Source organism: Lepus europaeus, chromosome 4, assembly GCF_033115175.1.
Source record: "Lepus europaeus isolate LE1 chromosome 4, mLepTim1.pri, whole genome shotgun sequence".
Lineage (NCBI taxonomy): Eukaryota > Metazoa > Chordata > Mammalia > Lagomorpha > Leporidae > Lepus > Lepus europaeus.
In genome coordinates this window covers 136,728,251-136,872,429 of record NC_084830.1, presented here as the reverse complement: position 1 = coordinate 136,872,429, position 144,179 = coordinate 136,728,251, and the positions used below count along the sequence as shown (strand labels likewise).

The 144,179-nt window shown below is 42.6% G+C and overlaps 1 protein-coding gene and 1 pseudogene across 5 annotated transcripts; one reads left to right on the top strand and one right to left on the bottom strand.

Moving 5' to 3' along the window:
• Positions 1–28,752: 28,752 nt before the first annotated feature.
• Positions 28,753–134,185, bottom strand: NR3C1 (nuclear receptor subfamily 3 group C member 1). 5 transcript variants are annotated; one of them, XM_062188914.1, is made up of 9 exons: positions 134,095–134,185; positions 128,852–130,039; positions 54,856–55,022; positions 48,747–48,863; positions 43,419–43,697; positions 42,507–42,651; positions 38,789–38,919; positions 32,989–33,146; positions 28,753–32,785 (listed from the first exon to the last, which is right to left on the bottom strand). In XM_062188914.1, exons 2-9 carry the CDS (start codon positions 130,024–130,026, stop codon positions 32,633–32,635), a joined length of 2,325 nt encoding a protein of 774 aa, XP_062044898.1. In that variant the 5' UTR covers positions 130,027–130,039; positions 134,095–134,185; the 3' UTR covers positions 28,753–32,632. The 5 variants fall into 5 exon arrangements, with proteins under 5 accessions (XP_062044898.1, XP_062044899.1, XP_062044897.1 ...); XM_062188915.1 differs by lacking the exon at positions 134,095–134,185 and adding an exon at positions 133,844–133,864; XM_062188913.1 differs by lacking the exon at positions 134,095–134,185 and adding an exon at positions 133,287–133,377.
• On the top strand, positions 88,789–89,186 carry LOC133758561 (large ribosomal subunit protein eL32-like; annotated as a pseudogene).
• Positions 134,186–144,179: the final 9,994 nt, after the last annotated feature.

The following is a 144,179-nucleotide window of genomic DNA, read 5'->3' as shown; positions in this document are numbered from 1 at the left end:
AAGCAAACGCAAAGGGTGGTGTCCAGTAAGCGAGAGTACAACTGACAGAGGTTTCGTGACCATGCATCCTAAAGTCCCTGCAGGTGTAAAACACTGTTCCTGTGCTGCTCTCCTGGAAGCATCTAGAATCAGAGCAATTCTGCAGAAGATGCTGTAAGTTCTCTCTCATTCTCCTTTGCCTGTCCTGGCCACCCTGTGTGTAGATGACACAAACACTCCAGTTATTTTCCGTATTGATTTTCTCCTAGTGCCTGTTCCCAGGGAAGGGAGCTGGCTCCTCTCCCTCCCTGGGCCATCATCAGGGTCCCATTTGCCGGCTGGGGCTCCTCACCAAGTGACAGCTCACCCCTTCTTCCAGTCTGGAGTTGCTTCACAAGCCAGCTCAGAACCCTGGAAACACTCCTCTCCCTGCCACCCCTGCCGTGAGAGGGTCCTGTCCACTCACTGCACGTCCAGGATGGCTCAGATCTGGTGCCTCCTCTCGGTGGCCTTGCATGCTGGCAGCCAGGGCTTTATGCTCTGTCACCTGAACTGTTTCAGCAAAGTCACCTGGAAGCTGGAACTGTGATTGCTCCTACCCTAGTGAAGCACGCCTTGGCTCCCCAAGGATGCAGCAATGGGGCATGGCCTACTGAGTTGCCACATAAGGCCCAGCCTACCTCCCCAGTGACATCTGGCCCTGGGTGCTGTTTCCTCTGCAGACTAGGGTGCTTCCTGCTTACCAGGCTGCTCACTGGGTGCCCGACTGCTCCTTACTCATTTGCTAGCGGGCTTCACCGAGGGCTTCCCTTTTTCTTATTTTAACCCGGTATGTTTCTGCCTCACCTTGAGGCTCTGCTAGAAGTCACCTTGTCTGGAATCTCCCTGCCTATCTCTTGCTTCCTCCCAGAGCAGGCTTCCAGGGCCTTGAGCGTTAGATACAACAGAACATTTGCCCCCTGGGGCTGGCACTGTGGTGCAGCGGGTTGAAGCCCTGGCCTGAAGCATCAGCATCCCATATGGGCACCAGTTCTAGTCCTGGCTGCTCCACTTCCAATCCAGCTCTCTGCTGTGGCCTGGGAGGGCAGTAGAAGATGGCCTAAGTCCTTGGGCCCCTGCACCCGCACAGGAGACCCAGAAGAAGCACCTGGCTCCTGGCTTCAGATCGGCGCAGCTCCGGCTGTTGCGGCCATCTGGGGAGTGAACCAGCGGAAGGAAGACCTTTCTCTCTGTCTCTACCTCTCTCTGTAACTGTGTCTTTCAAATAAATAAAATAAATCTTTTTTAAAAAAAGAACATTTGCCCATCTGGGGCTGTTTGTGTGTATATTTACACTGGCTGCTTTTTGAGATCAAGAATGCTGTCGGGTTGACTTCTGTGCCCCCAGGAGCAGGCATAGTGCGTCTTCTGGAGAGGGTGGTTGGATGGGTATGCGTATCCGTGGATGTGCTTGACACCACAGAGCAGCCCCGTGCACTAGAACGTTGCCCTCTGGGCTTGCTTCATAATCTCGCCTGAGAAGTTTACTAGCAGGTTGGATCTATACAAGGTGAACGTGAAGGCTGCAAATCGACCTGTATCTGATGTCTTTCAATTGAATTTGGTGTTCTTTCCCTGCCTGCCTTCCTGAGCCCTTGTCTTCTTGGCAGATCTCTTAGTGGAGGGATGTCTCTCTGGCATAGAAACATTGTGTGTTGGATTTGTTGGCTGGAGAAACTTATTTTCCTATATCATGAGAGAGAGAGCGAGCGAGAGAGAGAGCGAGCGAGCAAGAGAGCGAGCTGGTTTTGTTTAAAGGCTTTAGCTATTGTCCCTCAGAGGGGATCCACTGAATAGAAAACTACCTTCCATTGTTTAAAATGCTGACACCTGAGGTGTCCATTTGTGCACATGGTCGTATTTTTATATATTTAGAACCAGAGTCAGATTGAATCTGACACTCAACAGCCTTTATTTTCATTTCTTCCATGTTGAGTTTTGCTTCAAGTTTCTGATCATTTCTAATTTGGAAGGTGGCCAAGGTCTTAGTGGTAGCCGTGGCTGTGCCAACTCTCCCTATCCCCTGTGCCACAGGGGCTGAGATTGCCTCTTGGAATTTGTGCATCCTGGCAGGTGCAGCCCATGCAGGGGTCAGACCCCCACAGTCTGATGAGATAAGAGCCTCCTGCATGGGATCTCATTTTGTCTCCATCTGCACAGCCATTTGGGCCTCGGGCCTCATGACTCATGCAGTGGCTATCCATCTGCCCATTAACTCCAGAAAGGAAAAAGGACTTCTTTGCACTTGGTGAGTCATTGTATCACATGTCTTGGAGCCACCTGCCTGACTCACAGACTGTAACAAAGTTCGGCCAGTTGGGGGTTCCCTGATGAATATTACTCCCATATTGCCCTTTAAGTCCCCCAACCAAGCTGAACTTCACACCCTGATCAATATGCAATAGGTCAGGGTAGTCATATGCTCGCAGCCTTTGCCTTTATATCCCCTCCCTGCACCTTACAGAATTCAACCTAGTTGATCTTTCCTCCATCGAGTCCAGTGGAAGCCTCGGCATCACAGTCAAGGTGGTACTCGCCACAGCCATCCTCCACAGTCAATTAGAAGGTAAAGCTGGGAAGCTCAGTCTAAGGGGTGAGGATGTAGTCCCAAGAAAGCTACTTTTATTTTCTTGGATATCTGATTTGGGAGTAGGGAGTACACATAGGGTCTCCAATTCAAATGTTGTATAGGAATCATCTATGAAAATTTCCTTTCCCATCCAGTTCCCCAAATCCTCTCCTTAGAGGCAACAAGTGTCATCAGGCTTTCATGCATGTGTGTTTGTGTGTTATAGTGACACACACATACACACACAAGTATATTGTGTGTATATATACACATCTCATTTGTATACATATGAAAGGACATCAAAATGTTCATGGAAAATGAAATTGAAAGTTTATTTTGCAGCAAAAAATGTCACCTATAGGTTTTTGTTTTTTCTTTTTCTAAGATTTATTTATTTGGCCAGTGCCGTGGCTCAATAGGCTAATCCTCTGCCTGCGATGCCGGCACACCAGGTTCTAGTCCTGGTTGGGGTGCCAGATTCTATCCTGGTTGCCCCTCTTCCAGGCCAGCTCTCTGCTGTGGCCCAGGAAGGCAGTGGAGGATGGCCCAAGTCCTTGGGCCCTGCACCCGCATGGGAGACCAGGAGAAGCACCTGGCTCCTGGCTTCGGATCAGTGCGGTGCACCGGCTGCAGTGGCCATTGGGGGGGTGTGAACCAATGGAAAAGGAAGACCTTTCTCTCTGTCTCTCTCTCACTGTCCACTCTGCCTGTCAAAAAAAAAAAGATTTATTTATTTGAAAGGCAGTTATTTTACAGAGAGAGAAAGAGAGATCATCTATCCACTGGCTCATTCCCCAAATGGCTGCAATGGCTAGAGCTGGGCTGGTCCAAAGCCAGGAGCCAGAAATTTCTTCCTGGTCTCCCATGCAGGTGCAGGGACCCAAGGACTAACCCTCTGGACATACCATCTGTGTGTGTGTGTGCTCTATTAGTTTGTGTGAGCTACTGTAACAAAGTGCCCATACGGGGGGCTATAGTGGGGGTTAAGTGGTAGAAATGTGTGGTCTTACAGTCAGGAGACTGGGAGTCTGAGACCAAGGGGTCAGCAGTGCTTAGGAAGCTGGGAGGGAGCATCTGCCCCATATTTCTTTCCATCTTCGTCATTCCTTGGCTGCTGTATCTGAGGACTAGCTCTGATCTCCATGTTCTTTTTTGTACAGTGTCTGCCTGTGTTCATGTCTGTGTCCAAATGTCCCCTTTCTGTAAGGCCATCAGTCCTATTGGATTAGGGCCCATCATTTTAATTTAATGACTTCAGTAAAGGCCCTATCTCCAAACAATTTTATTTTCAGGGGTATTGGATGGAGGTCAAGACTTCAACATCAGAACTTTGGAGGGACATAATTTAGTCTATGTAACCCAAGCATTTAAGGATGACAGGTCCTTTGCACAGATTTCAAAATGGTTTTTTCAGTATTTTATTGATTTGCGTAAAGCATGAGCAGTGTAAGTGAACAGTCTTTAATATCCATCTTATTCATATGCAGATAAAACTAAGACAAATTTTACTTAAACATCCCATTTCCATTAGTGTTCTATAGGCCAGCCTCCATTACCTAACTTTCTGTACCTCAAAGTATCTTCCCTTAAACCTTGCACCCAAGTAGAGGTTAAATTCCATTTTTTTTCCCCAAATGTTTTGAAGAAGCTCTGGGCCAGTGAACAAAGATATCTCCTGTAGTGTTTCCATTACCTAGATCCTCCTGGGAGATCTTTTTTTCAGATGGTGTGTGCCGGTGAGAGGTGCGGCCAGGCCTTGGTGTGAGGTTTCCGTTTACCCAGTCAGCTGCTTGGTCGTGTTTGGGACAAGGACTCGATCTCAGTGCCACGGTCTTTGGAGAAAAAGGGACCAATTCTTGGAGACTGATGTGGCTGAATCCTTGACCATGAAAGCAGTAGGCTGAGAGAGCCATATCCATGCCCAGTGGATCTCATGCGCTGGGGACAGGAATTCCTCCAGACCCACTAAGGGTTTGGATGGTCTTGGCTGTCTGTATCGTGGGTTACCCTGGCACTCTGATTCTTACTGTCCCCTGGGCCAGTTTAAGTCAGACTTCAGCCATATGCCTGAGTACTCCCTTCTCGCTAAGTCACAGTTTGTTATGGACAAAATGGATAGAATGAGAGTCTCTCTGTGATCCTTTGCACTTTTTAAGATTTATTCATTTGAAAGGCAGAGTTATAGGGAAGCAGAGGCAGAGACAGAGAGAGAGAGCGAGCTCAATCTTCCATTCGCTGGTTCACAACCCAAATGGCCGCAAGGCCAGGGCTGAGCCAGGCTGAAGCCAAGAGCTTCTTCCGACCTGCGTGCAGGGGTTCAAGCACTTGGGCCATCCTCGGCAGCTTTCCCAGGCACATTAGCAGGGCAGCTGGACCGGAAGTAGAGATTTTCTATGCTAGCTCACATTCGATTGTATTGTCGAGCTAGCCATGCCTCACTCCATCCAAGCCTTCACCAGATATTTTGTGAGTGTCCTGTAGGAACCGCTGTGACTAACTTGAAAACTCCTTGCACTTCCAGGTGATGAGCATTTTGGTCAATGATGACAAATCTGCTCTCCATTGTCACTGATTGGTTGAGAGTTGGGCGGGCCCCATCTGCTTTAGGCCAATGAAATGTGAGTACAGGGTTCTTGACTCCCACCCTTTCCGGAAGAAGCCCCGCCTCCCCGCTTCTGTCAGGTAAATGCTGCTCGGCCATGTTGTGGCCCGAGGCCGAGCGACCTTGGCCCGAGGCTGAGGTGTCTGTCGTGGAAGGCTGCAAGAACAAGGCTCAGTTTTACCTTCTGCGTCTCCAGTAGCATGAGGTACAGTTTATGTTTTTGTTTCAGCTGGTTTGACTCGAGTTTCGGGCACTTTGGGCACGACGTTTGGGGTTTCTCCTGGGGGACTCTCCTGCGCAGGTGCGATAGGGCTTCTTTGTGTGGCCTCGGCGAGGCAGGGGCTCAGCAGCACCTGGGCCTGCCTCGCGGTGCTCGTCACAGCTGCTCGCACTGCGCAGCTCCTGTGCTTGGTTATAAGCACCCCTGGGCCAGGTGGCCTCCTGGTTCATTTTGGGTTTCCTCAGGCTAACGGAGCCGGGCGCGCGGACGGGGAACTGCAGTGCATAAAGCGAACCACCGTGAGGCCTTGTGTGTTTCCTCTGATAGCGCGAAGGGTTCGGGGAAGTGACTGACACTCGGGTGTGCCAGGTGCCTTCCACGTACATAAATTAGTGTATTCTTCGCCACAGTCCCCGGAGCCGCGCTCGGAGTTGATTGTTTACAGAGGACGAGGTCGTACTAGCAAGCGTGTCAGGGAATGCTTGGAAATGGAGCTTGGAAATTCTCGAAGGGTCCGTGTCGTGGCACAGGGGTTAAGCTGCTGTTGGAGTCCTGGCTGCTTCCCTCCTGATGCAGCTTCCTGTTACTGCGCCGGATCAGGCAGCCAGGATGGCCCAAGCGCTCAGACCGCACTCACGTGGGAGACCCGGAGGCAGGTCTGCGCTCCGGGCTTTTTGAGGTCATTTGGGGAGTGAACCAGCAAATGAAAGATCTCTCTAGAAAACGTTAAAAAAAATGGCTTGAAGGATTCTCTCCCTCTGCTTTTTTTGTGAATAGGTGTGTGAGATAGGGAGGTAGCATTTTATTTTTTCATTTATTTGATAGAGTTACAGAGAGAGCGACAGAGAGAAAGGTCTTCCTTCTGTTGGTTCACTCCCCAAATGGCTGCTACGGCCGGCGCTGCCCCGATCCGAAGCCAGGAGCCAGGCGCTTCCTCCTGGTCTCCCATGTGGGTGCAGGCACCCAAGCACTTGGGCCATCCTCCACTGCACTCCCGGGCCACAGCAGAGAGCTGGACTGGAAGAGGAGCACCCGGGACTAGACCACGGCACCCATATGGGATGCCGGTGCCGCAGGTGGAGGATTAACCAAGTGAGCCATGGCGCCGCCCCAAGCATTTCCTTTAGTTCTAGTTTTACCAGTGGCTTTGGGTCATTATTTCAGATTGTGGTTTTTGTCAAACTTTGGTTATTCTTGGCTTACAACAAACCAAATTTTTTCCCAGCTTTATCAAGGCATAATTAACAAATAAAATTGTTAAATTTAATTTGTACTGTGGGACGCCTTGAGACACGCCTAAAGTACTTGATTACCATAATCAAGGTACTTGAGCAGTCCATCACATCACGTAAGTGTGTCACTGTGTGGGTATGAAGAACATTCAGGATCTGTTTTCTCAGGCATGCAATGCAGTGTTATCCCTTAGACCCACCAGGCTGTAATGAGATCCTCAGAATTTGCCCATCTTAAAACTAAAAGCCCTTGACCTTTGACCAGCAGCTGCTTATTTTTCATAGTCATAGAAATGTGATCATGTGGTATCTTTCTGTGTCTGACTTATTTCACTTAGCATAATATTCTTTAAGTTCCTTGATGCTGTTGCAAGTGGTCAGGATTTCTTCATTTTCTGACTGAATAATAGCCTGTAAAATATGCACCATTTTCTTTATCCATTCACCCATCCCCCGAAACTTAGGTTGATTTCACGTCTTACCTGTTGTGAATAATGTGGCAATGAGCTCGAGAGTGCAGGTGTCTCTTTGAGACACTGATTTTGTTTGCTTTGGGTATATAACTGTAAGCAGGATTGCTGAGTCAGATGGTAGTTATGTGTGTAATTTCTTGAGACACCTCCATGATGTTTCCCATAATGATTACATTCATCAAACATAAACTTATTACCGGTAAATGCTAATCACTGTACTGAGTTCTCAGGCCAGAACAGCACTGATACGGCCTTGGCTTTGAAGGGCACATAATATATAGTGCCACTGATTTGCTTTGAGTGTGTATTGACCATAGGAGCATCTGTTAACATTGTACAATTATGGATTTGCAGTGTGACCAGTAAAGACATATTGCTCCTCTCCCCCCTTTTTTTTCCCAAGGTGGAAGGCTAAAAACTGCTGCCAACGGATTTTAGTGTTTTGGTTGATTAGTCGTTTGACCTTTCGCCAGACAGTTGAACACCATTGATGATATTCTTGAGTGTCCTTGTGATGGATTTCCTCTTAGCTACCCGAAATTGACAGGGGAAACTCAGAGACTTTTAGAATCATATTTTTTTTTTTTACAGTGGTTTATTGCCTTGTTACGTAGCGGTCTTAACAGCTTGCTCTGCCAGAAAAATTCAGAACATTTGGGACAAAGTTGTATTCAGGGTGCAAAATAATGCTGAGACCTTACCCCTTGGTACTGAATGATCTGAATAAAGCAGGGGGTGATCGTGAAAATGAATCTTGGCTCTGTACTGCCTTTTTTTTTTTTTTTTTAATGAATTTTGGGATACATAAGAACGTGGTTTTGGCAGGTCCAACCATTCAGCTGAGTTGCTTGTGGTTTTGTTTGTAAAAGATGGTGTGATAGCAGCTTTCTGGCTTACATTTGTGGTTTGCCGGTGCCTGTCTTGGACCCTTAGCCACAGGGAGGTGTGTCATCTGTGATCTAACGGATTTAAATAGGAAACAGCTAAACTGCATGACCCCCAGCTCACAAAGTTGGGCCTCGTTTCATAACATGCAGCTTGCTGCTCTGACATAGTGTTTTTTAAAAATTGAGCTATGCATCTTTCTGTTCTGAGAAAGTGTTATTTAAAATTGAGCTATGATTTAGCGCTTCAAAGTGGGCAGTTTGTTGACTTTTAGGATATTTACAAGGTTGTGCAACTGCCACCATTATCTATTTCTAGAACATTTTCATCCTTGTTAAACAACAACATACCTTATGCCTGTTGTCAGTCACTACCTATATCCCCCTGCTTCCCTCAGCTGCAAAGGCCAGGGCTGGGCCAGGTTGAAGCCAGGAACCTGGAATTCCATCTGAGTCTCCTACACAGATGCAGGGGCCCAAACACTCAGGCCATCTTCCACTGCTTTTCCAACCGCAGTGGAAAGCTGTGGGGACCTGGTTTGAAAGTGGATTGGAAGCGGAGCAGTAGGGACTTGAAATGGTACTCATTTGGGAAGCCAGTGGGAAAGGTGGCAGTTTAACCTACTAACCTACAGCTTAGCCACAATGTTGACCCCATGAATAATTTTTTTTTTTTTTTAAATTTCTGTTGAGGAAGGCAGAATAGGAGATAGGCTTAAAGAGAGAGCTTAAGACTAATTTGAGAAGGACCTTTCCAGCCTTTTTTTTTTTTATCCTATCTATGGAGAAGGATCAGAGGTTTTTGAGTGGGAGGCCTACAAGGTCAGGCTTGGTGTAGGAAGAAAACTGAGGGAAGTGTGGATGGTTTGTGGTGCAGGGAAACACACTGGAAGATTTTTTGGTGTAATTCACATGAGGAATAATGACCTGTATTAGGGCTAGTGGGACTTTAAAAATTGACAAATATTCCAGATTCTTGGGTTGGAAAGTAGACTTTGCATATGCTGGTGGTGGCCATAATACATAATTTAGCACTCTTTTCTAGTGCTTGATGTTCTTTGAGAAATAAGGACATTTAAGTCTTAATCTTTCTAAGATGTGTTTGTCAGCTTATGGTGGTTAGTTATAAATTGCCTTTCAGGGAGATCAGGTTCTGCAAGTGGCAGGTTTTGTTTTTGCTTTGTACTTTAAGGCTATTGAACTCTAGTCTATGTACAGTAAAAGTTACTCTGTATAGTGTACAGTTTGGAGTTTTTGACAGACACAGGCATGCATATGTATGTAACCACCACCGTAAAGTATCACACCATGAAATTCGCTGCTCTGCTTTGTGCCTAACGACCTGATGTCTGTTCCTGTGGATTTGCCTTTATATAATGCATATTACTGTAGTCATACAGTGTTAAAACCTCTTGGTAATCAATATATCAGTTCATTCATTTTTATTGCTGAGTATTATTTGAGTGTATTAATAAATTACAATTTACCTTCATTTGTTGAAGGACATTTTTATTGTGTCCATTTTTTGACTGTGGCAAGTAAAATTGCTGTAAATGTTCATGTGCAAATAAGCAAAATTTTTTTGAACATACATTCATTTATGTTGGCTTAGTACCGAGAAGCTGGATGTCTAGATCATATGGGAGATACCTGTTTAGCTTTTTACGAGATTGCTTTCTTGTTTTGCACAGTGGTTCACCATTGTACATTCCCATTAGCAGTGTGTTAGAGTTCCAGTTCCTCCACATCCTGTCATTTGATGCGGTCAGTCTTTGAAATTTAGCATGATAATAGACAGGTAGTAGCATCTCACTGGATATGGTCTATTTTCTTGATCACTAGTCATTATCTTTCTATTTTTCATCTGTATTTCTTCTTTGTGTATCTATTAATTTGTTTTCCTCATTTTGGGGAGGGTGAGCATTAATTTTTTGTTGCTGTTGTACTGTGAGAGTTCTTTACATATTCTGGATGCAAGTTAGCAGATTTGTGCTTTGCAATGGTTTTTCTCACATTTTTGGGCTTTTCATTTTATTAAAATCATCTTTTAAAGAGTAAGCATTTTGAATTTTGAAGAAAACCAATATATAAATTTGGTTTGTTACAGATTGTGCTTTTGGTGTTCTGTCTTAAAAAATCTTTGCCTAACCTAGGGTCATAAACTTTTTCTCCTATATTTTCTTTTTGTAAATGTCTGTGTCCCATTTTGGTTTAAATTTTGTATTTGGTATGAGATATGGAGCCAAAATCAGATTTTAAATACATTTAGCCATTAGTTAGAGCTTATTTGTTGAAAAAGTTGTTCTGTTACCACTGAATGTTTAAAAAGATTTATTTTGTTAAGGTCTTATGTATTTTTAAGGTTTATTTTTTTAAAGCAGTTTTAGACTTAGAGCAAAATTGAGAAGGGATAGAGCTTTCCCATATGATCTCTGACCCCACACATAGGCCTTCCCAATATCATTATCCCCGAAGCAGAGAAGTACGCTTATTACAACTGAGGAACCTATGTTGACACATCATTAACACCCGGAGTCCACAGTTTACTTTTGTGTTAAGTCTTGGTATTGGACGCTCCAGGGGTTAAATGTATAATACATGATGACATGAATTCAGTATTATACTATGTTTATTTTTTTATTTACTTGAAAGAACTACAGAGAGAGAGGGAGAGACACAGAATCTTCTGTGGATTCACTCCTCAGATGTCTGAAACAGCCAAGGCCAAGCCAGGAACCAGGATCCTCATCCAGTCCTCCCATGTGGGTAGCAGGGACTGAAGCACTTGAGCCATCTTCTGCTACCCACCCAAGGTGCATTAACAGGGAGGTAGATTGGAAGTGGAGCAGCCTGGACATGAACCACTGCCTATAAGGGATGCTGGTGGTTTTTTTTTTTTTTTTTTTTTTTTTCCTTTCAAGCCTTTACTTAATGCAAATTTCATAGGAAAAGCTTTAGGAATATAGCGGTTCTTTGCTCCATACATGCCAACCTACCCCCACTCCCATCCCATCTCCTACTCCCTCTCCCATCCCATTCTTCATTAAGATTCATTTTTTTTTTTTCGATTTAAAAGTATTTATTAGAATTAAGGACCTCAAGCCAGAGAGGCATGGAGGGGAGGCTTCCAAGAGATGAAAACCCAAAGGTGGCAGTCAGCTTTAAGTACAATTTTGAAGAAAAAAAGTTTGACAATTAGATTGGCATTCACTTGCCAGGCAGGGACCAAAAGAAAACCATCAAAAGACCTCATTTAAAATTTTCCATCCTGTCTGGCCTGCTAAAGGGGTGTAGATAGCTTGTTTTCACAATAAGCTGTGAATTCTGTAGGAGCTTCCTTGCTATTCTCAAGGTAAATTTAGAGATTCTGAAAGGAAGGAGGGCAGTCTGTTAGTTCTTGCTAAAGTTTTAGGGAAGGAAGCAAGTATTTTACACCCCAAATTCCACTGGGATCCCCAATCTATTAACCCATCTGATTCCTCACAAGCCCTCCTGGCGGAGATGGAAGCCCTAACATCTGTCAGTGGGAACTGGGCAGATGATAGCTCTACCTGCTTCATGCTGAAAAGGGGCATCTTTGGGAAGCGTAATCAAGACAGGGTTGCAGCAGGAGGTGGCTTCTCCAGGGGGATGCAGTGCCAGCTTGCAGAAACTGCTTCCATCGGAGGTTTCATGTGCATGGCCACCTAGAATTTTACTTTAAGTCTGGAGAAAATGAATTTAACTAGCAGTTTAAACTCACAGGATCTAAAATCATGGGATCTAGAACCAAGTACAGAGTCATTACTAGAGGCCCCAAGAAAAGTGTCTAAATCATGAGCAAGTTTTTTTTTCCCCATGGAGAGGCAAATACAAAGTGACAGAAAGGTGGCTTGAAAATAATCAGGTGGGCTTAAGGCCTTGTCAGTTATGAGGCTTAAACCAATCTAGATCTCGTCACATGTGGTACATCATAAGGGAGGCATCCTGTTCACTTCCATTATCTAGCTGGCCTGGGAGGAGAGCTGGCTTGAAGAGAAGGTAGGTGGCATTTCTAAAGGGAAAACATTTATTAGTTAATAGGTAGTTCTGCCTGCTATGTTGTTGACCCTATTTAGCCATCCCCTCGATAGTAGTGGTTACTTTAGAAGCTGGGTTGAGTGAAGGGCTTGGTGAGTGAAGGGCAAGGCCTGTGGCTCTGACCTGGGGCCCTTTGACTCCAGGGCAGTTCCATTTCCAGTGACCCAACTCTTGGCTGGCATAGCTGCCAGGGCTCTTCATGAGCTGACTTCTGCGAAGCCCTGGCTTTCCACATAGAAAACCAATGCAGTGGACTGGCCTGTTGGTTCTCTTTGATGGCAGATCACTGTAAAGCAGCCATTAATTGGCCTGCCACCTCTCTTTACATTGCTTTCTGCAGCCTAGCTTCCTTTTCCTCCTAGTTTTTGTTAATGGAGACCAGAGGAAACCTTTAAGAGAATGCAAGTCAAGGGGTGCTCCGACCCTAATATTTGGTGGCCTAAACTAGAAATTTGTAATCACAGGCAAGATCTGAGTGGTTTTTCTTTGAAGTAGACAACGCCCGTGAGGAAAGCTATGTCAAAAATGATGACCACCTTATATATTAAATATTAAATCATTAGTAAAACTTTGTTCCTTTGGTTGAAAAAAGGGAGGTTTTCTAGCTGTGGAATCATAATTTAACCTCTCATTTCAGCTATGCTATTATTACAGAAAAATATTAGCCATCCCTTTTATAAAGTCTAAAGATCACATTGTACATTCTAGAGAGTTCTTCAGAATAGAATTAGCTTCCTATGTTGAAGAGAACTGAGAAAGGAAGGAACAAGTTAGACTTCTCAGATTACTTACTGACCAATAACAATATCAAGTGAAAACTAGCAAACAATTTTAACTGTTAAGTAACAACTTAAGAAAACATTTATGTGAAGGCCCAATGCCTTCTATAATTTTCGAAGACAGTAGTGTACATATTTGGGAACATTGCTTAAATATCTAACACAAGTGTAACTTGTTTGACCAGCAAACCCAAGTGCAAACATGTCAACAAATTTATAACATCTGATACAGAGATTTAGGTCACACAAACCAAAGAGGTATCCTTGATTAATTTAGCAGTTTGAGCTTATGAACAATATTTTATCTGTAAGCCAATTAAAACAGAACCCATTTCCCATGTAGACACACAATATGTGCGCACGTGTAGCATAACATATAAGGTAAAACTATAGAGCAGCTTCAGTAAGAGTTTTCTAAAATCTTCAGCTGGTTTCTTTATTACCATCAACCAATTAGAATTACTTTCTGCCCTTAGTAATCTGAATTAACCATACTTTAAATTGGAACCTGTAGAATATTATTGGCTTTATCTGCTTACAGCACTGTCCCAGAGTACTGAACACAATAGAGGGCAGGGAAAAAGAGGTCCTTTGGAATCTGAAAGGACACATTTAAACACAGAACCAATAATGTTTTAACTTCATGAACAGTTAATCAGATTTTTAAGGTTTGGAGAATACAAAACTGGATGACAAAGGATTCAGATAGCCATATTTAAAATGGTAAACTCATTAATCAACAAAAATAGGCACTTGCTTATTCCACACAGTAATTTTGAAAGCACCTGGAGGATTTTATAAAACATTTAACCCTTTTAGGCCTCTGGGCCTTTTTCATGAAGATAATCATCAAGTCTGATATTAGAATTTGGGACATTTATTAAATTTTCTTTTTCTTTTTTCTTTTTTGACAGGCAGAGTGGATAGAGAGAGAGAGAAAGGTCTTCCTTTTTGCTGTTGGTTCACCCTCCAATGGCCGCTGCAGCCGGCACATTGCGCTGATCCGAAGCCAGGAGCCAGGTGCTTCTCCTGGTCTCCCATGTGGGTGCAGGGCCCAAGGACTTGGGCCATCCTCCACTGCCTTCCCGGGCCATAGAGAGCTGGCCTGGAAGAGGGGCAACCGGGATAGAATCCGGCGCCCCAACCGGGACTAGAACCCGGTGTGCCGGCGCCACAAGGCGGAGGATTAGCCTGTTAAGCCATGGCGCCGGCCAGAATTTTGGCCATTTATATCAGTGGCATTTTACATCATCATAACAGAATTTAGCACTGCTTCACATCTTCACAGTACCTTTAATATAACACATCAAATTTCAGCCTTAGTTACTTTCAAGTGGAGTTGAACTGTTTTCATATGGACAATTTATGAAAACATATTTGTTAAACCCAAATAGTTTCTCCATAATGTATAAGGTGCTTAGAGTACCAAAGTTTACATTTAGATAGATTTATCTCATTCGCTTTACCCGATTTACATTTAGTGGTTACACCTAGATGACTAAAGATGCTGATATTGTATCATACCTCTTATCTGGATTAAGGTCAAAGTTAGATTTATATCAAATTCTATTTACCAAAGACATCATTTTAGATTCTAATTGAATTTGAGACTAATTTTCCTTTTACTCAAAAAAAAAAAAAAAAAATGCCTTAAGCCATTGATGCCTAATCAGCAGTCTGGTGCAGCTGTGAGATGGGTCTCAAGGGCTACTGTAGGCTAGGGACCCATGTGCCAGGGACAAGAAATCCACTGGAGATTGCTCACCACTGTTAGGTTTTAATGGGAAAGGGCATCCACCAGAGCAAGTGGGCACCCCTCCCGAGATTCCTAAGGGGAATCTGCTAAGTGGTAGAAGAGGGCAGTTACTACAAAGAGGCTCCTGTAAGATCCTGTGAAGGGGCAGGGTAGAGAAAAAGTGGAGGTCCTGCATAGAGACAATAACGTTATACTCTAAAACCAAAAGCCAATACTAGACATGTTTAATAGTGAGGCTGTCACTCAAACCAGTCTCAGGGATGAGGAGTCAGGTCGGGAGGTGTCTCAAGAAGTTATCATGTGGATTAATCGCTATGCATTCAGTAGCATCTGAAGTTATTGGGCCTAGATACATGTCTAGAAGCTTCCAGGCCAAATTAAAACAGTGGGGGCAATTATCACTTGATAAAAAAAACTTGACTAGGATTAAAATAAGTTACAAGGAATAACAAAAGAACCCTGGTGGCTCACTGAGTAGACGAAGGACTCCTACACTCTGGAAAAGAATTTAATGCATATCAGAGCACACACAGGGAAACACAGGCAAGGGGTCTACTAGGAGACACAGTTCTGAGATGGGAAGTCAGAGTAGAGGGGCTGGCAGTTTTTATAACTCACTTAAGCTAACTTTTCCATCCTCTACCTTGTAAGCAGGCCAGGTAGTGGTGTGGAAAATGATGAGGCATTTTTCTGTAAGCTTAGGGGCCAAAGAAATAAAAGTAGATAGTTTGCCTCCTGGCTGGAATGAGAACATAGAAACAAAAGTGTACTTCAGGTCTTAAGTCCCCTGAGTTTGAGGCATCTCTCAAAAATGTCTCACAGCATGTGGCATCCAGACATGCACTGAAGCCCACAGGGAAGAGAGGAAGGTGAGGATGGGATTAGAACGTATCACCCGCTTTGGCTCAGCCTTCCACGGGCCTGTAGCCTAGGATATATATTTGTCAGAATTGCACATGCAGGAAGTGGTCAGTTCCTTTACTGGCAATGTGCTAGACTGGGCCTCTGCCTGATCAAATATGTCCCGTCACTTTGTTCTTATGCATAAGGAAAAAGAGTAGTTCTGTGCCTCTCCTTGAGTCTAGTCTAATAGACCTGATTTTGACAATGAGCTTTCGTGGTGAGAGCCTTAGCAGAGATGTTTGTAAGCTAGAGTGCCAGTACTGGCTACCACCTACATTGGTGACTACACAGGTGAAGTCACAAAGAAACAGAGTGGGGGAATATAATTCTCCCCAGTAAAACTCCTCTGAGTTAGCTGAGAGTGGGGACCCAAAAGAGCAGACTGGAGAAGGAAGGTGGGGGTACCAGAGACATGCTGAGACTCGTCTATGCCACGTGGGGACTGCAGCTAATGGGAGACTAGATCGAGAAACTGCACGTCTGCAAACGAGATAATTAGACTTTAACTCAGAACTAACAAATGAAATATCTAGGAAATACCCACTAATGAGACCAGGAAATTTTGTCGGAATTATAGACTTGATGAGGTATGGAAAACATTTAGATGGGCAGAGAGAGATGGAGATCTTGCCAAGATCTGGAGTAAAGGAAAAACTCACCAAGGTATGGAGCCGAGAGCCCATGGCCTCACTCCAGGCTGCACCCAGTCTCACTGACAGATTAATCTCCAGGAAGGAAGAACAGAATGCAGTTTTCAGCCGACATCTGAATGGGCCATTGGGATCTGGTGTCCAGTCAGGGAGTCCTTGAAAAATGCCAGAGAGTAACCCTGGCCTGAATTTCAAGGTTGCTCCAAACCTTTCTCCCAGTGCTGTGTGTCAGGCCGATCCCCATGAAAGGAAGCTGAGTTGGGTCAGACCAACATTCCCAGAGCTGAGATGAGAAGAAAGAGGAGTGGAGTCTCTGGCTTTCCAGCTCGTGGGGACTCCAAAGGGCAGGCGACTGGCTCCCTGTTGGAAGCTGTGTTTCCCACCCCAGCACCATTCTGGCAGTGGGAGCCTGTGCCAGTGTCTTCAAGAGTTTCCTAATGTTCTCAATTAATTTGATGGTATCAGGTCATAGATTTAGATCTTGAACCCATGTTGAGTGGGTTTTTGTGTAAGATGAAAGGAAGGAGTCTTGCTTCGTACTTGTGCATGTGGACATCCAATTTTCCCAGCACCATTTGTTGAAGAGACTGCCCTTTCTCCAGGGATTGGTTTTAGCTCCTTGATGAAATATAAGTTGCTGCCGGCGCCGTGGCTCAACAGGCTAATCCTCCACCTTGCGGCGCTGGCACACCGGGTTCTAGTCCCGGTCGGGGCACCGATCCTGTCCCGGTTGCCCCTCTTCCAGGCCAGCTCTCTGCTCTGGCCAGGGAGTGCAGTGGAGGATGGCCCAAGTCCTTGGGCCCTGCACCCATGGGAGACCAGGAGAAGCACCTGGCTCCTGCCATCGGATCAGCGCGGTGCGCCGGCCGCAGCGCGCTACCGCGGCGGCCATTGGAGGGTGAACCAACGGCAAAAGGAAGACCTTTCTCTCTGTCTCTCTCTCACTGTCCACTCTGCCTGTCAAAAAAAAAAAAAGAAATATAAGTTGCTGGTAGATGTTAGGATTGATTTCTGGGGTTTGTATTCTGTTCTGTTGGTCTATCCATCTGCTATTGTACCAGTACCAGGCTGTTTTGATTATAACTGCCCTGTAGTATGTTTTGAAATCTGGTATTGTGATGCCTCCACCTTTGTTTTTGTTGAATAAGATGGCTTTAGCTATGTTTTTTTTGTTGTTTTTTTGTTTTGTTTTGTTTTGTTTGACAGGCAGAGTTAGACAGTGAGAGAGAGAGAGAGAGAGAGAAAGGTCTTCCCTCCGTTGGTTCACCCCCAAAATGGCCGCCATGGCAGGTGTGCTGCTCCGATCCGAAGCCAGGAGCCAGGTGCTTCCTCCTGCCGGTGCGGCAGGCAGAGGATTAGCCTAGTGAGCCATGGCGCCAGCTGGCTTTAGCCATTTAACGTCTCCTGTGCCTCCTTATGAATTTCAGCATCATTTTTTCTAAATCTGAGTAGAATGTCTTTGGTATTTTAATTGGCATTGTATTAAATCTGTAAATTGCTTTTGGAAGACTGGACATTTTGATGGTATTGATTCTTCCAATCCATGAACATGGCAGATTTTGCATTTTTTTTTTTTTACCTTCTGTTTCTTTCTTTATTGTTTTGTAATTCTCATCGTAGAGATCTTTGACATCTTGGTTAAATTTATTCCAAGGTATTTGATTTTTTTTGTAGCTATTGTGAAAGAGATTGATCTTAGAAGTTCTTTCTCACCCATGGCATTGTCTGTGTTCACAAAGGCTGTTGATTGTTGTGTATTCATTTTATATCCTGCTACATCACCAAACTCTTCAATGAGTTTGGTAGTCTCTTAGTGGAGTCTTTCTCAGCTGTGGCACTGTCTGTGTATACAAAGGCTGTTGATTTTTCTGTATTGATTTTATATCCTGCTGGTTTACCAAACTCTTCTATGAGTCCCAATAGTTTCTTAGTGGAGTCCTTTGGGTCCCCTATGTACAGAATCATGTCATCTGCAAATAGGGATAGTTTGACTTCCTCCTTCCCAATTTGTATCCCTTTGATTTCTTTTTCTAGATAATGGCTCTGGCTAAAACTTCCAGGACTATATTGAATAGCAATGGAGAGAGTGGGCATCCCTGTCTGGTATTGGATCTCAGTGGGAATGCTTCCAACTTTTCCCATTCAATAGGATGCTGGCCATGGGTTTGTCATAAATTGCCTTGATTGTGTTGAGGAATGTTCCTTCTACTTTCTTTTCTACTCCTAGTTTTGGGTTTGGTTTGCTGTTTTTCCAGATTCCTAAGATGTATTAATAGCTCATTTATTTGGTGTTTTTCCGATTTCTCGATGGGGGCACCTGTTGCTACAACCTTTCCTCTTAACACTGCTTTTGCTGTATCCCAATAAGTTTTGATATATTGTGTTGTCATCTTCATTTGTTTCCAGAAATTTTTTTTTTCCAGTTTGATTTCTTCTATGACCCACTGTTCATTCAGGAGCATGTTGTTCAGTCTCCATGTGTTTGCATATACTCCAGAGATTCCTGAGTTGCTGCTTTCCTGCTTCATTGCATTGTGGTCTGAAAAGACAGATGGTATAATTTTGATTTTTTTGAATGTGCTTAACCTTGCTTTATGGCCTAGTATGTGGTCAATCCTCGAGAAAGTTCCATGCACTGCTGAGAAGAATGTGTATTGTGCAACTGTAGGATGGAAAGTTCTGTAGATACCTGTTAGGTCGATTTGGTCTATCGTGTAGATTAAATCTGCTGTTTTGTTGTTAATTTTCTGTCTGGTTGATCTGTCCATGCCTGAAAGTGGAGTACTAAAGTTTCCCAGTACTATTGTATTGGAGTCTAAGTCTCCAATCCCTTAACAGTACTTTTAAATAGCCAAGTGCTCTGTAATTAGGTGCATATAAGTTTATAATAGTTATATCTTCCTGTTGAATTGATCTTTTAATCATTATATAGTGCCCTTCTTTGTCTCTTTTAACAGCTTTTGTGTTGAAGTCTATTTTGTCTGATGTTAAGATGGCTACACCAGCTCTTTTTTGGTTTCTATTGGCATGGAATATCTTTTTCTATCCTTTCACTTTAAGTCTGCCTTCATCTTTGTTGGTGAGATGTGCTTCTTGTAGGCAGCAAACAGATGGGTTTTGTTTTTTAATCCATTCAGCCAGTCTATGTCTTTTAACTGTAGAGTTGAAGCCATTTACATTTAAGGTGACTTAAATAATGACTTTGCCCTGCCATTTTTCCAAAAATATTCCTATTTTTTACTTTGAATTTCCTTTGAATTTTACTTAGAGAATTTTTTTTCTTTACTTTCTTTGATAGTGATGACCATGTTTCTGTATTTCTGTGTGCAACACAACCTTAAACATCTTTTTTAGGGCTAGACGGGTGGTGAAAAATTATTTGAATTGCTGTTTGTTATGGAAGGTCTTTATTTCACCTTCATCAGAAATGAGATCTTTGCAGGGTATAATATTCTGGGATGACAGTTTTTTTTTCCTAAGCCTTAGGTTATATCTCGCCATTCTCTCCTCGCCTGTAGGATTTCAGATGAGAAGTCTATGAGTCTAATTGGAGATCCTCTGGAAGTAATGTGGCGTTTGTCTCGTACACATTTTAGAATCTCTGTTTCACTGTGGTGAGTTTGATTACAGAATATTGTGGTAAGGATCTTTTCTGCTCATGTCTATTGGGAGTTTTGTGTGCTTCTTGTACTTGGATGTCCCTTTCTTACTCCAAACCAGGGAAGTTTTATGCTATTATTTTTTCTTTTTATTTATTTTTTTGGACAGGCAGAGTTAGTGAAAGAGAGAGAGACAAAGAGAAAAGTCTTCCTTTTTCCATTGGTTCACCCCCCAAGTGGCTGCTACGGATAGAGTGTTGCGGCCAGCGCGCTGCGCCCATCTGAAGCCAGGAGCCAGGTGCCTCCTCCTGGTCTCCCATGCAGGTGCAGGGCCCAAGCACTTGGGCCTCCTCCACTGCACTCCTGGGCCACAGCAGAGAGCTGGACTGAAAGAGGAGCAACCAGGACAGAATCTGGTGCCCTGACCGGGACTGGAACCCGGGGTGCTGGCGCCGCAGGCAGAGGATTAGCCTAGTGAGCCGCAGTGCTGGCCTATTTTTTCTAAAAAGGCCTTCCAGTCCTTTGTCTCTTTCCATGCGTCCAGAACTCCTAGAACCTATATGTTGGGTCTTTTTACATTATCCTGTAGATTCCCAATAGTGTTTTTTAGTTTTCTAATTTCCTCTTCTTGTCTTTTTTCTACTTCAGAGTCTGAGGCTCTCCACTGCATTTTTTTAATTTGTTCTGTTGAATTCTTCATTTAATTTTGATTTCTCTAAGATCTCAATTTCATGGGAGAAATTTTTTTCATGTCCTATACAGATTTCAGTAGTTTGTGCATTTGCTTCTGATTACTTTTATATAATCTTATGATCAATTTTTTGAATTCCACTTCGTGAAGTTTTTCTATGTCATCATCTTTACATTCTAGTATTGAAGTGTCGTGTTCTTTTGGGAACATCATGTTGTCCTGATTATTTTTTCTTGAATTGGTATGTTTTTTGTTTGGCAGTTGTGGAGATACTCATTTGTTTCTTTTTTTCTTTTCTTTTTTTTTTCTTTCCTGTGGTGGCTTTTGTCTTTGTACTATGACTCTGTGGATAAGTGAACTATCTTCTCTCAGTGAGTCTCTAGAGGCTTGTAGTGGCTGTGGCCAGAGAGCTCTGTTCAGTTCTCCAGGATTAAGGGCATGTTTAAGGTGACACACCCAGGTTTGGTACGGTAAATCTTCTCTTTCTCTCTCTTTTAATCAGAAAGGAAATTTATTCTGCTCATTTGAGCTCCTGACTCAATGGAGACCAGTGCCTGAGTGCTAGCCCCAGTGGGTATCATACTCGTCTACTCCGTCCCAAGGAGCACACAAAGTGTAAGTTCAGATTTCCCAGCAATGTCTCTCACCAGTGACCAGAAAACCCCGAGCTTGTGTAGTCTCGCACTGAGACTGTTCGTTCTCCCCACCCGAGTCAGAAGTCTCTGCCCGGCTGGTTGCCAGGTGCAGACGTGAGGTGGTGCAGCTGTTAGGTATGTCAAAAATGGTACCCATTCTCTCGACTCATGACAGGACACCACTGTAAAGTGATGGGGAGAGAGAAATGTGTTCAATCTGTCCCTCCCCGCCCCCCTTTTTGTTCCTACTCTAGTTTGGCTGGTACACTTTCTCCCATGGAGCTCTAAACTGGGTTCCCTGTAGGCTCTTCCTGCAGCTTTTTTGCCAGTGGCTTGAGCTGCCGCAGTCTGGTTTTGCCTCACTTTCCAGCACTGGGGTGTAGGCTCTCAGGTGCTGGAGTCCTGAGCTGTGGGCACCCACGCCCTCCACGTAGGTCCCTCTAATTGCAGCTGAGTTTCCTCTGCCATTTTCTCCCTAACTCTTCCCTGAGACTACACTTTTACTACTTTTTAAAAACTCTGTTCTCCTGGGCTAGAGCAGTAAGCTCCCTCCCTACTCCTCCATCCTGGAACTGACCTGTATCACACTATGTTTTCTTCTAGGAATGTTACAGTTTTGCAGTTTACATGGATGTCTCTGATAAGTTTTGAGTTTATTTTGTGCAGGGTAAGATCTCTGTGCACATTAATGTTTTGTTTGTCCAGTTGTATTGCCTTTGCTCTTTTGTCAAAGATCAATTGGCTGTATTTTGCTGTATTATCTCTGGACTTTCGAGCCTGTTTGATTTCTGTTTGTTACCTTGTCAGGAACACAGTATCTTGATTATTGTAGCCCCATGGTAAGTCTTGAATTCAGGTAGAGTCACTCCTCCAATTTTGTTACTCTCTCTCTGTATTGTTACCTGTTATGGGTCTTTTTCTCTCCCCATACTAACTTTAGAGGGGGTTTATCAATATCCAGAAATTAACTTTTGAGATTTTCTAATTACACTTAGTCTGTTTATCATTTTGGGAATCTGAAATCCTGAAAGTGTTGAGTCTTCCTGTGTATTAACATGGAATACCTCTCCATTATTTGTTTGCTTTCTTTGATTAGAGTTTTATATATTTCATTTCATAGATACTGTATATGTTTTGTTAGACTTACACTTGACTTATGGGGTGGTAATATAAATGGTTTTGTGGTTTTGGAATTCCACTCGTTCATTGTTGATATATAGAAAAGTGATGCAACCTTTACTACAGTATGGGAAAGGAGTAGTGAGTGAGTTAGAAAGTATTCCCTCTGATTGTGTCTTCTGAAAAAGATAGTGTATTTTTCTTTTTACCAATACCATGCTACTGTGATGACTGTAGTTTTATTATTTTTGAAGTTTTATTTATTTGAAAGGCAGAGCTACAGGGAGAGGTAGAGAGAGCGAGTCAGAGCAAGCGCACTTCTATCCACTAGTTCACTCCCCAGATGGCCACCAACAACTTGGACTGGGCCAGGCCGAAGCCAGAAGCTTCTTCCAGGTCTCACATGGGTACAGAGGCCCAGGAATTTGGGCCATCCTCTGCTGCTTACCCAGGCACATTAGCAGGGAGCTGGATTGGAAGTGGAGCAGCCTTGATTCCAGCTGGTGCCCTATGAGATGCTGGTGCTGCAGGCACTGGCTTAACCTGCTATTCCACAGTGCTGGTCCCAAAAAGTTGTTTCTTAAGTGACAAAATAAGAAATCTGGGGTGGGTGGCCCACCAGTGACATTAAGGACTCAGGCTGTCTCTTTTCCTGCTTCCCCTGAAGGTCAGTGATAAAATTTGTGAGTCCCGGAATCAAAAAATGAGAGCGGGGCCAGTGCTGTGGCCTAATGGGTAAAACTATCATCAATGACACTGGCATCCCATCTGGGTGCCAGTTGAGCTCTGGCTGCTCCACTTGTGATCCTGCTCCCTGCTAATGCTCCTGGGAAAGTAGCAGAGGATGGCCCAAGTGTTTGGGCCCCTGCATGCACGTAGGAGATGAGGAAGAAGCTCCTGGCTCCTGGCTTTGGATCAGCCCAGCTTTAGCCATTGTGTCCATTTGAGGAGTGAACCAACAGATGGAAGACCTCCCTCCCTCCCTCTCTCCCTCTATCAAATAAATTAAAAAAAAAAAGACATATCACAGCCACTGTGGAAAACATGTACGGAAAATTTAAGATCAGACTTAAACTAATCAACTATAACATTGTATGTTGAAAATGTATTTTTTATATTCTTCTAAACTTTCTCATGGTTAAAATAATAAAAGCCACTAAAATCATTCTTTAAAGATGTAATTTATTTGAAAGAGTCAGAGAGAGTGAGAGAGAGAGAGAGAGAAATATCTTCCATCCACTGGTTACGCTCCAATTGGCCACAAACAGCCAGAGCTGAGCTGATCTGAAGGCAGGAGCTTCTTCTAGGTCTCCTACCTGGATGGAGGGGTCCAGGGACCAAAGGATTTGGGCCACCCTCCACTGCTTTCCCAGGTGAATCAGCAGTGAGCTGGATTGGAAGTAGAGCAGCCGGTACCAGAAATTGAAGACATGTGGGATGGCAGCACTGCAAGCCAGGGCTTTAACCTGCTGCACCACAGTGCCGGCCTCCACTGTAGTTTTATAGTTATTGGAGTCTTACTCGTCCTCTTTGTTTCTATATGAGTTTGAGAGTATTAATGTTGATTTTTAGAGAAATGTGCTGGCATTTTTAATGTGATTACACTGAATCTATTATAATTTGAGGAGAACTGACAGTGTTGAGTCTTGTCTTTACATGTGTCAATTTCTAATTAGCTGTAAGTATTTATTTGAAGGAGAAATAGAAATATAGATAGATACAGAGACAGGGATTCCATTGTTGGTTTGCTCCTTAAATCCCCATAGTGGCCCCAGGCCAGTTCTCCCATGTGGATGGCAGGTACCCAGTCACTTGAGCTATCACTATTGCCTCTGAGGGTCTGGGTTACCAGAAAGCTGGAGTCAAACAGCAAACACAGCCATTCTGATGCAGGACACGGGGCTCTTAATTGGCAGGGTAGCTGCTAAGAGATACTTGCCCTAAAATTAATTTTTCTCCATATTACTATGAGAACTCAGGCATCAGAAAATGTTTTCTGTAAAGGACCACATAGTAAATAGTTTAGGTTTCAGAGGCCATTTAGTTCACGCTGCAGCTACTCAGCTTTGCTATATTAAAGCAGCATAGACAATATGTCAGCCAATGAGTTCCAAATTGCTTTATTTACAAAAGCAGTCAGGCTGGGTTTGGCCATAAGTCACAGTTAGCTAACTGACCTCTGTTGTATCCTTCAGGCTCAATCGACTCACTTGTTAATCCCAGTAGCTGTTAAAAAATGAATTTGAGGTTAAAATCCCATGATGTATAAGTAACCATTTTAAAATTAATAATTATGATTTAGTGTATACACAGGGTTGTACAACCTACCACCTCTGGTTCCGCAACATTGCCATCCCTGCCAAGTAAATCCCTCAGCTGTTAAGCAGTTTTTCCCCATTCCCCCATTCCTCCAGGGTGCAGCATTTACCAGTCTGCATTCTGTACCTATACATTTATCTGTGCTTTGTATACCATGTAGATGGACTTGGACTGCATGTGACTGTTTGCATCTTGCTGTTTTGACTAAGTGTGTTTTGGATACTCATCCATGTTACAGCTCACGAATCAGTACTTCATTCCTTTTTGTGGCTGAATAGTATTCCTTTGTTTGTGTATACCATTCTTTCTTTATCCATTTATCCCTCAGTGGCTATTTGACTTGTTCGTTCCTGTTGCTACTATGAATCATGCTGCTATGAGCATATGCGTGTAGGTACTTTCTTGAGTATGTGTTTTCAGTTCTATGTGTGGAACTGTCAGGTCATATGGTAATTATGTTTTTTTCCTCCCAAGACTCTCTCAGACTTTATTCATAGATGGCATAGTCATCTATGTAGTGAGTTGTAAATTTTTATTTATTTTTTAAATTTGAAAGAGATAGATGGATAGACAGCTTCCATCCACTGGCTCACTCCTTAAATGCAGCAACAGGTAGGGGTGGGCCAGGCTGAAGTGAGGAAACTGGAACACCATCCAGGTCTCCCATGGAGGTGGCAGGGGTTCAACTCTTAGAGCTACCATCTGTTACCTCTCAGGGTGTGCATTAGCAGGAAGCTTGATCAGAAGGAGAGAGAAGCTGGGACTTGCAAGTGGCGACTTTGTGATCTGGATGTCTGATTCATTCTTAACTTGTTGCATAGATGACACCTCCATTATAGTGTTGAGTGGAAGCAGTGAAAGCACACATCTGTGTTTTTGCTGTTGATTTTAGGAAGAAGGTATTCAGTCCTGTTCGACTAAATATGTTGGAAGATGGCAGTTTTTGTTGTTGTTGGTCTTCTTTATTAAGTTGAAGAGATTCATTCTGTTCCTTGTTTGCTGTACTTGATTATTTTTAATCAAGAGTAGATGGTGGGTTTTGTCAGTCTTGTTTGTATTTATTCAATAACATGGGGTTTTCTTTTTTTTTTTTCAGTTTTTTACTATTGTGAATCATATTGGCTTTTTTAAAGGTTAATCCAACCTTGCATTCCCAGGATAACTCCTTGGTCATGATGTGTCCTTTCAATAAATTATTATATTCATTTTGTTGGATTTTCTTGAATTTTTCCATCTTATGTTCATGAGGGATATTATAGGTTTCTTGTCATTTTTGTGTAATTCTGCCATTGGGTATTTATTGAGATATAATTTAGATACCCACTTAACTATTTCTACTCTTAAATTAGGTGAATTCAAAGTATTTTTGTTCAAATTGCCAAACTGTGCAGCCATCACTATAGTCCAGTTTTAGAACATCTGCATCACCCCCAAGTTTCCATCACTGTCCGTTTGTACTTAAGCCCTGATGGCATCCATGCTTTCTTGCTGTATAAATTTGCCTTTTCTGGGCACTCTTTCTTCCTTCCTTCCTTCCCTTCCCTTTTTTTTTTTTTTTTTTTTCCTTGACAGGCAGAGTTAGAGACAGAGACAAAGGTCTTGCCTCCATTGGTTCACCCCCGAAATGGCCGCTACAGCCAGTATGCTGTGCTGATCCGAAGCCAGGAGCCTGGTTCTTCCTCCTGGTCTCCCATGTGGGTGCAAAGACCCAAGCACTTGGGCCATCCTCCACTGCTTTCCCGGGCCACAGCAGAGAGCTGGACTGGAAGAGGAACATCTGGGACAGAACCGGTGCCCCAACCGGGACTAGAACCCGGATTGCCGGCGCTGCAGGCGGAGGATTAGCCTAGTGAGAAAAGCTTATGTTTTCTCATAAGGGTATAGGAGACAAATGAGTATAAACTGATAATAAGAGGACCACATAGAGTGAAAAAGTGTTTGGGTATCTAATGAACTCTGGTCTGGAGATTAATGTCTCTAAACCAGCAAAGTAAGGATACTTCCCTCCTAAAGCAGTGCCTCATCTTAACTAGGAAACAGAAGCTTGGTTAAGAAGGGAGGAAGGTACTTTCTCTAGAAAGAAAATGCTACGAAGTTACTAACATGTATAGAGATTGGTTAAAGGTAGAAAAAAGTATAGATGCCTCTGTTATTTCTAACTTCTTTTCTTCAACCAAAGTTTTGACTTTTATGATAGTCTGTATTTATAAACAGTTTTCCTTCTTAGTGTGTGGCCTTTGTGTTCCATCTCACTTGAAGAGATGTTACATGTTGATGTTCGGTGGGCACTGGTAAATGAGATAGGCTCCTTCTGTATTTGACAACCAAAGAATATTCTGTAGTCTCTGGGCAACTCCTGTGTTTTACCAGTAACCTCCCTAGGGGGCAAGCCACATGTTTATAATAGAAGGAAATAGCACTTTTAAAAGTCTGAGTGAAAACCCAGGATTAGATTAAATGAGATAATGTCAGAAGTCCCCACCACATCATGCTCAATACGGGTTCGTCTGTGCCAGCGTGCTACATTTTTTATGTAAAAATTTTTTTTGAGAGTCCTACCTAGCCACTTCCAATCTTTGTGACCTTAGGAAAGTTACCCTTTCTGAAAGCTGTGGTTTCATGATATAAATACCATGAGGTCCCAGTACTGCTACACAGTGGGTCTTTAGTGTGCTAGACAAGATACTGCATTGAAACACAGTATTGACACATCGTAAGTTCCCTAAGAAGCATGAGATAGACTCTTTGATACCTGAGAGATAAATGGCCTCTCCACAGAGGCTTCACATTAAAATATCAGTAACGCTCAGTTACTGAGCCTGTGTCTGGTTTTCTAAGAGTTAATATCCTCATCACATTTCATTCATTGGGTGAGTACTGACTAGTATTGTGTATCTGAAGGTGTTCTATAAAACACAGGGTTAACTCTTGAAGCTAATGGTAGCACAGTTGCATCACTGAGAAGAGGTTTGTTACCCACTCTGGCAATCCTGTACTCTTAAATGACTGAAGGTAGCCTTTTTTTTTTTTTTTAAACTTTTTGACAGGCAGAGTGGACAGTGAGAGAGAGAGACAGAGAGAAAGGTCTTCCTTTTGCCATTGGTTCACCCTCCAATGGCCGCGGCGCGCGGTGGCCGGTGCACTGCACTGTTTCGAAGGCAGGAGCCAGTTGCTTCTCCTGGTCTCCCATGCGAGTGCAGGACCCAAGCACTTGGGCCATCCTCCACTGCACTCCCTGGCCACAGCAGGGAGCTGGTAGCCTATTGTTTTTACTAATATATCTTTATCAAAATACCTGATATGTATGTGATGGGTAAGGCAAATTTGCTTTTTTGAATCACGTGTTTTTTTCCTTCTGTTAATGATAAGGTCTCTTTTGGGAAAGAGTACTTAAAAGGAAGTTTGGGCCAGCGCCGTGGCTCAACAGGCTAATCCTCCGCCTTGCGGCGCCGGCACACCGGGTTCTAGTCCCGGTCGGGGCACCGATCCTGTCCCGGTTGCCCCTCTGCCAGGCCAGCTCTCTGCTGTGGCCAGGGAGTGCAGTGGAGGATGGCCCAAGTGTTTGGGCTCTGCACCCCATGGGAGACCAGGAGAAGCACCTGGCTCCTGCCATCGGAACAGCGCAGTGCGCCGGCCGCAGCGCGCTACCGCGGCGGCCATTGGAGGGTGAACCAACGGCAAAAGGAAGACCTTTCTCTCTGTCTCTCTCTCTCACTGTCCACTCTGCCTGTCCAAAAAAAAAAAAAAAAAGGAAGTTTGTTAGATCATCCATTTCATACATGAGAACTGAAAACCTGTTTTGGAAAGTACTGTACTGAACAGCAGCCTTACCACTCCTCCTCTCCTCTGCTAGTATCTTCTGTATTGTTCCCATTGCTCTATTTTTGTTTAATGGTCATTCCATGTTCTTAAATGACTAGGTGACATCTGTCTACATACAATGTATCTGTGGTGGGAATGACTGTGTTAAGTTTGCAGGAGTCTCAGGGGTGAGTTTTTGCTTCCCTCATACAGTACCCTTTGCGATAAGTGGCATACCACCATTTGAGACGTGGACAAGAATATCTTGGGATCTTTGGCACCAGGGTTAAGCTCTTTTTCCATTTATGCAACATCAGCATGCACACATTGCCTTGCTCATATTTAAATGTCCACAGTAATTCAACCACCAGTAGAAAAAAAGGGGGGGGGGGATGGAAAATTGAAACTGTGCAACTTCTACAAAAGTATGTTGGAGTCACATACTGAAAAAGCAGATTTTTTTTTTTATTAGGATATTTCTCCATATTGGGCACTGCTGGAAATGGCTAACTAACATTTACTGCCAATTCAGTACAAATGTGTGGTTGGGTAATAACAGAACAGCAAATTTAAATGAAAAATAAAAGTTAAACATTTCCACACAAGATTTTACAGTCTGACATGTCACTGTGTAGGTAAAAAGACATTTTTTTTTACTACAGATTATTCAGCATGAATAAAAAACTACAACTTTTATTTTTAAACAGGAGTCACTGGTTTTAATTTTTACACATTTTAAAATTACTGTGATAAAAAATAATGAAAAAGCTTTTTAATAATGCCATACACAGTATAATATAGATTTATCCCCATTATATAGCATTTGTTTAATATACAAAATAGAATATTGACACACTTGATTCTCTATGTAGTTAAGCGAGTTATTGGAGGGTGTTTTCAGATAGCCTTACATCAGAAAATAAATTCCTTCTTTACGATATTTCTAGAGAAGCTAATCCATTCCTGAAAACCAGGTCACTAATTCTGGGTGGACCAGGTTGACTGAAAATAGTCTAGAAAATGATGAAACTTCCATACAAAGTGATTTAAAGTGTCCCTTACACTTTTGCTTTCCAGGCACATAGAAACACATTCATCTACAGCTAGTCATTGGGGTAACGAAGCAACATTGAAATCTCACTGAAGGCTGCCACAGTTCTTAGACTCTGACAAATCAAAGTATAATAATATTGTTCATCCCGCGGCAATGCAGTCTTGGTATGTGTAAGAGGTAACTAAAATGATAAGACTGAAGTAAAATTGGAATTGTTCTTTCCTCCTCCTCAGTTCTGAAGTGAGGCTGATTAGCTTTTGTGTGCAGGCTCCATACTGTGCTTGTTACCAAACTCTGTGTTGACCCCTAACCCTGTTACATTTTCCTTTTTGGATGGTGCAGTTTTCCGGAGAAGGCATGTACTTTTTTTAGTAACTTCCCGTAGTTTTGGACAACTGGCTAGATAATCCCAAAGATTATGTCCTTATCTGCTCAGTTCTGCTTGTAAAGTAGTGCACGACAACCCTACAAACTCTGAGAGGGGCAGTTTTCCACCAGTCATTATGTCTTGAGTCTCCTAGGCTTGTTAACAACTCAGTGGTGCTGCTCCAAACTTACATAGTTTGGGATGGCAAGATACTCCGTACATAGAAAATGAAGCTGATTTAAAATAGTACCGTATCTTTTTCTCATTTGAATCATAGCTACACTCAAATATAGCAAAGGCAACTTCCATCTTTCCCACACATAGCTGTTTTTTTCCCCCCCATTTAATCAAAAGCCTTCTCTAGTTGTTAAGTGACTGGCAGCTGAGTTGTTATTGACACCAAAGTGCATTCTAGTTTTTGAGCCAAGGTTGTAAGGACTAAAGTGAGACTAAGGTGTGTGATGTGCTTCGTGGTTTTAACCACATATTGTTCTGTAAAGGAACAATAATTTACTTTCCAGATACTGTTTGAGACTTAACACTGTCACTGAAAATATTCAAGCGGTATTCCGTAGGCACTGTACATTTCACATCCATCTGGGTTACAAACTGAAGATTCTGGGAAACCAATTTAAACCATTATAAAAGGAACCCTCCCTTTTAGAGAGTGTTCAAAAAGCAAATGATTACATTTTCATTAAATAATTTCTCAAATACTGAAATAATATAACATTCAACAAACATTCCAAGAAAACATGTCCGCATTTTATTTGGAAATGAACTCTCGTTTGAAGGAAAGGAATTAGTGTATTATTGGCATCCTCTGAACTATTTACATATGGCTGGTACCTCTGTGTATTATTGCCAAACTGCTAAAGCCTCCGTTTCGATCAGACTGCTATCGACGGTGGCTGTGTGATGTGCGCACCACCTTTCTGTCCGTTTTACACTCTTGCGCCTGGGAAACTTGACCTGCACACACAGCCGCACTGCTGGAATGGGAAGGGCTGTCAGAATGGGAGGTGGAGTATTCCTGCCTCTGGGATTTGACTGGGTTGCAGCCTCAGCAGCCTTCACTACATGCGGGGCGTCTCCATCCCCCCCTTGCCCTAGAGCTAACCCATTTGTTTTCTGGGACCATTGCTGCCTGTATGAATGCTTGCACACACTATAAATCATATAGGTTATCCATCAACGTTTCTTTGACCCCTACAAAAAATATATAACATGTCGTGATAAAACAATCTCATCTAAAAATCATTCTTATTTTACACTATACAAGCTATTTTACAATCATTTTAATAAATTGCATGTAAAGCTGCAGTAGCCCTTCCCTTCCCAGATTAGTGAATACCAATATGATATATATCTGAAACTATAACTAAATATAAAAATATATTAGAAGTTTCATATTTTCAATATTAGCTTTTCAGTTTCCTATTACACAAATAATTTGGCCACCATGAATAGAAATCAAATTTCTTGTGGCTTAGTAAATATGTTAAGTTCTGAGTTTACAGAAAGTTGGTAAGGTGTACACAGAAAGGGCTACTTCAGCATCTACTGTTTAAAATGATAATTCTCAACAGTGAAGAATGAAGAAATCCACAAGACTTGTGTTAGACGATATGGCACAGGAGGGATGAGTGGTTTTACAAACATGGATGTCTAATAGACACTTCTAAATCACAAAAATCAGTAGCTGAGCTTTCCTGTACCACCAGGAAATATGAACCAATTGATGACAGATGGGAATGTGAAAATGGGTGTCTCGCCACTTTTGCCGTCTGAGAGATTTAGTTTTTGGGTAGAGTTTAGTGAGAGGAGTTCCTCGGTCTGATGGAAACTCTCGTAGCCACGTTACAGCTCCCTTTCTGGAATTATAATTTAAGAGTTATACAAGCTACTATAAAAGGTCCCAGATGACAGTTCATTAATTTACCAAGTTTCTTGCCATCTAACCATTTGCAGATAGGGCATTAGGTACAAACAGGGGCTCGTGGTAGTTATTTTTTTTTTTTTAAATTAGTCTTTTGCAACCATCATCCACAGTTTACCTGGCAGGTCACTGGACTAGGTGCTCTATACCAGTTAGGACGGTTAATTTGCACAATCTATGTAATTCTCCACTGAAGCAGATATATACAAAATATTAGCTTTTTCGACAAGAATACTGGAGATTTGAGTCAATTTTTGTGGTCTTCTGATAGCTCAGTGCCATCAGGTTAGAAGCACCAACCCATTTTCACACAGAAGATTAACGTTTAGTTTATTTAGGAAAGCTATGAACTAGCTGCCCATCTTAAACAGCTGTACAATAACTTGAATACAAAAATTATGTAAGAAAAAAATGAGCAAGCGTAGTTCACTGAATATGAAGGAAAGTGTTAAAACCAGACAGTAATAGCTATAAAAGGCACAACTTCCCTTTTCTGATATACACTTGTAAACTTTTTTTTCAGGGTTCCATGCATAAATCAAAAATGCTATTTAACTATACAGGAAAAATACACGAACAAAAAGTTGAGAAAGTTTTATCCAGCCAGCTGTGAAAAGTAGGAGGAGAAGGGTCACCACACAGACTTCGGGCACTGGTGGATTAGGTGCCATCTGTCTCTGACAGTGGGGGTTACCCCACATTTCGGTTTCTACTTTCCAGGGGACGCCAATATGAGTTTTGCTGTCTACTTGCCCATCACTGAAAAAGTGATGACTCACCTGCTTCTGTTGCCAAGTCTTGGCCCTCTATAAACCACGTGTAGTGCGTATTGAAAACTACACAAAACAAAAAAGGACACAAACGAAAAAGGAAAAAAACAAAATCTCTACAGGATGAATTGATAGTTTGTACAATAAAAGCTATATTCAACTTTCTTTAAGGCAACCTTTCTTGGTAAGGCAGTCACTTTTGATGAAACAGAAGTTTTTTGATATTTCCATTTGAATATTTTGGTAGCTGATTGGTGATGATTTCAGCTAGCATCTCTGGGAATTCAATACTCATTGTCTTATCCAAAAATGTTTGGAAGCAATAGTGAAGGAGATTTTCAACCACCTGCAAAAGAAGAAACGGTAATGACTAGGCTGACCTAGAATATTACTACTGTCTACTGGAATTCCCCAGGTGACGATGAAATTCAGTTTAATGAAATAGGCACTTAGGTACAAATAACATATTAAAAGAATGCCCTTAAATATGAGTGGGAAAGCTGCTAGAATATAATTATTCTTATATTTGGCTTTATGTGTGACACCTACTTCATGCATAGAGTCCAAAAGTTTTGTCAGTTGATAAAAGCGCTGCCAGTTCTGACTGGAGTTTCCTTCCCTCTTGACAATGGCTTTTCCTAGCTCTTTGATGTACGTCATTCGGATTTCATCAAATAGCTCTTGGCTCTTCAAACCTTCTTTAGGAACTAAAAAAATAAGATAGAGTCAATTGAAAAAGCTTCTTGTTAAAACTTTTCATATACTTGAGTATGGCATTCACATGACTTAACACTGTATGTGTACTCTAAATGCATTTCTTGAAATTATAACCAAAAGAATTTAGGGTAATAGAGCATGCGAGAACTAAGCCTTGGGTAAACCAGTTGGCTTCGAGTCTATACAACAGAGCTGGTGATGACTAAGTGAAGTAGCAACTGTAATTTTTTTGTTTTAAAGTTAACTTTTGAATTGAAATAGAAAGCTTCAACAATAGTAGCTGTCCCATCAGTCAACTCTCCAAGTATCTGTGAAATCACCAGTTAATTAGAACTTGAAAGTCGGCATGCTGTAGAATTTTTTAAATGTTGTCTAGAAAGTTAATTTTGTGTGTGTGCCGCTTCTGGATATGCCTTACTAGGAAGCAAGTGCCTGCCATCCAATACTTTGAAGTGTTGTGAGCAGCTATCATGCTGCCTTTGAAATACATAAGGTGTCGATACAGAGGAAAAAGAGTGGATTTAGGGGCAAAAGAAGTTTATTACTTGCTGGGTGGATTTGAGTATAACTTCCGTGAGCCTCTGTTTCCTGTTCTTCCTCACTGGATTGTGATTAGAATTAGATCAGTGAATATGTATTAGATTCCATAAGTATTGGCATTTCTGTCAGTATTATTGTAAAAATGAAGACCACTCAAGCAGGAGTTGTAAGAGTATAGTAATATTAAAAATGGGTTAATTTTACCAATTAGTGCAATCTTTTGGAAAATCTTAAAGTAATTCCTTATGATTTTTCCTGCTGGTTAGTCCTGATTCTAAAAGGAATTATTATGCTGCTGTGTTACAAGATATGGGAACTCAGAGTCAGGCAATCTTGCTGGGCTGAGGGAAGAAAATAAAGTTTGCTGATGCCAGAGTAGGTATTACTAGTGGGGACCAACAAAGAAGGGGCTCTAGAAATATGTAGTTTCTGGCTGTGCAGAAATCAGGAGTCACTGGCTGAAAACGACTTTTGTGTGTGTGCTTAAGGTGAAGTCCTGTGATATACCACATAACTGTTTCTGAGAAAAAAATGACCAGGGAGAAGTAAGGAAACTGTCTTCCTGAGCTCACCCTGAAATGGGCATCGTTGTGAGGATCGCTGGCAGGGCACAGAGCATTTGGTAGAGACCAGAGGCAAGGCTCACTGAGCCCTTGAACAGAAATTACTCTAAAGTTTTACTCTCAAGGGGGATATCTGGCAATATTAGAGATCTTTGGTTGTTATTCTCCTTATCAAGATGACAACATCTTTAAATGTGTTTACATCTGATAACAGTTCCAAAATACACAATTAGTTGCAGCTGTGAGTACCTTTGCCTCACATAATCCGTAAGAGCAAAACTAGACACTGTATAAAAAGAAAGCAAAAAAAAAAAAACAAGAACTAATCACAAGAGCAGCATTCTTTTCAAGTGTACACGGGCCAGTTACCAGAACATCTCAACAACTAGGACATAAAACAAGCTGGAATAAATGCAAGAGGATGAAATGCTCTCTATCGAAAGTAATTAAATTGGGAATCAACAGCCAATATATTTGGAAAAATCCAGTGTTTAAAATTAAACAATATGCTTTTAAGTAATATAGGAAACAAGAATTCTGAATGCCAAAGTGGGTGGTAGGGAATGGGAAAAAGTTGATGGAAGGCACTGCATTAATTAGAGATGGCAAAGCAGTTCTAGTGTAGGGTGAATGCACATGAGAGTAATGTAGTAGACATTAAAAGTAGCTGGACCCAAGGATTTGTAAGGTTTCCCTAAAGGCATGACTAATCAAGAGACAGATACCTTTACTAGGATTTTTTTTTTTTTTTTTTTTTTGACAGGCAGAGTGGATAGTGAGAGAGAGACAGACAGAAAGGTCTTCCTTTTGCCGTTGGTTCACCCTCCAATGGCTGCCGCGGTAGCGCGCTGCGGCCGGCGCACCGCGCTGATCCGATGGCAGGAGCCAGGTGCTTCTCCTGGTCTCCCATGGGGTGCAGGGCCCAAGCACTTGGGCCATCCTCCACTGCACTCCCGGGCCACAGCAGAGAGCTGGCCTGGAAGAGGGGCAACCGGGACAGGATCGGTGCCCCGACCGGGACTAGAACCCGGTGTGCCGGCGCCGCAAGGCGGAGGATTAGCCTAGTGAACCGCGGCGCCGGCCACCTTTACTAGGATTTGAACATGCTACAATGTATGCACTTCTCAAGACATCACATGGTACCCCATAAATATGTTCAGTTTCTATCAGTTAAAAAAATGGGTGGGATGAGTGCTGAGAGGGAAACCTATAGCTTTGAAAGTTCAATACTGTCAATTTTCTAAGCTTCCACCTTAACCAAGAAACAGCAAACTAAACATCAAATAGAAAAATGGTAAGAATAAAAAGGAAAAACCATTAATAGCATGCATGTACTTTAGTCCAAAGAATCAATATAAAGCTGTTGCTATGGAAACATCAATACAACTGCAGAATGCAACAAAACTGTATCTAAAGCACCATTGGCAGGGTTGAAGGGGATGACGCTACAGCTAGAAGAGCCCTAAGAAAAGTGTTAAGGAAGCATATAAATAACTTCATGCCAGTAAATTCAGTTATTTCTTGAAATAGGCAAACCAACAAAGCTCACTCTTCAGAGAAGATGCTTGCACTGGCAATTTTAACCAGACAGTTAAGAAAGAAAGAAAACCAAGTCATCACAAACCTGTAGGAACACTTTGGATGGGTATTTTTACATCTAAATCTGAGTTCCATAGCTTTCTTACAAATTTTTGCATTCTAAGTTCAGCTCTATGAGAGTTCATTGAAAAATGGAATTGAAGGCTAAGTTTATTGTGGAACAAAGAAATATTGAAACCCACACAGGATTTATTCAGTGTTGCACCAAGAGAAATTTACCCTTCACTTCCATTTTTCCACAAACTTTCTGAGGCGCCCGGGTTTATTCAGACATAGCCCTCCAAACAGGTTTTCAAAACTGTATTGTTGATGATTTTCTCAGACACAGTTCAAGTATTTCTTCACAGGTGCTTAACGTGCCTTTAGATCCATGCCTTGCTTGTTTACCAGGCCCTGCAGAGGCCCTCAAGAAAGACAGCTTGAGAATATACCTTCCCTCTTCTCATTCGTGTCTTCATCTGGTTCTGTGGTTTGTTAGTCCAGTAGTTTCAGTCAGAGGTTGGGGTTCCTATTCTCATATTCCACAGAGAGGGCTACATTTTTAAGTCCTTTCTACTAAAAAAAAAAAAAAGAACCCTATACTGTTTTTTTTTTTTTTTTACTATGGATAACAGCAAAAATACATATAGTTCATTCAGTCTGGTTTGAATAAAATTTAAGCATCCACTTTGTTAAGTAGAATAGACTAATGTGTGCCTTGGAAACCAGCCGTGTGCAACATCCATAGCTTCAACTATGAAATCACAGTTGCTGATGGAGTAAAGACTTTTTAAAGCACTGCAAAATGTACTTAAATTTGTCTATGAAAGAGTTATTTATAAACATTAACCTGATCTGTAATTTTTACCAGCATGGCCAACAGTGCTGTGTGCTCTGTCCCTTGCGAAACCATGGTGGAGGTATTAGTCCACCGACAGTATTTAGAGGTGGCCTCTTTTCAGAGGTTATCAAGATACAATTGTCAAGGTGGAACACCCATGACTGAACAGTGGTGGCTGTCTCTACCCTTGTGATGCCCCATGCTGCCTTGGGCCTCTGCCAGGAAAAAGGCTTTACCACTTGGGACTGGCGTAGTGGGTGAAGCACCAGCTGCATACGGCATCCCATATGGGCACACTGGTTTGATTACTGTCTGTTCCACTTCCAATCTGCCTGGGAAAGGAGCATAAAATGGCCCAAGTATCTGGGCCCCTGCACCCACGTGGGAGATGTGGATAAAACTCTGGCTTTGGTGGCCCAGCCCTAGCTGTAGTGGCTTTTTGAGGAGGTGAACCAGCAGAGGGAAGATAGTTCATTCTCTCAAATTTTTTTAAATGCAGGTATCACTAGAGGTATCCTCTCCAAAAATGAACTTTTCTTTTTTAGAAATATAACTTATTAGTAGATCTTAGTTTTTAGAGCAGTGTTAGGTTCCTAGCAAAACTGGGATGAAGGTATTGAGATTTCTCACATACTGCAGTAGATGGAGTGTTTGCAGTCCCTTAAAATCCTCTGTGCTCGTCCTGTTCATTCCTCCCCCTCCTCTAGCCCTGGCATCCACTGCTTTTAAGAGTTAAGGCTGGCCGGTGCCATGGCTCACTAGGCTAATACTCTGCCTGCGGCGCCAGCACCCCTGGTTGGGGTGCCAGATTCTGTCCTGGTTGCTCCTCTTCCAGTCCAGTTCTCTGCTGTGGCTCAGGAGGGCAGTGGAGGAGGGCCCAAGCACTTGGGCCCTGTACCCGCATGGGAGACCAGGAAGAAGCACCTCGCTTCGGATTGGCGCTAGCTGTAGCAGCCATTTGTGGGGTGAACCACGGAAAGAAGACCTTTCTCTCTCTAACTCTGCCTGTCCAAAAAAATAAAAAATAGAGTTAAGGCTCCTTCGTTTTTTCATCACTGGATACCTTATTTGATTTAGTGCTCAATATTATTCCACCATTTGGATATACCATATTCTTGATCAACCATTCATTTACTGATGGACATTTTAGTTGCCTCTTAAGTTTTGGCAGTCAGGAATAAACTGTTAAATATCCACATGGATGTTTCATGTGGATGCAACTTGTCTACCTCTTTGGGTAATAGCAAGAGATACAAGTGCTAGATGATAGGGTTAGATTATGTTCAGCTTTTTAAGAAACCTTTTTGAACCTATTTCCACCAGCAGTGAATGAAAATTCCTGTTGCTCCAAATCCTTGTCAGCACTTGGGGTTGTCAGGGTTCTCGACTTTGGCCCTCCTGACAGGTTGTAAAAAGTGTCTTCATTTTCATTTCTGTTGAGGTCTTTTGGCCCATTTTTTTTTTTAATGTTTTCTTCTTGAGTTTTAATAGTAGTCTTTCAGATATGTCCAGACCTTTCCCACTTGTTTGCTTTCGTTTTTGAGATAACATTTTAAATTTACATTATAGTAGGGGCTTAAAAAATTATTAAACTTCTGATGTAGTAAAGCATTAACTTTTATTAATACCTCTGCTAACTAAAAGTTTATGTACCTGTAGCCTTATCTAAAATCTGTCCAACAAGTCTAGGCTCCCTACTCCATGAACCAGTAATTCAACAATAATGAACGTTAGCTTCTTGTATATGGTGGCATTCATTATATAAATACAAATAGTGCAGTAGATAAACAAGTTACTGTAGTGGGCTTGCTTTCTTCATGTCTTATAGTGATCGAAAGAGCAGAAGAGTGGTCTACACAAATTTGAATCGAAAGACTTTTGGGCAGTTCATGTACCTCTTGGTTTTGTATTATCCTTAGCTATCTTATTAATCTTGATCTCACTGTTCTTTTCTACAATCAAACATTTATGAAAATCACATGTTCAGCAGGACATACTAATGGAGTAGGTATAATTACTATTACTAAGTAAATGAATGGTTGTTTCTTGAGCTTCATAGTTCAGTCTTATTTACAGGTGAGTTTTATAATTGAAATGTTGTTCTACCAACCTGTAGAGAGAAGCAGTAAGGTTTTCATACAGAGATATTCTTCATAAGACACCTGAAGCCGTTGTAACTCAGAGGAAACAAACAGCATATGTTTACATTGGTCATACATGCAGGGTAGAGTCATTCTCTGCCTGTCAAAGACAAATATCAGTGTTGGATTTAGAAAGAAATAGGTGTAGTTCCCCAGAACATACATTTGTTGTATTTTGTTTAAAGAAAAATATAACTATTGCTATTAATGCTAATTCCCTGCAGATCCAAAGTTTTCTAGTGTGTTCCTCAAACCTGCCATGTATGTATTTCTAAAGCATTTGTTTTGAGTTTCCATTTAAAGCAAGGCTTAACATTTGAATTCCAACAAAGTCAAGGGGATTTTTTTCACAGCATTGCATCCTGAACACAACCACTGAACTGTGGATGATGTGGAGGGGCAGAGCTAGAACCTTCCTCTAGTTGTTCTGATAGGCCCAATCTGTTTCTGACCCGTCATGAAGATTCTTTTCACTGTACGTACTAGAGGCACTAAAAATAAATCACTGAGGCTTCCTGAGTTTTGAAATCTCTGACCAGTTCATGGCTTTTAAAGTACTCAACAATGTGTGTGGGACATATCTGGCAGCATGATCTTGGACTTTGTGATAAATGCATGAAAACTGAGGTAACTGCATTTATGCTGCCCAAGTAATCGTGAAGGAGCGCCCATGGAGTTCTAAATATAAAATGTACTCTTACCAGAGGCACCTCCCAATGCCCTCATGGTAATTATGCACTTTTCCGGGAGTAATCTTTCCTCCTTTAGTTTCTTATACGTGGTTACACCTCTCATATAATTGAAATTGCAACAAATTTCCAGTGTAGTATAGGGCATAGTGTAAAAACTCTTATCTTGTTGGCTGCTCTTTAAAAAAAAGTTTTTATTTTGAAAGTCATATGGAGAGAAGAGCAATCTCCCATCTGCTGGTTCACTTCCCAAATGGCTGCAGTGGCCAAGCCCCATCAGGCCAAAGCCAGGAGCTGCATTTGGGTCTCCCATGCAGGTGTGGGATTCCAAGTACTTGGGCCACCTTGTGCTTTCCCTGGCGCATCAGCAGGGAGATGGAGAGCCTTATGGAAATACAGTGGACCACAGGCCTGCCCATCAGATGCTCAGGAGATCAGAATGACCTCTTCAGAAGAGTTTTTCCTGAAAGCCATTTAGCCTCAGAAGAGCTAAAAACTGAGTAAAGACAACCCTGTGACAAGTGTCTGATGTCTTAAAAAAAAAAAAAAAAAAAAACCTCTTCTTCATTAAAGTTACATATAATTCCCAGGAATTATGTAAGGAACATATCTGGCATGATCAGATGATGGTGTGCTTGCTTAAATCTAAATTAGATTAGTTCAGTTGAATAAATGAGTTGAAATTTCAATCAAATGACTTTGAATTGCCCCTTAGAAAGTGACTATTAACACTGCGAACAGGAGATTTTGCAGAAAGCATGGTAGGATGCTGAAATAATGTCTTGAGTTTCCACAGGAGCTGCATACATTTACCAGTTAATTTAAAATTAGAACGATCTCATCTTGTTACGCTGTGATATGATGGGTTTGGGCAATAGAGTCAAGGTGACTTCCTCCCTGACACTGGATTGTATGTCTGTATGCAGGTGTGGTCTGGCCAAGGTAGTACCTCCTAGTTGAAGACCCAGATGTGGTGACATAAAAAGCAACTGAACACAGAGTATCCATTACACATGCCTCATCAAGTTGTTTCTCACTCTGAAGGCTGGTCTTTTTCCTTAAGGTCTCACAACTCCAATAATACCTCCTCCAAGAAGCGACTGATTTAGTGGTTATCTGTGTCTCCCTCACCAACATTAACCAGCCAAAGGCCAGGAGTCCTGTTTATACTCTCTGCTCTAGTCATCTACCGAGGGCCTTCAAAAAGTTACTAGCAAATGCATATTATGCAAACATTTGTTTAGTACCTAAAAGATCTGCAGTGCATATGTAGACATATTTTCCATGAACTTTTTGAAGTACCCTCTCCTCCTGGGCACAGATGAAGAGTGCGATGAACATTACTTCTACCGAAGAATTTTAACTCCTCATGCCCTCCAAGATTCTGCTTGTTATTGTGCCTGTTTACTTCTGTGAACTCAGAGGACAGCCTCAGGACCCTTCCTTCAATTCTCCACAAGGACCAGCGTGTGACTTTCTACACAGCTGGTTCCTCACGGCTCACCTTCGGCCCACACTGGGAATCAAATCTAACACAGATCACTGCATCACTTCTAGTGACAGTCTTCTATCTTCTCCTGGCACTACTTAAGTTTTGACATATTACTGAATGAATACACTGCGAGAAACACCCGTAGAGAAACACCATCAAGTTAAACGTAACACTAGCCCAGCAGTAGGGAAATCTCAGCTTCAGGTGGGTTCTCCCGTCTCCTGCCTGAATGGTGGCCTTGGCATAGTAGTAGTGTAGGGAAGAGGAGTCATGGATGGAGGATTCCCCCAGCACCTGTGGCTGCCTGCATACTTACTATGCGGCTCTTGAAACTCCCTCTCAGGCTATCCTGTTTAACATTCAGCTCAAATGGATGCTTTTCTATAATTCTACCTCTTTTTCTGCCTGGCCCATTCCACGCCAAATACATTTGCTTTATGTTCATGGAGTAAGGTATCTTCACTGATCTCAAGTGGCTTAGCTCCAAGCATTGCCAAACTCCTTGCCAGTATGGACACATTTCAGATTTTCATGACTACTCTAGTATGATGGTCACATTGCACTCTAAAAGTAGTTTAAGATTCTATTAATTTTTCTGGGGCCCTGTCTTAAGGAAATACCCATCTTTTCCCTCAAATACAAATATCATCTGTTTGTGGGGGGTGGTGTGAACTTTGTATCCTAATGAAGGAGATAAGCTATGGGTACAAAAAGCTGTAGTACCAGGTAGAAAACGACAGGAGCTAAGGGCAGAGAATTCATTAAGAACACCATGAGCTGAGGGTATATTTGAAGAACAGATGAGCAGAGTTAGGGCAAAGAGTGTGTAAAGAAGAAAAATGGAAGCAAAAGTGAGGCCAGGTTCTGGAGGGCCTGAAACCATGCAGTGTATGCACTGACTCGTCAGTGAGATGACACTGAAGAGATGTGTTAGAGGATGGAGCCTGTGCTGAGGTACAAACCATTTAGTTAACATGATGGGGAGCCACAGAGGCAGACAAGCAGTGAGGAACCAAGTGTAGTGAGCTAAGTAGCAATGCAGACTTCAACTAGTTCACTAGTAGTAGAGCCCTAAGCCTAAAGGATAAGAGGTAATTTATGCAACTGTAAGGCTTGAGCAGTCCTCTAAATTATACAACAGCAACACAACAACAGATTGTTCCCATGTACTTTCAAAGCCACAGACACGACTAAGCCTTGCCTTGTCTTGCAAAGACATCGCTCTCGTCTTGGTTTGCACACCTCCCACTGTTTCAGCCAAGATACTCATCTGTAATCGTCCTCGTGCTCCTTTCCCCTTTCGGCAGTAGTGTGACTGAATTCACTGATTCCAGAAATGCCCACTATTTGAAAAAAAATCTTTGAACATGTTCAAGGGCAGTAATACTGCCAAAATCTAGATACTGGGTGGAATTCAATTCTGATTTATTATAGTAGCGGTCTACAGGAAAACAGCAGCTGGTTAAAAATACCTTAGTCAGTGAAAATGACTCACATACTACTTACTCGTTAATAATCAGATCAGGAGCAAAACACAGCATGTTTCCACTGGATTGTCTATATGATCTCCACCCCAGGGCAAATGCCATGAGAAACATCCATGAGTATTGCAGGAGGGTCATTTGGTCATCCAGGTGCAAGTTCCTGAATCCTGCAATGAGAAATAAAGGTATGCTACACCACTGGAGTTGTCAGAGTAACTAGATCAGTTAACTTTCGTTGGGGGCACACTTATCACATAAAGGAAATGAGGTATTTTTAATATAACATCCAATATAAGAAAATAAGATTAGCCATTTTTTGGTCATTGTTTGCCTATTTAAGTACATAACTGAGTAGTGCAAGACAGACAGCTGAAATCTGAAGTTGGGGACTTTAGTGTATACTCAATGTATTTAAAGTACTTTTCCTTGATAGTCATGCCTCTTTCTCCCTTTGTTAGAAGAGGGTAGTCACTCTTGTCCTGTCTTATGTGAACATACCTTATCAATTCCTTTGGCTCTGTATGGTCAGGGTTGACACACAAGTTCCCTTAGGGAATCTGTTGCATCAATGTTTAACTTCTCAATTAGTGATGAGTTACTCAAGTTACTGTACTCTAGGACATGCTGATACAGTCAATGATCTGTTTTCCAGTTTTACAAATAATCTGTAGGAAAACAAGCAGAAATCTTCGAAATTTTACATTTCTTCCCCTAATTTCCTTCCTCTAGTTCTAACATTACGTCATCCTGTGTGAACACTGTGTGGGAGTAATACTCTGAAAAGCAAGAGCAGTGTATAGGATTTATGATAGATGCTCCCCTTCTTCGTCCATAGCTCTGAGTGAAACAATCAAAATAAGGACTACAATGAGCCAGTGTTTTTATTCAAGAAATAAAGGTTAACTGTGTGTGTCTGTCACCCTGTGCACCTTACCTGGTATTGCCTTTGCCCATTTCACTGCTGCAATCACTTGCCGCCCACCTAACATGTTGAGTGTGGTCATGATCCTCCAAGTAGAGTCTGGAACCGAGCTGTCATACCCTGCATACAACACTTCAGGTTCAATGACCTCCAGCAGTGACACCAGTGTGGGGGTGAGTTGTGGTAATGCTGCAGGAACTACTGTTTTGTTAGCAGGATTTTCAGAAGTTTCCTGTGAAACTCCCGTGGTGGTCTGCTGAATTCCTTTTATTTTTTTCTTTGTTTTTCGTGCTGTGGGTATTAAAAACACAGAGAAATAAAATGTAATGGCAAAGTTGGCGCCATACAATCTATTCACGAGGAATTTGTAATTTCTAAAATGATTAATACTAAAAGAATTATTCTGCAATTGTGATGAAATGACATGATGAAGTGAAAAGTTTTTTTCTGAAAGAAAAGGATCCACAGGAACCCATTTCTGTATGTGTTTTTCCTATCAGTAAGCCATTTCTTCACTAAACATCATACAAAATAATTCCATAACACTGTTAAAACAGTCTGAACAAATCACCTCTTTAGATTCTGTCCATAAGTTAATTTTTCCCCACTTTTACTCTCAATGTGAAAATTTCATTGGTTATCTAAGGCAAGTTACTTTTACTGTTAGTTGAAAGAAATAATGGGTGTAAATTTGCAACAGCTGATTAGAAACGTAGTTCAGGGTTAATCTGAATTATGGTACTATCCTCAACGAGGAGTGCTACAGTCCTTAGTCATATGTACGTAAGATGACATAGCAGAACACATACTGAAAGTAACATTAGCTCCAACAACAGAAAACTCCACTTTGCACGTTTTCATGATTCGGAGTACTTGGGACTAAAACGTGTGGCAGTCGGTAACAAAACATTACCAGTGGAACTTATTTTCTAGAAGGAAAGAACTCATTTGATGCCTCTATAAACATAAATGTAAAATTAGCTTCAATCTGAATACTGCAGTCAAAATTAGCAGTTCAAAATTATGGGTTCTATAAATTTGGTAGTGGACTTACTCATCAAAATTCCCTTGTTTTCTCTTAACGAGAAAGTATTCAGAGCTGTAAGGGATGCAGTTTACATGAAAGGAGACATGTAGCTGCCTCAAGCGGCTGGGAATTCAGACCACATTTTAAAGTAATTATTAGCTCCTTTGTCTCTAAAATCATACAACACACAGTTTATGGAGCACAGATACGGCGGAGGAGACTCTGACTCGGGGTTTACAGTTAGGAAAGCACGGAGAAGCCTGTCATTTACATTGACAATAGAATGGCTTCATTCTTGTGTTCTCTGATGAATGCGATACTGAGTAATTTACTCAACATTTCAAAACAGAAAAGTCCTCTTCTGTTTTGGTTTATCATGTTCTGTTCAAAGCACACTGCACAGGACTGTAGCGCGTCAAAGGTGCAAAAACTCGAGATCCGGGTAACCACTCTGCATGAACTTCTGAAGTACTAGTATATGCTACAGCAGTAAAGAGCATCAAAATGAAGCCATCATTTCTGGATTCAAATCCTGGTTCTGTCGTTGTGTAGCTCTGTGGACCTTAGAGTCCTCTTATGTAAAATGCTTAAGAAATAAGTTTTTAGGATATTTAAATTCAGATGGTGCAAGTCTATATAGAACATTGATACATTTTTTTAAACAAAGAAGAGTGCCTAAATATAAGTTGACGACTGATTGGTATTCATTTTCATACAGAGACAAATGGAGCTCTCATCTGCTGGTTCAGCTCGATCCTGAGAAGGCCAGGAGCCCAGAACTTAATCTTGATCTCCGCCATGGGTGGTAGGGACCCACATAACTGAACTGTCTCCACTGCTTCCCAGAGTGTATGTTAGCAGGAAGCTGCAGCTGGAATGGGAACCAGGATTGGAATCTATACTCCCCAGTGTGGAATGAAGGTATCCCGAGTGGCATGGAGACCCTTTAAGCAACCGAGAATATGTCACTAATACCCAGATCCAGAATCATGGAATATACTTGGTTGACAATGTAGCAGATAAACCATAGCTTTAAATGGTAGGCAGTACATATTTCCTTATGCCACATTAGAACAAAAAGCAAAAAATAACCTGGAAGGATTTTTAAAAATGATTTTCTGTTAGAGAATTGATGTTTAAAATACAGATTAAAATGTGTGAACCCAATTGTGTTGTCCTAATAACTACAGGAAGAAATAGCGCATAACATTTTTCAAAGTATCTCAAGCAAGGGGTTTCAACTGAATAAATCATTTAAGCATTCGTGAGTTTTGAGCAATTTTGGAATTTAACTGTAACTGATCTGATAATGTTATTAGCCTACTTCTCTATAAGTCCCATGTGACAGATGCTACTAAAAATACAGCTGTACTTTGGAATCAGTACAATATAAAGCAGACTATATTTAGAATCACCATTAAATAACCTATCTATACTTAAATGCTGGACCCTTTCAGTAGTGAACAGGACTGCCTTAAATTCAATTTTGAGATTTACTGAGTATAGGGCAAGAGTATCAAAATACACCACTTGCAGTACTAAATTACATTTATGGAGAGAACTGAGATCTGAAAGAGCCGACAGCTCTTACAGCCATCATGGAATGAGCTTGGGGAAAGCAGTGCATACACAGAGAACATTTCTGGATACTGGAAAGTGTTAAACACGTGACTCATCTGTATCATACTCCCTATAAATAAAGGTTTTAAATAAACTGGAACGTAAAAAATGAGACTTTACAAATACTAACAAACCCTATGACCTTGGATTTAAACCTATTTTCCTTCAATTTGCCTACACATAGGTTACCATTTCATTCTTGCTAAACTGTTATTCTATATATTATAAAAGTGGATATAAGATTAATCTTCGATCTACTGTAAGGTGTTTTTAAATATAGGATGGTCCAACATAACCTCTTAGAAGAGTGACTTGCAACAAACGCTCATGTCCCCACTTTTCTGATATCTTATACTGATACTTTATACAAAGGTACAGTTGGTTGTTCAATACCATATTTTCAGAAACTATACCTCAGATAAAACTGCTTAAATTTCACTCATTTTTTAAATGGCAGTGAGGATAGAACTGATGACACAAAGTCTGCTGTGTTTGCCTTCTAGCAAGGAGCAAACCTAGGACAAGCACAGGACCCTAGTTCATCACCATTATGACTTAATAGCTAAGTATCTCTTTCTTAGGGAAGGAACTAACCAGGGAAACACTAGACATGAAAAAGCTCCAAAGATCATGTGCTTGACACATTATGGGAAAGCAACCATACTGTATGATACCGGCATCCCATATGGGTGCCTTTTGAGTCCCTAGTGTTGCACCTCTGATGCGGCTCCCTGCTAATGGGAAAGTCAGCGGTATGAAGACAGAGAGCAAGAAAGATCGTTCATCCACTGTTTCACTCCAAGGAAGTCTGCAACCAAGGCAAGGCTAAGCCAGACCAAAGACAGAAGCTTCATCTGGGTCTCCCTAGATGGATCATCCCCTGCTTTTCCCAGTCTATTAGCAGGGAGCTGGAGCAGAAGTGGAATAGCTGGGACACAAACATGGAAGGCAGCTTAACCTGCAGTGCCACATCACCACCCCATTTGATATAATTTCACTAGGGTTTGTCCTTTGAGCTATTTATATTTTTAAATATAAAAAAGGGCAGATGAACGTATGAAGACTAGGGACAAACAGTGAAACTGACATGGAAGAAAACAGACCAGTCGCTAATATCTCAAGTGCTTTTTTTTTTTTTTTTTTTTAAACAGGCAGAGTGGACAGTGAGAGAGACAGAGACAGAGAGAAAGGTCTTCCTTTTGCCGTTGGTTCACCCTCCAATGACTGCCGCGGTTGGCGCGCTGCGGCCGGCGCACCGCGCTTATCCGATGGCAGGAGCCAGGTGCTTCTCCTGGTCTCCCATGGGGTGCAGGGCCCAAGCACTTGGGCCATCCTCCACTGCACTCCCTGGCCACAGCAGAGAGCTGGCCTGGAAGAGGGGCAACCGGGACAGGATCGGTGCCCTGACCGGGACTAGAACCCGGTGTGCCAGCGCCGCAAGGCGGAGGATTAGCCTAGTGAGCCGCGGCGCCGGCCTCAAGTGCTTTTATATTGAATTTATCAAAAATAAGGAACTTCCAAAATAAAGAGCAGCAAATCAAACTGGATAAAATCTGGGCATAGATTTTATAATCAAAACTACCCTTGTGCAATGTAAAGAGAACTATGCAAATGTGCAATTAGTGTTTGAGTTGTGAATCAGCTGTAAGAAAATGAGCAGCAATTCTTCAAGGCAATGTTTAAGACCTTGCCACTCTTGAACAACTCGGTCATACTTAGACTATTGATAGTCATACCCATACACCTACTTTATATTTAATAACACAAACTCAGTATGTGCTAGATAGCATCAACCATCGGTATCACCATTTTTTTTTATCTGATTTAATTGGTCTCTCAATACCAGATTAGTGTTTCTAAAACACAAATCTGATCGTGTCTCGACCCTAATTTTTCACCAATTCCTACTTAGCTTCTGGATTTAAACCTCACCATTATTTATTCCAAAGAAGCTGTCCTTGACTCCTAGGGCAGAATTAGTTGACTGTGTTGATCCTGTGGTGCCACAATTCTATGATTCACTCTGCAAGCTAACTGGACTATACACTCCTTCAGCCTAGGCACTTTTTTAACATCTTGTGACCGCCTTGTTCATGAATCCTGCTCTGTCAACTATCACAACAAATAGGAAGCATGAGTTACCTGATCATCACCTTCGCAGAATGTGCAATTGCAACTAAAGCAGAAATTCAAACTTTCTTCAATGTTCAAGTCAATGTTAATTATAGAACTTACATTATATACAGGTATATTAAACTATTGTAACTAGTTTCAGGTTTCGTTTTTTTACTTGAAAGACCAAGCAAAACCTACCCTATGCCTCATGGTGTTTCTTGCAGATCTATAGTAACATTATATCTATCTCTAAAAAAATGCATTTGTAACAGGCACAAAAAGGGACATGTAAATACATCTGATACAGAAATATCTCGAACTCTACTGAATAGTTTTGAGGCTGAAAAACAGATTAAGAAAGATGAATGTAAAGTTTCTTCAAGTTATGTAAGTTTCATCATTACATAATCTGTGTTTCAGTATATAGTCTGTTGAGACAACTAACAATAAATGTTCATGTAAAAAGTTGTCATTGTTCACTGCATTCATACCTTGAGTTGAAAAAATTATTGTACCTGCTTACATCTTAAAAATGCTAATTTAAGATAGAGTTGTTCCTTGTCGCATAGTGACATTACCTTCCAAGTTCATTCCAGCTTGAAGACATTTTCGATATCGGCATGCTGGGCAATTTTTTCTTCGAATTTTATCAATGATACAGTCATTTCTTCCAGCACAAAGATAATTGTGCTGTCCTATATTGGATAAAAAGTCACCATTAAAATCCCATAGGTCCTAACAAATTTATTTTTATGCAAAGCATCTTTGTGTTTCTTTTGGGCAGATGGTCAAGTTTGTCAATACACCAATACCAAAGTCTTACCGTGTTCCAAAAATTGAAAATAGCTTTAAAAAAAAGAAAACCAAAAAACTAAAAACCTTGACTCTAGGATATATAAAAGTACACCCATTGGTCTGCTCCTTAAATTTTCATACTGAGAACTTCCATGTCATTAGCTCTGAGATCTCAAAATAGAACAGCACCTACAAACTAACCCCTTCTGTGCCCAAGCACCATCACTACGCATCAAAGGTAACCAGTTTCTTAAAAATAAATTGTGCTCTATACAGAAGATGTCAATAATCACTATTTTGACTCCTGACCTCATGCTAAAAACAGGACCCAAAAAAAGAGAAAAGTACTGTGGGAGGCCCAAAGGGAAAATAACTTAGATTTAATTCCATATGCAAATGAGATGTGTCCCTCTTTCCATTTTTAAATGACGTGATAAGGTAACATCAATATTTAGTCTTCAACATTACAGCTGCCAGCATCTGGCTAGGAGAATACACAGACTTGCCGAACTGAACTACTATATACCCATCTTACAGAGATCATTATTTCACATGCTTTCAGTATATAAAGCTGTGTGAACTCATCTTTGCCCTCAAATGTTGAAGACTGTTGGTCTTCATAAAATCTGTACCCAGTGCTAAATAACACATTACAAAGAAGAACTAGAATTCTCTCCTGGCAAAAAAGTTTCTGGGGAAATATTTAAGAAAAAAAAAAAAATAGTCTGTCTACCTAAGTCCCAGATACACATTCTATAGTCTTTTTTCACATCTGGCTATCACAGTGCCCTCCACATTACTAGCTTGGGCTAGATGGTTAGCTGAATCAGGTTCAATTCTTTGGCAAGAGAGACCACATAGCTAACTAAATGGACAGCGATTTCAGCTTTATTCAATGGATTGGCTCCAAAGTTCAATATCTACATCAATTGTCTCAATTCCTTTGTATTTTGTAAGTGGACACAAAATGGAACCACTAACTCAATAACACTATCCTCTGTAAAGCAAAAATAGGAAGAACAGATGACTCACTGGGGAGAGGGGTGTGTTAGGTGCAACAGTTAGGATACCACTTGGGATGTCTTTATGCCTGGGTTTGAGTCCCAGTTCTGCTCCCTGTTCTAGCTTTTTGCTAATACACACTCTGAGAGGCAGCAGCTGATGGCTGAAGTAGTTGCATTCCTACCACCTACTCAATTTGAAGACCCAAACTGCATTCCAAGGTCCCAGCTTTGGCCTGGCGGATCCCTGACTGTTGTGCGCATTTGAAGAGGGAACCAGTGGATGGGAGATAGGTCTTATTTACTTATTAGTATGAAGTTTGGCAATCTGACTGAATTCCTCATTATAAAATGAGTTTAAAAACCTGGTCTCTATTTCACATGCCATGGCTATGTATGCTGATAGTCATTTCCTGTTAAAGCTTTTGAGAAGATAATTGGAGATCATCTTTTGTATTTTCTACCACTGACAAATAATAAATGTCAGTCTTCAGGTTATCTCTCCCACCGGGGTTCTATTTTCAGTTAAAATACATTTCTTATAATTGATACCGGTTTTCGATTTATGGTATATATGGTAGTCAGCCTCCAACATGGTCCCCAGTGATCCCCACCTCCTGGTATGCATACTTCTTATTTCTTCTAACTCTTAAAATGCTCATTTCATTCTCTTGAAAGGCAGAGTGATAGGGAGAGAGATTTTCATCAGCTGGTTCACTCCCCAAATGCCCACGACAGCCAGGGATAGGCCAGGTCAAAAGTCAGGAGCCTGGAACACATTCTGGTTCTCTCACCTGGGTAACAGGAACCCAGATACTTGAACCATCATCTGGTGCCTCCTAGTTTCACATTAACAGAGCACAAGGGGGGCAGTGGTGTGACAAGGTAAGTTAAGCCTCCACGCCTGCAGTGCGGGCATCCCATATGGGTGCCGCTTCAAGTCCTGGCTATTGCACTTCTAATCCAATTCTCTGCGAATGCACCTGGTAAAACACTGCAGATGGCCCAAGGGCTTGAGCCCCTGTACCCATGTGGGAGACGCGGAAGAAGCTTCTGGCTTCTGGCTTCAGACTGGCTCGGCTCTGGCCGCTGCGGCCATTTGGGGAGTGAACTAGCAGGTGGAAGACCTCTCTGTCTGTCTCTCTCTCTCCCTCTCTCTAGCTCTCAAATAATTACACCTTAAGAAATACAAAGAAACTCCAGCCTTCACTCTGATGTCCAGTGTGGGTGTCCCAAGCAGTGACGTAACCTACTGCAACACAACACCTGCCCTGGTATTCATGCTTTCGTATAGTCCCTTTCCATACGACTACAGGATTGAGCCCAATAAAATGTGGCATGACCAATAAAATGTGGCTGCAGTGATGTATTTTGCACCTGAAATTACATTGTAGAAGACTTTATGGGGATCGGTGCTGTGGGGCACCACGTTAAGCCACTGCTTGCCAAAGGATGCATTCCTACTGGAGCATCCGTTCAAGACATGGCTGCTCTACTTCCAATCTAGCTGCCTGCTCATGTGCCTGGGAAAGGAACACAAGATGGCTCATGTGCTTGGGCCACTGCCACCCATTTGGCAGACTCAGATGGCGTTCCAGGTGCCTGGCTTCAGCCCGGCTCAACACTGTTCGTTGCTTCCATTTGAGAAGTGAATCAGAGGATCGAAGATATCTTTTCTCTCATGGCCTTTTAAATAAATCATTTAAAAAAAGACATGTTTTCACATTGGTCATAGATTCAGGGGGAAGCCAGCTGCTGTGTTAACAGTAATTTGAGAATATGCCTCCATAAAAAAAGGAACTCAGACTTCTTGCCAAAAGCCACGTGCAAGAACTTCGAAGTGGATCCTGTAGCCATTGTCAAGCCTTCAGATGACAAACCTCACCTGCCCCCAATAAACTTAAATGTAGCCTCAAAGAGTCCTAGGACCGCCCAACTAAGCCGCTGCCTAATTTGAGGGGTCTTTTTTTATATAACAGTACCTTCAGTAGGGACAAGAAGTTTTTGTTTCTTCTTGAAGTGTTGAAAAAAGGTAAGTCAAGAAATATGGGCACCATAGCGCAGGACATGTCATGCATAGTGACTATGTTGGAAGTCAGTGTCAACTGCACTATCACTGTTGTCCACAGCAGGCTAGGAGAGTAGCAAGTGAACTGCAGTGGTTCTAACAAGCCCCCATCTCAACCTCAGTTCCATTTCCTTGCTATGTGATCTCAGTAACATTTTATAAACATTGCTGTTTCTCCACAAGTTAGCTAGAACATTAGCACCTGCCTTACTTTGCTTTTGGCAAAGGTTAGAGGCAATTATGTAAATGATTCTTAGCAGTAGTTCCAAGCACTCAATCAATGGTAACTATTAGTTTCCCTGTGATTACTTTTATCTCAGGATCTAGCCAGATTACAAACTGCCAGGTGACAGGGTTTATAATATACCTATTAGGGAGCCTGGGTACTATTGAGGTTAAGACTCTGTTTGGAGACAGCTGTGTTTGAATCCCTGCTCTGCCACTCAATTTCCTAGTCTTTGAGTACAAATCATAATATCATCCACGAGTTCACAGAGCCACTAATTAAAAAAAGCAACCCCAAAGTATTAAATACAAATGAGAAAATATGTATCCTGCATCTGTACAGACAGTAAATAAAACTTCTGGGGATTTTCTATGAACAGTGTAATGTTTGAGTACTGTGGCACTTTCGAGGGAGAAACCTGCAAGTCCTAGCAGGTGTTAAAAATGGCGTGTTAAGTATATAATGCAAATCATAGACGCAGCATGTTTATTAAAAAAGTGCTCCAAAATCTATCTGGGTTTTAAAACATATTTGCATTGTGTTTAGACATGAAACATGGGTGTCAAAGGATTATAGGATTTCAGAGCTGGAAAGGGCTTTTTAAGAACATTAAAATTTGGAGAAAACAGCAAGTGATTTATTTAAAATATTCTACATTAACCTTTTATTAACCATGTATTTGAACCTTCACATTTTACTCAATACTTTAAAGCACACAAAGTATACGGTCTGCAATGCTTTTGTATTTGGGAAGTATGTTTAGTTTGTCCTTGTTGTTTCTGTGATACTTTCAGCTAAGACATGTATGCACCCAGAAAAACCAATACCTGCCCTCCTTCTCCTGTGTTATTACATTATACGTGTACAGAATAATACAGTTGGTCCCTGAAGGCATTTAAGTTGTACCCTGTCTTCAGAATAATTTTAAAATGAAAGTTAAAAATACTAATGCTCATGTTTTAAGTCTTCATGTCTGTTACCATTGCACTGCTGTAATGGAAATACTTAACAGATTAAGAAAGTGAAGTGGGAAGCCTATGTGCGCCCTACTCCTTCTGGGTGTATGTTACACAACACTCACTCAGTTAGGGACTCTGCACCACACAGAGGTCCGCCTTACGGATGACTCTCTGTATGTGGGAGCTACTACACTGGCTGAAGTGTGCATCCTTGTGATCTATTCAGGAGAGCAGGAGTAACTTTATAGTTTGCTGGTATATTAACAGTTAATCCGAACACAACTCTCACCAAATCATCTTCACATGGCAAGTGAATAACTGCATTTCTTCCAATTGAGAAGTCCATCACCCCTTCCGGCTACTGTGCCTTAAAACCGCTTCACTATTAAAATACCATACTACTGGTTTTCATAGAAGATTCAGTAGTAATAACAGAGATTTTCAGCTTTCCTAAACTAATCAATGGCTATAGAATGAATTTCTCCTTCCTTAGGGTGTTTTCATGAAGGGCACAGTTTATAGTAATCCAGCATTCATACAGTGGAATCAGCTGACTTCCTCAGGCAGAATTTATCACTCCATCTCTGTAGCTTGCGATAATTAATTCTCCTTTCGCTTGAGCAGACTGTGACCTCCTGGAGGGCAGGGATCAGGTCTCAGTGGCATTTACAGTGCTTAGCATTGTGCCCTGGCTTAATAGGGAAACTAAATAGGGAACGAAATGAATGTCTCACAGCTCTCGCTGTCACTCATTATTGCCAGACTGGTAACAGCTGACAACTTTGAAAAGAACTATCTTATGGGATATAAAGAGCATTATGTTGCTTCCAAACTTTATGTATTAGAGACATACAGAGCTCCCCTGTGCTGGTTCATTCCCCAAATATCTCAAAGGCCACAGCTGAGCAAGGAATCTGGGAGTTCAACTCCAGTCTCCTATCTGGGTGGCAGGGACCCAAAAACTACTTGGGTTGTATATTAGCAGGGAGCTGGGATTTGAACCCAGGCAATCTGATGGGGCTATCTTCACACTAGGCCAAACACCCTGGATAGCACTTTCTAACACTGTTAACCTGCTCTTTTGACAGACCCACATAGTATTATTATTTTTTTAAGACGTATTTATTTTAAAGAGTTACACAGAAAGAAGACAGGCAGAGAGAGAGAGAGAGAGAGAGTTTTCCATCCGCTGGTTCACTCCCCAATTGGCCGCAATGGCTGGAGCTGCGCCGATCTGGAGCCTGGAGCCAGGAGCCAGGAGCTTCTTCCGGGTCTCCCACATGGGTGCAGAGGCCCAAAGACTTGGGCCATTTCTACTACTTTCCCAGGCCATAGCAGAGAGCTGGATGGGAAGTGGAGCAGCCAGGTGTCGAACCCATGCCCATATGGGATGCCAGTGCTTCAGGCCAGGGCATTGACCCACTGCGCCACAAAGCCTGCCCCACCCCTTCGTATTAATTTATGCTTTTCTATTTCATTCTAATTCTGCTTGTTGATAAACACATTTCTTGACCACTGAAAAACCTGGGAATTACCCTCCCCTTTCCGCAAAATGGGCTTTGCATATAATGGGAATTTTAAAATCTATAAGAAACAGGAACAAAATAGAAGAAAAATAAAACTCTTCAAAACACACACTACCTTCCACTGCCCTTTTGAAGAATACTTTGCAGCTTCCACAAGTCAAGACCCCATAATGACATCCTGAGGCTTCATCAGAGCACACCAAGCAGAGTTTGGGAGGCGGTCCTGCTGCTGTTGTGGAGTTAGACGGAGGAGAGCTCACATCTGGTCTCATTCCTGGACTAAAGGAGAAAGAAAACAGTTTAAGAGTTCATCATGACTGTCAAGGGAGCAGCAAAACACCATTCCCTAAGCTGCTTTCTCCATAGTCACATGGAACTTCATTTTGGCTATCAGCAAGCACGAGTATACCCTTCAGCTAAATACATTCAGATCTGTTCTTTTTTGCAAAATGAAACTTTTCTTTTGAAGTATCTTCAAAATAGAATGGTAAGGCTGTGGTTCACTTAAAGTTGAATTTTTTATTTACGTTATTATTTTTGGGGCAGCATGAGAGCAGGAGACACAGAGCAAAAGAAATCTTCCATCCACTGATTAACACCAGGCCAAAGCAAGGAGCCAGAAACACTATCCAGGCCTCCCAGATGGGTGCAGGGGCCCAAGTACTTGGGCCATATTTTGCTGCTTTCCCAGGCGCAATAGAAGCTAGCTGTAGTGGAAGTGGAGCAGGTGGGACTTGGTGCCGGCAACAGCTTAACGTGCTATGCCTGCGTGCTGGCCCTAAATTGTTAGTACATAGGATTGATTTACTTATAATCACCTTTATTAAGATGTCATTTTCTGGCCGGCGCCGTGGCTCAACAGGCTAATCCTCCGCCTGTGGTGCCGGCACACCGGGTTCTAGTCCCGGTCGGGGCACCAGATTCTATCCCGGTTGCCCCTCTTCCAGGCCAGCTCTCTGCTATGGCCAGGGAGTGCAGTGGAGGATGGCCCAAGTGCTTGGGCTCTGCACCTGCATGGGAGACCAGGAGAAGCACCTGGCTCCTGGCTTCGGATCAGCGCGGTGCGCCGGCCACAGGGGCCATTGGAGGGTGAACCAACGGCAAAAAGGAAGACCTTTCTCTGTCTCTCTCTCTCTCACTGTCCCCCCCCCCCCCCACACAAGTCATTTTCTAACTGCATGTTTTATGCATTCTGTTATGTGTATAGTCAGGTAACCCCTAGTACAGTCAAAACATGGGCCATTTCCATCTTCTCAGAAAGATGCCTCCAGTGCTTTTATTTGCTTAGGATGTGATTTTTTGCCCTTATTTTTAACATCCTCCACAGGAATTTTTCTGAATTCAGTCAAATCTCATTACAGCTATAGTGATATTTTCTATTAGGGTTTGGGCCTATGTCTCCCATTCCCAAAGTCACAGCAGCTCAATCTGCAGTTTCTCATGCCTTACATAAGGCTCATCTAGAAATACTACTTTTTTTTTTTTTAAAGATTTATTTTATTTATTTGAAAGAGTTACAGAGAGAGGTAGAGACAGAGAGAGAGGTCTTCCATCCGCTGGTTCACTGCCCAGATGGCTGCAATGGCTGGAGCTGCACCAATCCGAAGCCAGGAGCTTCTTCCGGGTCTCCCACATGGGTGCAGGGGCCCAAGGACTTGGGCCGTCTTCTACTGCTTAACCAGGCAACATCAGAGAGCTGGATCGGAAGAGGAGCAGCCGGGACTAGAACTGGTGCCCATATGGGATGCTGGTGCTTCAGGCTGGGGCTTTAACCCACTGCGCCACAGCACTGGCCCCTAGAACTACTACTTTCATAACCTTCCTGTTTTCCAGTAATACTAGGACAAGCAGCATCTTAGAACACTTCTACCTTGAAGAAGACTCTGAAAATATTCAAGTCCTAAAATGAAAAATAAGAACTTAATTACTAGATCTCATTTTGCTTTTCTCTTTAATTTGAAAGGCAGAGACACGGCTAGTTCACTCCCCAAATGCCCACAATGTGGGGGGAAGGCAGTCTGAACCCAGGATCCTGGACCTCTCGTCACTGTCTCAAGTATGTGAGCCATCATCTGCTGCGTCCCAGGTTTGCATTAGCAGAAAGCTAGATGAGAAGTGGAATAACTGGGACTCGAAGCAGACGGTCTGATGTGGGCATCTCAACTGGTGATTTAAGTTACTGTGCCAAATGCTAACTGCTTGCTAACTATAGGTCTGCTGTTTAAATGGCTGAAAATTTTCTAACTCAGAACCATTGAAAGAACTATACAAGAAATACACACCTCAATTTACCAATTCTTACCATTTTGCCATCCTTGCTTAAAACAAGTGTTTGCTAAAGAGCTATATGTTATTCATTTAAAACTTTTAAAAAGTTGCTTTTATTTATTTGAAAGCCAAAGAGACATAGAATTTCCATGTACTATTTCACTCCCCCCACCCAATGCCTCCAATAACCAGGGCTCGGCCAGGCAGGCCAAAGCCAAGAGCCAAGAACTCAATCTGAGTATTCCACATGGGTGGCAGGGACCCATCAGGTCTACATTAGTGGGAGGCTAGAGGCAGGAAGCACAGCATATCTCTTGTTGTTAAGAGGATTCATGTAATGTACTTAGCCCAGATCTGGCCACGTGCATATTAAATTCATGTTACGATGATTTATTGGAAAGCATCGCAATGAGCAATAAGGTCCCCATTACTAAGCTGCTCATCACTGCAAGTAAATCTTTCAACCTCCTTATTTATTATTTATATTATTTGAAAAGGAGGAACCAGGAATTCACTGTGGACCTCCTACATAGGTGACAGGCACCCAAGTACGTGAACCATCATCTGCTCCCTCCCAGGGTCTGTATAGCAGGGACCTGCAATTGAAAGTGCAGCCAGAATCCGAATCCAGGCACTCCAGCGTATGATGTGGGCATCCTACTGCACCAAATGCCAGCTTCTACAGATGGATTTTTATAAAACAATGATTTTCACATGAAATGACACACTGATTTCCACTGGCGTATCTTAGGTTTTCATTTCATTTGTTTTTGACAAACAAAAAACTATATTAAGTAGCCTAAAACAATTTCTGTCCTCCAGCTTGTAATGAGGGGACTGCTTTGAAACTCTACATATGAAAATACAGTGTCTATCACCTTTACAAGGAAGTTCATAAAGATGCCATTACTTCTTGCTGAATTTTCCTTAATTTGCCGGTTCTCTGAAAGAGTTGGCATTTTGAAAACAATGTGGAGTCTGGCGAGTGTGGCATAGCTGGTAAAGCTGCAGCCTGCATCACAGGCATCCCATATGGGCTCCGATTCAAGTCCTGGCTGCTCCAGTTCCAATCCAGCTCTCTGCTAATGTGTCTGGGAAGGTGGGAGACTCAGATGAAACTCCTGCCTTTGGCCTTGCCACCAGCTCTGGCTATTGCGGCCATTTGGAGAATGAACCAATGCATCGAACACCTCTCTGACTTTCTCTCTTTGTAACTTTTTTTTTTTTTTAAAGATTTATTTATTTGAAAGTCAGAGTTACACAGAAAGAAGACAGGCAGAGAGAGAGAGAGAGATCGTTGATCAGAAGCCAGGAGCTTCTTCTGGTCTCCCACGTGGGTGCAGGGACCCAAGGAATTGGGCCATCTTCCACTGCTTTCCCAGGCCATAGCAGAGAGCTGGATCAGAAGTGGAGCAGCCGGGTCTCTAACTGGCGCCCATATGGGATACTGGCACTTCAGGCCAGGGCGTTAATCCACAGTGCCACAGCGCCGGACCCTCTTTGTCTCATCCTTTATTATTACTTGCTTTTTGTTTCAAGGCTACTTCAAAAAGTATGTGGAAATACAGAATTAAAGTAAGCTTATTTTGGGAACCACCGCTGTAGCATAGCAGGTAAAGCTGTTGCTTGCATTGCCGGCATCCCATATAGGTGCCGGTTCAAGTCCTGCTCCACTTCGGATCCAGCTCTCTGCTATGGCCCAAGTCCTAGGGCCCCAGCACCCATGTGGAACAGACCCAGAGGAAGCTCCTGGCTCCTGGTTTCTAGTTGATACATCTCTGGCTGTTGCAACCATTTGGGGACTAAACCAGTGGATGGATGACCTCTCTCTCTCTCTCTTTCACCTCTGCTTTTCTGTAACTCTGCCTTTCAAATAAATCTTTTTTTATATATATTTTTAAAAAAAGCTTATTTTGATGAAAACAAGCAAACCCTGAACTTTCTGTAGGCTCCTAGATCTTGTGAAAAATGTGCATTCTGAAAATTATGTATTTTTAGAACCAAATTAAAACTATTTCAGCCAATAACAATACTAAATCTCACTTATAAATAAGCTTAAACATTCACAGAACAGTCTGGTGAGGAATTACACTTATCAAGTAGTACCTTTTTTGTGATTTTTTTTCTGGTTAGGAACAAAGGTTAAAAGGTAATAACTGTACGATGACAATTTGTTTTATAAATGTTACATTAAGTAATTAAACCAAGAAACTTAACATTTAAGCATAGAAGTTAGGGGCCAGTTTTAAGTTTCCTGCCCCTCGCCAGACTCCGGCTTCCTCAGAGTCAACAAGAGAGTGTTCCTGCCACTCCAATTCTGGGAATAGCCCTCAGGGTTTCACGTTGTTCTCTGAACACTGTCAAGAAGCTTTCTGGGTGCTTCTGTATCACAAGGTATTGATTCTCTGCTGGAGCTGGGCAAGTAGAATGGCTACTACATACTGGAAGCTTAAAATGAAAGAGAATCTCCTGAAATGACTCTGCAGGCAGTCTGGCAAAAGGCACCCGTTTACAGGGCCTAATGAGGAAGAGCTGCTGTGGGCGGGAGTTTTACCGAGATGCAGGAAGGTCCTGGAGTGGAGGAACAGAGCAGCAGTGGGTCGGGAAAGGAAAACCTCCTTGCTGCTATTCTGAAGATGCTTCTGTGCCTGCTAGGTCCATCTTTGCCATCTGATATCTATTTTTAGGCTTCCACCAGTTGTAGATGTCATTTATAGAATATGAACACCTTGCTTAAAGATGTGAAAAGATTAATTCTGTAATGTTTCCTGAACCAATTTTATATAGTGTGTATTTAACCTGTATGTATATATAAAAGGTAGCTCAAAAACTTTGTGGAAAATGGAATCAAAAGGTGTTGACTTTGGTCCAAAAATTTTGAAATTCATTTTTTGTAATATGCATTTTCCAGGAATTTCTTAAAGAAGCCACGTACACACAGGTATATGCACGTATACTGTACATGTGTGAATTTTATAGTACTTTAGAATTTTAGAACGATTTCTTGAGTACGGGGATCTAATTTATCTTTTCCATAACCCTATGGAAAGGATGTCATCACCCAAACTTGTGGTGGATCCAGGATCCTATTTGTAGGTCCCTGTTCTACCATGGGATTCTGGGAAGCTGTCTAATACTTTTACTTTTATCCATCAGTAAACTGGGAAAGACACTTATTTGTGAAAATGACACAGAGAAGTCTAGTGCATACTTCCTGCACATAACAGGTATTTGATACCTATTTTTTTCTCCTGGGACGCTAAAGATTTTATAAACAAACACTGTGGAAGGTAAATGTCATTATGTGAAAACATGTTCTGGCCCTCAACTGTTAGCTACGGATGAGAAGAGGCAAATTTAAAGCTAAATGAACAAAAGGTTAGATGGGCGAGTAGCAGAGAATCGGGAACCTAAATCAGGCTTTTGGCATCCCTTCAGGCAGTCATTCTGGGCTACATCAGATAAGAACTGAGTACATGAAAAGCTGCCAGAAGTACCGCAGGCACCAGTGGAAAGCAAATCAGGTTTTGCCACACAAATATGAAGACTGTGACAGCCTATTACTGACAGTAGGAAAAAGCAGATAAATGCAACAATGGTATCTAGTTTCAACCGTGACCTTAACGTTACTCAAAGGGCTAGGGTACAACTGAATGTTACTCACAGGCTAGGGTACAACGGAACTCAAGGGAAACCCATACAGAATTGCCTTCTTTTCATGAGGATACGGGGCAGATGAAATCAAAATACACCACACAGAATGTATGTGACCCCTGTGAATGGGAAAGCTACAATGTCCTAGTCTTAAAGCCATCATCATCTGTAATAGTCACTAGCTGTTCAATGTGTATTTACAACTGTGCCAAACATCCTGAAGATGGTCATAGGTTCCATTAAACTGGCTATTCAGGGTGCACGAATAGCCACAGGAACAAAATAGCTTGTTTCACCTAAACACTGGAATGGGCTTGCTTCCTAGTCATATTGGCAACCGTGTTACACACCAAGTCATTGATGAGGCTACTGAGTTAACATCAGGAAGAAAAGCAGGCAGAAGGCTAAGTTTTTCTAGTCAAGAAAAGCAACTGATTAAAGGAGAATTATGGGCCGAAGTCATGGGTGCATGAAGAAAATCACACACCTTGAGAAGCATCCCAAATGGGCAAGTTAACGAAACCCATTTATTCAGCAGACACCTCCTGGCACCTGAACTCCAGGCACTGTGAAGGTACATTAAGTTATATCATGTATTCAGTGCAACTTTAATCTAGTAAGAGAAATCAGCCCTCCCTCCCCCCCGCCCCCAATCTGTATTCAAATCCTAGGTCCAGTGCTCTGATGGCTGTGTGACAGTGGGTTGCTGGCATAACCACTTTGACTATGTTCTCTATTCATACCATTGAAGTAGTTTTTGTGTGAGTTTTATAATATTAGAGTTTTATGAAGCACTGGTACGTACTTGGTAATTATCAAGCAGAGTCTATGCTGTACTCCTAGGGCTTTGAAGACTCATTTATTTGAAAGGCAGCTACACAGACAGAGAGGAAGTGTGTGAGAGAAGAGAGACGGAAGATCTTCCATCATTGGGTTCACTCTCCAAATGGCTGCAATGACCCGTCAGGCCAGGAGCTTCTTGGGGGTCTGAAGTGGGGGTGCAGGGGCCCAAGGACTTGGGTCACTGTCCACTGCTTTCCCAGGTGCAAAGGGGAGCAGCCAGGACTTAAGTGGAACCCACATGGGATGCCGGCAGTGCAGGCCACAGTTTACACATGCTACACTGCACTGCCAACCTTGAGTTTTAATTCCTTCAACTCCTCCTTCTCTTAAGGAAGGTCCCAGGAAGTAAGTGCTATGGTCCTCCCTGGGAGCCAGGGGAGGTTAATGGTTCCAAGAAGCTTAAGTTCAGGTAACTAATTATAATCTTTTGGTAATACATCTGAATTTCACAGTTTAGTTTTTTAAACGGTATAACAATGTGGAATCTAATACCATATCACTGAGCTTTTGGTGATATAACTTAGTTATCAAAATCCACTCGTCTGTCTTGCACTTTAATGAACCTTTCACTGATCCAAGTTTTTATAATCATGCAGTATTTATTTGGAAAATATACAGTATAAAAAGGTGATGTTTATGATGTTGACAGGGGCTGATACAAATCTTCCAAAATTCTGGGGTTTTTGGTTTGCTTGTAATCCATGTTTTATCAACTGACGACAAAAACGATCGGTTGTTTTCGTTAGAGTGACAAGTTCACTTTCTTCATCTCTGAGAAAACTTGGGTCCAATACTCAGGAATGTAAGCTATATTCTGACTCATGATATTACATGAAGCTACATAACTTGTTCAACTCACACATTTAAAGTTTTACTACCTGGGCTTTTCTTTGAGACAACTATCAGATGGTTTATGCAGCATCTTTCCACTTTGCCACACAGGTATTAACACATGTATCCAAGAGTCAAGACTGAACACAATCAGTTGCTGTTCCTCAAGGATATTAAGTGGAATGGAATTTGTCTTCACTCTGAGTGCCTGGCAGTGAACACAATGATCACTGTCTTTGCTTCTGTGCCATCAAGTACAGATAATTTATATATTCAACTTGGACTCTAGACAATAGCTAACATTTATTCGTTTTCATACTCTGGGAATTTTCTGTTATCCTCATTACCATCCTGAAAGCAGTTGTCACTAATTCTAGTTAACAGATGCAGAAACTAAGACTCCAATAAACTGAAGAACTATTCCCACGATACTATATACTACATCTATCAAGAGGCAAACTCTTTGTTTGAATTCTGGCTATCAGATGATTAAGTTAAGATGCCCGAGACCCACATCCTAGTCTGTGGGTTTGAATGTTAGCTTTAACTCTAGCTCCCTACCAGTGGGGACCCTGGGTGGCAGTGGGGATGATTCAACTAATTGGCTTGCTGCTAACCACATGGAAAACCTATTTTGAGTTCCTATCTTCAGCTCTAGCCCAGCTCAGGCCTTGTAGGCATTTGGGGACTGAGCTACCAATCTGAAAACCTGCTCTTACACTCCCTCCCCTCACTCCTCTCCCTTTCTCTGTAAAGAAGTAAATGACAACTTAAAAATAATAAAACAATATAACTACAGGATGTTAGGATTCCTCTATTTCACTGAAATTAAGCTTAAATGATATCTTAAGTAATAGCTATTATAGGTAACAAATTAGTATTTTACTAATACCCATTTATTTTGCAGAGAAATTCAAGGGGTGACTGCATTTTTTTAATATTTATTTTTATTTATTTGAAAGACAAAGTTACACACAGCAGTACACATAGAGAGAGAGAAAGGTCTTCTGTCCACTGGTTCATTCCCAAAATGACCACAATGGCCAGAGCTGAGCTGTTAGGGAGCCGGGAGCTTCTTCTGGGTCTCCCACATGGGTGCAGGGGCCCAAGGACTTGGGCCATCTTCTACTGCTTTGCCAGGTCATAGCAGAGAGCTGGATCGCAAGAAGAGCAGCCAGGACTCAAACTGGCGCCCATATGGGATGCCAGCACTGCAGGCCACAGCTTTAATCCACTGCGCCACATCACTGGCCCCTGCCATTTTTTTTTTTTTAAATATGTGAATTTTTCTAAGAAAAAAAATCAATTTCCTGCATTCTGCTAAGCTCCCCTTTTAAGTCACATATCTAAATACCAGTTGAAACACTGAGAAATAATGTACTGGAGCACTGTATGATGACTGTAACTTTTCATATTTTAGCCACATACCATTTTCTCAGTAATTTGTAATGGTGATAAGCAATACAAGTTTTATTCTTTCATGTCTGCAAATTTAGCAATAGGAGGTTAGGATTTGTTTTTCAGTTCAAATTATTAATAATTACTGTAGTGTGTCTTCTAAATAATTACTTGTGTGTCTTCTAAAACAGTTTTTGCTTCACAGTTTCTGGGATGTTCTGCACAATGCAAAAAATTTCAAAGGCTACGGGCAACACTTTTTTGAGAAAGGGTTAACGCTAGCTACTGTTGTAACGTGAAGTATGCAGTTCTGGATATCTCAAATTGAAAAGAATTCGTAATCAAAGGTTTGTGTCCCAGCTCCTCCACTTCTGATCCAGCTCCCTGCTAATGGCCTGGGAGAAGCAGCAGCACATGGCCCAAGTGCTTTGAGACCCTGACTCCCATGTGGAAGACCCCGATGAAGCTCTTAGCTTCAGCCTGGCCCGTCCCTGGCCATTGTGACAATCTGGGGAATGAACCAGCAGATGGAAGATCTTTCTGTGTTTCTCCCTCTTTATAACTCTTCCCTAATAAATAAAAGAAGTAAAATAGTCTCTCAAATAGCTTATTTTTAAAGCTCTTTCAAGGTTTGTATTTCCCATAAAGTTATCATTAAGTAAACTGTATCTCTTCCTGAAGACATGAAAAACATGACTGTCAGCCATGAGACAGAGATTAGCACCTGTGTGCTCATGTAAGCAGTTGCACTTCTGCATGCAGGAAGCAGAACCTAAGGACCACTACTGTGGATTACACACTGCCATCGCCAAGGTCCATGACAAACGGAATTTCTGAAAATCAACTTTAAGTATTACCGCAGTAATTTTTAGACTTGTTAGTTCTAACATAATCACTTGCAAGAACCATATCTGAGAAGAGTTGTCCAAGTTACATGGACAATTGCAGGGTTTCTTTGGTGGGGATGGGTAGGGACCAAGGAGTGACAGGCACAAAAAAGGAACCAATAAAATTAAAGTATTATTTATTTACTCCAAAGAGTTACATAGAAAAAGAGAAAGATAGATCTTCCCTCTGTTGGTTTCTTCACTCAATGGCCCACAGCAAGGTTGAGCAAAGCCGAACCCAGCAGCCAGGAGCTCCTTCCTGGTCTCACGTGGATGACAGACACCCATGTAGAACTTGAGCCATCCCCTGTTGCCTTTCCAGGCACTTTAGCAGGGGAGCTGGACCAAGCGCAGCAACTGGATAGAAACCAGATCAAAATGAACACTCAAGCATCCAGACTGTCTTATGATAACCTGAGTACCGATAACAAGCGTATGTGCTGTCCGTCCCCCCCCCCCCCCCACTAAGCATACTGCCAAAGGTTCATGAGTAATCTGTGCCTTCCTTGAACCTTTGGAAGATACTGTTTTAATCTTCTGAACACTTTTTGGCTATCAGTATTATGTAAGAATCATTTATCAATAATGTTTAGAGTTGTCACCTATATATGCTACAAATTAATGGTAAAACAGGAATCCAAAAGGAAAAGCCAAGTGGTAGATATTTCTATTCTGTTTTAAACTATGGATGGGGCTGGTGTTGAAGCATAGCCAGTATCCGATATGAGCAATGACATTTCTGTCACTCTCTCAAATCCATCAACCTTTCTTAAAAAAAAAAAAAAAAAAAAGGAGAAAAATATGTTAAAATTACAATGGAAGTTGATGAGTAACAGCTGCACTCTTCAGTCTGAGGAGGAAATTTACCTCTGGTTCTAGTGTGCCAACAAAGGGACAAAAGGTCTGAAGTCATATCTGAGAAGCATTCCATTTCAAATTTTTTTGGTTTTGTTTTTCACAGTGCTAAATAGAGGTAAAATAATATTAAGGAAAAGTTTTTATTTCTGAAAGGTAGCATAAACTCTAAACCTGAAGACTGAGAAATAGTGACCTAGAGAAATACATAGTGGGAAACATGAGTGGCTCCTTCCTGACAGTCCAGCTGGCAGTTCAAACTACTGTGTGAGTCTACAAGGGTACTTTAGGAAGTGTAGGAGAAATCAGAACTGAAAGTTGTTAAGTTGTGGCCACATGCAATGCCAGCATCCCAATTGGGTACAGGTTCGAGTCCTGGCTGCTTCACTTCTCATCCAGATTTATTTATTTGAAAGAGAGTTACAGAGAGAGGTAGAGGCAGAGAGAAAGGTCTTCCATCTGCTGGTTCACTTCCCAGATGGCCGCAATGGCTGGAGCTGTGCTGATCCAAAGCCCGGAGCTTCTTTCGGGTCTCCCATATGGGTGCAGGGGCCCAAGGACTTGGGCCATCTTCTACTGCTTTCCCAGGCTACAGCAGAGAGCTGGATCGGAAGTGGAGCAGCCAGGTCTCGAACTGGCGCCCCTATGGGATGCTGGTGCTTCTGGCCAGGGCTTTAATCCGCTGTGCCACAGCGCCAGCCCCTGATGCAGCTCTCTTTTAACGTACTTGGAAAAACAGCACAAGATGGCCAAAGTCCTTCAGCCTCTGCACTCATGTCAACCTGGATGTTTTCTCTAAGATGGATTTTTCTTATACAAGGTGTCCTTCTTTTCAATCCTGTCCATCGTCCTTTTTCTAGGTGGAAGACTGAAAGTTTCCCTGTACCTTAAATCAGACATACTCTGAACCTAAGAATTCCAGCACAATCAAGGACAGAATTATCTTACAAAGAACTGGAGGGTTAAGTAACCTGTTACATTTTCAGTATCAATGGGGTTTATACTTGCTGTAGAACAGAGAAAAAACATTTATAGAAAATGTTGCAGTACCTCAGCGACCAGAGACGGCCAGATCATAGGGCCTTATAGGCACACAAATGAAATCTCAGGAGGAGAAAGCAAGGAGAATGGAGAGGACAAAAACATGAAGAGGAGAAATACATGAAGAAATAGTGGCTATAAAGAAATTAGGACTCATGGAGGCATTTAACATGGTTAACACATAAAGCACAAAAACATACTAAAATAAATCCTATTTTCTGCAAACAATTGGAAAATGAAATTTTAATATTAATACATACACAAAAATTGGGTTCAAAAGATGTGCACAAGCTCTATGGGAAAAAGCAGAAAACACTGCTCAAAGAAAAAAAAGATTCAACTGAATATAGTTATATCTCTTTTTCTGAAGTTGATAATTCAAGGCATTATCAAAGAAACACAGCAGGCCTTTTATGTCTGTAGATGGAGAAACTGACAAGCTGATTATAAAATTTACATGGAAATGCAAAGGATCCAAAGCACCTAAACCTTGGCCCTTCCTCTAGAGGGAGGGCTAATTATCTCTCTCTCTCTTTTTTTTTTTTTTTGACAGGCAGAGTGAACAGTGAGAGAGTGAGAGAGAGAGAGAGAGAGAGAGAGAGAAAGGACTTCCTTTGCCTTTGGTTCACCCTCCAATGGCTGCCGCAGCTGGTGCACTGCGGCCGGCGCACCGCGCTGATCTGAAGGCAGGAGCTTCTCCTGGTATCCCATGGGATGCAGGGCCCAAGCACTTGGGCCATCCTCCACTGCACTCCCGGCCACAGCAAAGTGCTGGACTGGAAGAGGGGCAACCGGGACAGAATCCGGTGCCCCGACCGGGACTAGAACCTGGGGTGCCAGCGCCGCTAGGCGGAGGATTAGCCTATTGAGCAGCGGCTCCGGCCAACATATTGGTTCTTAAACTTTATTTCACTAGGTCCTGTTAGCACATAAGTGAAGCAAACTATATCAAAATTAAAAAAAGGTAACAAATACTAATTATGTACTAAGACTGGTATGTAGCCCATAGTTTAAGTACTATGTTAAAATATTTCCTCATTCTAATCCTACAAAAACCTTATGAGGTAACACATCATTAGTAGTCCCATTTAAGAATGAAGAAACTTAACCTTTCTGAGCCTAAGTCACACCACTAGACAACAGCTGTATCTGGATCCTAAATGAAGTAGACCACTCTAGGTTATTGTCGGGCATACCTTGTCTTCTGTCAGAACCCTCAATTCAGGTTATCAAAGTAAATTCCTACAAAGTTTACATAATTAGCAAGCAAATGGATATCCACTTGATTAAGTGAGACAGCTGCTCTATTTTCTTAGACTTGCAGATGTGCCATTTAAAACATGGCATAGCCTCCTATTCTGTTCTAGCATAGGGCCTTCCAGACTGAAAACCTTCAGTTCAGACACTGGGGTCTTCAGCAGCAGAGCGGGTCAGGTTGGAGGAAGAAAATAAGTTTCTTTTTTTTTTGACAGGCAGAGTGGACAGTGAGAGAGAGAGAGACAGAGAGAAAGGTCTTCCTTTGCCGTTGGTTCACCCTCCAATGGCCGCCGCGGCCGGCGCTCTGCGGCCGGCTCACCGCGCTGATCTGATGGCAGGAGCCAGGTGCCTCTCCTGGTCTCCCATGGGGTGCAGGGCCTAAGCACGTGGGCCATCCTCCAGTGCACTCCCTGGCCACAGCAGAGAGCTGGACTGGAAGAGGGGCAACTGGGACAGAATCCGGCGCCCAAACCGGGACTAGAACCCGGTGTGCCGGCGCCGCAAGGTGGAGGATTAGCCTAGTGAGCCGCGGCGCAGGCGAAAATAAGTTTCTATCCAGTGATTTAATGAAGTCAGCATCATTTTGCGCTTACTTGGCATATATTTTTCTTTTATCATTAAAGTAATTTGACACATACATAGAGGATATATATATATATATACACACACATAGGATATATATATCCTCTATGTATGTGTCATATATATATATTTGTCACATATATATATATATATATATATATACACATACACATTTTGAAAACTGCAGATCTAGCCAATGTTTCCCAAGTTTGGATAATCTCTGGATTATAAGACAAAAGACCATTACCAAAACAGTTTTCATATCTCAGTTGTGGCTGAAATGGAAATGACTACATTTCTCCTCAGATGCTGGAAGTTTTGAAAACTCTAAAAGGGACATAAGGATTTGGCCTAGTGGTTAAGACAGCCACATCAGAGTGCCTGGGTTCACCTCCTGGCTCCAGCAGCCGGGGATGCCTCAAGTAAATGAGTTCTTCCTGCGCACACGGAAGGCCTGGAGTAAGTACCTGGCTCCGCCCCTGAGCCTCGCCCAGCCCTGACCATTACAAGCATGTGGGGAGCACCCCAGCTGGGAACTTACTCCATCTGTTTCCCTGTCACTCTCTTTACCTCTAAATATTTAAAATAAGTTACAAACAAAAACAACTAGAAACATAGCAAGCAGCTGTTCAATTTAGGAGAAGGAGTAGCAGACTGCAAAAAACAATTAGAATCAGAAAAATAAGATTCTTTTATAGTTCAAGATGGCTCGGCAAAAACAGAATTTTTTTTTAACAAGGGTATTTAAAATTGAATTTTATTATTAGCAAAGAATAAGCAAGAGGATGACTTTTGTGTGCATTGTGTTTTACAGTAAATATTTTAATAAATTTACAGTAAATTTTAAAATAAATTTACAGTAAAGGTTTTAATAAAAAGCACTGTAAGGGAAATCTTTTCCTGAATGTTGGAAGCTACAAGCCAGTAAAACATTTAATACAGAAAATGTCAAATATCCATACACAAAAAATATTTTGCAATTATCTTATATTTCTTCAAATTATCTTACCTAAATCAAAGTAAAGACTGAGTTTTGACCGGCAGCATGGCTCACTAGGCTAATCCTCCACCTTCGGCGCCGGCACCACGGGTTCTAGTCCCGGTTGGGGCGCCGGATTCTGACCTGGTTGCTCCTCTTCCAGTCAGCTCTCTGGTGTGGCCCAAGAGTGCACTAGAGGATGGCTCAGGTCCTTGGGCCCTGCATCCGCATGGGAGACCAGGAGGAAGCACCTGGCTCCTGGCTTCGGATCGGCGCAGTGCACTGGCGTAGCAGCCACTTGGGGAGTGAACCAACGGAAAAGGAAGACCTTTCTCTCTGTCTCTGTCTCTCTCACTGTCTAACTCTGCCTGTCAAAAAATAAATAAAATAAAATAAAAAAGACTGAGTTTCAAAATTTTCTTACATTATACAGGTGAATAGAATGTTTCATTTTTATAGCTTCAGTTATACTAGCATCCCCCCACTTCTATTTTTTTTTTGACAGGCAGAGTGGATAGATAGTGAGAAAGAGACAGAAAGGTCTTCCTTTTTGCCGATGGTTCACCCTCCAATGGCCGTTGCAGCCAGCGCATCGTGCCGATCCGAAGCCAGGAGCCAGGCGCTTCTTATTTTTTTTTAAAAAAGTTTACAGTTTTTACAAAAAAAGCAAGAGACAGACCTGAAAACTTGTACCTTAAGCCAGTACCATTACTTCTCTGCCTCAACTTTTAGGTTCATTATTTTTACAAGGTATGATACTATTAAAGAATTAAATTCTTCCTAACACATGAATCCCATTTAAATGAATCATTTCTAGTATCAATTCAAGTGCATAAATGGTTGTATTTTGGAAAATTAATTTTATTACAGGCATAGAACTAGAGGTTGCCAACAGCTGTGAGGGTTTTTTTTTTTTTTTTCCCAGATTTATTTATTCATTTGAAAGGCAGGGTTACAGAGAGGCAGAGAGAGAGAGAGAGAGAGACAGAGGCAGAGAGAAAGAAACAGAGAGAGAGAGAGAGACAGAGACAGAGACAGAGATTCCCCCATGTGGCTACAGGGGCCCAAGCACATGGGCCATTCTCCACTGCTTTCTCAGGCCATAGCAGAGAGCTGGATTGGAAATGGAGTGGCTGGGACTCGAACCAGCACCCACACGGGATGCTGCACTGCAGGCAGCATCCTTACCCACTACACTACAGTGCCAGCCCCTAACTTAGGTGTTAATCACTACTGCTCAAGAAATTCAGCCTGGGGCAGCACTGTGGCACAAGCTGGTTAAACTGCCGCCTACTGCACCAGCATCCCATAGGGGCAACCAGTTCAAGTCCTGCTTGTTCTGCTTCTGGTCCAGCTTCCTGCTAGTGTGCCTGGGAAAACAACAGAGGATGACCCAAGTGCTTGGACGCCTGCACCTGTGTGGGATACCCAGATGAAGCTCCTGGCTCCGGCCTGTTCCACTCCTGGTCGTGGCGGCCATTTGAGGAGTTGAAGAGTGGATAAAGAATCTCTCTCCTCTTTCTCTCTTCCTTTATCACTCTAACTCTATAAATAAATAACCTTACATGCCCTTCTCCCAATCAAGAATGTGCACTCGGCATAGTGGTTAAGACACTGCTTTGGTGGCCCACATCCCATCCTGTGTGGCCTGGTTCCTCCACTTCCGATATCACTTCTTGCTAACGTGCACCCATGAAGAGAGCAGTGGCGGCTTAAGTACTTGGTCAGATGGAGTTCCAGCCTCCTGGCTTCAGCTTGGCCCACCCTTGGCCGTTTTGGACATTTGGCAAGTGAACCAGGGGATGGAAAATCACTATCTTCTGTCTCTCCACTTTTCCAATAAGATGAAAATAATCAACATTTTCAAAAGAACATGCAGTTGTATTTCTACTGTACCAATTTAGACCAAACTCAACACCAAGGAATAGATATCATTTGTGTGAAATAACTTTGATAGTTTGAGGCAGGTAACAGATCTATCAAACACGCTCCTATGTGGATGACAAAGTCCAAATTTGTTCAGGTAGCAAAAGCAGCTCTCCACAGCCTGTACCCAGTATGCCTTTCCAGAATGAGTTCTGATTCTTTGAAATACACACTCTAGTATGAGCTTTCCACCACTATGCCCCAGTGAGGCTCTCTGAATTCCTGCCCTCTGCTGTATTTCTGGTCTGGGCTAGGGCCGTGAGTTTGGTGCAGCAGTTAAGATCCCACGTGGGATGTCTACCTCCCATACTGGAGTGTCTAAGTTCAAGTCCAGGCTCTGCGTCTGATTCCTGGTACCGACCAGGGTGTACTGAGGAGGCAGCATGTGATAGCTGAGGTACCTGGGTCCCTGCCACCCATGTGGGAGAGCCAGGTTGAGTCCCCAGGATTCTGGTTGGACCCATCCCTGCCTATTGAGGACTTCTGGGAAATGAACAGATCTGTCTCTCCCTCTCTGGTTCACTACCTTGCCAAAAAAAAAAAAAAAAAAAGTTTAAAAACTAGGGGTAGCTTAAGACAGCTACCCTGCTTTCCAGTTCTTTAGTGTTCATCTTGAATCTCTGAGATTTTGTTATATTTCTAGCCCTCAGTTACTAAGGCAGATGACCTGCTGGCTTTGCCTCACAGCAGCAACTCAACTGTTCTGAAGGCAGACTCTGGAGTCTGGCTTTTCAAAACTACTGAAAATGCCCACCTAAGCTACACATGTAACAGTGAGTGAGCACAGTTATAATGTACTATGACTCTACTTTTAAAACCTATTGAATGACCAAATAAGCTGGCAGAGTTGATTGTAATTATCTGTAGATGCTGAAATTTATTTGTACTCCCCAAATCAACAGTACTTTTTCTGGCCATGTGTAGATAAGCACAGCACAGTGAGACTCTTGAGTCCATTCATGTGTGCCTGTTACCAAATGAGGTAAACTGTAAACCCATGTTCTTTTCCAGATATATTTAGGACCGTATTTTTTTAGCCCTGTGCTTTTTGTTGGTGACTTCGTTTAAAAGAGCTGGCACACAGTGCTCAAAGGCTGCATCGTGCTCCTAAATACAAGACTAAGCAACAACTTAGTCATATCAACTCTGGCCAGAAATGACTTACAATGCCTGCTGGCTCTGAGTTCGATTTTCATGAATCAATGATATATTAAATAAGGTGTCTTTTAATTGAAAGGCACTTAAAACGAAGCTGTGTATTGGCAGGTCTACACAAATGTTGCAGAGGTTCTGTATTCCCCCGAGGAACAATGGGTCTACATTCCTTAATTCAGTGTTCCTGGACACTTTGTAGGCCACATTGTCAGCACTGAAAACGGACTATGTATCGATACGATGAAATATCATGCATTCACTAAAAAGAATGATGTAGATCAGGGATCAACAAACTTTCACAGTAATGGCCCAGAGAGTACATATTTTAGACTTTGTACCAGATCGTGTGACATTACTTGTTTTCACAAACCTTTAATTATGTCAAAACCATTCTTAGCCCATGATTTCTGCAGAGCTGGATTTGGCTGCTGGGCCAGAGCTCACAAACTCCTACAGCAGATCTAAGGGCTTAACCCTAAGTGAATCTCCACTAAATTTTAACTGAAAACAGCAGGTCTAAAGGCAATACACAAAAATTACGTAAAACTTGTGGGTAGGATAATTCATCAGTGCAAAGAAATAAAAACTGTCTAGGAAGATACACAGCAAAAATATCAGTAGGGTTAATAAAATATTAAAAGTGGGGTATTCGATTTTTGATGTCTTCTACATTTAACATTTAATCTCCTTTTTCACACTTTTAAAGGAGGTGGTAAACTTACCTCCAAAATGTTAAAAGCTATGAGTCCAGTGCAGACTTTGTCCTTAAGCTCATCTGTCTGTCTGCACATATATTCACACATCCATCTGTTCCTTCACTCAACAAAGATGATGTACATTTACTTTTTGTCAGACTGACAGCTTTTCCTTTTTACAAAGGCTCTAAGTGTTCAATATGAAATTTTTATGTAAGCAAAGGAAGCATTTCTAAGTATTTTTCCAACCAATACTCTTTAGATTAGTAACTGAAAAATCTCAATAATTACTTTTCTCTCCATGCTTGCCAACCTAGTAAAATTTTATGCCAATTTCTAATACCATAGAATAAATAAGATTTATCTGGTTGGTGTGTTTACCATACTACACTTGGTATTGTTAGAGTATACTTCTTACTGAAAACGTTTACTGGCCAAGAGTATCCCACAGCACCCCCACCAGCTGCCATCTCTGTGTTACCTGAGTGCATGGAGAAGCCTGCTGAGGGGGTGCATACCATCTGGATTTGTCCAAGTATACCCTGTGAAGTTCATATGACAAAACTCACCTAGTGACACATTTCACAGGATGCAGTCCTGACTTCCAGGGGCAGGCAACTGCACTTCAATCTGAGAGAATTCAAGCTTAGAGGGACCCGCATTCTTTTCCTTTACCACAACACTGCCTTCATCAGGCTGGTCACCATGGCACCTATCTCTGACAGCTGAGATCTGAGTACAGCAGGCTCGTATTCCCATCCCCTAACCCTTACTCTCATCTGTCTTCTCATAGGATCCTACCCATTCTTCTAGGTCTACTCGGGAATCTGGCTACCTTCTTCTCTATCCTGTCACGCATCAGTATTCATTATTTAGTGATTCTGTCCACACTCAGACTTTAGTTTTTTATCTCAATCTTAGGGATCTAAAATACCACATATCCTAAAATAACGTCAATTTTAGTATCTCCTAACCTGTTCCTTTCGTACTTGTTCTTTTCCCCTCGTCTTAAAATGTCTTTTGTTCCTGCTAATTTTTATTTATAAATTTAGCTAATATTTATTGAGAGCCTATCATATATACACCAGAAAGTATGAATTTCATCTCCATGAAATAAAGCAAACACAGTCCTCTCTCAGAACTGTGAGACTAGTGGGAGGTACAGACAAGGGAAGAGCAGTTGTAATCAACCTGACAAATGCCGGGATATGGAAGTGCCAGCTACTATGAAGGAATATCTACCTTGGATGCAAGGGGGATCAGGAAACCACTGGCTTCAGAAAATGGTGTTTTGGAGGATGAGGAAGAGTGGAAAGGAGGCAGAAGTTAGAGGTGGGGTGAACTGTAAGAAAGAACTTTATGCTAAGGTACAGAGGCAAGAGTAAGAGATTTGAAAGCCTCTTAAATTAGTTGATATCCATTAAAAAGCTTACCAAATAATAGATGACCTTAAAAGCTGTCAGATTACCTGAGGGCACTGATACAACAGGAGAATGAGGTCATCAGATCTGTATGTCTGAAAGCTGCAACAGCAGTATGTAGATTAAAGATGACAAGGGTAGCCCAGTCAAAATGATGTCACATTAGCACAGCTACAAAATTATGGTAGCACGATTTAAGGTGGAAGCAATTAAGATAAGAAGTAGAGGGATTTGGGAGGTATGTAGTCACCCAAATAGAGGAGGCTTGCTAACTGAAGTGATAAAGGGCACGGGGAGAAGGGGGAGGGGCTATCAGTGTACCACATACTTCCTGAGATAAAGGATACAGAAGCACAAAGAAGCAGGCCTTTATGTTGATTAATTATTTTGAACTTCTTGAATTTGATAGAAAAGCCACCCATGATGCAGTCAGCAATACAGGTAGGGGGTAAAGAGAATCCATCTGAGCTGAGGATACACCGACATGGGTATCCACTGCATATGTGGACAGACGGAAACTGACCCAACAGATGAGGATGAGGTCACTCAGGCAGAACAAGAAAGTGAGAAGAGGGCCTAGGACAGAGGCCAGAGAAACTCCAAAAGGAAGAGGAACTTGGAAATACATGGCCAGGGAGGTACGAGGAAGACAGCTTAAGAACAGAACTGTGTCACAAAAATCTTGGGAAGCAGCTTTCATAAATGGAATACTGATGTCTAACACAGGGCTGGTGCACAATAGGTTACTTGGAAGTGTACACTAAATTGAGTAACAAGAAAGCCTCTGGTGACCTTGGAAAGGTCAGTGTCAGCTTTGTATCTGTAAGAACCAGTGATCCTCCAGCATCAACAGTCTTCCTTCCTGGTGGCTCTCACATCTGTCCCTTTGCTTCCTGCTCCTCTGCCTTACTCCAGGTTTATGCTTGTACTGTTTCCATACCTCTGGCAATCTCTCATAAAATAAAGGGATACTTCACACATCCTTTGCACATCGCTACGTCAGTATTTCTGATTTACAGCTTACAGCAAATAAATTCTGCTCAAAATATCAACGTTGACTCCAAAATAAAACCCAAGCCCCTTAGTGTGACTTTCAAAGTCTTCCAGTGTTTGGTCCCAATCTACGTATCCAGCCATACTGTCTACATGCCAAACACCTGACTTTATAAAAAATGCTGATTTATAGAGTCAAGATTTAAATTATAAGCATGCAGAGGAAAATTTTCTTTTTTTTTTTTTTCAAAGTATGTATCTGGGGCTCTTTTTATTCTATCAAAATGAATAAACAACATCTGACAGAGCCGAATTGTTTAAAAAATATAGATTCTCCTTTATTGTGGCACAAAAAGCATGGCTTACAAAGGAGGATAAAATGGCATTTTAATATTTTATAATGCATTTTATAAATATTAATCTGTTACAGAAAACACTGCCACACTATTATCAGCTGATTCATTCCATTTTCTCAGCTACGTAAAATGGCAAGAGAAATTTTACAAAGACCTAGCACCTTTCTTTCTGTAGTTTCCTCCCCTAACAACCTTGTAGAAGCAGTCTGATGGTTCCTCTTTGGAAGATGATAGTTGGCACACACTCAAACCGAATTAAACTCACAACTGTCACAGCTTTCCAGTTGTACCACAAGCTTATTCAGAACTAATTATATGGGTAAAAAGCCATTTTAGACTTTCAGATCAGTTTTAATCCAAACAGGTCAGAGGTGCCTGTAACAAACTTATGACCTCACAGATCAAGAGGGTTTTGTCAGGTAATTATCAATAGCTTAGTTTCTCAGTAATTCCCATTTCTTTTTTTTTTTTTTTTTTGTAGCTTTCTATAATTTCATACAACCCCACACAGTTGTACATACATACACCATAATGCAGTGCAGTGATGAGAAAACATGCTTTGCAAAGGTAATTTTCTGGGGGCCGACACTGTGGTGTAAATAAGTTAAGCCTCTGGCCTGTGGCACTGGCATCCCATATGGGCGCTGGTTTATGTCCTGGCTGCTTCTCTTGCAATCCAGCTCTCTGCTTACGGCCTGGGAAAGCAGCAGAGAATGGACCAACTGTTTAGGCCCCTGCACCAACATGGGAGACATGAAGAAGCTCCTGGCTTGGGATCGGCTCAGCTCTGGCCGCAGTGGCCATTTGGGAAGTGAACCAGTGGGTGGAAGACCTCTCTCTCTGTCTCTCCCTCTCTCTCTAGCTCTGCCCCTCAAATAGATATTTTTTTTTTCAAAAGGTTAATTTTCTGTAATTTACTCTGCTTGTCTTAGTACATCACATACCACAAGGTGAAATGGGTTACAGTGATCCTAGGATCGATCATCACGAGACTACTCTGCAGTTTGTAAATCCTATACTCCAAACATTTTACGAAAACTCAGACTGGTACAATGAAATTTTGCCATTGTGAACTTAAAATTTCAACTAATAGCACAAACTATCTCAGCTCTATCTTCTTGGTTTATAGAGGAATACCTAATTAACAATTTATCATGTTCTCAATTACAGCAAAATATGTGCATATATATTGCAGCAGTTTTAATGTCATCTTTAATATGTTTTTGTGGAGTTTTCCCCCACATCCTGGGTTTTTCAGTCACAAAGTATTATTATTTAAATAGGACAGACTACCCTCATAACAGCGACTGCTAGTACATTACCAGTGGTTCTCAGAAGCAGTATTATCAGAATATGAAGAGGTTTACCAAAACACAGGTAACCAATCCCTGGATTCTGCTTTAGTTAAGTCTGGTGCATAGCCCAAGAATTTCCCAGATGATTCTAATTTGCCGAACAGCTATAGGATCACATTCTTTGTGGCATTTAGAGGTGACCCAACCTGAAATTTACACATTATATACCTGGGAAAGACAATTAAAAGAATTTCTACCAGGTGCTTTGCCACGTGCTACTTGTACAGTGTATTCAAGTAAAGATCAGTGTCTTGACTTAGTACTTACACTAGTTAAACTGTCATGGATACTTTTTAGAGATAATGACCAATTTCCTAATATTGCTTATGTCATCAGCTGTCATACTGTTTAGTCCACTGCTATGATTTTAATGGAAGCATCGCTGTATGAAATGGCAAATGCTAATCCAGTTTTGACTTGTTCTTCTGGTTTTCAAGAAAAAAGTTTCACATTGTTAGAATTCCTAAAAGACTGCAAACAGTAGAGATGTTCATGCTCAAGCCTTTTAGATCCTCTTCTGTCTGCAGTATAGACAAAACCATAGGACTTGGCAGTTTGAGCTTCATGAATGAGCAGTAGCCAGGTCTAAGAAGTTCCTTAAATTCTAACACTGAGCTATTTTAGGTATGCCTGTTTCATGGATTTCTTTGAGAAGAAGGTCAATTACTTTTATCAGATTCTCGGAGGGGTTTATGGCCCAAAGAAGCTTAAGAATATTGATGCACAGAGAAGTGGAAAGTTCACTAAAATGCACTACACACTCTTACTTTTACACTTTTACAAGTCAAATGGCCTTCCATTTCCAGCTGGCAACCTATGAGGGTACTTCAAAAAGTTCATACAAAAATGAAATTTAAAAAAAAAGTGAACTTTAAATTCAGTAAGTACTCTTATAAATGGAAAAAGAAGCCAGCTTGGTAAATGCCTTTTTCAAAGAAAACTAATTTTTTTTTTTTTTTTGGAACAGGCAGAGTTAGACAGTGAGACAGAGACAGACAGAGAGAAAGGTCTTCCTTTTTCAGTTGGTTCACCCCTCAATGGCTGCTGCAGCCGGCACGCTGCGGCCTGCGCCGATCTGAAACCAGGAGCCAGGTGCTTGCTCCTGGTCTCCCGTTGGAGTGAAGGGCCCAAGGACCTGGGCCATCCTCCACTGCACTCCCAGGCCATAGCAGAGAGCTGGACTGGAAGAGGAGCAACCAGGACAGAATCCGGCGCCCCGACTGGGACTAGAACCCGGGGTGCCGGCGCCGCAGGCAGAGGATTAGCCTAGTGAGCCGCGGCGCTGGCCTAATTTGTTTTAATAGTCTGATTTTACATACAGTGAATCCTTACACTAAATAACTGTCAAATACAGTAGAGATTTTAAGGTGTTAAAGATCCAAGAGTTATGACACAAGCTACATTATTACTGTATTCTTAGTTATACTTAAGTATACATGACTTTAAAATATTTGTTTTTCTTAGAATTTTGAAAGTAAATTTTAATGTAGATAAAACCCCTATCTTCATACAATTAACAAGTTATGTTTGCTCTTAGTTGCTATTTCTTTAAATAGAAATCCACAATTATTCTTTTAGAAAACTGTGAGTTAGTAATGTGATTCTACACAGCCACTCTAGTGTTAATAAAAAATTAAACACAAGCATTTGTCGAGTTGCTAGGTCTTAACTACTTTCAGTTACAAATTGTACAGAATTCTGCAGCCTTCACTGTTCACACAGGGAAGACGCTTAGCCGGCTTCAGCGATGGAATGGTTCACCAGCCAGCTCCAAATGAATGCTGTCAGTGTAGGTCATCTTTGGTAAGACAGTTAACACCATTTCCTCTTTGCTAAGTCGTCGGGTTAATTGGCAAAAACACCCTCAGTTTTCTGTATCAGGTAACAAGTTCCCCCCCCCAAAACAGTGGTGGAGAGCAAATTAAGTATGTTGACAACAGATTAGAGATATTCCAAAATATTACCCCAATTAAATCTAACAAGTTGAGGAGCAAGCCAATTTCAGAAAATCCTTTTAATTATTGAAACTATCTTTTTCAAACTTTTTATGATTATATTAGAGGTACTTAGATCCAATGAAACAGTACCAACAAATTCCAGGACACTCGTGAAAGATTTCTAAGCCCTAACAGATTTGATAAAACTATTTAATACATTAGTACAGTTAGGCATTTTTTCCATGCATACAGAAGTAGAAATGAACAAGTTAAAAGGCATTTTCCCAGCCCTGACTGCAAGTCACAAGCTTGGTGCTGCCTGAAGCCAGCTGGCATGGTGCCCATTTACAGTAAGTTGTTTACTCCCTGTCTACCAATCACACCACAGAGAAGGAATGCCTACAGGCACAGTCAGAGTGTCTTTTCAAAACAGATCAACAGGGCAAAAGGGGTTTATAAGCTTTATTAAATTTTTAGATATTATTTTTAATATGGCCCCCAAATATTCTAATCTACTTTTCATAACCTCAGCATTTCTAAATCAAATAATCATGCCTCAACAGACCATCCTCAAGTAAAACAATGGTAGTATCCTCATCACTTTAAGTACTTTTTAAATATAATTTATTTGAACTTGCATCAGTTAGACTGAAATAGATTAAAACTGCTTTACTTGAGCAGTATCTAGCATAAAGATTGAGATTAAAAAGAAATGGAATATCCACTTAATAAGCAGAGAAGGGGGAAAACCCACCAAGAATCCTTATTATCTAGAGACAAGAAAAACACAATGATTTTAGTTACCATTTCCTGGGACTGGTGTTTAGCCCTTGGCAAGCACTTCTCCTACCTGCACTGACTGGTTCATATCAGGGAGAAGGAGGTTTAAGAACTGTTCTTAGCAGGCGCCGCGGCTCAACAGGCTAATCCTCCGCCTTGCGGCGCCGGCACACCGGGTTCTAGTCCCAGTCGGGGCGCCGGATTCTGTCCCGGTTGCCCCTCTTCCAGGCCAGCTCTCTCACTGTCCACTCTGCCTGTTCTTCTCTTGGACCATGCTTGTCCATGATAACTATTCTCTAGAATGTCTTCCCCAGGCCACGTGATGCCACTGAAATCTTCAGAATGCATCTTACAACAAGTATTCAATTAATGTTACAATATCTGCATGAAAAGGAGTTGGCATTTGACCTGGCAATTAAGCCCCTGCCTGGACTCCTGCATCCCCTACTGGGGGATCTGAGTCCTGGATCCACTCCTGATTCTGCCTTCTTGCTAATACAGACCCTGGCAGGCAGCAGGTGACAGCTCAAGTACACGGTCCCTACTACACATGAGGAACACCCAGACAGACTTCCCCAATCCTGGCTTCACCTGGGCCTAGGCCGAGCTGTGGCAGGCATTTGGAGAGTGAACCAGCAGATACAGTGTGCTCTCTTTGCACCTCTCCAATAAAAATCTGTCTGCATTAAAAGGCAATGATTCTGAACAACATCCAGCCCAAAGGACCTTAAGGAACCAAAATAACTTTCAAAGATACTCATCCATAGCAGAAAGAAGACCAAGGACAGAAATGGCCGATCCCCTAAACAGCACTCTGTATAGGAGGAGGAGCTTACAACCCCAGAGCATCACCCAGAACTAGACAGTATACAGCAGGCAAAAAAGCATTGCCGTATGGCGGCTTCCTTATGTGCTTCTTGAGCAGATTTTTTAGTAGGTCTAGAAACTCTCATCTTTCACTGTTACAGTACCCTAAATAAATCATTTCATTACAGTCATTTTCTAGTATGTCAGCAATCTCTGCCCAAATGGCAGAGCAAATCATTTTATTAACAGTATAGGTTGTGGATTTTAAGACTTTTCGAACATTCCGAGCTAGTTTAGATTGTTCCCCAGCAACCCCATTTTTTGTTCATTTTACCCAATCATTTCTCGAATTTCAGTTCCCACAATCTTTTGGTCGAATAATAATGTTTCTTCTGCTACTTGTTCTATTTTTCTGTGTCTTTCATAATTTCCATAGGAAAATTTTCATTGAATCAAAGTATTATATTATCGTATATTATTTGCTAAACATTCATTTTTTTTCTGTAAAAGCTTAGTGCTAATGATCATAATACTGAAGTTAATTTTCTTTCTCAGCATGCAAACAAGAAGAAATATATGCATAAAGTAGGTCCGAGTACACACATTGTTTCTGTGACCACCCTGGGATGTAATATCTAAATTAGACTTCAGTCAGTAAATAAATCAAGTTCTGTCTTTGTTCCAATAGTTAATATCTGGAAAGGTGCCCAGATTTGTGGCCTTGGAAATTGTATAGTTTATAAACAGGATTTCAAAATAATGCTGAGGCAGCAGTGCGACTTCCTCACTAAAACTGTTCAACTATTCAATAAGCAGGTGAAAAGTTTTGTATTTACAGTGTACGGTTAGTCTATTTGCTAGAAGAAAGCCAGCTGCTTTACCAACACAGTAGTAAGCAATTTCAAATACCGTTAAGTGCAAAGAAATCGCAAATTCAGGTTACTAATTATAGGAATAGTTAAAAAAAAAAAAAAAAGATTTATTTAGGGGCCGACACCGTGGCACAGCGGGTTAACACCCTGGCCTGAAGTGCCGGCATCCCATATCGTCGCCGGTTCTAGTCCCGGCTGCTCCACTTCCAATCCAGCTCCCTGCTATGGCCTGGGAAAGCAGTAGAACATGGCCCAAGTCCTTGGGCCCCTGCACCCGCGTGGGACAACTGGAGGAAGCTCCTGGCTCCTGGCTTTGGATTGGCACAGCTCCAGCAGTTGCGGCCAACTGGGGAGTGAACCAGCAGATGTAAGACCGACCTCCCTCCCTCCCTCCCTCCCTCTCTCTCTCTCTCTCTGCCTCTCCTCTCTCTGTGTAACTCTAACTTTCAAATAAATAAATTTTTTAAAAAATGATTCATTTATTTATTTGAAAGTCACAGTTGGAGATGAAGAGGGAAAGGCAGACGTAGATCTTCCACCTGCTGGTTCATTTCCCAGATGGCTGCAGCAGTTGGGGTTTTGCCAGGCCAAAGCCAGGGGTCCAGACACTTGCTCTTCTGCTGGTTTTCCCAGGCTGGCTCACTAACTGGTGCCCATATGGGATGCTGGTGTCACAGGCAGTGGCTTAAACTGCTATGCCTCAATGCAAGTCCCTAGTTGCATTCCACAGATAAAAATTTCCAGCTTTTGTTTTTTCCTTTCAAGCTTAACCAGTGAAAAAAACAATAACACAGTGGGCATTTGGCCCAGGGGTTAAGATACCATTAGCATGCCTGCATCCCATATTTCAGCCACAAGCTCCATTCCTGGGCTCCTGCCTCCAGCTTCCTGCTAAATGCAGACCCTGCAGGTGGTAGGTAATGGCTCAAGTAATTGGGTCCTTGCCACCCACAAGGGAAACCTGGACCCAGTTCCTAGTTCCTGGCTTCAGCCTCAGCATGGGCCATGGCAGGGATTTGGCGAGTGAACTAGTCGATGGGAGAGCTTGCTCTTGCTCTCTCTCTCTCCAGTACATAATTTTTTAAAGATCTCCTTTGCTACTTTAACACAATAGTTATATATTTCATTCTGTATAACATGAACATCAAAGCATGCAGAAGTTGAAATTAGCTAATGAAAAAGAATTCTATAGACAATTTAGAAAGAATTCTAAATCTTCGGCTTGAAGCTGAATGGCAGAAAGCAATTCAAGTCTCTCTCAGGAACATCAGGGAATGTGGTGCTGCATTTTTTCTCCTGTCCTTCACCGCCCATGCTTTTTTCTTTTTTAGTTCTACACAGCAGTGCCTTCAAAATAGCATTTCTCACAACAACAAAATTCTGTGCTTCACTGAAAAAATACAGACCTTCATAATGCTATTATCATTTCACTGTTCTTCTAAGGTGGTTTGGCTACCAGAGGTTCATGATTCATTACTAGTCTTCACTGCTCACTTTCCTTGGTACAGTTGTTAGACTTCCAGAACTAAAAGCAACTATTTTTAGTTAATATTTAACTGAAAACCCTGAGATAAATAGCAGAAAACTTTAGCAGAAGCCTTATTCAACAAATGTCCAATCAAGCCAAACGAATAAACAGCCCAGGAAAGATTCTCTGTAGGTTACGGTGTGCTATCGAGCGGGAAATTTATTTCCGATGAAGCATGTTAGGATTTGGGCAGGTTTTTCGTACCCTCTTTAGCCAGCGGCTCTTCCCATTCACTATGCCAATAAATTAAACTTGTAGACACTCATCTTTATTCACCTTCTCAAATGTTTCTCTGCCATTTCAAAATAGACATTATTTAAAACAGCACTTAACTATAAGGAGAATTCTCCACTTAAGATGTTATTTCTTAGTAATATTCAGTGAGACCCAGGTTAGCTCAGCAGTGTACATCTCACCGGCGGACACTATAAAGAAAAAAGTAAAGTTTGGAGGCATCTTCTATATTAAAAGCCAGTATTCCATAGGAGTTAAAGACTTAATTCTGGTAAGGGACAACTTTAATGTCATTTTAATAACCAGCCATGAATATGGTAGCATCCTTTGGATACCTTAGCTATTATAACCATCAACTATCTGGTAAAATTAAATACCAATGGAAAGAATTCTGCTGTGTAAATATTAGCAAAGAATTTCAAACAGAAGAGCCTTCAACTCTAAGTTTTAAGCAACACTGTAATCTATTCCTAAGAGTTTAAAGTTAAAAACATAAACAAAGAACCTCTAATATATAAAACAGGTAAAAAAACTGATTATACATTATACAAAACTTGATTATACATTCAAATGCATAGTACCAATCTACTTAGAAAGCCAGCAGCAAGATCAATGAAGTTGTTTTAATACAAACAATACCACCCAAATGACAACACACAATAGTTAAGTCTAGCTTTAAATATTCTTTCAACATTTAAACAGTTTAAAAAACCACTGCCTTGAAGTCTCCAAGCCTCTTTTCCAAACCTCTATCAGATTTTCCTTCTGTTATTTATGTAACATCCAACTTTAACAAGGCCTAGTGAAATCTGGACTCTAACACACTTCTCACCAGCTTCCTGCAGGAACTGTCTCCCAGTCAGAATTGTTTCCTCCGCGTTCCTCAAAATGCCAAGTCCAGCCATTCCTTCATGTAACAATTATGTAACTCAGTGCCTACTACAAGCTCTAGATTTTTGCTCATTTTGTTCATTACTGCCTGGGAGTCTGCCTCAACCAACCGCAACAAAAGCTTTCTCTTGTATTTCCCAAAGCACTCAACTGGTCACCTGTGCTACACATGAATGCTGAAACATTTGCCTGTATTAATGGCTGCCTACATGATAAAGAGCGACGAGGTATGCAGTCAGGACTGCTTGTGGAGAAACGTACTACAGTGCACAACCCTTAAAATCCAAGTTTTCATTGCTGCTGAAGATGATACAAACCCCTTTCTTAATTTCAAAAATGAGGATTCAAGACCTGTATATTTTATAGAAGAGACATGTATGAATGCTTACCAACTTTGAGTATGTTTCAGCCTACACTGTTGAGTAAAAATTGAAAAGCTAGTTTGGCATGCAGAAATGGAACTACATTGTAAAGGAAAAGCCACATTTCCCACATACATCATTCAAGAATAATTATCTAAAATGCTTTTCACCACACACTAGTTGACCAAAAGTTTTAAATACGCTAAATGTGTGAGTTCTGATCTCTGCCAGTATTTGTAAACTTTATTACACAGTCATGTGCCACACAGCAATGACTAGGTCAGTGACAGATCACATATATAGCAGTTTGTAACAAACAGCTTAGGTGTGTGGTTAGCTATATGATCTAGTTTGTTTAAGTGTATCCCATCGTTAAGTGATCCATGACTGTATCCAGTGGCTTTATGCATACAATTCACTTTTAAAATTCTCATATATTTCAGTTATTTCTTTGCAACTTTATGCAGTATTAAGCTCATTTTTAATGCATGAAAGATGTCTGTCTCACAAAGAATCTGAGGCAGGTCTAACAGATTTGTAAAATTCAAACAGGTATTTAAATGAGAATGTTATTATTTCTTTTTTTTTTTTTTTTTTTTTTTTTTTGGACAGAGTAGACAGTGAGAGAGAGAGAGAGAGAGACAGAGAAAGGTGTCCCTTTTGCCGTTGGTTCACCCTCCAATGGCTGCTGCATCCGGCCCACCACGCTGATCTGAAGGCAGGAGCCAGGTACTTCTCCTGGTCTCCCATGGGGTGCAGGGCCCAAGCACTTGGGCCATCCTACACTGCACTCCCTGGCCACAGCAGAGAACTGGCCTGGAAGAGGGGCAACTGGGACAGAATCCGACACCCCGACCAGGACTAGAACCTGGTGTGCTGGCGCCGCTAGGCAGAGGATTAGCCTGTTGAGCCACAGCACTGGCCAATTATATTTCTTTAGGAATAGCTTCCATTGTTGAAGTCTTTGGAGACATAATCAGAATAGAACATTCTGTAGGATAAGATTGTATGTTAACTGAAAAAACAAAACAAAGACACACACAAAAGTATGAAATGAGAAGTCAGCAACAGAAATAATCTTGGAAAACTGACAAATGGCAATGAAACAATATGCTCCTAAGCAACCAGCGGGGGAAAGTTGGGAGAAAGGAGCAATTAGAAGACAAATTCAGAAAGACTTTGGGACAAAAGACAATGGAATCAATGGGATGCAGCAAAAGTTGTTCTAAGAAGTTTAGAGCAACAAATGCCTATATTATAAAGAAGATATAAAATAAATATAAAGAGCCTAACATTACACCTCAAGGAACTAGAAAAACATCATACTAAATACAAGTTACCAGAAGGAAGGAAGTAATTCAAATCAGGACAGAAATTAATCAAACAGGAAAACCATGAGAGAGGAAAAAAGTCAATAAAAACTAAGGAATTGGTTCTCTGAAAAAATTAATGTCACGAAGCCCAAGCTAGACTAAAAGTTAAGACTTAAGAAAATGAAATCAGAAATGAATGTGTAACCATTGCAACAGATACTCTTAGAAACAAATAGCTAATAAGGGACCAGTTTGAAATAAATCTTTTTAAAAAAATTGTTATTTGAAAGAGTTACACACAGAGAGAAGGAGAGGCAGAGAGGGAGAGAGAGAGAGAAGTCTCCCATCTGCTGGTTTACTCCCCAGATCAATCTGAAGCCAGGAGCCTGGAACTTCTTCCAGGTCTCCCATGAGGGGAGCAGGGGCCCAAGCACTTGAGCCTTCTTCTACTGCTTTCCCAAGCCATAGCAGAGAGTTGGACAGGAAGTGGAGCAGCTGGGACTAGAACCAGTGCCCATATGGGATGCCAGCACTGCAGGCAGCAGCTTTACCCGCTACACCACAATTATATACCAAGATACTGGACACCTGCAGGCAATGGATACATTCTTTAAAAAAAAAAAAAAAAAAAAAAACAAAAAAAAACTACCAAGATTGAAAAGGGTCGAAAACAGAAAGAATGAACAGACTAGTAACAAATAAACAGATCATGGGTTTTCCCCTCTTGGAGCCCTCCTGGCTGCTGCATCAGGAAGTTTCTAACTTAGACTATGCTTTACACACACACAAACACACACACACACGAATAATTAAAAACCTTCCAATAAAGAGAAACTTAGAACCAGAGGACTCATGACTGAATTCCACCAAACTTTCAAAGAACAATTATCATCAATATGGCTTAGCTCTTCAGAACAGTAGAGCTAAAGGGCATACTTCCAGACACATTCTATGAGTCTAACATCACCTGAATACATAAGTCAGACAAATAAAAAGAAAAGAGAACCACAGACAAGTAGCTCCAAAGAAGACTGATGCAAAAATACCAAATAAAATATTTGAAAATGTAACTCAACAACATATCAAAAGGAGGATTTACCTTTGGCATGCAAGGCTGGTTTAACATACAGAAGCCAACCAATGTGTTACCTCCTTTTAACAGAATGAAAGATAAATACCACACAGCCATCTCTATGGATGTAGAGAAAGCATCTAACAAACTTCAGCATTCTTGGATAAACAGTATTTTAATAGTTTCAGTATAGAAGGAAAACTCCTCAATATAATAGAAGCCATTTGAAACACCTACAGCTAACATCATAATCAGAGTGGGAAACAAGTCAAAGCTCTCCCACTAAAACCAAGTCAGGGCAGGGTGCTAGGTCACACCAAAAAGAAAGAATTCTGTAAAGTTGCAGGTTACAAAATCAGCATACAAAAATCAGTACCAGGGGCCAGCACTGTGGTACAGCAAGTTAAACCCATATCAGAGCTTCTCTTGAGTCCTGACTGTTCCACTTCCCATTCAGCTCTCTGCTGATGTGCCTGGCTCATCCCCAGAGGCTACACACATTTGGGGAGGGAACCAGTGGATGCAAGCTTCTCCTTCTATGCCTATCTGTCACTCCTACCTTTCACAAATAAAAATTAAGATTTTAAAGTATCATTTTAAAATGTAAGTAATGACGTACTGAAAAATAAATCAGAAAATGATTTATCACAGCATTAAAAACAAGGAGTGCATTTTATAAAGGATGTCATAGATATCCACAATGCAATGTGTAACACTGATTAAAGAAACTAAAGATGATACAAGTGGAAAGATATCCCATGTTCATAGACAGCAAGTATATTAAAATGTCTATATTATCCAAAGCAATATACAGATGTAATGCAATCTCAAACTCCAGTGATGCTTTACAGAAGGAAAAAAAAAAAAAAAAAAAACCCTAAAACTGACAGGGAACCACGAAACAAACACAGGAAAAACAAACCTCACAAAAGCTCAAGCAATAACAAGGAGGAAAAACAACTTGGAGGCCCTATACTTAATGATTTAAAATTATATTACAGACCTACAGTCAAGGGAAAATGTTACTGGCATAAAGACATAGACCAGTGGAATAGAAAGCCCCAAAATAAATCCACAAACTATATGGTAGCTAATTATTGACTAGAGCACTACAGGGACACAATGGAGAAACAATAGTCTCTTTAATATCAAGTGCTGGGGAAAGAATTCCCACATGCCTAAGAATGAAACTTGATCATGACCTTTCATCATACACAAGAGTCAAAATAAATAAAGACCTACAGGTTAGACCTGAAACCATAAAACTCTCAGAAAAAAAACACGGGAGAAAAGCTTCAACACTGGCTTTGTAGCGATTATTTTGGATATCACACCAATAAACTCAGGCTAAGTAAGAAAAAAATAAGAGAGACCATACCAAGTTAAGTAATTTCTATACACCAAAGGATACAGGCAAAAAGTGACAAGTCAATATGTGGGCTGGGAAAAAAAAAAATCACAAACCATGCATCTGATATGGGGTTAATAACCAAAATTTAAAAAGAACTGTTGTAAATCAACTGAAAAAAATATATTTTAAAAGTAGAAAAGGACCCACATAGACATATCTCCAAAGAAGATAAAAAAAAAAAAAATGGCCAGGAAACAGTGATGCTTGGGGAAACACAAACAAATCATTGTGGAGTATCACCTTACACATGCGAGGATGGCTACTACCAAGTAGGTAAGAGATAATCCCCAGCTACTTCTCCTTGGCGCCACCTATGGAGTTGGCTGCCTTCCTCTTGGCACCATGGCCACCCTCAGACCCCTGATGAAGGTCAAAATCATCAAAAAGAGGACCAGGAAGTTCATCCAGCACCAGACATGTCATTATTAAGCATAACTGGCGGAAACCCAGAGGTATTGACAATAGGGTGAGGAGAAGATTCAATGGCCAGATCTTGATGCTCAACATTAGTTATGGGAGCAACAAGAAAACAAAACACATGCTGCCCAGTGGCTCCCAGAAGTTTCTGGTCCACCATGTCAAGGAGCTGGAAGTGCTGCTGATGCGCAACAAATCCTGCTGCACATGGAGTGCTCACAGTCTTTCCTGTAAGAACCCCAAAGCCATTGTGGAAAGAGCTGCCCAGCTGGCCATCAGTCACCAACCCTAATGCAAGGCTGCACAGTGTCGAAAACAAATAGACAGTTCAGGTGCCTTTTATTTGTGTCTAAATAAAACCTTGAAAATTAAAAAAAAAAAAAAAAGATAACTAGAGGCAAAGGTATGTAGTACAAGGAACCTGAGTACACTGTGGTAGAAATGTATACTGGAACAACCATTGTAACTTGGCCATGTGGGAGATCTGCATGGGGTTCCTAACTCCTGGCTTAATCCTGGCCCAGCCTTGGCCATTTTGGCCATGTGGGGAGTGAACCATGAGCAGATGGAAGTTCTCTCTGTCTCTCCCTCTCTCTCTGTAATTCTGACTTTCAAATAAATGAATACATCTTTTATAACAAAGATATCTGCACTCTTGTGTTCACTGCATCGTAATTCACAATACACAAGACATGGAAATAACGTAAATGTGCCCTAATAGATGAATGAATAAAGAACACGTGAGAATCTAGTTAAAGAAATACCCACATGTGCATACAAATTGTTGAAATCTTTGCTTAGTATAGAGTTGGTCTTCTGTATACAAAGTTAATTGAAAATGAATCTTAATGGAGAATGGGACTGGAAAAGGGTGGGAATAGTGGGAAGAAACACTATATTCCTACTGTTATACTTATGAAATTTGTTTTCATTAACAATAAATTAAAAAATACACACACATAACTTAAGAAGAATACAGGTAAAGCCAAAGATTGACTATTTTGTGATTACCTAGTATTTCTACCTCTCCCCTGATTTTATTAAGCACACTATCAGTACCACAATTTTTCTATTTCCCATTGATTTCTCTAAATGTATAAATTAATTTAAGAGGCATTTGGAAAAAAAAATTAAACACTAGAATCCTTTCTTCAAAGGGACCTCTGAAAACAAGGTATTTAAGGAAAGTTGGGCGGGCTTCCCTGTCCTTGCGTCCACCTCCCTTAGCAACCATCATAATTCCTGAGAGTTCTTCAGAGTTGTCTGCAAAACACTGTAATAAAACAATCAATTGCGCAAACAATACCATACAGGAAAAGACGGCATTACTACTCAAACTATTGCCCAGTAGGCAGCACCACCCTGCACTGGTTTAAAATGTTTGTCAGCTGCTTTAAGAAATTTCCAGATTTCTTATGAAACACCATTTGGTGGAAAGGCCATCAATAAATGAACAGGACTTCATTTCTTAAACCAAAGAAGGGTAATGGTAGTTTTAATTATTCAGAATTGGGAGAGACTTGAGAGAGAAACACTTGAGTTTTACAAAAAATGCTTTTAAAGCAATTATAAGAAAGTGATGTCAGCAAAATTCATGCAGTGAGGAACTCAAGTTCTGCCTCTCTATAAAAGCAAAGATCAAAACCAAAACACACACAAAAGGCAAAAACTACCAGATACCACTTTTTTACCTCTTTGAAAATTAACCAAAGGCTTGCAAAAGCCCACGGAATACTTACTCAAAAACAAACAAACAAACAAAACCTCAGCTAATTCTTGGTAAAAACAACAAACTTGATAATGTTTTAACTTACCCAGTCCCATCCTGTGATTGCCAACTCAGTAGTAGCCATGAACATAACAGCCCACATTCCTGGGATGGGAGGCAACAGAATGGGCCTCATTCACAAAGAATTATAATGATTTGTCCTGACCTGTTTAGCAGCTCCACGGAAGACCACCTGTAAAGGACTGTCTTTCTTTCACTAATTCCAATCTGGCTTAGCAGGGTGGGAAATTGGCCTAGCAAGTAAGATGCCAATTAAAACAGCCATGTCCCATACCACCACACCCGGGTCTGATACTCAGCGCCAGCTCCGGACTCCAGCTTCCCGCAAATGCAGATCCTTGGAGACAGTGGTGAGGTCTCCAGCAACTACAGCCCTGCCACCCACACAGGAGGCCTAGATTATGCTGTGCTTCTGGGAGTGGAGGGTTGTTGGAAACACTGTTAATGTCTTGGTTTGCTGCTGCATGGGTGACAGGTAACAGAATACACAGACTAGGAAAAAATATTTTAAAAAGGAGGAAAAGTTACAGAGTCCTAAAGGGCTTTGAAAAGGCCTGGCATATTCTGGGGGATCTGTAAGACCACATGCATGAGCAGGGCCATGCACACGTTCTGGTAAGACCCGGCCAGGCCCTAAATGGTCACGTCCTATTGCCGCTGAGACTTTACAGAAGCTAGAAGTAAAGCTAACACAGGGTTGTGAACTCCAAGGGTGAGAGTTAAAGGCCTGCCCTAATACATGTAGAAAGAACCCTAGGGGTAAAGACAGGAAGGTATTTTGTTTGTCGGTATTTCATGAATTCTTAGTCCCGTCATTAGCTGACCACAAAACTAAGAGAGACTTCAGTGTATCCACAACAGAAAAATAGAAACTATTTCTACAAACAAGGTCTGCTACACTCATCAACAATACTGAGGAGGAGAGAACCGGAGTTCTCTACAGAGGTGCTTCACTGCAATATTCGAGTAACTGTTAACATTCAGTAAAGTAAGTAAAATGAAAAATTCACTAGAGAGGCTCACCAGCAGATGCCAGCAGGTAGCAGAAAGAATCGTAAACTTGAACTTAGGTCTACTGAGATTATTTTTTCTTTCAAAATAAAAAACTGAGCAAAGTCAAACTGACTTGTAGGACACCATCGAATATACCAATGCACACATAATCAGATTAACAGGAAGGGGAAAAAAGGGACAGAAAGAGTTTTGAAAAAACAGCAATACGGGACATCACTGTGGAGTAGTGGGCTGGGCCTGCACCTGCATCCCCTATGGGTGCCAGCTCGGGTCCCGGCTGATCCACTTTCAATCCAGCTCTCTGCTACAGGCTGGGAAAGCAGCAGAGGATGACCCAAATGCTTGGGCCCTTGCACCTATATAGGAGACCTGCCACAAGGTCTGGCTCCTGGCTTCAGATTGGCTCAGCTCTGGCTGTGTGGCCATTTGAGAAGTGAACCAGTGGATGGAAGACGTCTCTCTCCCTCTCCCTCTCTCTGTAACTCTACCTCTCAGATAAATAAATGAAATCTGAAGAAAAAGAAAAAAGCCACGGCAAAAAATTTGCCATTTTGATGAAAAAATTTAGCAAGTCCAATAAACTCCAAATAGAACAGACTCAAATGTAGCTACAACTAGGCACTTCATGAACTATCAAAAATCTAAAGGCAAACAATTTTGAAAATGAGAAGCAACCCATCCCATGAAAGTGATCCTCATTTAAGATTTTTTTTTTTTTTTTTTTGACAGGCAGAGTGGACAGTGAGAGAGAGAGAGACAGAGAAAGGTCTTCCTTTGCCGTTGGTTCACCCCCCAATGGCCGCTACGGCCAGCGCACCGCGCTGATCCGAAGGCAGGAGCCAGGTGCTTCTCCTGGTCTCCCATGCGGGTGCAGGGCCCAAGCACTTGGGCCATCCTCCACTGCACTCCCTGGCCATAGCAGAGAGCTGGCCTGGAAGAGGGGCAACCCGGACAGAATCCGGTGCCCCGACTGGGACTAGAACCCGGTGTGCCGGTGCCGCAGGCGGAGGATTAGCCTATTGAGCTACGGCGGTGCCCTCATTAAGATTTTTTTTAAACGATTTATTTAATTATTTGAAAGAGTTACACAGAGAGAGGAGAGGCAGAGAAAGAGAGAGAGAGGTCTTCCATCCACTGGTTCACTCTGCAATTGGCCGCAACGGCCAGAACTGCGCCGATCCAAAGCCAGGAGCTTCTTTTGGGTCTCCCATGCGGATGCAGGGGCCCAAGGACTTGGGCCATCTTCTACTGCTTTCCCAGGCCATAGCAGAGAGCTGGATCAGAAGCAGAGAAGCTGGGTCTCGAACCAGCACCCATATGGGATGCTGGCACTTTAGGTGAGGGCGTTAATCTGCTTTGCCTCTCCTCCTCTGTGTAACTCTTTCTTTCAAATAAATAAATAAATCTTTATTTGAACGTCTTTCCCTATTTGATCCAAAGGACAACTCTGTAAGCAATAATTATTAATCTATGTTCACAGGCACACATTGTGGAAAGAGAGAATCTGTGACAATAGCGTAAAATATACAGATACAAGTTTTCATTTGCTATTAAGTTGGTATTAATCCAAACCAGAAGCAAAAATGAACAGACTTAAACATTCAAGACTTTAGTACTGTACTTTCACTAATATAAAAAAATAGAGTATCAAAGAGAAGATCTGAACACCAACTACTGTGTATCATCTAGACCTGAGATATCTATCAGACACTCCACCCTAAAAATGCAGAATATGCATTCTTCTCAAGTGCACATGGAACATTCTCCATGACAGATGATACATTAGGCCATAAAACAAGTCAAATAAATTTGAAAATACTGAAATCATACAAAGTATATTTTCTAACCACAATAAAGTTGGAAATTAATAACCGAAGGAAATTTGAAAATTCACAAATATTTAGACATAAATTTCTAAATAACTAGGGGTTAGTTTAAAAAAAAAATCAAAGGGGAAATCAGAGGATACCTTGAGACAAATGCAAGCATAAATAAAATATACCAAAACTGATGGGATGCAGTGGAAGCAGTGCTGAGAGAAGAATTTATAGCTATAATTAACTGATTACCTTAAAAAGAGGAAATAATTCACAGCTGTTATTTAAGAGGCTAGCAGAAAAAACAGCAAAGTAAATCCAAAGCAACCAGAAAGAAGGAAATAATAAAGACTACAGTGGCAAAAATGGAATGGAGTAGAAAAGTAATAAAGAAGATCAGCAAAGGCCACATCTGCTTCACTGAAAACTGATAGAGCTTCAGCTTAACTGACCACAGACTTAAATGACTGCAACCAATTCTGACCTTACAGAAACCAAAAGGATTCTTAAGAAATACTGTGGAAAATCGTAAGCCAACCAGTCAGATAATCTATATGAAATGAACAAATTACTAGAAACACACAATCAGAAATTTCTCAAGGACAAAGTGAAAATCTTACACAGGCCTATGACAACTATGACGACTTTTGTATGATATCCTACCAAATGTTTAAAAAAGAATTACCAATAATCCTGCTCAAAGTCTTCCAAAAAACAAAAGAGGCAGCCTTGCCTAATCCAGTTAAGGCTAATGTTGCCCTGAAAGTTATGTGAAAAATCTCACAGCTAAGCCACAGATTAGTATCTGTCTTGAATATAATAAATATAAAAATCCTAAAGAAAATACCAACAAACTGAATCTAGAAGATTATAAGAAGGTTACAAACCATTACCGGTGAGATTAAACCAAGGAACACTAGCCTGGCTAAAATCAGTTAATGTGGTAAATCATATAAATACAACAACGGACAAAAAACACAGGATTATCTAGGAATAGGAGGGAACTTTCTCAGTATGACGAAAGGCATCAATGAAAACTCCACAGCGGTTAGGCTACAACATGCAATGCCAGCATCGCATCTGAACGCTGGGTCAAGTCCTGGATGCTCCACCTTTTTTTTTTTTTTTTTTTTTTTCATTTGAAAGACAGACAGAGAGGAGAGAATAGTAAAGTCAGCACACAGACATCAGTTGTATTACTGTATAGCTGCAGTGAGCAATCTGAAAATAATTTTAAGAAAACAAATTCATAATAACATTAAAAAGAAGAACAAAATACTTAGGGATAAATTTAGCCAAAGAAGTGCAAGATTAACTAAAAACTGTTAAAATAAATTAAATATCAACAGACATGGTAAGATACCTTATGTTCATAGGTTGGAAGACTTAACATTTTTATGATGGCAGTATTACCAAACTGACCTACAGGTTCAACATAATCCTTATCAGAATTCCAACTGATTTTTGAGGGGGCGGGAATAGACAAGCTGATCATAAGATTTATATGATTTGCAAGAACACAGAATTGGCAAAACAATCTTTAAAAAGAATAGACTCAATTTCCCATTTTCAAAGTACAGTACAAAGATACAGGAACTAAAATAGTGTGGTACTGGCATAAGATCAGATATATGGGCTACGGAACTGGAAGTAGGACTACAGAAACAAACCTATACATTTATGGCCAGTTGATTTCAACAAAATATCAAGATCACTCCAGAGGGAAAGAACTGTCTTTACAAAAAATGCTGGTAGGATAACTATCTTCAAACAAAGAATCAAATTACATCCCTACTTTAAACCACATCCAAATTTAACAACAAAACCAATGGCCTAAATATAAGTGCCTAAACTGTAAAATTCTTAGAAGGAAACACAGGTGAAACATTTTTGTGACCTTGGATTCCACAACCATATAAAGATAGGCTTAGAGTTAAATCAACAACAGGAATCACTGTGCACTCGCTCCCCATGTAGGACCTCTGTCCTTAATGTGTTGTACTATGAGAATTAACAGTATAACTAGTCTTCAAACAATATTTTATACTTTGTGTGTGTGGGTGAAAACTATTGAAATCTTTACTTGGTATAGAGTTGATCTTCTGTATATAATTAAAAATGAATCTTAATGAACAATGGGATGGGAGAGAGAGTAGCAGCTGAGATGGTTTGGGGGTGGGAGGGCAGGTATAGGGGGAAGAACCGATATAATCCACAAGTTATACTTACGAAATTTATATTAAATAAAAGCTTTGTATAATAAAAAAATAAAGATATGCTTATGATACAAGTAATTGGGCTTTCTCAAAATTCAAAACGTTCTGAGTCAAATTACACTATCAAGTAAGTGGTAAGATGGCTGTGAGGATAAATTCGTCTACAGGGGCCAGCCTTGTGGCGCAGCAGGTAAAGCCACTGCCTGCAATTCTGGTATCCCATATGGGCACTGATTTGTGCCACAGCTGCTTCACTTATGAGCCAGCTCCCTGCTAAGGCACCTGGGAAAGCAGAAGAGGATGACCCAAGTGTTTGAGCTCATGCATCTTCACGGGAGACCTGGCTCCTGGTTTCAGCCTGGCCCAGCCTTGGGTGTTGCGGCCATTTGGGAAGTGAACCAGCAGATGGAAGAGCTTTTTCTCTGTCTCCCTCTAACTCTGCCTTTCAAATAAATCTTTTTAACTGTCTGCAGATCATGAACTTGGGAAGGGTCTAGTATCCAGAACACATATATGACCTTATCAACAAATAAAGTCTTATTTAAAAGTAGGCAAAGAATTTGAATAGACATTCCCCCAAAAGAGATACATGAATGGCCAAGAAGCACAGGAGAAGATGATGAACATCATTAGCTATTCAGAAAATGCTAATCAAAAGCAATGAGACATCCATACCCCCAAGGACAGCTATAACAGGAAAGACAACAAGTATAGGCAAGGATGGAGAAACTGGAACTCATACATCACTGGTCAGACTGTAAAATGATACAATCATTGTGGAAAAGTTTCAGTTTCTCAAAAGGCTAAATATACTTACTACATGTCCAAGTAATTCCACTCCACATATCAGTGTAAGGGGGAACACAAACGTCTATCTACAGAAAAGCTAGTACACAACTGTTCATAGCAGAATAACTCATAATGGGCAAAAACTGAATACAATGTAAATGTCCATCAGCTGAGGACTACCTAAGATGTAGTCTTTTCACATATGTGATATTATTCAACCATAAAAAGAAATTAAATACGTTATGTACTTCAGTGTGGACGAACCTAGGAGGCGCGCTAAGCCGAGAAGCCAGAAACAAAAGGTCACATAAATGCAACTCCATTTATATGAAATGTCCAGAATAGGCTACTCCACAGAGATGGAAAGTAAGATTCGTGATTGCTTAGGGATGTTACTAACATCTTAAAATGGACAGAACCCCACTAAAAGAATTAATGAATCCAAAATGTCAGTAGCGCTGAGGTTAAGAAATTCTGATCTAAGGTTTTAATCCATTAAACAGGAAAAAAAAAATCAACGTGAAATTACATTAATAATAGTCTGACAGGGGACTCCAGATATGTTGGAGTGCTCATTCCTCACTTATTTTGACAACCTCAAATAAGAACGTGAAGAAGTCTTCAAGGATCAGTCTCAAGTTTAAAGCACACCTCAAAGGTCACCTATTTGAAGATGACTTCAAGATCTTTCACCTCAAATGAATTTCTTTTTCTAGGAGTTCAATCATGTAGATAATGGGAAGTTTTGAGTGGCAATTTGAATGCCATCAATGTTTCTTTTGTGCTTTTCACTTCTGGTCACCTGAGGAAATGAGTTCATGGGTTTATAAAGTTGGGAGCTAGGACTCCAAAGCTGGCCTCAAGAGATACATGGTTACATGTGCAGCTTGCTGGAGGGGCGCTGGACAGCATGTGTGCAACTGCAAGAAAACAGAGTACAGTTGTTCTCCCATTTGTATCACTTCCCTGCAAACAACAGCTGCCCAACTGGTAGGCTTTTTATTTTTTGAAAAATCTTTATTTTATTTGAAAGGTGGGGAAGGAGGAGATAATCCCCCATCTGCTGGTTCACTCCCAGATGCCCGCAACAGTCAGGGTCGAGCCATGCCAAAACCAGGAGCTGGAAACTCCATCCCCGTCTCTCACATGGGTTGCAGAAACCAAATACTTGAGCTGCCTCCTAGGGTGCACATTAACAAAGCTGAGACTCAAACCCAAGCACTGCAACATGGAACGTAGACAACGCAAGCAGTGGCTTCATGACTTCAACAAGCGCCTACCACATTCTTCTTAAACTAAAAGATGCTCAAAAAGCTTTCACAGACAGAGCTCCTTGTGGATGAGATTGTTTGAAAACCACAAACAAGTAATGCCTTAATGTACAAAACCGATACAGATAATATGAAAAACATGCAAAGTAAACATTCACATAGAATTCTGTGAAGCAGAAAGCACTGACCTATAGTGGGAGAAGCCACAGAACCAGAAGTAGTGACCTAGTTCCAAATTCTGGCTCTGCTGTAATAACCTCATCCCAGTCAATTTCTGCACCTGTTTCCTCGTGCAAAAAGTTGGGGTAATTGCTCCAAGGACTTTACCACAGATCATGAGGATAAATTGAAATATCATTTGTGGAAGATAGTACAATAATCACTTGTCTAGCAAATAATGTGTTTCAATGGAGAAAGTGTTTCTGTTTTTGCTTTAATTAACCAAGAGAAATTGTGAAGAAGAACAGGTTAAATTAGAATTAGCTCCATTTTTGGCTGTCGGCTTATGATATAATATTAAACCAAGTTAACAAATTGCCATAATAGTCATTCCAGCCCCCCTGCCTCTATGTTTTTTATTTATTTTTGTTTGTATTTATTTATTTGGAAGAGCTACACACATGCGCACACACACACACACACAGCATGAGAGTGACAGTGTTAGAGAGAGGGAAAAAAAAGAAGAGAGAGAGATAAAGAGAGATCTTCCATCCACTGGTTGCTTCCAAAATGGCTTCAACAGCCTAGGCTGGCCCAGGCCGAAGCCAGGAGTAAGGAGCTTCTTCCAGGTCTCTCATAGGTGCAGGGAGGGATCCAAGAAATTGGGCCATCTACCGTTATGTTCCCAGGCACATTAGCAGGGAGCTGGATCGGAAGCAGGGCAGCCAGTTGTCGACCAGCACCTACATTAGGATGCTGGCATTGCAAGCAGAAATTTTACCTGCTATACCACAGTGGCGGTGCAAGATGGTCTTTTTTTTTTTTTTCTTTTTAAGATTTATTTTATTTATTTGAATGAGTTACAGAGAGAGGTAGAGACAGAGAGAGAGGTCTTCCATCTGCTGGTTCACTCCCCAGATGGCTGCAACGGCCAGAGCTGTGCCAATCCGAAGCCAGGAGCCAGGTGCTTCTTCTGGGTCTCCCAAGCGGGTACAGGGGCCCAAGCACTTGGGCCATCTTCCACTGCTTTCCCAGGCCATAACAGGGAGCTGGATTAGAAGAGGAGCAGCTGGGACTAGAACCAGCACCCATATGGGATGCTGGCACTTCAGACCAGGGCTATAGCCCCCTGCACCACAGCACTGGACCTCAAGATGGTTTTCAAAAACAAAATTCCCAGATGGCTTGGAAACATGCTGAATGACCTTATCAATGTTAAGAACAGCGCTCTCTTCAGGTGACTTTCTGTCACCATGGACAGGCAGAAGGAGTCAAGAACAACATGGTATTCCACACACAGCCTTGAGACAGAAGGAACCCAACCACCATTTCATTTTTTAACCATCAGGAAAACGTTACCTCTGAGAAACAATGTGCGTCATCATCGCCTTCTCAGAACTATTAATGTCTTCACTGTTTAGCCAACTCAACTCTATATGAGAGGATAAGCTAATTTGAGAGTATTTCTTGTGAAGCCAGAAGTTACCAATTCTTCAACTGCATACTCACAAAAGGGAATCAGGAGACATAAAGCCACTGTTTTAAGGACACTGGCTACAGATTTGTATTTTACCACACCCAGGTGTGCCCAGCCTTTAGAATTACTCTGCTGAGGTTGTACTGTTCAGAATTAAACTCATATATATACTAAGCAGCCCACAGATGAAGAAGCACAAAAGCTCCCATTTAAAAGTTTTTTCTGACTCTCAAAAATTCAATGATATAGCAAGGTTTTGAAAAAACCTTAAGTTTTTTTTTTTGTTTTTTTGTTTTTGTTTTTTTTTAATAGTGAACTTGGGTCAACAGAAAAACAAGTAATCAGGAACATGTAAGTGTCTGGAAACTACAGTGAAGGCAATATGACTTCAGAGATCACTTCAAGATAAAACTTCAAATTCACCCTTTGCACTGCCCTGTACATTGCCATGGATTATCTAGACCACAGCGAAATGAAACGCCAAGTGCAAGACACAGAGGGCTATTACTTAATTTAAAAATATATAAACTAGGCCCGCGCCGCGGCTCAATAGGCTAATCCTCCGCCTGCAGTGCCGGCACACCATGTTCTAGTCCTGGTTGGGGCGCCGGATTCTGTCCCGGTTGCTCCTCTTCCAGGCCAGCTCTCTGCTGTGGCCAGGGAGTGCAGTGGAGGATGGCCCAAGTGCTTGGGCCCTGCACCCGCATGGGAGACCAGGAGAAGCACCTGGCTCCTGGCTTCGGATCAGCATGATGCACCAGCTGCAGCGCGCCGGCTGCAGCGGCCATTGGAGGGTGAACTAACGGCAAAAAGGAAGACCTTTCTCTCTGTCTCTCTCTGACTATCCACTCTGTCAAGAAAAAATTTATATATATATATATAATATATAAATATATATTATATATTATATAATATAAATATATAATATATAAAATATATAAAATATATTTTATACATACATACATATATATATATATATATGTAAACTAAAGTGAGTTCTTCACTGACCAAAGACCAGAAATGGAAACATTTTTAAATGAGGCAGAGGACTTATCACACATACATCTGCTACATTAGGAGGCTACATAAGGTTCCCAGACAAACCAGTAATATCATAATTATCAGAAAAACAAGCGTTCTTCTCCTGAGCAAATTCAAAACTGATAAATTCTTTGAATTTCAATTTCCACATTTTTATTCTGTTTTGTAAGGGTTCTTGTTTTTGACTTACAGATAATGCAGATTTGTACTACAGAGTCTTGTACTTATTAAACCCATTTTAGGACCCTGCACTGTGGCACAGCAGGTTAGACTGCTGCCTGCAATGCCAGCATCCCATGTGCATGCTGGTTCTAGTCCCAGTTTCTCCAGCTCTCTGCTAATGTGCCTGTGAAGTGGAAGATGGCCCAAGTGCTTGGGCTCCTGCACCCATGTGGGAGACCCAGATAGAATTCCAGACTCTTAGCTTTGGCCTTGCCCAGCCCCAGGTGGTTACAAGCATTTAGGGAGCGCATGTCACTCACTCACTCACTCAGTCTCTCCGTATCTAACTCTTACAAATGAATATATAAATATTTTTTAAAAACCCACTTCGTCCTCTTTGTAGTTCTTGGAAGTCTTTTTGTGGCTCCAGTGGACGGCAGGATCTTGTCAAGGATATGGCCTTTCTTTTTAGAACTCACGAGTGCCCGAAGGCAGAGGATTGCTGCTTGTTGATGGACTTTACTACAGCAGAAAGCACAGCTGTCATCCTCAGAGGGCAGGAAGGCAGGAAGCCAGAGAACCCTGGGCATGACAGAGGAGCCCTGAGGTCACATCCACCTCTGTCATTTGGCTGATGGGTATCTCTGGGCAACAGTTTTCCCTTTTTGTCTCTATCACTATAAGCAATGGTCCAAGCTACCTTTCTTTCAGGGCTCTCATCATTGTGAGCATTAATGTGAGCATCCTGTGAACTCCCAGAGTTCTGTGTGACTGTAATCTGCCATTAGCTACACCACAGCTGCTCAGCTCAAATACTAATCACATGGTATTTTTCTTTCCCATAAATCTGTGTGCCTACACCTCAACAGCTGAACTGATCCTCTTCAACTTTTTCCCCACTTCTGTTCCTCAGTCCTCATCTAATAATAAACAGTACATTTCTTAATTCCATGCAAGGGTTCCCTGTTTTATTAAAGCAGGTCTTCACAATTGCCTAAGAGGAGTCCTTAAACCCTGCGGCAACTTTCAGTGTATACAAGTTGTGGAGGGGCCGGCGCTGTGGCACAGCGGGTAAAGCCACTGCCTGCAGTGTCGGCATTCCACATGGGCACCGGTTCAAGTCCCAGCTGCTCCACTTCCGTTCTAGCTCTCTGCTATGGCCTGGGAAAGAAGTAAAAGATGGCCCGAGTGCTTGGGCCCCTGCACCCATGTGGGAGACCTGGAAGAAGCTCCTGGCTTCAGATAGGCACAGCTCTGGCCGTTGCAGCCAACTGGGGAATGAACTCTCTGACTCTCCTCCTCTCTCTGTGTAACTCTGACTTTCAAATATGTAAGTAAATCTTTAAAAAAATTTTTTCACAGAATATTTGTAGCTGCACTGTGGCGCAGCAAGTTAAGCTGCCACCTGTGACATCAGCTTCCCATAGGAGTGCTGCTTCGAGTCCCGACTGCTCCCTTCTGATCCAGTTCCCTGCAGATGGGCCTGGGAAGGCAGCAACAGATAGCTCAAGTCCTGGGCCCCTGCCACCCATGTAGGAGATCCAGAAGAAGTTCCAGGCTCCTCCTGGCTTTGGCCTGGCCCAGCCCAGTGGTTGCTGCCATTTGAAAAGTGAACCAGTAGATGGAAGATCGCTTTGTATGTCTCCCTCTAACTCTGCCCCTCAAATAAATTAAAAAAAAAAAAAAGAGTTGAGGAGGGTCAGAGTGACTCAGCAAGTATCCCTTGTCCAGTCACACAGAATCTACTTATTGTCATTCTGATCAACAAGCGTAATTACCACATGTGTATAATATGACACGCTAGTTTCATTCCGTCAGGCACAAGAGCTCCAAAATACCCAAAAAGTTTTCCTTTTAGGTACTTTGCAACCAGTGTCTATTCCAGGTCCTAATCTGGATTTCCACGTTAAAACAAAACAAGCCAAAAAAAAAAAAAAAAAAAAAAAAGCCTAACAAATTTGATTTCTAAACGTATTTCTTAAAGTTTTATTTGAAAGGCAGAATTAGGGAGAGACAGAGAGATCATCTGTCCCACTGGCTGCAACAGCCAGGACTAGAGCAGCCTGTAGCCAGGAGCCAGAAACTTCATCTGGGGGGGTCTCCACAAGGGTGCAAGGCCCCAGGTGCAGAGGCCATCTTCTGTTGCTCTTCCAGGCATATGCTCAGGGGGCTGGACTGGAAGTGGAGCAGCCTAGACTGGAACTGACACTATATGGGATGCCAGTGTTGCAGGTGGTGGCTTAGCCCACCACTGCACCACAAAGTAGCCCTGATCTCTAAGTGTTTTCTGAAAAAGTAATGGTATCTTGAAAAACAAAATATTCTATACCCACTGTAATGACACAAATGTAAACAACTAGCACTACTATAGGTTGGTGAGGATACGAAACAAAAGGAACCATCACTAGTATCTAGAAGTTGTGCTTACTGCATGACCTTATTATTCCATTTCTAGGTATAATATGCAGGGGGACGGTCACAGCAGTACTGTTTAAAACAGCAAAAATATGAAAACAATCCAAGCATCCACTGATAAGAGTACAGACAGATCTGTATACTGTATTTATTTTTTTTTTTTTTAATTTTTTTTTTTTTTTTTAATTATTTTTGACAGGCAGAGTAGACAGTGAGAGAGAGAGAGACAGAGAGAAAGGTCTTCCTTTTGCCGTTGGTTCACCCTCCAATGGCCGCCGCGGTAGCGCGCTGCGGCCGGCGCACCGCGCTGTTCCGATGGCAGGAGCCAGGTGCTTCTCCTGGTCTCCCATGGGGTGCAGAGCCCAAACACTTGGGCCATCCTCCACTGCACTCCCTGGCCACAGCAGAGAGCTGGCCTGGAAGAGGGGCAACCGGGACAGGATCGGTGCCCCGACCGGGACTAGAACCCGGTGTGCCGGCGCCGCAAGGCGGAGGATTAGCCTGTTGAGCCACAGCGCCGGCCCTGTATACTGTATTTATTAAAAGGCACAGCATATATCCACATATAAGCGTAAGCTTACAAAGATCAACTTTATAAACATAATGTTGAGTAAAAAACAAACAGGTTGTAAAAGACTACATGTAGCATTACATGAAGTTATAACACTACATAAAACTAAATAACTTACTATATAGGGATAAGAGTATATGAGAGAAATAGTAAAATCATAAAGTGAAAGAAATGAGGAGACACATGTGCTTCACCTCATTTGAACACGACACAATGTGTACAGGTATTGAAATACCACCTGGCAAAACCATGAATATATGGAGTTTTTACAGGTCAGTTAATGTTTTTTAAAAAAAGCCAAAGAACACACATACACAGATATATACACACAAAACAAACAGAATTCAGTGTGATAGTACTACAGGGAGGAGGATGTGATTAGGAAGGGACACACAGAAATAATAACCATGTGTGGCAGGTACAAAGAGGCATTTATTATTCTTTAAACCATACCTAAAATGTAGATTTTTTTTCTACATGTATGAAATAAAACATAGTGCCTATGCTAAAACACAGAGAAATGTTTTTCAAGATAGCTCTTGTTCTTCAGCTTCCACATCTTGTCACTTTTAACATCTAAGGTATTACACTACTACCTTCATTGCATTGTTGGGATTTTAACTATTTCGATACATACTTGTGTAACTTTCCCACATCCTATATCATTAATAACCTCTCATTCTCAGACTGGCCTGCGAGTGTTTTACAAAGCAGTAAATGAAACAAAGGGATTACATACACAAGGAGTAGAAAACAGAGAAGAGAGCTAAATTTAGGACTTGGAATGAACTCTTGAACCCTATTATCGAAAAAGGAGACAGATCAACAGATAGACACACAGACACACACAGCAAGCTCCCATCTGCTGGTTCACTCCCCCAGTACCTACAACAGCAGTCAGGAACTCAGCCCAGGTCTCCGGTGTGGGTGGCAGGGGTCCTGCTACTTGCGTCATCACCTCTGCCTTTGGGGGATGTCAACTGGTGGGAAGCTGTAGCCAGGAGCTGGAGTCGAGGATCAAGCCCAGGTCCTCTGCTGTGAGACATGGGCAGTGGGCATTCAAAGCTGCATCTTAACCGTTAGACTGCTTTTTCTCAGTACACTTGGGCCACTATATTCTATTTTCCAGAAGCTCCATTTTTTAAGGTGAGATTACCGTAACGTGACAGCAACTACAAATCTCAGGAATGGGATGCTGGTGCTGAGGCAGACGCCAGCTTCAACACTGCTGTGGCAGACTTTATTTGAGCACAGCCTCTCCAGGTTTAGTCATCTCACCCATTCCTAAACTGCAGGTTTTAAGAATTTTATGCAGAGCATGCTGATGAAAGCAATTCATATAGATGACACAAAATTTTTTTAGGAAAAACACATGGCTATGATTCACTGCTGCTTATGATATTTAAATCAATTTCAAAAATTTTTCTAAGATAAAAACCTACACAAAGACTTGAAACAGGGCAAAAATATATGTATAATCACACATGAACACATACACACAGATATATACACAGCTGTCCACTGCAACATTTCAATAGCAACAAAATTATCTTAGTCAAAGTGTGGTGAAACATGCTGTAGTATATCCATTTAGCTTATTGAAGGAAGGAGGTATGATTTGTTTTGAAGTATAAAGATGTCTGTGATACATTTTTAAGAGCTATAATATGTATAACACTCACACACATTTTACAAATTATGATACTCAAAAGTTTGTTTAAAGATTAAAAGATTACGTTCTTGTATTTACCACTGTCAACTTCCAGAGAGTATAAAGAATATCAATAGTAAGCCAACAATTGGCACCTATTCTTACAGCATTCTGATTTGACAACTTCTGTTAAGAAACTACTTCCTAAGAAGTATCTCTGTTTGCACTACTAGTAAAATTAATTAACAAGAGGAAACCACCAATGAAACTATTAAGTGCTGTGTTAAAAAAAAAAAAAACCCACTAGAGAAAAAAACTCCTTGTTTCAAACTCACCATTTCTTAATAGATCAGGATGAGTACTGGCAGAATACAAAACACAGAAGAAGGCTTGGTATTTTACAACTTTTTGCCACTTCTCCCTTTTTAACTGAAGCATAAAACCTTACTGTATTTTCATGAACTCTCAATGTTATTTACCTTTCAAGGGAGGCTCCCTGCAATTCTGTACCAACTGGAATTTTTCTAGGGTGAAACAAGGAAAATTATGACCCATCAGAAAGCCGAAGGGTGTGGAGGAAAAAAAATGAGTAAACTTGGACGATCACAGGAAGCAAAAATGTTCTCACATGTGACACACAAGAGTAATGGGATAAACTGAGAGAACTGAAAAACAAAAGAGGGGCCGGCACTGTGGCGCAGCAGGTTAATCCTCTGCTGGAGGTGCCAGCATCCCATATGGGTGCCGGTTCTAGTACCAGCTGCTCCCCTTCCAATCCAGCTCTCTGCTATGGCCTGGGAAAGCAGTGAAAGATGGCCCAAGCACTTGGGCCCTCGCACCCATGTGGGAGACCTGGAAGCAGCAGCTCCTGGCTCCTAGCTTCAGATCAGCACAGCTCTGGCCAGTGCAGCCATCTGTAGAGTGAACCAGCGGATGGAAACCCTTTCTGTCTCTGCCTCTCTATTTGAAAGACAGAGTCGCAGAAATAAAATAAATATTTTTTTTAAAAAAAGAAAAATCAAAGAATAAAGCTTTTCTTGGCCTCACAGGGTAGGAAAAAAGCTTGGGTGCATTCTCACTAAGCCCACAGACGCTGCTGCGGCACCAGGACACTCGGGGAGTCTCGAGCTCTCGCGTGGGCCTCTTCCCATCACACCCATTTTCCTTCTGCGTCTAGAGCCACCTCTTTACGTGCCCAGGGTCTCCCACTAAGCTCACCACAGACCTCTGGAGACAGTCAGGAACAGACACAGCAGGCCTGTATGCTGCTGCTCTTCCTGTACTGTTAGGTTTCTGGGGTGCCAGACTCTGACTGTGAGGGGCTTCGCACATGATTCAGGTCCCCAGTTCCATGGTCACTTCCTTGGCAACAAAGTTTACTGACTTCTTTGTTGCTGTTCTTAAAGTAGTTTCCAATTTGGATGATCCTCCTGATTTCCAGAGTTGCTTAGAAGTATTCTTGGGCTCTTCTCCTACAACTCTTAAGTGAAGGCAAGAGTAAGCAGAGTACCTGGTATATAAAACTCTTCTTGCCGGCGCTGTGGCTCAATAGGCTAATCCTCCGCCTTGTGGCGCTGGCACACCGGGTTCTAGTCCCAGTCGGGGCACCGGATTCTGTCCCGGTTGCCCCTCTTCCAGGCCAGCTCTCTGCTATGGCCTGGGAAGGCAGTGGAGGATGGCCCAAGTGCTTGGGCCCTGCACCCCATGGGAGACCAGGAGAAGCATCTGGCTCCTGCCTTTGGATCAGCGCAGCGTGCTGGTCGCAGCATGCCGGCCGTGGCGGCCATTGGAGGGTGAACCAACGGCACAAGGAAGACCTTTCTCTCTGTCTCTCTCTCTCACTGTCCACTCTGCCTGTCAAAAACAAACAAACAAACAAACAAAAAAACAAACCCTGTTCTTTTTCTTTAAATCATCCCAGAAGAGTTCAGTAACACCAGTGGGACCCACCCACCATGACTCTGTCGAAGGTGCAGTTCGGGAATGGAGATGAAGAATCACTGGGCAGGGTGGGGAGGGAACAAAGCACGTCCTGCTGCTCCTAGAGGGAGACAGGCAGGACTGGCTCCCTGCCTATGTGAACTACGTGCTCTGGGGGAAGCTGTGCTGAATGAAGGCTCTACTGCCTCCAAGTGTCTCGAGATTTTGGCTAATGCTTGAAATGCCTGTTACTAATTTCATTTCTTCCTTAAGGTTGTGTCATTTCTTAAAAGAAAAATAACGCACCAGGTTTCCCAGCTAACACATAAATTCACCAGCTTCCTTTTAGGGGACTAGTAAAACAAAGCAGGTGTACATGGAGCCTCACGGCCCTGGTTCTCTCAGAAGGGAAGGAAACACCATGGGGTCCGGACAGGCCCAACTCAGCTTCAGGCCAGGCGAGGCAGCAACTGTGGTGGTCCCGGATGAGAACAGCCCCACAGGAAATGTGTGCCCACCTGAGGAAGAACCATCTGAGGACACGCTGGACTCTCCCTTCTCCCAGACTAGCTTTCCCACTCCGGGTACTCGCACACTCATCAGCACTGTTTCTTAACTATGTCGTGTGCCTGCATCATGCCTCCCCAGCCACATGCTAAGTGCCTTTGACATCAGGAAGAACTGACTTCTCTTTCTTCCCCAGCACCTTGTGCAGCATGGACCAGGAGAAGGTCCTCAGGGACACACTCACTGATGTGTCTTATCAGCACATAATAATGGGAGAAGCTTTACCATTATCATTTCATGTCACCCTGGTTCTGAGCACCGAATCCTATGTGCTTCTCCAGTTCTCCTTCTTTGCAGTTGACTGTCTTTCCCAAAGTAACAGTCTTTTGTCAGCAGTCTATTTTTGTTGGTTTTCCAAGAATGGATTGACAAGAAATTAGCATTGAATGTTTGAGGGGAAATATCCATGGATTCCAAATACAGTTGGGGAAGCTGGAGTTTCCCTTGATTTATGGGTAAAAATGCTCTTTGTAAACAATGAAATCGGTAGGTGGGCATTGTGATGCAACAGGTTAAGTTGCCACTTGGAACATCCACTTTCCATACTGGAATCGCCAGTTCCAGCCCAGGTTACTCCATTTCCCATCCAGCTTCCTAAGGCATCTTGGGAGGTAGTAGTTGACAGCTCAAGTGCATGGATCCCTGTAAGCCCCATGAGAGACTTGGATGGAGTTCTAGGCTCCTGGCTTTGGGCAGGTCCATTCCTGCCTCCTGTGGTTGATTTGGGGAGTGAACCAGCACATGGAAGCCCGTATCTCTCTCTCTCTCCTTCCCTTTCTCTGTAACTCTACAGGTATATACAAAATAAATATTAAGAATTAAGAATGACCACTGTAGTTTAATTTTTAAAAATACTGACTAAAGACTCTTGTGCCAAACACTTTTATTGCCTACACTAAAATAAGTTCTTAGTAATCAAAGAACTGCACCCGAACCTTCTTCTCTGACAATAAGCTGTAATTATCTAACACTGAAGGTAGCCACAGTGCAGAACAATCAACTTGACTTTCTTGTGTTAACACAGACTGCTAATGCCAAAGAAGGCTCAAAATCACTTTTCAGGTCTTTGAGAACACTTACCTGGTGCTTCTCCTGAGACGCATTAAAAACGCCAGTTAACACTGCTGACAGTCTGCATTTTGAGACACCTAGCATGAGGTGTGAAATACACTAATCCAGTTTCACCCTGTGTGTCTGTGTTTCTTATTTCCTGTTCCTGCTAGTAGGATGGGACGATTTACATGTTTAGTCCTTTGCACATGACAACTATTTTTAACAGAAGTGAAGAAATCCATGTGATTTTATTTCTAGGTGACTTTTTAAAATTTTTTAAAGCTTTCAATTGTGAATATGGGTACTTTTTCCTATCATATATAAACTTAACTTCTAGGAGTGATAATTCCCAAGTCTAGTGTTAGACACCCATTATGTCTAAATGGGACAAGAATTTTGAAAAGATAAAAGCTGTAGATTTGGGCTGTGTATAATGTTGTAACTCTCACACTGTAAATCACAAGAGGTGCTACCCCATGGAGACCTCTGGACTCTATCTCTTAACTACGCATCTCGGGCATTCTCTTCCTCAAAGAAAATATTGCAGTCAGTTGCCACGTCATTTTGAGGCTTTAATTAGTCAAATATTCCTTTTTGCTTCCCTAATGCACGTTCTCTTCCTTTTTAATTCAAGAAAGTGACTAAGCCTTGCACCTTCAATGAAGTGTGGGAGACAGGTCTGCAAGAATCAAAGCAATTATGTACATACTTAGTAGATACTTAGCCCTTTCTTTAGAATACATACAGAATCTAAGGTTCAGGGGAACCAGCCATTACTGAGTACCTACCAGGAAGATTAAGTAACTTGTACAAGACTGCATAAATAAATGATAGATGGCCGGCGCCGTGGCTCAACAGGCTAATCCTCCGCCTTGCGGCGCCGGCACACCGGGTTCTAGTCCCGGTCGGGGCACCGATCCTGTCCCGGTTGCCCCTCTTCCAGGCCAGCTCTCTGCTGTGGCCAGGGAGTGCAGTGGAGGATGGCCCAAGTGTTTGGGCTCTGCACCCCATGGGAGACCAGGAGAAGCACCTGGCTCCTGCCATCGGAACAGCGCGGTGCGCTGGCCGCAGCGTGCTACCGCGGCGGCCATTAGAGGGTGAACCAACGGCAAAGGAAGACCTTTCTCTCTGTCTCTCTCTTTCTCACTGTCCACTCTGCCTGTCAAAAAAAAAAAAAAAAAATGATAGAGGTGGAATTTGAACCTCAGTCTGTTAGCTCCAAGTTTTTAATCCTTTTGATTACAATGATTCTGCTATTCCACTCTGGCAAGGTGCATCGACAATTAATATGTCATAAGTTGAAGGATCCCATTTTCAAACACACCTGATTTCCGTAACTGTTCTTGCAAACTGCAAGCCCCCCACCCCTGCATATTTGTCCTTTTATAATTTAACTTTGTGGCGCCCCCATCTCCTGAATCTGGAACCTGTGACTGGCTCTGAACACTAGAAAGTGGTAGAAATAGAGCTGTTCCAAATCCGCGTCCTAAGATTTATGCATGCTTCTGCCCGTTATTTCAGAACTCCACTGCTAGAAAAAGCCTGCCAGATGGTGAGACCTCACTGCCACTCTTTATTGCTACAGCAAACTAGTCGGCTGGGGGAAGGTACTCTGAATGAGCTCAAGGAGATCTTGGGAGAGCCTGGCCAGATCAGCACAAATGCCCAGCTGACCTGCAGGCTGAGGAGACAGAAACAGTTATTTTTAAAGCCACTAACTTGGGAGGCAGTTTATTATAGAATAAATACTAACCGAGGTAACTATCAAACAAATTCACTTTGAGTAAACAAAGATCAAACAAAAGGTTGGTTCTAAAAGATGGTTCCCTAACATGGAAAAGCTTACTGATATTAAAATAATTTTTTGAAAATTTTGTTTATTTCAAAGGTAGAGTTGCAGATAGAGGGAAAGACAGAGAGATCTTCTGTCTGCTGGTTCACTCCCCAAATGGCCGCAATGGCCAGAGCCAGGCCCGACGGAAGCCAGGAGCTTTACTTGCTCCGGCCACAACACCAGTTCCACAAATTCTTATTTGATTCAAGTGGCTGGGGTTGTGGCATAGCTGGTAAAACTGCCACTTGAGATGCTGGCATCCCATGTGGACCCCGGTTGGGGTCCCGGCTGTTCCACTTTCAATCCAGCTCCCTGCTATGGAGCCTGGGAAAGCAGAAGATGGCCCAAACACTTGGGCCCCTGCACCCACGTGGGAGACCAGGAAAAAGCTCCTGGCTCATGACTTTGGACTGGCCCAGCTCTGGCTGTTGTAGCCATTTGGGGAATCTATTTTGTATTTGGGAAATGGAAGATCTCTCTCACTCTGTAAACTCCGCCTTTCAAATAAATATATCTAACAAAATTTTGATTCAAGAGCTTGGTCCCTGCCACCCACGTAAGCAACCCTGATGGAACCCTGGCTTTGGCTTGACCTAGCCACGGGTGTTGTGGCATCTGGGTTTTGTGAGCAGCGATGGAGGATCTCCCTCTTTCTCGCTCTACGTCCTTTTGCCTTAGAAATAAATGAATACATACAAGTTTTTGAAAAGAAAGTCCTTTACGTAGTAAGACTTAATTCAAATTGAATTGCAGAAAAACTACTTTTTAAAAGTCATTTGAAGAGTTAGAACCTTAGTGTCATGACTTTCCAGGAGTTAATATTCTCTGTAAGAAGCCAAAGATAAAGAGATCCCATTTACCTAAACCTCCAGTTCCTAGGAGGTCAGAGGAGCTGATTACTAGCACTGAGTAGACAAACTCGTGAAGAGAGGTGGGGGTGACAGAGCAGCGCAAAGGGCCACATGGGAAGCACGTAATTTAGCCAAACATCCATCACATATGCAGTTTTCAGTTCCTCTTCAAAGTTACAGCCAAAACATCAATCTGGGTACAGTACCTGAGGTTAAAGGCACCACTGCCCAACCATTATTACTTAGTTTGAAAATTAAAATCATCATGAAGCGACTTTGAGAAATATCAATCAACGGAAAAGGTTCAGGAATACTGCGGAATGGTGAACTGAACAGGGTTCTGAAGCAGGGGCCTCTGACAGGAAGGAGCCGTCTAACCTTAAACCAGGTCACTAAAAATAGCTAATGTTTCATGAGTGCGCGCTCAGTGCCAGATAACGGGCTGTGCAGTTTGTATGTGTTACCTCAGCATACCCATTTCCCAAATGAAGAAACTGAGAGCTTACAGGGTTGCAAGTTTCATCAGGGTCACACACCTGTTCAACCCTCAGACTGATACCCAGAGGGTCTGAGTGTTAATTCTCACTCACAGTACCGCACTACCTGCACTGAGTCTTCATTTGCTGATAGAGAAAGCGAGGACTGGACATCCAGACTAACTCCAGCTAGAATTCTGAGATTCTGTGAGCAGCAGGAGCGTATTCCCTAGTGGTTTATGTACTGGGTACAGCCACCATAAGGATCGATACCTTTCCCTAAAAACGAATGCCCCTAGGGCACGTGCTAACCCTCATCTCTCATCTATTCCTTAGCTTCTACACGAAGATACAGAGAAAGTGAGGCAACTTTTGGAAATCAATCTACTGCCTATAACCAATCATTCTGGTCAGTTTGCCACCTCCCAGGAAAAGTATGGCTGTCATTGAGCTGTCTTCAGGATTCCTGGCTGACTAGGCACTAAATAAACGTGAAATGATGGATAAATACTTCACAACCTCTCCTGGAAACCGCCTAAAAACTTCCCACAAATATTTTAAATGTGCCACTGATTGACCAGAAGCCTCACAAAGGCAGAAGCACTGGTCTTGTTCACGGCTCTGTCCTTTGCAGACTGATTTGTGTCTTGCATGTGGTAACTGCTCAGCCCAAATGCCATTCTTGTATTGAATTCTTACAGTTCCAGTTTTCCCTAAAGTGAGCAAAGTATGTGTGTTATAGGTGAGTTCCTCTTCCTTGTGGTTCTTTGTTCAAACACCCAACCTATACTGAGTACCTCAAGTGCTAGGTATTATAACAGGAACAACATGCTTAGTGCTTTAGGAAACTGGATCTAGTTGAAGCCATAAATTATCTAACAGTATTAATAGAACATTTGCGGGGCACCTACTACGTGTTAATTACTAAGTTATGTGAAAAGAACTGTGGGGTCAGTAATGGCCACAGCATACAAGATGATGGAGAGGGTACTGTGAACTGGGCTACAAAAAGGTAAATGTACAAAATATGTGCTATAAAGCTGGACTGGAAGGCCACACAATGTAAAAAGCAGACAAAGTGCCTAGATCTGAGACTGCAACAGTCCTCAGCCATATCATACGGCACACTGCTCCAATATGACAATTTCAGGACTTTGGCAAGGTCTATTAGGAATAAAGAATTATGTATTTTTATTGTAAAGAAAACAACTAACACTATCAGGTAAGATTTTATGGAAAGCAATTAGGAATTAGTTGTTAAAATTTTAGGGGCCAGCACTGTGGCACAGAGAGTAAAGCCACTGCCTGAGGTGCTGGCATCTATGCTCCCCCCACAGGAGTGTCGGTTCAAGTCCCAGCTGCTCCACTTCCAATCCAGTTCCCTGCTAATGCACCTGAAAAAGCACTGGAAAATGGCCCAAGTGCATAGAGCGCCTGCACCCACAAGGGAAATCTGGAAGCAGTTCTCGGCTCCTGGGGTCAGCCTGGCCCCACCTTAGGTGTTGCTGCCATTAGGAGAATGAACTAGCAGATGTAAGATTCTCTCTCTTTCAAACAAATAAATATTTAAAAAATTTTTTTTCAAATACACATTCCCATGACTCAGCAACTATACTTACTGAATGTATGCTAAGAAATAAAGTTGCAGAGGCCAGCACTGTGGCACTGCTCCCAGAAGCTCCACTTCCCATCCAGCTCCCTGCTACTCTGCCTGAGGAAGCAGCAGAAGATGGTCCAAGCACTTGGGCTCCTGCCACCCAAGTGCGAGACCTGGATGGAGTTCCAGGTCCCTGGCTTTGGCCTTACCCAGCCCCAACTGCTGGTGCCATTTGGGGAGTGAACAAGCAGATGGAAGATTTCAAGCAGTCAGTCTGTCCATCTGTCTCTAACTCTGCCTTACAAATATAAAATAAGCCTTAAAAAAAGTTGCTATTTGTAAGGATACACACAAAAAAAAGGTGCTAACTGAAATCAGGTTTTATTGCAAATTTAGAACAACCTGAATAGAAGAATATTTCACAACTACTGAATGGGGTCGACATCTGTTCATGTGTAAGTGTATTCTGGATGCAATTATTAGGTTAAAGAAAGGAGCAAGCTGAAGACAAACTGGTATTACTAGATCTCATTCTTATTTAAAGACAAACAACCCGAATGAGTCTATGATGCTTCTGTGATTCCAGAGAAATGTGTAAGGTTAAAGGAGACAGGCAGGAGGGGAGGGAAAAAGAAAGGAGAGGTTGGGGCCGGTGCTGTAGTGCAGCAGGTTAATGCCCTGTCCTGAAGTGCCGGCATCCCATATGGGTGCCGGTTCAAGATTCGCCTGCTGTACTTCTGATCCAGCTCTCTGGCCTGGGAAAGCAGAAGATGGTGCAAATCCTTGGGCCCCTGCACCCACGTGGGAGACCCAGAAGAAGCTTCTGGCTCCTGGCTTCTGATCAGCACAGCTCCAGCCATTGCGGCCAGTTGGGGAGTGAACCATCAGATGGAAGATACCTCTCTCTCTCTCTCTCTCTCTCTCTCTCTGCCTCTCCTCTCTCTGTTTAACTCTTTCAAAGAATAAATAAATCTTAAAAAAAAAAAAAAGGAGAGATAATGGGAATGAGTTAATAATCTTATTGGCATAATTTTACCGAAGGGAATATTCATATTATTTTTATAAATTTTTAAGACACTGTTGCAAAAATAACAACAAATAGGGGCCGATGCTATGGCACAGTGGGTTAAAGCCCTGGCCATTTGGGCACTGGTTCTAGTCCCGGCTGCTCCTCTTCCGATCCAGCTCTCTGCTATGGCCTGGGAAAGCAGTGGAAGATGGCCCAAGTCCTTGGGCCCCTGCACCCATGTGGGAGGCCTGGAAGAAGCTCCTGGCTTCGGATCAACTCAGCTCTGGCCGATGTGGCCATCTTGGGAGTGAACCAGAGGATGGAAGACATGGAAGACCCCTCTCTCTGCCTCTACCTTTCTCTGTAACTCTATCTTTAATAATAATAATAATAATAATAATAATAAAATAACAACAAATAAAAAGCTAGCTCACAGACTACTGCTATCATGCTCACATTGCATTCAGAAATGCTGTCTTGGGGAAGACAGAGCAGGGCTGAGTGGCATGTACTTGTGCATAGCCCCAGTTCTCCAAGGGTGCGGAGGAGTTCCTGCGGCTGCCTGCCTGTGTCACACGGCTGCTGGGCTGTGACAGAAAGGCCAGGAACCACTGCGTTAGGAGCAACAGAACCACAGACATTTTGGATCAGAGGACTAATGCTGAAAGCAGTGTTCTAGGAAGATTAAGCAGGCAGAGGACTGCAGAATGGATTACGAAGGGAGAGGGAAAACAATTAGGACACTACTGATAAGAGTAGTAAGAGTTTGAACCAGGGTGTGTCCAGTTTCTTCCTGTTGTGCTGGCTTTGCTGGGAACAGAACCCAAGTTCCCTCCTGCTTCCAGGCTTTGTCCCTTACTCCTAACCTGATCTTAGACCTATGCCTTATTATCTGCTTTGACACTTTACTGTAAATTAGAAATTCAAGTTTTCTTTTTAAATTATAACTTGTCATTATGCGGTACCATTTAAGCGTATACACACTTCTCTGACTTCAGCTTTGGAGGATGCTCACGCGTTGGAAGGAATGGCTTCAACAACAGTCACATGTATGTATGAGACGGCTCTTAGGACAGCACGCACTGCTCTCTCCCCACCCCACTCCAAGACTGCCCTCTCCTAGTCCTGCAGCTATTCATTCCGGATCTTTCGTGGCTGCTCTTTCTGGCCGCCTGCCAGAGCCCTGTCCTTGGTGCTCCCCTCTTTCTTTCCCTGAACACTGAGGCAGTTCATTCCTAAGTGACCTCATCTGCTTTTCCTACTTTAGCTAATACCTCCCCGCTCAGCAGTTTTCTCTCCTCTCTGACTGTACCGTCTCGGGTTGACCTTTCCTATAACTCTCAGGAGAGACTTTAAACTTACCCTAACTCCTAACCTACTGAATTGCTCTGTATTCTATCGAAGGAATAAAACAAAATGACAGAGAGTAACTCAAACCTAAAGCAGATGAGCCAATGAAATGCAGAAATTCAAGCAAAAATAAAACAATTCTCTTGGAGTATTCAGCATTGCATTTATCTGAAAAATGGGCACATCCACTTCTTGCCTGTCCTTCTAGGTAAGTCACCACACATCTCCACAGACTCGTTAGCTACAATAATCTCAGTTCTTACACAAATGGAAAACATAAAGATAGCTTCTGCTACAAAAGGCTTTATATTAAAAATTTACTGCAAGTTACTATCTTAAGATTCAAAAAACAACCAACAAAACAAACAAAACCCATCATTTCTAAGCTCTGGCTATACTCACTTGTTCAGTGGTAAATACCAGAGTTGTCTTAACAAACTGAAAAGCAATCCATTTAAAAGTCTCAGAGCAAATCTAGAGACTGACACCGACTGGAAACACACTTACTGTGATGTATACTTCCTCTCCTACACATAAGCTCCCGCTGGGGCTAAGGCTGACTTCCTGTCTGGGGAAGACCCACCGGGCTGCCAGCCCTCTTGGTGATATTCCCCACGTGCTGACATTTTCCTTGGCAAAGACAGGAAGGATAATGTGTTCCTCGTCCTCTTGGTTTATATGTCAAGCTTTGTTTATTCACTTATTCAACATACTTAAGTCTTCCTATGTGCTAGACACTCTTCTAGAAGCTGGGATACAAGATTAAGTCTTCAGTCTTACAATATGGCAGGTGAGCAAACAAGACACCAACAATGAGAGGGATGGGGCCGGCGCTGTGGCAGAGTGGGTAAAAGTTGCCGCTTGTAGTGCCAGCATCCCATATGGGCACCAGTTAAGAGTCCCGGCTGCTCCACTTCCGATCTAGCTCCCAGCAAATGGCCTGGGATAGTAGCGGAGGATGGCCCAATCAGCTTGAGCTCCTGCAACCACATGGCAGATCTGGTAGAAGCTCCTGGCTTCGGCTGGCCCAGCCCACGTCAATGCAGCCATTTGGGGAATAAACCAGCAGATCGAAGACCGACGGATCTCTCTCTTTCTCTCTCTCTCCAGCCCCCTCTCTCTCCTTCTCTGCCTCTCTTTAACTTTGCCTTTCAAATAAAAAATAAAATAAAAACTGAGAGACTATCAAGGGGAAGGAAACACTGTGCAAGATGCCCCTGCTCCAGATAGAGCAGTCAGAGGTCTGTCTTACGGAGCCAGCACTGAAGTGGAGATGTAAATAACATGAGGGTGGCTCATGCTGTTTTCTGGGAAAGAACATCCCAAGCAAAACTTCCTCTGGTTTGGGCTCTCACACTGGGGAATCTAGAAAAAGCCCCAGCCTGCAGCGCCAGCATCCCATATGGGCACCGGTTTGAGTCCCAGCTGCTTCACTTCTGATCCAGCTCCCTGCTAATGCACCTGGGAAAGCAGCAGAGGATGGCCCAAGTGCTTGGGCCCCTGCACCCACATGGGAGACCTGAAAGAAGCTCCTGCCTTCAGATCGGCTCAACCCCAGCTATTGTGGCCACTGGCAGAGTAAACCCATGGGTGGAAGACCTCTCTGTCTCTACATTTCTCTGTAACTCTTTCAAATAAATAAATCTTTAAAAAAAAAAAAAGAAAAGAAAAGAAAAGAAAATGGAGTGTTTCTCCTAGACTGTAAGGAGACAAAGTTACGTAACCAGGAAACGAAGTCTTACTCCAAGGGCATAAGCTGAGGGAGGGATGCCAGTCTTGTCTTCTTGCATCACAGCACCTGCTCTGGGTGAAGCCTGGCACATCCCACTGTCCTCCATCCACTTCACCCTCCTGCCGGCTCACTCCCAACTACTCCATCCTCATCAGTCAGCTCATCCTTCTGCTGCCCCAGACTCCTCATTGCTCCGTTTTCTTACTCTGAGTGAAATCAACTCACTTCCCATTCTTCCGCGCAGTCTCCGCCATTAATTCTCAGTTGTGCCTTCCCAGGAAGGAGCCCGACATCCTCTAAGTGCACATTCACTTGAAGCAGCAGACTGCGGGAGGGCACAGTGCTACGGAGATCACCCTCCAGAACACTCTCCCCGAGGCTGGGGACTCGAACCTCCCCTTCATCTCTCAGTGCTCAGTCCCTAGCTCAATACGTGCCTGCTGCTCCAAGGGCGAGCGGAAGGACCTTTGGATCACCCAGTAACCTCCCACTCAGCCCATCCCAAGAATTCCGTTCCTAGAAGGTGTCTTTGTAGTGCTTCCAGGGTTAACAGAACAATGTGGTTGGGACGCCTTCACAGTTCTCAGTGTCCACACAGAAACACTTTGGCATTAGTCACTCACTGGAAATGAACTCAAAATTCCGTTTTTCTTTTCTGAAGAGTTTCTAAATTCTCCCTGTGACTTTCTTACCTATTCTCACTTGTAAGATTTCTCTGGGGGCCAGCGTTGTGGCCACGGCTGGTAAAGCCGTGGTAAAGCCTTTGATGCCCGCATCCAACGTGGGCGCCGGTTCAAATCCCTGGGACAGCAGCAGAAGATGGCCCAAGTCCTTGGACCTTTGCACCCACGTGGGAGACTTGGAACAAGCTCCTGGCTTTGGCGTGGCCCAGCCCCAGCCATTGCAGCCATTTGGAGAGTGAACCAGCAGACAGAAGCTCCCTCACTTAGTCTCTCGTTCTCTATAACTCTGCCTTTCAATTATATACATAAACCTGAAACAAAACAAAGCTAAACTAAAAGGATATCTGTGGTACCCCTAAGACATTGTTCATATCTGCTAAATGACATCAATGAAAAAGTCACTCATCCCTCATATACTGAATTAGAAGTAACTATACCCATTTTTCTTACATTTCCTTTAAAGTATCTTCTTATTTTTTTTAAAAAAATCTGGCATCTAGACTGTACTAACAACATCCTACGTTATGTTTCATTGTAAGAAGCTTTGCTACCTAAAAGGAAAATCCTCCAACTTCCTTGCAGAATAAGCTAGAAGACCCAAAGTCAACAAAACAGAAAAAAAACCAAAACCAAAGTTAGCACTAAAGCATGTATGTCATGCTAGGATGGCTCTTTCTGGAATCTTTTTCTTATCCACTGAATATTTAGAAGTCATTTTTGGAAGGGAGGAAAAGTGCTTCAGAAAACAAGTTGCTTTTATCAATATAGGAAACCTAAACGTGACACAAAGAAATTATCTCCAAGAATTCCAGCACTGACAGAGGCTTACAGACACTGTATCCTCCTTCTGATACCACTGCATATACCTTCATGATTCCAAAGGATCCAGTTCTATCCTGGCATTTTTTGAATGAATGTGACGAATTGTAGGAAATATTCTTAATTTTTGAAAGAACTGTAAAAGCCTTTCTTGTCAAGTGATGAGGGATGAAAGCAGAAGAGGAATGCATTTTGTGCTGAAGCTGCGACCCTGTTCTCATTTCCTGGTGTGAACGTTAGTGCACCTGACTTACCCCTGCCAGCAGTGCCTCAGACACCCCTCCCCCTCCCAGGAGCTGCCCTGAGAAGGGAAGCCGTTTTCAAGAGTGCTTAGAAAATACAGTAAACTTGGTGATTTCCTATCAGCAAATGCTCTTCAAGTCCAAATCAAAGCCAGGCCCCTCTTGGTGGAATATTAAACACTTATGAAAAAACAGCCGAAGTACAGCGAGTAATCTCTATTTTTTCTGTTCTTTGCCAAGAAAAGGGAATACTGGGATAAAGTGTGAGCATTCAGTTTCTTGAAAACAGAAACAACTGAAGCACAGAGTAGCCTGCGTGGGGAAGGCACACACTGCATCCAGGCGCATTCAAAACACAATGAAGCCTTTTCCACAGAAAACCTACGTGGGTTCTGGTTCTTTTAAATGTCGTCAGTGAAAACCAATGTTATAATTTGAGGGAGGGCCGGCGCTGTGGCTTAACAGGCTAATCCTCCGCCTGTGGTGCCGGCACACCGGGTTCTAGTCCCGGTTGGAGACTGGATTCTCTGCTATGGCCCGGGAAGGCAGTGGAGAATGGCCCAAATCCTTGGGCCCTGCACCCGTGTGGGAGACCAAGAGAAGCACCTGGCTCCTGGCTTCGGATCAGCAAGATACGCCAGCTGCAGCGGCCATTGGAGGGTGAACCAACGGCAAAAAGGAAGACCTTTCTCTCTCTCTCTCTCTCTCACTATCCACTCTGCCTGTCAAAAACAAAATATATATATATTATATATTGTATATATATATATATATAATTTGAGGGAGAGTTCTATTCCTAAATTTCTGGAAATACTCTTGTCATCTGTAGACACAGAACTAGGATACGTGATGAAGCTAAGTAATAAATACATTTCTCTGATTAAGCAAGAACATTCAGATGCTATCTACTGCAGTGAGGCCAGTTTTCTTTCAGGGCTTGCAAGCTGGCTCTGAAGGCAGTTGCAAAAGAAAAACCATGTACAGTCTTCCAAGCTGGAGGATCAGAAACACCGCTCATTTTGGGTTTTCTGTTTTTTCTTCTTTTTCAAATACCTGTGTTTTATAGTCACACTTTGTCCTTAATAAACCCAGCTGAATCCCGGATTACAAATTTCTGTCTAAAAAAGCTACCTACAAATATAACATTTTACACTGTTATGTGTACCAATCTCAACTGCCAATTAAACAGTTTCTGCACTTAGCTCCACTATATATATATATATATATTTAAAAAGTTATTTCACTTAATCTATCAAATTTGTTTTTCTGAAGTTTTTACCAATTACTAGATCAATAGTTAGTAAATGTCAAACTATAATCCTCCCAAACTTATGAACTGATAGATTTCAGTATTTAATATTCCCAGGAGCTTTTCTGCACACAGCTTCACTATTTTAATAAACATGAAACAATTTACAGTCAATAACTTCATTTTGAGGCAAATTAAACTTTCTTAATGACAACCTCTGCATATTTGATTTTTTTCCTTAAGATTTTATTTATTTACTTGAGAGGTAGAGTTACAGACAGAGAGAGGGAGAGACAGGAAAAACTTCTTTGATCTGCTGGTTCACTCTCCAAAGAACCACTACAGCCAGAGCTGGGCTGATCCAAAGCCAGGCGCTTCCTTGGGTCTCCCATATGGGTACAGGGGCACAAGCACTTGAACCATCTTCTACTGCTTTCCCAGGCCATAACAAAGAGCTGGATCAGAAAAAGAACAGTCGGGACCAGAACCAGCACCCACACTGGATGCCAGCACTGCAGGCGGAGGGTTAGCCCACTGCGCCACAGCACCGGCCCCTGCATATTTGATTTTCTAAGAATACTAGACAATAAAAAAAAATGAGAAAAGGGAAATTCTATTTATTAATAAAGAAAAAACAATATAGTCAAAGTTATCAATATGGCTGTTCAATTCAGATGGAATACCTAGCATGGAACAAAATCCACAGGAAAGCTCTGCTGAAGAAGCTACCAAAAATGCTAAAGTGAAATGTAAAAATCAATGTCACAGTGATTATCTTGGCACCTGAGTTCTTCGAATACAACACTCCTTATGAAACTGAGACCCATTAGCCTTTAGGGACGGCACATGGTAAATGCTAAAGCATTCTGAAGAAATTCTTAGTGCTTGATCGTAGGGAAATACCTGCAGTAGAGTCACAGCTGCATAATGTACTCCACCAACGAAGGTCAGGCTGATTGCAGTCAAGCGAACTTGGCAGAGCTTTAAACAGTTCCCCTTACATTTTTATAATGCTTTTTCATTCTCAAAGTAAACACACATACAGAAATCCAGTCAGGCAAGAATGCTGGCCATTCTCAGTGTTTTGAAAAAGTTGTAACTGTTAGAGAGCCCTACTTGATGATGCAGAGACAGGCTTGTCTGTTAGGGGCTTGGTCCCAATTCTTTTTCATATACAGCCTTTACTGAAAACAAAATTTATTAGAAGATCCATGAGGAATCTCCAACACATCAAATACTGCCGCTCAAATCAGTATTAAGGTTTCCCATTTATTCTTTGCATTTTAAATGTCGTAGGTTTTCCCACCTGTAAAATTAAGGCAAATAATGGCTACCTCTGTTGTGCACATACACTATAGAACTGAACAAGGAAAACTCACAGGATTAAGTGAGATGAACACACAGAGTGCTAAGCACAGTCCTGACATGTTATAAGTGCTCAATCACTACTGGGAGGAGAAAGGCATACAGATATACACTGCATATATTTAAAACTGAAACTCGTCCAAGGAACTTCCATAAATCTCCTTGCTAGTACTCAGTGCTCCACCGACTACTTCAGATCTCTGGAAGGCAGAGGGCTAGTCGTTAAGGGAAGTCTGGTGAGGAGCTTCAATAACCAAGAACTGAGTTATTTCACCTGACTGCACACTAAGGCATTCTGTAATCTTTTTCTGAACTCTTCCTCAGGGTCTCAATCTCTCAAATGACAAAAAACAGGGCACCATTGCACCTAACACACAAGACAGCTTGCAGAACCCAAGAGCCTCCCCAGGTCCCAACAGCAACACTGACATTCTGTCATTTATGTACCACCTACTCTGTGATCTGAAGTCCTTAAAAAAAATACCTCATCCGGGTCCATTCTCAGTCATGTACTCGAAAATGTATGAAGAAAACGTCAAAGCTGCAACTTCAGTATGTCATTCTCCACTCCAATTCCTTCCCACATCAAACTGATAGGTTACTAGCAGAGTTTTAGACAGACACAGATACCACACACACACATTCTGAAAAGAACTCAATATAGTTGCAAAGGAAGGAATTCTTACTCCAAGTTCACGGATTCACAGAGCTTAGCCTTAGGAACCCAGGTCTTTGAATTTTTCATCTATGTTTTTTTTTACTACATCTATCTACAATTAAAAAATGAAATCAAATAGTCTGAAGGGACCCAAGGGTTTAAAAAAAAATACCAAATTTCACAGCTTAAGGAATCCTTTTTCTCCAATAATCAGAAAACATTACAACAGTAAAGACATAAAGTGAAACAGGGTCCCTAACAAGGCAGTGGAGCTCTTTCAACATGTGACTATCATAAGGTCATAAGTCATAGCACTGCCCATCCAACAAGGAATAATAAAGCATGTACTGAATTGGATGTCATTTCACAAGAGCTTTCAAAATTTGGCTACCAAATATACTTTCATAATAGCCAGTACTAAATATTATTATGGACAATTATGAAATCAACTAGAATAAAGGCTACTTTTATTACAAACAGAAAAAATAATAAAAGTTCACAATTACTGCAACCAACTATGTCTTAAACACTGCATACTTAAGATGAACTCCGAAAATACTAGCTACAAAAATAATTCAAGGCAAGATAATAAACATGTACAATTAATCATATCATTAAATCTTTTGTTCCCCTTATCCTTAAAAATCATAAACTAAGACATATTCTGATTAAACTTGCTATATTATAGACACTAGCAATCTTGTTGAAACTTGCCAAAAAGAAAACATTCAAAAGCACTCAAAATTAATACATGAGTTACTCTGAAAATGTGTAAGCATGAAGCTCTACCAGGCTGAGTTATTAATATTTAAACTGGATCAGGGATAAAATTAAGGGATGACACACTTTCATTCAAAATAATTGGCTTTAAGGACTGTACTGCGATATAAATAGTCTGTCTAGCGCTTGCAGAACCCCATAATTTATTTGGCATGTTTACTATTAATTAAGCCTTTAATTTCCTCAATATTCTAGCAGAAAATACATAAACCATGGAAACACATTACCAGAGACAAGGGCTGCATGTCACACTCAGTGGACAAGGTACATAGAACTGCAGTATATACAGTGGTATATTAACATACAGTATTTCTTAAACTACATTCAAATCAGTATAGTTCTCATTATTTTAAGAGGAGCCTAAAAAACCAGGATAAATGTGAACGTAATCTCAGCTAAAATAAGGTAAAAAGAGCATTAAGAGTAGATTCTGTCCTCTATCTTTTGTCGACAGTAAAGCACACCACAAGACAACAACATACCTATACAAACTACTACGATTGCATCACCACACTCGGTTTTAGATTTCTACCTCAAATGAAAGAAATTAAATAGTAGTGCTGATTGGTGAACTCAGCCCCAAACGTCTCTCTTGATTCCTGACAGGTAATCAAACTGTTGGTTTCCAGCATCTTTCATGGTATTTCTCAACTTACCTCCATCATTGCCTATCTCTGGGATTCCTCCCTGTTCACCACCCTCTCCACCCCACAAAATTTACTTCCCAAGACTCCATCGGATACCCTGTCAATAGAGACATCTGCATTTGACACCACCATCTGCAACTCGTTCTGCATTGCTGGAAAACTGTTCTGTCTTAAAATGAAAAAAAAAAAACAAAACTTTGTGCGCAGTACACCTTAAACCATTTTTACCATAAAAATGACCAAAGGGAAGGGTACACATGGATCTTTTCTTTTTGAAAATATGAATTTCCAACAGGAATGTTTATTTATTTAAAAAATGTAAAACCAAGAACAAGCCAGGAGAAGTTGACATCAGCTGGCTCCCTGAAGCTATGAAACTAAGGAGAACATGGGCTGTAACAAATCTTTCCTTCTCTAAGGGTCCACAAGTAGTTTCTTTCTCAATTACAGTTTTTTTTTTCATTTATTAAACTTTTATTTAATGAATATAAATTTCCAAAGTATAGCTTATGGGTTACAATGGCTTCCCCCCTCCCACCCGCAACCCTCCCCTTTCCCGCTCCCTCTCCCCTTCCATTCACATCAAAATTCATTTTCAATTCTCTTCATATACAGAAGATCAGTTTAGTATATATTAGGTAATGATTTCAACAGTTTGCCCCCATATAGCAACACAAAGTGAAAAAAATACTGTTGGAGTACTAGTTATAGCATTAAATAACAGTGTACAGCACATTAAAGACAAAATATTTCTTGAAAACATTTTATGCTACAGATTCACCAACATATACTTTCCAAGACTCAAAAATACAGAAGGGCTCAATAATTGGCAAGTAACTGTACATTCTGCAATGACACAGTTAATCTGTAATGAACATATTACTGGGATGTCTTCAGAAAGGTAAACACCATTCAGCACAAACCCATTTTGCTTACTTGATTTGCTCCCTTAAGTAGTGGAAGCATAACAAGAGGCACTGCTAACTGAAGTTAGGTATAATCTTTAAAGAGAAAAATATGTATCTGAAGAACTCTGCCATAACCTAGTCTAAATCCAATACAAATTAGGATTTCCTCACACAACTAGGCTATTTCACTAACCTGCAGCCAGGGCAGATTAACAACTATATAACCATTAATGCACTTACCTTTTATATGAGGCACCCATGCTAAAAGAAACCTTTTTGATCCACTCTCTCCTTCACTAAAATCTCAGAAGGCCCCTGCAGTGATCTCTGCCCACATACAGTTTCACTATTAATACCATTTCACACTTAACCTACATTTATGCTAGGTAATCTTCAGTGTAAGGTTTTCAAAAATATATTCAAAGTGGTCAGACTAAGAAAATACTTGTAGCATAGAAACACAAAACCAAAAACAGCATTATGAATACAAACAGTGTTTATCAATTAAAAAGCTTAAGGGGAACAGCCTAAGAAATAAACTTCCCGAGATGCCATTTCAGTAAAATCTAATCATGTGCTCCTCACACCTGTTTACAGAGGCGCATCTCTTTTACTCATCATACAGCCAGTTACAAGGCACAGATTTTGAAGCACAAGATTCTTATCATAAAGCCAAAAGCAAGCAAGCAAATATACTCAAAAAGCAAATCCTTACTATTAGAAGCTGCTTCATAGGAAGGAGAATCCTAACTATTTAGTTTAAAAGACACTGAAACACCCATCGGCAGAACGATTTGGAAAGAGCAGAAATAGAAGGTAGGAAGGACAGTACCCAGTGAAAGGGTAGTAAATCATGGGCAAAACCAAGTCTCTCTGACTTCCTTCCTTTCTTGAGCACACGCACAACACGATATTAACAATGAGAATGAGAAAGGGACAGGATTTGCCTCCCCACTCTGTACAAGTCTTCAATTGCATCGCTGTTGTAAAATTAGACACAGATGTGATCGTTAGTGAGATGTTCAAACCCACCTAAATTTTAGTTGCTTCATTATGTTCCAGTCTTCAGACTCTACCAAGACTTACAAATTCATCCTGTATCATTCTTTCTCTCAATAAAGGGACAACTTTTTTTAATATTAAAAATTCTATGTAATGCTAATATAAAAGCTCTGATTCTGCCCCAAATCATTTACTTCTGCCTCTTTTCAGCAGTTTCACCACTAATGCTGAAGTGAAACAATGTTGAAAATCAAATTACACAGAAATGTGCCTTTAGCAATGTTCTAAGTTTATGCTAAACTTATTCAGTTACACTATTTAAAAGAGCTTATTAAGTCAGAAAGACTAGTTCGCTTCACTTGAGAATGGATTTCCGCATCAGTAAAGCTTCCCTTGTTGTACTGTCAATGAACTTAAACCTTAAATGGAAAATCCTTTACTATGCTCCATCACGATATTAATAATTTTATAATTTAATTGTGATAACATCTGAAGAAATTCCCTTCGCCCCCAAACTATAGTTTTTAAGCATTCTGAGAAAAAAGCAATTTTAGGTGGCATTTTAAGGTCAAATTACAATTTATGCTTTTTAAAAAAATGTCAAAGGAATGCATGGCAATCTATCAGTGACCTTTTGTATTTTTATAAATAAAGCCATGGAGTTGGTATGCAATCCAGTTGTGGTCTGCACATGAGGATTCATTTCCTGATCACTCTGGGTCACTGATCATAGCTGATGTTTGGCAAGAGCTATGTAACATATAGAGAAGAGACAGTAAACAATTTTAGTTGTATCACTGTAGTTGTTTGCAAACAATAGACCAATTCAACCACAGCTAGAAAAGAAACATTGTTTCCATTTATTTGGTTGAAGCTGAGTTCTGGGTAATCATTGTTCCCAGTGCTAATACTACACGGTATACAGTTTTTAAACATTACTAAATGACCCTGTATAAAGTAATACTCCTTTCTGTTAGGACATAAAGTCTACAGATTCTGTGTCCAAATCACACACTGACATAAAAGTAAGCATTTCACGGGATACTAAAGAACTTCTTAAGAGTCACATCAGTACTGCCTTGCACACCTCCCCACATGGTAGTTACAAGGCTCAAATACACAATACATGAGGTCATTTTACACTATAAAAATGTTTTAAAAGAATCTCTAGTGATTTAAGAATTACCATGTTCATCTAAGACTTACAAAAATCCCAGATTTGATAGGGCTTAAAGTTCATAGTGAATAGGAAGAAAGTCTTGTTCCATACCTCTTTAATAGTCAGAAAATGAAAACAATACCATGCTAATTATCATGCCAAAATGCATTAATAGCCCCCAAAAGTTTCATAGAATGTATTACAGTTCTTTGTGCAATTGTGTGTTCTACAGATCTATTTCATGGTTTCCTTCAGACAGCCCAGTCAAATGAACAGTGCTTAAAGAAAACCAAGCACAGGACCCACACTGCCAAACACTTAGCGTAAAGCAGCTTCATGCAATGAATCTCCAGCCTCCTCACTGAAAACGTTTTAAAGCTTTAATTCAGAAAGACATCAACAGAAAGTTTTCATGTTCTTCTAAATAAAAGATGGCTGTTATCTACACAGTAGATTGGTAGGAGGTTTGCATTAAGACACCTAAGAACCAAAGGGTGGGTGGGAGAGGGGGAGTGGGGGGGAGAGAGAGCAAGAGAGAGAGAGAGAGCAAGAGAGACTACATTTGTGTGTAAAAACCAAGCCTTTCGGAAGAACATAGCCTTAATCATCTAAATAAGCATGGAAAAAATATTTTAAAAGACATTTACACAAAATCCTTAGTGCCTAGTTAATGGAAACAAGAATACCCCCAACAGGTAAGAAAAAATCTGAAACGGTTACATAAAAATACTGTGTTTCAACAAAAAGGCACAATTAATCACTGTGCTCCACATTTTAATATTTTCCTTCACACTTAAAATTATACAATTTAGCATTTGTCTGAATTCAGGATGAAGGTATGAGGCACAGAAAGCTACCCCTAGCAACACCTACACTTAAACACAGAACTTTTTTTCTGATGACTCCATTTCTTTTGAGATCCGACTGAATCGTCAGGATACTTACAAAAGACTGAAGAAAAAGGAGGCAGAGAAACCAATCAGAGGATAGCTGAGAATTAAAGCTTAACACTCCCAGCTGTCAGTCATCTACTTGAGATGGCAGAAATGCAGAGATTTCGAAGCAGAATGCCGTTCTGCGGGATGCTGCCGCCAGTTCCCTTCTTCACGAGACCCAGCAGACACAAGCGGGCAGGAGCCCTGCTGGCCACAGCCACAGCTAACACTAGGGTCTGGTACACCTCGTACACAGTTCACTGCACTGCTTTAACAGTCTCAACACACAAGCCCCTCAAAGAACACTGAGCTGCAGGAACGGGGCTCGCTGTTAGCGGCTGTAATAATTTGTAACCCTTTAATCTCCACACTCGCACAAACACTGTAGCACAACTTTCGATTATGTAAGCACTTAGCATACTTTTAATTGTAATACGAGTACACTCTGAAGCAGCTAAGGGTACATAGTAAATTCATTACATCCCCTGAAATTTATATAATCTTTAAACATCTATTAAAGAGGGACATTAAGTTTTTAAATAAAATCTTCAACCACTGTCCAAACGGATAAACAACAGCACCTTAAAAAAAACTGAAATGGTTCTGTACTGATAAACCTCTTAGTTACCTACCATGCCTACTTTCAAAAGGCCACTTCAACTTACACATACGAAAAAGCCCCTGAATCTCTGGAGAACAAATACAAACAGGTGAACACTTATAGCCATCAATCGATCTCAAGTGCACCACTCTTGAGAAACAGAAAATCCTCCGTCTTACCTTGAATAGCCGTTGGAAAACACCGACCGGCCAGGGAAGTTCATAGTCCCCAGGGAAGTCAGGTTGTCATCTCCAGACCCTTGGCACCGATTCCAATTTTCTGAACCAACAGGAATTGGCGGAATGACATTGAAAAGAGGCTTCTGCTCCTGCTGCTGTGCGTTCAGGTCATAGTGGTACATCTGTCCTCCGGAGGTACTCACGCCATGAACAGAAATGGCAGATATTTTATTACCAATTATATTTGCCCCAGAAAAGCTTGCCTGACAGTACACTGGGCCCAGTTTCTCTTGCTTAATTACCCCAGGGGTGCAGAGTTCGATGAAATCTTCTTTCTCGGTTTTCACTTGGGGCAGTGGTACATTGTTGGGGTTTGATAAGATCAGATCTCCCTTATCCTTAATTTTAGGTTTCGTGTCCGGTAAAACAAGAGGCTTACAGTCCTCGCTTGAATTCCCTTCCAAAAGGAATGGATCATCTTCTCCCGCCAAAGGAGAAAGCAGACAGTTCTCCTCCACCAACAGGTCTGACCTCCAAGGGCTCTCGCTCCTGTCTTTACTTGGGGACCCAGAAGAAAACTCCAAATCCTGCAAAATGTCAAAGGTGCTTTGGTCTGTGGGGTGCAACTTGGCACTGCCGGCGCTGCCGCCAGTCTGGCCCTTCGGATTCTGCCGTTCCGAGGCCACGTCAGAGTGAGTTTTTGGAAACCCCTCCGCGGGGGCGGCAGACCCAGCAACAGGCGCCGTGCTCCTGGGGTTGTCTGCAGCACTAGCCGACCTGTTGAGGCTCGCGATGCTTTCTTCCAGAAGCCGGAAGTCTGTTTCCCCAGAGGAAAGGCTGGTTTGGCCCTGCTGCGGGAAAGCCAGGTCATTGCCCATCACTTTTGTTTCCGTCTCGCCCATATACAATCCCATGGAGAGTGACACTGCTCTGGACAGATCCGGCTGCTGGGCATTGCTGGCTGAGCCTTTCGGAAAATCAACCGCGAGTCTCTGCTGCTTGGAGTCCGGCTGCGCAGCAGGAGCCAGTGAGGAAGAAGATGCAGGCACCCTCCCAGGAGCTCCTCCCCTCAGGGTTTTGTAGAAGTCCACCACATTCCCGCGCTCCGCCGGCCCGAGCACACTGTTGGGGACCTCCTCTCTACCCGGGGGACTTAATGATTCTTTGGAGTCCATCAGTGAATGTTAGCTACAAAAAAAAGGGGGTGGGGTGGGGGTTGGGACATGGTAAGCTAGAACCTCACATTGTCTCCGCGATCCGATTAGTAACAGCTTGTTAAATGAACCTTTTAGTTAACTCTGAAACAAATTCCTTGTTACCAGCAGAGAAGTTTCTACCCCGCAGAATAAAAAGCCACGTCCCCTGCTCCCACTCAGTGCACCCCATTCCAAAGTCCAATGCAGCCCACCGCACAGGCAAGGGCAGAATTGAATGGAACGAAGCTGGGCTATTCAGCCTGCCACTCACTGAACGTGCTGCCTTGCTCACCGCCGACATTAGAACTCATACAGCTGAGTATTCTAAAGGTTCAGGTTCATGTCAGAGTATTTAATTTAAAGAGCGTGTTCCCAATAAAATTCCTCTCCTCCCAATCAAGGTGGTTTGCTTTTCTGAGCACCAACACAGCTAACATTTGGTGATCACTAAGCTCGAATTCTCTAGCCCCTAATTTCCCCCAAATTCAACTTCCCCTACCAGCTACTCACAGGTCCAGCCCTTTTTAGTACAACCTACTGGTGAACCAGGCACGTTTTATTAAGAAACAAACAACGCTGACGTGCTCCTTATCGTCTACAGGCTGGCAAAAAAAGCTATTTTTACGTGCGTACTCCTGACCTGCTACATCTAATAGTGCCCACCTCCACATTTTAAATATATAAAATGAGGTAAGTTGTATACGGGCCAACTAAAACTTAAGATTTTAAAAAAGCTCAACAAAATGTGTTGTAGCTTCCCACGACACTGTAGTTTATAGTTATCTGGTCCTTATAACTTCCCAACATCTAGATGAAACCTTATCGGTTTTTAAAAAAAATTTTGCTTAAGACCCTCAGTACGAAGCACAATAACTTCCCTCAAGAGCCCGCCTTTCCAAACACCAAGGCACAGAGGAGCGCAGAGGGGCAGGAGCACGCCGGACTCCAGGTGCGGCAGTCCCCAGGCAGGGGCGCAGCCTGATCCGCGCGCAGTCCGTGCTCGGGACGCCAGGGCTGCCCGAGCGCTCCGGCGACACGGTGGGCCAATCCCGTGCAACCCAAAGGAAACTTTTTTCCCCGCACGCGGACGTCTGCACGGATGCAGAGCGCGGTGGGGGACCCGCACACCTCCCGCGGGCCGCGGCTTCCCCGCCCGCCTGCCTCGGGCAACGATCTCCCAACACCGTGCGCCGAACGCAGCCGGATAATTTTCCCCGCCGCTTGCCTGACAGCTGCCTTCCAACCCGAAACCAAAACAATACCTCAGGCGGCGAAACGCCCCCTCCAGCGAGACCCGAGCCCCCCGCGCGCAGCCCGCCAACAGACAGCCCCGCCACGCCGAGGGGGCGTCTCTCGCCGGGGAGGGGGGCTGCGGAGCCCCCAGCGCCCAGCCAGCCCTTGCCACACACCGCAGCACCGACCTCGGCCCCGGCGGGGAGGGTCTCTTTCCACCGGGGGCCCCCAGCGCCGCGGCGCGAGCCGAGCGCGACGCGTCCAGACCTGTTGCGTGCTCCCCGGCACGCCCACTCGCTCCGAGAACACCAGCCCGGCCGGAGTCTCCGCGGTTGCGGGCGCGCTCGCCCTCGCCCCCGCGCGCTCAGCCCCGCACGCTGCGCACCGGGACCGGAGGGGAAACCTGCGGGCGAGCAGAGCCCAAGCGCGGCTCGGCGCTCACCTCAAAAACAAAAAAAAAATTTAAATAAATTTAAAAAACCACACGCACACACATACAAAACCGGGGTGTCGGGGCGGCCCCTTTGCGGGGGAAAAAGCCAACGAGACTGGGGTGCGGGGGAGAGGACGGGGCACGAACAGAGGCCGGGACTCCCGCCGGGGAGCGACCGGCTTGTCAACCCCAGGCCGCTCGACGAGGCTCCCCTCGCGGCCGCCGCTCGGGTTCCTCCCCCTCGGCCCGGCCGGGTGACGGCGACGGAGGGAGAGGAAGAGGCCAGCGCTGTCACCCGCGCGCTGCCCTTTCGTCACCGTCGCCCGGCCCTCGCCAGCCCGCACCCCCGCTGCCCGGGGCTAATAAAAGTTTGCGGGGGCCCGGGTCCGCGGCGGGGGGCACCTCGCGCCGCCCCAGCCCCCACCCCGCCCGCCCGCTCCTTACCTCGGGCAGCGGCGCCGCTCTCCCGCCGCCGATCGCAGCTCCCGCCGCAGCCCAGATAAACAACTTAGCGCGTGAAAGCCGGAGGACCGGGAGCAATTTGTTTTGTTTTTTTGGTTTTTTTCTCCTAAAAAATGGAAGTAAACAGCCGCCCCCTTCTCCATGGGGGGAGGGGAGGGGAGAGCCCCTATTTGAGAAAGTCTCCCATTTCCCCTCGCTGACAGGCCGGCTGCCCGCCCCGCTCCGGGCTCCGGGCTCCGGGCTCCGCGGCTCCGAGCCCCCGCGCGCGCGCGCGCGTGTCGCCGGCCTCCGGCGGCGGCGTCTCGTCGCTCCCACTTAGAAAACGGCCCCGACGGGCGGGCGGGCGGTGACTCGGGCTCCAGTCACAGATTCGAGCTCGCAAAATGGAGGAGGAGGAGGAGTGGGAGGAGGAGGGGAGGGAGCGCGGACTCGCGAAGGGCCGCCCGGCCGCGGCTGGGGCGAGCGGGACCGAGCCGGGGGCGGGCGGAGGCGGCGCCACGGCGCGCACACACTCGCACACACGCGCTCCCACTCCGCCCCCGGCCGCTCCCCGCCCGAGGGGCCGCGCGGCCGCCGCGGGGAACGGTGCAACCTGTTGGCGACGCTCGGCAACTGCAGGGGCGCCCGCAGCTCCCGCCCCACGCCCCGCCGCCCGGCCCGACGGCGCCTGCACGCCCGCGGCCCCCCGCATGACCCCGCGGGAGCGCGGCCCGCGCCGCCCGGAGCCTGGCGGGCTTCTCGGCGCCCCCAGCCCGGGAGAAGTGCGGCGGCGGCCGAGCCGCGCTCCGCCGGGCGGGCTGAGGAGGGGCACCGAGTTCTACTCTAGTTTCTCTGCCTGCCGCCCGCCCCACTCGTGGAGCTCGTCCCCGTCCCCGGGCGGCCGGCGCCCCCGCGGATGACAGCGGCGGCCGGCAGCGGGGCCGCGGGGAGCGCCGCTCGCCGCCCCCGGCCGGGGTGGGCGAAGGCTGTCACTGGGAGCGGGGCTCCGCGGCTGCGCGGGAACCGTGCCGCAGCGGCTCGGCCGCGCTCGGGGCCGGGGGCCCCGGACACACACCCTCCGGGAGGCTGTGCACAGCGGAGGGCAGGGCGGAGGGGCTCAGTGCATACGTACTCTGGGCCCGGGGGTGTCGCGTGGCTGCGGGTGTCCCACGCCCGCATCGTCCGGGCCGCACGGTCTGCAGCCGCCGCGCTCTCGCACCGGGAGAGAAGTTGCGAAGCAGAACCCACCCTCCCCCGCGCCCCGGCCGTCCCCCACCCTCCTCCCGGAGTCTGCGAGGCGGCGGCGGCGGCGGCGGCAGAAGGAGGCGCCGCCTGCCAAGTTCAACCCCCAGCCCTCCCTCCGGGCCTCCCTCCCGGCGCGCTCACACTCGAAGGAAGTTGCACGCCAAACGCAAAACCTCCGGCGAGCTGGGTTTTTCTCTGCACTTTTTAAAAAATCATGATGAAGGGAAAAAAAAAAAAAAAAGCAGGGAGCGGCAGACCCCCCAAAAAAAGAAAAAAAGCAAGTCGCACCCCAAACAGCAAGTTGCTGGCCGAGGGCGCCCCTCGCCCCATCCCAAACGCCTGACCTCTCCTTCCGCCCCCTCCGGGGCCCACGGCCAAGTTCCCCGCGGAGGCCCCTCCCCCGAAGCCTGACATTTGCCGCCCTCTAGCCCGGGCGCCGCTCACCCTCTCGCGTTCAGGGAACCTCTGCCCCTCCACAGAAAACAAAACCACACGCAGCTTTAAAATGTCAGCGTTCAACTCCTTCCAGCTGTGCCCGCTACGCGCCGCTCCCCCCGCCCTCGGGCTGAGGGAAACACGTGGCCCGTCCCCGAGGAGCCGCGAGGAGAGAGGGGCGTGCTTGGGACCAGGGCTGCCGGCGCGGGGGTCGCCCGCCCCGGCGCAGGCTCCGGCGCACCGGGACCCAAGCCCCCTACCTTGCGCGGCGCACAGTGTGGGATGTGTGACTCAGAGACGCTGGCCGGGCTGCTTTCGGATTTGCAGGGGGGAACTTTTGCACCCTCGGGGGACGGCGCTCGCCGGCCGCTGACGAGAGCGGGCGCTGCCGCCGCTCCACCTGGTGCTGGCCCCGGCGCCCGGCCGCGGCCGCGCTCGCAGTCTGGCGGCGGCAGCCTCCGCTGTGACATCTTGGACGAGCCTGGGGAGCGCGTGCCGGAAGCCGCCCGCCGCCATCTTGGTAAAGGGTGGTGACGCCCGCCGGGCCCCGCGGCCACCATCTTGGCAAAGGTTCTCGGTGGCGCGTAGCCCAAGCCGCCGTTCCTCGGTTCCAGACGGTCGGCGTCGCCCGATGCGGTGTCTCATAGGAAGGGGAAGAACCAGGCTTTCAGTTAAATCCCTTGTCTGGACGCGATCTACCGAGACTGCCTCCTGAAGACTGGGGGGCCGCCATCTTGGCAAAGGAAGAGTCGCTGCGCTTTGGCAAGAGCACAGGGACCGCGCTCTGGAGCCAAGGCAGAAGGCTCAGCCCTAACTTTCAGCAAGGGCGCAGAGCGACCCGTTTGTTGGCAGGGCCCGCTTCTGGGCCCTGGTGCACGCCGACCAGGATCCTTGGATACTCGTAGTGGACAGTCTTGAAATCAGAATTTACTCCAAGAGCGCTGCTCTGCACACTTGCTACGTTTCCCTCAGCCGAGCATTAGAATCAAGTGTTTTTCTTAAGTCCCCAAATACCCATTTTCATTACAAAAAAGTCAAGAACCAAGCTCACAGCAATGTCATACGTAATTAAAGTAAGTTAAGACCTGCAACCCTGGCATCCGATAGGGGCGCTGGTTCGAGTACCAGCTGCTCCACTTCCAATCGAGCTCCCTTTTAATGCTCCTAGGAAAGCAGTGACAGATGGCCCAAGTTGGGCCCCTGTACCCATGTGGGAGACCCAGAAGAAGCCACAGCATTGCCCCCATTTGAGGAGTGAACCAGCAGATGGAAGATCTAGCGTTCTTAGGCATACTCACCTAATTTCAAGTTTAAAAGTTGCTATGAAAACACTTTTAATTGAGCAGAAACAAAATATTTCTAATTTTTTGAGTCATTTAAATGTCAGTTATTTCTTTGGTTGGAAAATACTCTCGTTCACATTCCTTTGTAAAGCATAAACTATTGATTAACTCATACCTGCTCTTCAGAGGAGTAAGAGTCACTCTGATCTGTAGCTTACATTTGTTGATCCCCGCTTCTATTCTGCTGGCTACTGTTGCTGGCAACAGTTGATGAGATGGATATTACTATTGATTTTTCAATATCAGGAAACTGAGGCTCACAGCGACTGATGCTTGTCCTGAGGACTGAGGCTGGAATTAGTATTGAAGACGTTTTCCTCAAGGACCTGATAATTTCCAAAGTAGTCTATCAACCCTTTCGATTTACAATAATGAGTGTAAAATTTAAGGATGAAATCCAATGTATTGGAAAAGACGAGATCAAGCATTATAAGAACACGTTTCTAGCAAGAGTTAACATTCATTGAGCATCTAATGTCTGCCAAGCAGGGCTAAACAAGTTCTGTGCACCATATCTTAAATCTTTAACTATGACATTTACTGATCTACAACTCTGGGAAGTTGTCATGATTGCGAGATAAGAGAGAGGCTAAATCCCTATCTGAGGAGAAGTGTATCCTATTGCCCCCAGGAGCATAGGTGGGACTGAAGATGATGAATTCAAACTCTGGAGGCAAAAGCTTTCCCTGTCTTGCTCATTGCTTTCTGTAATACTCCTAAAACAGACACCTTACATAGTAGGCACTTGGCAAATATTTAACAATGTTAGAATAACAACATTGACTCAAATAGCTACACAGTATCAGTTTTCCCGGTTGTTGCCTTTACCAAATGAGGTAATAAAAAGTTTGAAAATATTTGTGAAAATCTTTTGTTTTTATTGTGATGGTTTTAAATACTATGTGCTTCCCTCAAAAAAAAAAAAAAAAGTTAGGTTAAACCCTTTGTGTATTCATAGCATCTTGCATATTTTTGCTTTCACAGCACATTTCAATGATAGTCCATTATTTTTGTGTTCATTTGCTTAAGTTCTGTCTGCCTCACTAGAACACAAGTTCCATGAATGCAGGGCGTATGTATGTCTGTTCAGTGCCTGACTAGTACATGATGTGGGCTCAACTGGTGTCTATTGAATGCATGAATAAATGCATGCATATGGTCTTAGATACTTTCCCAAGGCCAAGAAAACCTTGAGCCTAAATAATAAACAAACCATCTTTGACATTTACACAAGTGATGTACAAGGGTACTTCAAAAAGTTCCTAGAAAATGCATATTACAAAAAACTATGCATAGATCTCAAATATGTTTGCATGCAAATAAACATACCTTGAAATTCCATTTTCTGTGAACTTTCTGAGGTATACTTGTGTCATCCAGGTGAGATCTCCCATTCTCTTCATCCCCTTTTGTCATCTCCTTTCCCATTAAAATGATCCTAAGCCACACTGCCAGACCAGCTCTCCAGAAGATGCTGCGTAAGTCCATATAGTAACTCCTATCCCAGTGGCATCCAGATCCCAGTTTCCAGCCTGATGTTGAAGTCAATCTTTCACTCACCCCTTTCTAGAAGATGAAGCCTTCTAGCTGATGTTTGGACTGGTATTTAAGTGATTTAAAGCAAGGAGAATTTTTTTTTAAACTTAGCTTGCAAATGTCACATTTTATGAAACCTAAAACCTATAATTGAATGCTTATTTGCTAATCTTTTAAAAAGTTCTAAAGCTTCTAGAAACCCACTGACTGGAGTTCCATGTCCTCTTTCATGTGCAGGCTAAACTTAAAGAGCATGGGTATGGCATGGCCAGGCAATTGGGGCCGAACCCAGTCTCCACTGCTCTGAGGAAGGTAACCTTGAGCAAGCGCCCTCTCTCTGTGCCTCAGTCTTCACCATCTGCATAATGGAAGTGATGAGAGTATAACTTGTTATTACAAAGATTAAACATTTTTGAAATATGTGAAGTAGACTGATTCCTGAGACATCTAAAGTGTTCCATCATCATGAGCGATTATTATTCATCTCTAGTATTGCTATTTTCCCTGGTGTGTTTTTCTAAGTGGAGCAAGAAATTAAAGGCACTTACAAAATAATGAGTGGAGATTTCTAAATTTTTATGGTTCCTCCTTCCTGCCCCTACCCCAATCTTATAAAATTGTTTGACATCCTCTTACTTGATTGCCATTGTTTGCATGGGTTCTTTTACTTAGATTTTAGAGAACAACAACGATTTCTTTTTATATTCACTTCATCCTTTTACTTCATAGTTAATTAAGTCATGACCACCACAAGCACAAATGGCATCAACATGTTTAGGGGAAGAAAAGCATGAGGAACTGTTAGTAGCTCAGCTGGGGGAAGCAGACATGCGGGGAGCACAGGAAGCGCCTTTGGCACCAGTAATCTGTGTGCTCTGGAAGTCAGTCTGTGTTTCCCAGGGAGAGTGCAGAATCGGGCTCAGCTGAGGTAAACGTGTAGACAAGTGTCCGTTAAGGAGAGGGCACAGTACGCACCTTCCTTCCCACCGCTGCTGGTGTTTGACAGGCAGGTTTCGTCTTCCAGAAGGATATATCTGTGTGACCTAAGTTCTTGTAGCCCATGATTCTTTGCCCATTTTAAATCCATGATTTTAAACATAAATTGGAATCAAATAAATTTGGGGTGTAAGCCTTAATTTTGAATATGCTAATATTATATTGAGCTAACACAAGCTACTGTTGCTTTTTGTCTGAACCTGCTTAAGTTTCTGTAGCTATCAGAAAAGATGGCTGTACAGTAATATCTTCACTTGGGGAAGCACTTCTGTTCTCTCGGAGTGCCATTCATGGTATGGGCCTCTGCTTCTGATCCAGCTGCCTGCTCATGCATCCCAGGAGGCAGAGAAGGATGGATCAATTGCTTGGGCCCCTGCTCCCTGTTGCCCACGTGGCATAGCCAGATGGAAGTACACTTCCGCCTGGCCCAGCCCTGGCTGTTGTGAGCATTTGGAGAGTGAATCAGCAGATGGAAGTGTTTCTCTCTCTCTCTCTCTCTCTCTCTCTCTCTCTCTCTCTCTCCTTCACTGCCTTTCAAGTAGATGAAAATAAATTAAAAATAAATAATTCACACTAGTACATCAAGTTCTTAATTAATTCCACTTCAGTACTTCTTTTTGTAATTGGATCTAAGATTGCCACATGAACTGGGAAATGCTAAATTATTACCAGCCTCCCCAGTGTTTTGTTACTTCTCATGATGCTTTCAAAGATTTCATCACAAGCAACCTAAAATATCACAGTTTGTGCTTATGTACACGAAATGCTCTGTGGGCTATTCCAGTGGGTTCAATATTCTTTATGCTGGCAGAACTTAGTTTATGCAATGCATGATTCAATAATGAAGGAAATATCTGAAAGAGATGAATGTTGTCATAAGCAGGAACCTAGTGTTTTCCATGTTTGGAGATGTGAGAGCAAGCGAATAATTGTAGCAAGCACAGTGAACATTGTTTTTCATTTGTGGCTTTGTGGCTCACCATCATGTCACTGGCTCTCTCCCTTTTCTGAATTAATCTCCTTTTCTATCCCTTGCACCTTAGGTAGAGAGTGTTTCAATCTTCCCCATTCCTAGGTGGAATCTGTCAGCTCATTTTTGAGAAACTACATTTTCATTTAGGTATTTATTCCTTAGTTACTTCTGTCATGCTGGTTTTTGTTTGTATTGTTTTAAACCAGGTAAAAAACAGAGGTGCTTATAAATCTATCAATTCAGACTCTGAAAGTATTACAAAGTTCGTTTGGTACAATTTTTAAAACATGACATCAGTATGAGTCTATTAAATTTTCTCTAGCCTCTTTTTAAATGCTTGATATAAGACCTGGATACTGTGGTCTGTCATTTACTTACTGGAAGAGCTTGGACCAGTCATTTAACTTTTCTGAGCCTTATTTTTCTGTCAGTAAAGGAAGGATACTGGTACCTGCCCCATATATCTCACAGGAATGGGTCAAATGGGATCATGTTCAAAAGTGTTTTTTTTTATTTTTTAATTTTTTATTATTATTTTTTATTATTTTTGACAAGGCAGAGTGGACAGTGAGAGAGAGAGAGAGAGAGACAGAGAGAAAGGTCTTCCTTTTTGCCATTGGTTCACCTTCCAATGGCCACCACGGCTGGCGTGCTGCGGCCGGCACACCGCGCTGATCCGAAGCCAGGAGCCAGGTGCTTCTCCTGGTCTCCCATGCAGGTGCAGTGCCCAAGCACTTGGGCCATCCTCCACTGCACTCCCTGGCCATAGCAGAGAGCTGGCCTGGAAGAGGGGCAACCGGGACAGAATCCGGCACCCCGACGAGGACTAGAACCCGGTGTGCCAGCGCCGCAAGGCAGAGGATTAGCCTATTGAGCCGCCGCGCCAGCCAAAAGTGGTTTTTACACACTAGGGTTTGTCTGGAAAACAGGGATAGGCTTATAGAAGTTTTGCATAATCAATTCACCACAACAAAACTGTAAAGTACATGAAATGCACATGAAATGTCCTGTGGGCTATTCCAGCGGTTTGATATTTCCTGGATCACCAGTGCAATGAGCGACCTAGAATTTCTGACAGGACACTGACGGTTCAGTAGTGTGTTAGCATCAGCCATCCCGGATTGCAAGAGCTGGTTGGTAAACCTCAGAGATTTGGTGGTTTGGTTGTTACTCGTGGTCATCCTTTAAACCTGGATTCTTCATAATTTTGTAATGGAATATAGTAACTACTCAAAACTTCACTTCCTGGTTATCTTACTACATTTTACTGTTATCTATGCTCTAAAAGTTGCTTCTACAAAAAGCTGAGGAACTATTTTCCCAGTATTTGAAACTTCTTACCAGAGTCAAAAGTCACCGAAACCATTTTGTGAAAATGGGCTATGCAGAACTTGCCTAATAAGCAGTGTCACGGACTGCACGGCTTTTTCTAAACTGTGTGCTGTCCATCCTCGAGATCATTAAAATGTATACCAGATACTGCTGTCCTCCTGGTGGCTGTTAACCATCTATGAGTGGACACAATCTGCTTTATTGTATGAAAAGACCACTCTGCCTGTGATGTGGAGTATGGGTTGAACAGACGAAGAGGAGAAACAGAGAGAGCAGTGAGTCAGACAAATGCCGGTTCGTGGAAAGATGATGAGATTTGTACTGGGGCGATGGCCGTGGAGGTGGCAGTTAATGTGGGGAGCTGTGGTTGCACAGGGGAGGCACACCTGTCACCCAGCAGCCCCATGGCAGCAGGGCCTCTCAAGAACTGCCAGTCCTTGGCAGAGACCATCTGGCACAACTCAGTTGTTTGACGGGGGAATGGAAGCTGTAGGGTTTCTACATAAATACCATTGAAGCACATGGAGGAAGTGAGGCCTGATTCTTAGTGAACTATCTAATTTCCTGGACGTATAGGGGGAGAAGGGAAACCCTGAATACTCCTAAAGACCTAATGAGTACTCACATACTCAGAAGTTTTCACTTAACTTTTTTTCTTTTACTTATTATTTATTTGTGAGGCAGAGAGAGAAGGAAACTGGCAGATAGAACCCTCCTCTGCTGTCTCACTCTCCAAATGCCCACCATGACGAGGGGTGGACAGGGGCAGGGCCCTGGGGCTTGGGGACATAATCCAGGTCTCCCTTGGGGGTGGCAGAAATCTGATTGCTCGAGCCATCACCACACATGAACAGAAATCTGGAATCGGGAGCTGGAGCTGGGAGTCAACCCGAGGCTCTCTGATGTGGGATATGCACATTTTAACCAGTAGGCTAAATTCCTACTTCCAGAAGTTTTCTCACTCCTCTAGAGGTTTTATTGATATTTGCCTTCATAAAGGACTTGTTTGTTCATGCCAAAGCCTTGATCCTATCCTAATTGACAGTGTATTTTCCGCCTAGTGTTTGCCCACTTTAATTGTAAAACTTGTTCTCTCTCAGTCATGCTGTGTGACACAGCGCTGCCTCTCCTGACACTTCTCACCACATCATTCCTAGTTTTCCTTTGCTCTGCCATAAAGATAGACCATACCATAAGCCACCCTACTGCAAACCTCTGACAACTATGGCTCTCTCTGCTCCCTCCATTACAACCTACAACCTCGGGATCTTATATGTTACATGTTTTGCTTTTAATATGTCACAAGAGAAGTTATTCAACTTCATGGTATTTGAAAAAGAGTGTTTTGCAAAAGAAAGAGCTACCTCTCCCATTCACTAGTCCCCTCAATCTCAATGATCAGAGAAAGGAAAAATTCTCAGCTATCCCAGCTAGCAGTGCCTGACACCTTCAGAATTTAGCTTTCTTTAATCCATTTGGTTTACTTTGGTTTTCTGATAATTTAGGGATGGTTTCAATTAATCATAGAATATTTATTAATGGAAGGGACTAATTTTCAACAACAAAAAATTCCTTCAACAAAATAGCAACTATTCTGTTAGGTCCCAATATAGGACTACAGGGCTATAAAAATGAGTATGAGGGTGTTTTACTTAGTGGTTAAAACACTGGCTGGGACATTGCATCCCATATCAAAGTAACTGCGATCAAGTCTCAGGCCTGCTTCCAATTCCTGTTTCCTCCTAATGTGTACCCTGGGAGGCAGCAGGGGATGTCTCCAGTGATTGGCTTCCTGGAAACCACTTGGGAGATCTGGATTGAATTCTGGGCTCCTGGCTTTCACCTGGCCCTGTCCTGGCCCTTGCAGACACTTGGGGAGTGATAAAGCAGATGGAGATATTTTTCCCTGTTTCTCTCTATCAAATAAATAAATCACTTAAAAATTATTGTGATGCTGTCCATACTCCGGAGGAAGTGGAGATAGTTACAGCAATAAGTCTTTATCAAACAGTGCAAACTTCAGAAATTTGAGGATAGGCACGTGGTACTCTATGTACATACAGAAGTCACGTAGGTGTGTGACAGTGCGTACAGAGATGCTGGTCGGGGGGGTTGTCTGGGGGAAGCATGACTAAGTTGAATTACCAAGGGTCTCTTTCAGGCTCTTTGGTTATTTCTTATGGAGGTAACTCTTTTAATGGAAGCTTATCAATATTATTCTATTAGGACATTTGGATTTTGGTGCATTTAATAGATAACCAACTGTTAAAGCAAAAGGAGACTTTATTGGTTCCCCTATAAGTATAGAGGAAGTTTAATTTCAGGCATGACTGGATGCAGGGGCTGCAATCACATCAAAAGGGCTTGAATTCTCTGAGCTTATTTTCCTGCTTTGGTTTATTCCTGGTAAGGCTATCTCTACCAGAGAGCCTGAGGCAGCTGGATACAAGACATCCACTCAGCTTAGTAACTTCAGTTGAAAGATAGTTCTCTAATAATTTCAGTATGTATTCCAGGGGGAGGGGACCTCGTTGGTTAGGTTAGATCACAAGCTTATCCTTGAAACAGAACTACAGCCAAGGGATGTATGAGTTGTATGAAGAGACAAAAATTTATGGAGGGGCCGGTGATGTGGTGTAGAAGGGAAAAGCCACCGCCCGCAATGCCGGCATCCTATATGGGCGTTGGTTCGTGTCCCAGCTGCTCCACTTCTGATCCAGCTCTCTGCTATGGCCTGGGAAAGCAGTAGACAATGGCCCAAACCCTTGGGCTCCTGCGCCCATGTGGGAGACCCGGAGGAAGCTCCTGGCTGCTGGCTTTGGATTGGCCCAGCTCTGGCCATTGTAGCCAACTGGGGAGTGAACCAGTGGTTGGAAGACCTCTCTCTCTGCCTCTGCCTCACTATAACTCTGCCTTTCAAATAAATAAATAACTCTTAAAACAATTTAAAAAATTTACAGAAAATGGAATTTAAAGATAAGCTTATTTTTGGTGCAAAAATAGTTTTAAATTCTGGCATGATTCTCATGTATTATGAATTTTTTATGAAGTTTTTGAAGGCCTCATATATACAGATCTGAAACATTTTTTTGCACCAAAATAAACTTTTTTTAAAATTCCATTTTCTACACACTTTTTGAAGTACTGTGGTCTACTCCACTTGGCAAAGTCTAGGTCAGTTGTGCACCACTGACACCTAAGACTGGGGTGCATATGAGGGGGAGAGAGAGAGAGAGAGAGAGAGAGAGAGAGAGAAATGTTCCTCTAAATATTGAGAGTTTCATTTTAGGAGAAAGAGTTGCTGGAAGTGCAGATGCCCACTACAATAGCATTTCATCAAAATGTTAACAATGACATAAACATCTTATTTTACATTTTAAGGGAATTCATCATGAGCTAAAATGTCTGTCAGCAATAGAAAGAACCCTGAATACAAAGTATAGTCATTACAAGTCCTGGTGGTTTCACTTCCTGAGTTTAATAGAAATAGAATGTGCATTTGTACTTTGAAATTTCAGATGAGACAAGAATGAATTAACTATGGCTTTGGAAAAATAGTATCACCACTTAAATGAACTCTTTCCAGGTGATGTGATGTTATAGCACTTAAACTAGTTTTATACTCTTGTGCAGGACAGAGTTACCTCGCTTGACTGTGGTTCCCACAAACATGACGGGTACAGACGGCTGCTGTGAGCGCCTGTGAGCCACTGTCTGCCTATTTTGCTCCTTCTGTCTTGACAAGCTGAATGTCACGCAAATGTCTCCAGCCTGGGCACTGGGCAGGCAGGAAGCCAGGACCCATAATAGAAGCAGGAGGCACTCCATGAATACTTGCTGATTAATTTTAGCTCCATAGGCCTGATGGGTTTTCCATCCCTATAATTACCATCAGCAAATAGTTATTGAATGATGTCCAGCATATTTTTATTCCTCTTTCCTGGGTCCTGATTTTCATTTTCTATTTTACCTCTCTGTGATTTCATCACATTTGTTTCTGTTGATCATCTAAGACCTACAAAACCTCCTGTGATGAATTTCTAACTACTCAATTTTGCCCCTCCTAAGAGATTTCTGTCTGCTTGTCTATCTATCTATAATCAACATTTAAATTTGTCTTTATCATGAACTCGTTCAAGTCCTCTCCAGAATTTGAGGATAAACT

Coding starts and splice junctions, on each gene's coding strand:
- NR3C1 (XM_062188914.1), bottom strand. CDS start 130,026: ATGGACTCCAAAGAATCATTAAGTCCCCCGGGTAGAGAGGAGGTCCCC. Junction 43,698..48,746: donor AGCTGGAATGAACTTGGAAG/GTAATGTCACTA, acceptor TAATACCCACAG/CACGAAAAACAAAGAAAAAA. Junction 38,920..42,506: donor CCTGATCTGATTATTAACGA/GTAAGTAGTATG, acceptor TGTCTTTGACAG/GCAGAGAATGACTCTACCCT.